Genomic DNA, 119,588 nt, shown 5'->3' on the forward strand with positions numbered 1-119,588 from the left:
ACTTGCATAAATAGTCATTGCTTTATGACTGATCTGCTATATTTTCAAATTTCAAAAAAGTAACCATAATAACCATCATTAAAAAAAATAACAGCACTGGGAAATGCTTAAACACTGTGCACAGTTTCTGAGGGGCATAAGAGGGTCCTTATCCTTTGGAACTTCACAGTCCTGTGGGAAGGAGGTGGTGCCGGTACGACCTTTGGGTAGCCCTAGGTGGCACTTGGATTCCCAAAGCAAAATCCAACGCCTCTCTCTCACTTAAAGAGCAAGGGAGGAAGCTCACCACAGTTCAGCAAGATGGTTCCTCTTTGGCCTTATCCACTGAAGCATCTACCTGCAAATCCCTCACCTCTCAGCCCCTTCCAGGCCAGTGGTTCTCAAATTTGGGGACATCAAAATCATCTGGAAGTATGTAAAAAATGCAAATTCCAGGGTTCTTCTGGAAAAGATTCCCATTCTGTAAGTCTGGGGTGGGATCCCAGAATTTTCATTTTAACAAGAACCAGATGATTCTTGCACAGATGGGCCCCATACCACAACTGGAAGAGCACTGTAACCTCGGGCCTTCCCTAGAAGCGTGGGATGGAGATGGGGAGAGTCCTCTCTAGGCCAAACCTCCAAGGACCTGGATGCAGGGAAGTAGGTCAAGATGGGATCTGTGGATTCCAAGCCAGGAAGGATCCAACAAACCTATCTGGAGCAAATGGTTTTCACACTGTTTCTTAGAGTCCTAGGAGTTCCTCAGAGGTACTATCACCTCCACCCCAACGGTTTCTCTTTTATCTGTTATCTTATAGTAAGGTTCAGAGAAAGATTTCATTATAAGAAGCAGTTTTATTGGGACACCTGGGTGGCTCAGTCGGTTACGCGTCTGCCTTCGGCTCAGGTCATGATCCCAGGGTCCTGGGGTCGAGCCCCGCATCGGGCTCCCTGCTCATCGGGGAGCCTGCTTCTCCCTCTGCCCCTCCCCATGCTTTTGCATTCTCACTCTCTCTGACAAACAAATAAATAAAATCTTTAAAAAAAAGCAGTTTTATTACTAAATGCCCTTCCTGCTTAAAAGAGTCCCCATGTTGGTAAGGTTGGGGAGAAAACAGAACTTTCAAACATTGATGGCGGGAATGGAAAATGGTTCAGCCACTGTGGAAAAGAGTTTGGGATTCCTCAATAACTTAAACATACAATACCATAGGGGTGCCTGGGTGGCTCAGTCGGTTAAGCATCCAACTCTTGGTTTCAGCTCAGGTCATGGTCTCAGGATCATGGGAACGAGCCCCATGTTGGGCTCCATGGTCAGCAGGAAGTCTGCTTGAGATTCTCTCCCTCTCCCTCTGCCCCTCTCCGGGCTTATGTGATTGCTCTCTCTCTCTAAAATAAAATAAATAAATAAAATCTTTAAACACACACACACACACACACACACACACGCACACACACACACAATACCATATGTCTTAGTCTGCTGCTTGGGCTTCTACAACAAAATACCATAGACTGGGTGGCTTAAAGAACAGACATTTATTTTTCACTGTTCTGGAGGATGGGAGTCTGAGATCAGGGTTAGGTTCTTGGTAAGGACCCTCTTTCTGGCTCACAGATGGCTGCCTCTCACAGTATCCTCACATGGGGGTCGGGAAGGAGTTCAGTGACTCAGTGAGGTTTTCCCCGGCTGGGCAAGGACAACTGTTATGTACAGACCCAATCTAGTGCAATGAACTCATCACTGATTTCTTCCTCTTTTTATGTTACTAATCCCATCAGGGGGGCCCCACTCTCATGACCCCAACTAAACCCAATTACCTCCCACAGGCCTCACCTCCAAATACCATCACTGTGGGGCTCAGGACTTCTTTTGTGAAGGCACAAACATTTGGTCCATAACACCATGTGACCCAGCAATTCTACTCCTGGGTACATACCCCAAAGATTTCAAAACAGATATACTCAGATTCCTGTACACAAATATTGGAATGTTTGACTATTCACAGTAGCCAAGAGGTGGAAACCATACAAATGTTCATCAACTGATGGGTAGATAAAAGTAGTATAGCTCTACAATGGAATATTATTTAGCCATAAAAAGAAACGAAGTGCTGCTAAATGCTCAAACATGGACGAAACTTGCAAACATTGTGCTAAGCGACAGAAGTCAGTCACAAAAGGCCATAGAATTGTATGATTCCGTTTATATGAAATATCCAGAACAGGCAAGTCCACAGGGGCGGAAAGAAGATTCATGGTTGCCAGGGCCCACAGAGAGGGGGTACTGGGGAGTGACTGCTTCATGGGTACAGGCTTTTTGGGGGTGATGAAGATGCCCTGCAACTAGAGAGTGATGATGGTTGCACAACACTGGGAATGTACCAAATGTCAGTAACAACACATTTTATGTTACATGAATTTTATTACAAGAAAAAAAAAAATCCCAACCCACAGATTCGGAACAACCATCTCATTTCTTGCTGACAAGGAAGCTGAGGTCAGAAAAGGGGAATGAGCTGGTCAGATCACCCAGCCTGTTGGGGTCCAGCCACGCTGCTGACCTTTTACCCCGCCACGGCAGGCTCTTCTCTTCCTCAACACACTTGCCGCTGCCCCAAACTGCGGATTCAGGGGCATGCAAGGGCCTGAGATGCGTGCCACCCCACAGTTTCTGCAGCCCGGCCCCCTGCCTCCCACGCAGAGGTCCACCTTGCCCCACCCGCAGAGTTCAGCTAGCATTTCTTCTTGGTCCTTCCAGTGCCTCCTCCCCTCAAGTGTATTGGTGCAAGACCCACGTCTAGCTTCGTACTTGAGCAAATCTCCCCAAAGGTTTCACTGGCAACTGCTGCCTTCTGACTGGCTTGATAAGGGTTGGATGGATTGGATTCCTTACATAGCAGACATTGCTCAGTTTCCCAAACTCCCGCTGAGCAGACAGTCTGGAGGAGCTGGTGGTGGTGGTCCTGGGGCCGGCTAGGATTAATCCCAGCCGTATGCATTTGCGTGCTGTTGGCTCTCCTCTCTGGCTGTTGGACCACATGCATCTGTCACATGGTACGTGCTTAATGAAGACTCACTGGTGCCATTGTTCCTGTCTTGGGGTCATCCTGGGACCGTCTTTTTCATTTCAGTTAAAAGAGTTCAGGAAAAAGGCCTCAGTTTCCTCAGTGCCCCTGAGAATAGAAGACTCAAGGTAAGCTTATATGTGAAGTGAGAGTCATTTTATCTGGTCACCATCTGAGATGGAATTATCCACCATTCCGGAAGGTGCAACAGAAGGGGGTAATTTATTTGCATTTGCATTACATGTGAATGTTGGAGGGCAGGTCTTCTGGAACCCTGTCTCCAACCCCTTGCCTCGTGTCTCAGGAAATTACCAAGTCTTTTGGTTTCTCCCAGATCCTGACCATTCCTTAGATCTCTTAGTTATGGCCCCCAAACTTATTATGGATTTTTTAAAAAGTGCATCAACATACAAAGGGGCAATTGCAGAACCCTAGAACGCGAGTGCTCTGGACATTTACTGAACTCAGCGGTTGAAAAACCTGGCTGAGAAGGGAAACCTAGCTCTGCCCACTTTTGTCCAGGACCTGCTACAGGATGGGGAAGGGGAGGGTGGACTTCCTCAGTCTTGACAAGGTGACCCTCATCTCTCAGCCTTGGAAGATTATCTAACACCCCGAATTTGCACTTGGAGATTGGCGTCCTGCAGCAGGGATGATTGGGGACACTAAGGAGGATTGCAGAGCCGCAGTGGCTGCAGTTTCTAAATTGCCATTTGGGATAAAGTGGCAAAGGAGAACATTTTGCAATGCTGTGGTTGGGGTGAGTATTTAGAATTCAAGGCTGCGGTTCACTTTGTACACAGTTCCTGCACTGTGTAGACAGAGGCCTCATTTCCCGATGCAGCCTTTGCCCAGCCGGGAAAGGTCTCCCGGGACAGGGAAGCTGAGCTAACGTTGCCATCTCCGTTCCTCATTAACGATTTCAAAGTGCACTATCTTGCTCAATGCTCTGAGAAGTCCTGCAGGAGAGAAACCTGCTTTGGTGTTTTTGACTCTGTGTTTCCTAAAGTTATCGAACTTCAGAATTCTTTTTCCCTCTTCATAATCCTCATTTATACCCTGTGAAAGCCAACTTTCCAAGAACACACTTGGGAAATGCTATCCGATGTCCAGCGGGTGCTTCTGGCCCATTGTGCCCCACAGTGAGCGGTGGTGAGGACCTTCCGGCAGGACGCATGATATAGAATCCTGCTGTGATAATCCATGAAGTAAAATCATTTATTGTGCCTATCAGGCCCCTTCCCACACTGAGATTTCATGATTCTCTCGGCAACAACCATGAAGCCACTGACATGTACAGAGTAGTGGGTGCTAGGAGCTTTTCCTATGTCATCCATGCAATCCTCATCAACTTGATCACCCCCATTTTACCAGTAGGGACATTGAAAGCCAGAGAGGTTATGTGAGAGGAGGTGACTGGGTCACGTCGGTGGCAGAGCTAAGTCTGAGGCTGAGGCTGGTGGGACTCCACACTGGCATTCGCTCCTCAAACACTGAGGGCGGGGATGGAAAATTGTGCAGCCTCTGTGAGCTCGGGCTGCTCTAACAGACACCTAGCCTGGGGGGCTTAAACAGCAGACATTTATTTCCTACAGTTCTGGAGGCTGGGGAGCCCAAGATCAGGGTTAGTATTGGGGTGAGGGCCCTCTTCCTGGCTCGCAGAGGACTGCCTCTCACCGAGTCCCTCCTCTGTCCCCTGCCACAAGTTGCATTTTGGACGCACTGTTTCTGGAGTGTCTGATTCCCACCAGGAACTGTTTTGGACGTTGGAAAATTCAATCATCTTAGGGATTTTTTTTTCCTCCTTCAGGGATTGTATTTCCCTTGGATTTGAAATGCAGCTCTGATATTTCCTGGTTATGTGAGCTTGGGCCTCAGCTTTCTCATCTGTAAAACAGGATAATATCTCATGTTCCTCCTTCTGACCTTTTCTTCTTTTACTTCTTCCTTCCCTCCTTTCCTCTTTCCTTCTCCCTTAATTTTTTTCTCCCTTATTTTATTTTTCCATTTTTCCCTAAACCCTAACCTCCGGCATTAATTTCCCCCCGGGAAGAGCTTTGAAACCCCACCATGGACCCTCCTCAAAGTGGTTTGACAGGTACTGATGGTTTTTCAGTAATGGACCAGAAGAGAAGCGGCTGCTGATTAATTCCATGCCAGCCCGCGCGTTCTGTGCTCTGCATCTAGAATAGGGCAGTTTCCAAGGTGACCGAGACTAGTGTGTGAGGACAAGGTGAGGGCCTGGAGTGATGAGCTGCCAAACCCGGAGAGCACGCAGGCTTCCTCTGAGCCATTCGTGGCCCGCGGCTTGCCAACCAATTTAGCAACCGACTTGCGGCAAAGTATTCCCACAATATCCAGTGATCAGAGCATCTATAAATAGGATCGTAAGAACAATTTGGATAGATGTTAATATAGGGGTTCAGTCTCCGAGTGACTAAACCTTGAGTTGTTTTGACCTCAGAGAGCCATCAAAAATCTGCTGCAAGGAACAATTCTGTAGTTGTCTGTGGCAGATGTTTTGTTCCTGTTCAACACGTCCTTGTGTGTTTAATTTACTAACATGATAATAACGTGCTGCTTGGCACTTTGCAATTTACCAAGTGCTGTCACACACTTTTCATTTGATCCTTGCAAGACGGGCATTATTACTGAGGTTCAGGGAAGACAAGTAACTTGCCCCAGGACATACCGATTGCGGGGTGAATGGGGCTGGGGGGGGCGGGGGATGGTGATGCCCGTAGTGGTGGTAGAGTCCAAATTTCAGAGAAGGACTGTGTGGCTTCCAAACCGTTCTCTTCTTATTCTGCTAAATCCTATTTCCTGGCTTGAAGGACTTGGAGCAATCATTTCCTCTCCTGTCCTCAAAGGGGTCAGCACATCAGGGTCAAGCACCCCAATCTCTCCTTTGATTACTTAAAAAAAAAAAAAAAGTCTTATTTATTTATTTATTTTTAAGTAATCTCTACACCCAACACAGGGCTCAAATTCACAACCCCAAGATCAAGAGTCACATGCTCTACTGACTGAGCCAGTCGGGCACCCCTTTTCCTTTGATTACTTTGCATGAAAAGTAGGCTTGCGAGATTTAGCAAATAAAAATACAGGATGCCTCCTTAAATTTAAATTTCAGACAAAAAATGATTTTTTAGTATTAAGTATGTCCCATGGTGTATTTTATTTGGCAACCCTAATTAAAAGTACTTGTTATTAAAGCTTTTTCCTTTAAAATAATGTGAATTACTTATAGAAAATTTTGAAAAATCATATAAGCAAAAGGAAGAAAATAGAAATTACTCCTAATTTTACCATCAGGTAATATTAGTAATTCACTATTAATATTTTGGTACATCTACCGTGACCTTTTTTCCCATGCATATATTTATATGAGTAAATTCCTTTCTTAAAAATAGGGATTGAGATTTACTGAAATAATACTTCAGGCTTGTTTTTTTTCCACTCAATATGTCATGAACATCATTCCATACCCTTACGAATTCTGTAATATTGGAATGACTGCAAGGTCATGGATTGGATAGCATTCTGCCTTTAGCTAACCCCCTCTAGGCAAACCCTTACATTGTTTCCAATGTTTCCTATTACAGGCTTGCCCTGAACAATCTTTGCTAAGTCTCCCTGCACATCCCTTGGATAAATTTCTGGTGGTAGAATTTCTAGGTCAAAGGATATGCAAACTTTTTTTTTTTTTTTTAAGATTTTACTTATTTATTTGACAGAGAGAGACACAGCGAGAGAGGGAACACAAGCAGGGGGAGTGGGAGAGGGAGAAGCAGGCTTCCGGTGGAGCAGGGAGCCTGACGCAGGACCCTGGGATCATGACCTGAGCCGAAGGGAGACACCTAACGACTGAGCCACCCAGGCGCCCCAAGCACTTTGATTCTGAGCCCACCCTGACTCCATAATCACATTCAACACATTCTAAGCCATTCTTTTTTTAATTTTTTTTTAAGATTTAATTTATTTGACAGAAAGAGAGAGAGCATAAGCAGGGGGAGTGGCAGGCAGAGGGAGAGGGAGAAGCAGACCCCGCCGAGCAGGGAGCCCAATGCGGGGCTCAATCCCAGTACCCTGGGATCATGACCCAAGCCGAAGGCAGATGCCCAACCAACTGAGTCACCCAGGTGCCCCCATTCTATGCCACTCTTAATGGTCTTATTTCTTTCTACTGAGTCTTCAGTTCTAAAAGAGGGGAGTAAATTAGCTAGGGGGTAGGAATTAACTACCACTGTTCGGTCACATGTTCATGTCAGGCATCAGTCATCAATGCTCGCCTTTCTTTCTACCGAGTTTGGATGAGGCTTCAGAGTCTTGATCATCCTAGTTTTGCAGGTGCAGGTGGCCCGTACGAATCTAAAACAATTGCTTCTCAGGGAAAATTTCCCTTTACAGAAGAATTTAGTTAATACACAGAAAAAGAATGATAGAATTAGAATGACATTGATCATCAGTGGCTGTTTACATCAGGTGCCCCATGGAAGAACACAACGTCATATTGAAGTAGTCTTGGAACCTGAATTTGATCAAGCTTTTACATCCTACTACCGATTTACAGGAAGTAAGGAGCACAGAGAAAATGTTAAAGTGCACTATGAATGTGTATGCAGTGAAATCCAGACTGTGGGAAACTCTGTAGGTCAAATGACCTCTTTTCTTTAGGGAAAAAAAAAAATAAATGAATAAATAAAATAATGGAGGGGAAACCTACAGATTAAAAGCTATCTAAAAGATATATCAATCAATCCCAGTGTATGGACCTTATTTGGATTCTTATTAAAAAAAACTATTGGTGGGGCGCCTGGGTGGCTCCGTTGTTAAGCATCTGCCTTCGGCTCAGGTCATGATCCCAGGGTCCTGGGATGGAGCCCTGCATCCCGGGCTCCCTGCTCCGCGGGGAGCCTGCTTCTCCCTCTCCCACTCCCCCTGCTTGTGTTCCCTCTCTTGTTGTGTCTCTCTCTGTCAAATAAATAAATAAAATCTTAAAAAAAAAAAACTATTGGAAAGAATCCACTTGTAATATTTATGAGACAATTAGAAATTTGAACACTGGATGTTTAATTACATTAAGAAATAATTAATAATTTATATGTGATAGTATCATAGCTATGTATTTTTTAAAGATTTTATTTATTTGTCAGAGAGAGAGAGCACAGGCAGGGGGAGGTGCAGAGGCAGAGGGAGAAGCAGACTCTCTGCTGAGCAGGGAGCCTGATGTGGGACTCGATCCCAGGACTCCAGGATCATGACCTGAGCCTAAGGCAGACGCTCAACCAACTGAGCCACCCAGGCACCCCCATAGCTATATTTTTAAACAGAGTCCTCATCTTCTAGAGTAGTGGTCCTCAGTTTTGAGATTTTTGCCCTCTAGGACATTTGGCAATATCTGGAGACATTTTTGGTTGTCAAAACCAAGGGGAAAGAGTATTACCAGCCTCCAGTGGGTACAGACCACAGATGCCACTAAACATCCTACAATGCACAGGACAGCTCCTCACAACAAAGAATTATTTGGCATTCAATGTTAACAGTGCTGAGGTTGAGAAGTCCTATTTTAGAGATACATACTGAAATATTTATGGGCAAAGTGATACTAGGGGTGGGATTTGCTTCAAAATAATGTGTGATAGAGGAAATGGATGAAGGTCTGGATGCATAGACTGATTGAAGGTTGATGGTTGGGATTGGGTATGGGTATGGGGCTTCATTATATTCTATCTCCTTTAGATAAGTTTGAAATTCTCTGTCATAAAAAGTTAAAAAAAAACCTTCCCATGAGGTGTGAATTGCCATCTCTGAAGTCCATCTCTAAGGACCCTCTTTAACATTCTCTGGTGACTTTGAACATTTTAACGTCATTCACACAGAAATTGTGAAACAGTTTTTGGTGTCCTCCTATCTTTGCCTTCCTTAACACCAGAGGAAAGGTGTGTAGGTTGAGCTTTTTCCAACTATTTCTTTATCTGCAAAAGGGACACAAATGAACCTTGCTTACTTCCTGGGGCTGCTAGGAGCTCAGGATTCCATGTTGGCTAGCATTACCAAAGTCGTGATATTTTTCTTCCCTTAATATTAAGTGCAATTTTTAATTTTGATCTAAAGTCTTTGTATTTCAGTGTAATTTTAGCCTCATAGAATTAGTTGCTAAGTAATCCCTCCTCTTCAATTTTCCAAAAGAATTTGTATAAAATTGATATTTTTTCTTCCTTTCATGTTTGGTAGAATTCACCTGTAAAGCCATCTGGACCTGGAGCTTTCTTCATGGAAAGGTTTTAGACTATAAATTAATTTCTTTAATAGATACACAGGTTATCTGTTTGTTCTTCAGTGAGCTTTGGTAGTTTGTGTCTTTCAAGAAATGCATCCATTTCATCAAATTATCAAGTTTATTGACATAAAGTTGCTCACAAATGTACCTTATCATCCTTTTAATCTTTGTAGAATCTATAGTGATATCTCCTCTCTCACTTCTTAAATTGGTAATTTGTGTCTGAATTAAAGACTTAGAAGACAAAAATTCAACAGGAAGATAGAATTGCTTTGTTCGCATGAGAAAATCTACTTAAGTTTGAAGTCTTTGCTTTTATACATTTTTATAGAAATTTTCTTATGCTGAATAAATGCAGCAGGGGGCTTATGGGAAGCAGAAGGGAGATAGATGAAAATCTGATCTGTAACCAGGCTCTGTCTTTATGAAAGGAGGAAACAGAGGGGATAGGTTGCCTTGAAGTATTTTTGCATTCTGAGTTAGCTTCAAAGAATCAGGTAGTTTTGGTCAGGTTCATTGACTCTTACATTCTGGATCCCTTCCAAGCCATTCACTTAACCACCTTATTACTTTAGTAGCATGTGATCCTAAATGATGTCCCCATGCCTGTTTACTCCCAAACCCTGGAGGTTCAGACAACATTGACTAGCTCAGATAATATTCTAGGTCTACTTTTCCAGGAAGCTTTTGGGGGAAGTTTGAAATAGTGAGTAAACCATGGGTTTTGGAGTGAGATAGACCAAAATTCAAAGTTTGGCTTTGCCATTCACTAGCTGCAGGGCAAGTTCTGAAAATTGTCTGAACTCTTACTTTCTTCATGTACAAAATGGGAATAATGAGACCTAATTCATAGTGCTCTTGGGATGTTTAAATGAGATAATACATATGTCTAGCACATATTAGCAACTCTGAGTGGATATCAAAGTGTAGTCCCTACAGCCACATGCAGAAGAATGAAACTCAACCATTCTCCAACACCATTCACAAAGATAAACTCAAAGTGGATGAAAGACCTCAATGTGAGACAGGAATCCATCCAAATCCTAGAGAACATAGGCAGTAACCTCTTTGACATCGCCCACAGCAACTTCTTTCAAGATACATCTCCAAATGCTAGTGAAACAAAAGCAAAAATGAACTTTTGGGACTTCATCAAGATAAAAAGCTTCTGCACAGCAAAGGAAACAGTCAACAAAACAAAGAGGCAACCCACAGAATGGGAGAAGATATTTGCAAATGACACTACAGATAAAGGGCTGGTATCCAAGATCTATAAAGAACTTCTCAAACTCAACACCCAAAAAACAAATAATCAAGTCAAAAAGTGGGCAGAAGATATGAAAAGTCACTTCTCTGAAGAAGACATACAAATGGCTAACAGACACATGAAAAAATGTTCATCATCATTAGCCATCAGGGAAATCCAAATCAAAACCACACTGAGATACCACCTTACACCAGTTAGAATGGCAAAAATGGACAGGGAGAGAAACCACAAATGTCGGAGAGGTTGTAGAGAAAGGGGAACCTTCTTACACTGTTGGTGGGAATGCAAGTTGGTACAGCCACTTTGGAAAACAGTGTGGAGGTGCCTCAAAAATTTAAAAATAGAGCTACCCTATGACCCAGCAATTGCACTACTGGTATTTACCCCAAAGACACAGATGTAGTGAAAAGAAGGGCCATATGCACCCCAATGTTCATAGCAGCAATGTCCGCAATAGCCAAACTGTGGAAAGAGGCGAGATGCCCTTCAACAGATGAATGGATAAAGAAGATGTGGTCCATATATGCAATGGAATATTACTCAGCCATCAGAAAGGATGAATACCCAACTTTTACATCAACATGGATGGAACTGGAGGAGATTATGCTAAGTGAAATAAGTCAAGCAGAGAAAGTCAATTATCATATGGTTTCACTTATTTGTGGAACATAAAGAATAGCATGGAGGACATTAGGAGAAGGAAGGGAAAAATGAGGGGGGTGGAACTGGAGGGAGAGATGAACCATGAGAGACTACGGACTCTGAGAAACAAACAGGGTTTTAGAGGGAAGGGGGGGAGGGGAGATGGGTTAGCCCAGTGATGGGTATTAAGGAGGGCACGTACGGCATGGAGCACTGGGTGTTATACGAAAACAATGGATCGTGGATCACCACATCAAAAACCAATGATGTATTGTATGGTGACTAACATAACATAATAAAATTAAAAACAAAAACAAAAACAAAGTGTAGTCCCTAGACTGATAGGATCAACATCATCTGGAAACTTGTCAGAAGTGTAAATTCTTGAACTCTGCTCCAGATCTACTGAATCAGAAACTGTAGGGGGCAGGGCAGCAATTTCTTTCTTTCTTTCTTTTCTTTTCTTTCTTTCTTTCTTTCTTTCTTTCTTTCTTTCTTTCTTTCTTTCTTTCTTCTTTCTTCTTTCTTTCTTCTTCCTTCCTTCCTTCCTTCCTTCCTTCCTTCCTTCCTTTCTTTCTTTCTTTCTTTTTCTTAACAGTCTATGTTTTAACAAGCCTTCCAGGGGCTTCTGATAACTGGCCAACTTTGAGAACCACTGGACTAGCACATTCTAGCAGATGGTAGAATCTCAAGAAATGCTAGTTTTCTCCCCCTTTTTTTTTTTTTTAAGATTTATTTATTTATTGTAGAGGGAGAAAGAGTGTGTGAGTGTGGAGGGGAGGGACAGAGGGAGAGGGAGAGAGAGAATCTCAAGCAGACTCTCCACTGAGCACAGAGCCCAGTGTGGGGCTCCATCTCACCACTCTGAGATCATGACCTGAGCCAAAATCAAGAGTTGGTCGCTTACTCTTGAGTCACCCAGGCGCCCCTCTCCCCTTCTTTATGCTTTCTTGATAACTATTTTTCCAGCTTATTCTTGGCTTTCATACTAATTAAACTCTTCAAGAGTCAAGACAGTTTTTCTCTATCTGTCTCATCGTTGTTTTTTTTTTTTTTTTCTTTCTCTTTCCAAAGTTCCTGGTGAGTGTTAGCATTCAGTAGGAACCCAGAGAAAGTTAACTATATTTCCATGTGCCAAATAAGGACAGAAGTGCCCTTGGCTTTACTTATTTATTTGACTTATATAGCACCTTGGCTCAATTGTGGGTCTGGAAGGTGAAGTGTTCAGTGTGTGCTGGGAGTGAATACCAATCTAGCTCGGATAGCAGGGATGTTGGGAATGTAATGTCTTCCTCTCAGTGCCAGCCAGACATCACTTCAACCCCAAAAAACATAAAAGCCAGAGCAGTGTCATAGACCATTTGGTCTTGATTAAAGAAGAGATGTCATAAAGCCTCATCAGTTCACAGAAAGTGGAATAAAAGAGAGGAGGGAAGGCCAATAAGTAAATCAAAAACCTCAGTTGTATAGAAAATGCTTTTGTTTTAAAAAATGCAATTTTATTTGCCTAGCACTTTAGGTTGAAGAAAGTACCTAAAGCTGAGACCAGTTAATAGCATGACTGCTGTGAGAAACGAACAATATAATCCCAGGTACATTCTAAGCACATTGACCTTAACATTCACGGAGCACTCACTAAATAATATTATTAAATTATTACTGGTAGTAATAGTAGGTGGTGAGTGAATATTTATTGGGTAAGTGGCTAATTGAATGAGTGGTTAAATGAATGAATAAACTGTCAACTTGTTTGATCATCAACTTTTTCCTTAGTTTTCAGGGAAAATTATTCAGTCAGTAGCTAGTGAGTCCCATAATAGCCATCAAATAAGTACAGTTGAAACTCAAAGGAAAAAAATGCCTTTTAATTATAGCCCTAAACTAGAAACTACCCAAATGTCCATCAAAAAGTGAATGAATAGGGGTGTCTGCCTGGCTCAGTTGGAGCAAGCAACTCTTGATCTTGGGGTTGTGAGTTCAAGCCCCAAGTTGGGGGTAAAGCTTACATTAAAAAAAAGAAAAAAAGGTGAATGAACACAGAAATTGTGGTTCATCCATATGATGGAATACTATTAAGCAATAAAAAGGAACAAATTATTGATACACACAACCACTTGGATGAACCTCAAAAACATTATAAGCAAAAGAAGCCAGACACAGAAGGGTACATACCATATGATTTCATTTATATCACATTCTAGATAAGGCAAATCTAATATTTTGTCAGAAAGCACATCAGTGGTTGCCTGAGGCTGGGAATGAGGGTTGGGACTGATTGCAAGGGGACCTGCAGGAACCTTTCAGGGTGATGGAAAATGTCTCTATCTTGATGGTGGTGGTGGTTACGAGTGTGTACACATTTGCCAAAACTAATTGAACTGTACATTTAAAATGGATGGGTTTATTGTCTCTAAATTATAACTGGACAAAGTTGATGAAAAAAAAGAAAGCAAATGGCAACAGTGTCTCCTACCCAGGCCTGGGAGCCCCTTGTGATGCCAGTGTAGATTCTGACTCCAGAGCAAGATGGGGCAAAGGCTGTGGGACCTGCCCGTTTTATTCTGCTCTGGCTGGAGAGGCCATGCCCCATCCGCTCAAGTTCCATCTACCAGAGCTGGTCACCTGGGGAGGCCAATGCAATGGTGTGGGACAATGTGGCCTAAAGCGAAGTAATTGTTGCATGCAAATCAGATATTTCAAGCTTGTTCCTCAGGCCCTCCTCTTGTTTTGCTCTTAAACTAAATGTTAACCTCCAATTTCAGCACTGACCTGGCATGTGTCCAAAATGCATTAAACACAATGTTCCAAGCCCTGCGGGAACCATTCAGAGAGCCCCAGAGAATCTTAACAAGCTGTCTCACCTTGAAAGGCTATCTTACAAATCATTTTCCAAACTCCTACAATCACAGACATTCTGTGTGGCCTCCAACCCCACAGTAGTGTGCGTTTGGTCACCACAAAAGAATCTGCACTGAAATCTGGGATGAGAAAATAGGCACCATGGAGGGATTGCTTGTCTACCCAGCTACCGGTAATTCATCTTTTTATTCATCTATATATCTTCTCAAATAACATTTCACAATCCAAGCGCAATTATTTGAAGCATAGAGAGAAACACATACAAAATAAAAATCACCACCAATCAGTGATTACCATGGATTAACATTTTGGTCTATTTTTTTAGGAATACACACACACTCTCACACAAACACATGCACGTATTTATTTAAAATAGAATTAGGATCTTACGGTACACATTGTTTTCTTATCTGCCTTTGCCACCACTTAATTGAGTGGGAACATTTCCTCATGCCATTAAATAGTCTCAGTCAACTTTCTGTTCGTCAGCTCTTGCTGTATAACAAGCAACCTCAAAGTCTTAGTACACACGTGTGGTAAATTAGTTCTCACTCAGGGGTTTGTGGGTCAGTGGACTCTGGTCCATATGCCTCCATCTTGCCCCTAGGATCAGCAGGCGAGTTCCAGCATGTTCTCATGATGATAAGAGAAACACAAGGGGACACACCCAACAGGCACACTTCAAATCTCTACTGATTTCACATTGGACAGAGCAACTCACGTGGGCAAGCCCGAAGTAAAGGGACAAAGAAATCAACTCCACTGTTTGTGGAGGAATTGCAGTTACATGGCAAAGGGCACGGATACAAGGAGGGAGGTAAAATTGGGGCCCGTATTGCAATCTCCCACACACTTCATTTTAAATGACTCACATGGATGCTCACAAATTCATTTATTTACCACTCATCTAGTGTTATGTGCCAGCAACTATTCTAAGTGTCTTATAAATATTTAATTCTCAAAACAGACCTATGAGGTAAGTGCTGTTATTAACCTCATTACACCGATGAGGAAACTGAGGTACAGAGAGGTTAAACAGTTTGCCCACAGTCCTCCAGCTAGTAAGCGGGGGTGGGGCGGGGTGAGGTCCGGGGGCGGGGGGCAGAGCAAGGAAGTCTGCATTCCGAATCTGTGTGGGTAAGCGCCATGCTAGGTGGCCTCCCTCATGATTTGTCCATTAGCCCCCTGCCCCCACGAGACTGTGGACAGGAACTGAGCACCCAGCGTAGTACCCAGCCCTGGGGGCATTCAGGATATATTTCTTGAATGAGTTTAATCATTATCTTATCATTAGATATTTCAGTGGGTTCTAGTATGTTTGGCTAATATATACTGTATGGGCTGAGCTATGTTCTCTCAAAATTCAGATGTAGAAGCTCTAGCTGCCAGCACCTCAGAATGTGACTGTATTTGGAGAGGGCCTTTAGAGAGGTGATTAAGTTCAATGGAGGCTGTTAGGGTGGGTCCCTATGCAATCCGACTGGTGTCCTTATAAGAAGGGGACACTGGCACCCACGGAGAGACAGCAGGGATGTGTGTGCACAGAGGGAAGACCACGTGAGGACACAGTGGGAAGGCAGCCACCTGTGGGCCAAGGAGAGAGGCCTCAGAAGAAACCAAATCTGCTGATGATTTGATCTCTTGACATCTAGCTTCCAGACCTGTGAGAACATGCATTTGTGTTGTTTAAGCCTCCCGGTGTGTGGAATTTCGTTACGGCAGCCCTTGCAAACTAATACATATGCCATGTTGCTACAAGCATCAGAGCAGTGAAGTCTTTCCTGAGCTGACAGAAGAAGGGCAGCCAGCAGAACTTTGGGGGCCCATCTGCCCTGCTCAGGAATGCAGCAATGCGGGTGGGGGTGAGGCTAACCAGGGCTCTATAATTCCTTCTGAATGAGCACTTCATTTCCTTCTGTAGGTTTTCTTTAAAAAAGGAATGCAAATAATAGGGTAAGAATTATGGATAGAATTTAGAAACTTGCGATCCATGGGCGAGGACTTACAGTAGAAAGTTAAGACTGAGATTTTTTGCGGCTCAAACACACCCCCTAATTTTCCTTCCTCACATACATCCTAACAGATTCATTCCATCAACAAACATTGGGTGGCTGGGTCCTGTGCCTCGTGCTGGGGCCACACTGGTCACAGGACAAGACGTACCTGCTCCCATGGTGTTCGCCTTCTAATTCTCACAAGCAGCTAAAATATTTCAACTTGAAATGTTGAAGGAGGGTCATTGAATAATAGATTTCCACACTCATGAATTCACTTTCTCACTGACTTATTCATTCAAAAATCTATTTAGTGCTTACTAGGTACCAGGTGCTGTTGCATAAGAGAAGGGGCTTAAATAGGTTATTGTCACTGTTATCTAAGGGCTCAAGTCTAATAGATGAGTGAGGGATAAGCTCACGGGCCAATGGCAGTAATGGGAATGGAGTAGGGGAGTAGTACTGTTGTAGTGCAGGGGACTGTGGTCATGCAGGGGACTGTGGTCATGCAGGGGACTGTGGTCATGCAGGGGCCTGTGGAAGCACAGGGGACTGTGGTCGTGCAGGGGACTGTGGTCATGCAGGGGCCTGTGGAAGCACAGGGGACTGTGGTCGTGCAGGGGACTGTGGTCATGCAGGGGACTGTGGTCGTGCAGGGGACTGTGGTCATGCAGGGGACTGTGGTCGTGCAGGGGACTGTGGTCATGCAGGGGACTGTGGTCGTGCAGGGGACTGTGGTCGTGCAGGGGCCTGTGGAAGCACAGGGGACTGTGGTCATGCAGGGGACTGTGGTCATGCAGGGGACTGTGGAAGCACAGGGGACTGTGGTCATGCAGGGGACTGTGGTCATGCAGGGGACTGTGGAAGCACAGGGGACTGTGGTCGTGCAGGGGACTGTGGTCATGCAGGGGACTGTGGTCGTGCAGGGGACTGTGGTCATGCAGGGGACTGTGGTCATGCAGGGGCCTGTGGAAGCACAGGGGACTGTGGTCATGCAGGGGACTGTGGTCGTGCAGGGGACTGTGGTCATGCAGGGGACTGTGGAAGCACAGGGGACTGTGGTCGTGCAGGGGACTGTGGTCATGCAGGGGCCTGTGGAAGCACAGGGGACTGTGGTCATGCAGGGGACTGTGGTCATGCAGGGGACTGTGGTCATGCAGGGGACTGTGGCAGTACAGAAATCCTGGGCAAGACATGGTCACTCTGCTGAAAGCACAGGGAAGGCTCTCCGGGCAGGGGATATTTGTGCTCAGTCTTGAAGGATACCTGATGGATAGGAGGGATCATGTGGGTCTTGGTCAAAATGGAGCTAGATTAGGCAAAAAGGGGTAGTTTTCTGGAGCCCACAGGGACTTTCCTGGAACCCACAGGAAACAGGGTCTCCCAAGGCCTGGGACCAGGAGCTGGACAGACTTTGGAAACCAAAGTAGAGATTTCATCTGACCTGCCAAAGCTGCGAGGTCTCTATCTCTCCTCCTCTCTGCATATCTGCTTCCTGCTCCCTCTCAGTAGACCAGCCTTCTTGATTTTTCTGCCCACCCATAGCTCCTGAGCGGACCCATCTTTGAGTCAAGCAACCAGCAAAATCTGACTCATGTATTTGAGGCCCAACAGCACATTCTTGGGAGAAAAACTTCGGATTGACCTGCTTGAGTCAGGTGTCCACCCTTGGTCCAATCAGCTATGGTCTGGGATGGGCAGGGCCACTGATAACAAAAATGGCTGCCAGGTCCCATTCTAAAAGGTGGGTGAGGGGGTCTCAGGAAGGGGTCAAGTGAGCCTCAGTGACATCACAGAAAGCATCTTCCACAAGGTGCAAAGGTGGGGAGTTGATTATGGCTTTTAATTTAAAAATCCTTCAAGAAAACTGGCAGCATATGAGACGAAGAGTAGCAAATACCACCAGTTCAAGTCAAATTCCTAAACCAACAAGAATAATTAAACACAAAGAAGTATATAGTAAAGCTTAGATAACAAATACCAGAGGATTAAGTAATAGAATCTTATGAGATTTTCATAGTTTAACCAAGAAGGAGAGGGAACAGTCAAATTCAGGGGGTCAGTCTGGGCTCCAGGAAGGAGTTAGAAAGATGGAAATAGGAAAAGAGCAGAAAAAAGAAAAAATGAAATCTCTTCAGGTGGGGGGGACTATAGCATAGAGGAATGGGAAGGGTCTGGAATTCCCATCTGTAGGGCTCCCTTGATCTTGTGACCTTGCTGCACGTGGCCATTTTAATCGGATAGACATAATCAGGCAGCTTTCCCAGAGAAGGGACATTCCTTTCTCTTTCAGGTCAAGAATTTCCCAGAAGCCTTTGGGACTGCTGGAATTTCTGTTATGAAATTCAGAAATCCTGATGATTTGGGGACAGCACCATTATTAAGAATACCAGGACATGTAAAAATGACAGACAGGCAGGCAGGCAGACAGAAAGAGAAAAAAAAAAAGAGAAAACTTCATAAAATAGGACTAAAATATACCAAAATGTCATTTTAAAGACCAGGTCATCAGAGAAGGGGAAAGATAATGGTTATAATCTAGCTTCTATTTTCAGTCTTCTGAAGGTATCAAAGGAAGCCAAATGTGTTAGCCCTGAATGCATGTTTTTTAGGGCCTGCCAATGGCCAAGCTGAGACAACAAATGAGGAAGAGGAAAAAAAATGTGTCAGTTTAAGGCTGTGCATCCTTTCCTGGGTGACTCTTGGAGAATGGTGTGAGGAATCTGGGGGGGTGAAGTGCTTTCCCAACTATTTAAGGGAATCCATGAGGTTGAAAACCTTTTTTTTTTTAATTTAATTTTTAAAAAAGATTTTATTTATTTGAGAGAGAGAGAGAGAGAGAGCACGAGCGGGGTGGGGGAGGGGCAGAGGGTGAAGCAGACTCCATGCTGAGTGGGGAGCCCAATGTGGGGCTCGATCCCAGGACCCTGAGATCATGACCTGAGCTGAAGGCAGACGCTTAACCGACTGAGCCACCCAGGCACCCCAAAACTCTTTTTTTTTCTTTTAAATTTTATTTATTTATTTGAGAGAGAGAATGAGATAGAGAGAGCATGGGGGGGGGAGGGTCAGAGGGAGAAGCAGACTCCCCGCTGAGCAGGGAGCCCGATGCGGGACTCGATCCTGGGACTCCTGGATCATGACCTGAGCCAAAGGCAGTCACTTAACCAACTGAGCCACCCAGGCGCCCCTGAAACTCTTTTAATAATAATATTACGACTTCCTTTGCCCTTTCCTCTGTGTTTATATTTGCATTAATGGCTCAAAAGCTATGGTGGTGCCTCAGGATGAATCCAGACAATGGCACTAACTGTCCCGTGGTTCTGGTGGGCATTAGATTCTTTTCCTCGTGCACTTGCGTGAAAAGAAACGCCAGCTTCCCTTAAGCATGTCCTTGATGAGCAGTAAAAGTTCTTAATGTTATTCACCTGTGACCCCTGACTACCCATCCTTTCAACATTCTGTGTGGCTGAACGAAAGTGTTCATAAAGCACTGCTCTTGCACACCGAAGTGCGCTCCTGTCGTCTCAGTGGAAAGCCCTGACCTAACCAAGTTGTGAGCTGAATGAACTAGAGGCTTTTTCCATGGAACTTCAGTTTTACTAGAAGGATTGACTGAAAAGCTCATAATTTAGCCTCGGGGACTGGACAAACATGTTCTTGAAGGAAGCAAGCCTGTTACTTTAAGGAAAACAAATGCTAGTGTTTGTTGCCAGTGATAACACTCAGGCTTTTAAGTGAAAATTAGAATTTTGGAAAATTAATACCTGCCATTTTGTACTTTACACCTTCCCAATACTTAAAAGACTTTAAAAAAAAAATATTGGTGGTGATACTAACACATGTGATTTTTAAAATGTTGTGAATTAAAATGTGTCAACATCTGGAAGATCTGCATGGCTCGGTGGATCACTGTTTTCCAAATGACCAATGGATGATGTTATAAAATCACGCGTGGGTAAAAGATCCATTCAAAGTACAAAATAAACCAGTACATTTTAATTTTACAGAATATGAAAAGTTCATTGATACAGTTTTAGATGTCATACTGCAACCAACCTTTAAGAAACCATCACTTATAGGGCGCCTGGGTGGCTCAGTTGGTTAAGCGACCGCCTTTGGCTCAGGTCATGATCCCGGAGTCCTGGGATCGAGTCCCACATTGGGCTCCCGGCTCAGCGGGGAACCTGCTTCTCCCTCTGACCCTATCCCCTCTCATGCTGTTTCTCTCTCTCTCTCAAATAAATAAATAAAATCTTAAAAAAAAAAAAAAAAAGAAACCATCACTTGTAGAGTTTAGATGCGGTATAAAGAGAATATTCACAATTATCTGAAAAAAAAACCATTAAAATATTCCTCCTTTTTTAATTACATATCTGTGTGAGGTTAGATATTTTTCATGGACTTAAACCACAACAATTTATGTCACAGATCAAATGCAGAAGCAGATATGACAATCTAGCCTGTCTTCTATTTTAAGCCAGAAATTAAAGAGATTTGTAAAAATGTAATTTTTTTTGTTTTAGAAGACATTATTTTTTATAAAAAATGCTATTTATGTTAACATGTAATGGATCTATTCTTCTTAAACCAATTAGTAAGTATTCTATTTTTCAGTTTTAGTTTTTCATACAGTAAATATCACTGGATGTTGCCTACATAAGTAAAAAATTTTGAGTCCTCAATAGTTTCAAGAATGCAAAGGGGAGGGGGATGCCTGGGTGGCTCAGTCGTTAAGCATCTGCCTTCAGCTCAGGTCGTGATCCCAGGGTCCTGGGATCGAGTCCCCGTCAGGATCCCTGCTGCTTCTCCCTGTCTGATGCTACCCCTGCTTGTGCACTCTTTCCCAAATAAATAAATAAATCTTAAAAAAAAGAATGTAAAGGGGGAAACATAAAGAGTGTATGATTTGAACAAATAGAAATTTATTTCTTGCTCCTGTAATAGCCCAAGGTGGAAAGGTCAGTAGGGAGCTCTCCCCTGCCCTGTAATTAGTCACTTAGGCTTCTCTCACTGTAATTAGTCACTTTAGGCTTCTCCCATACCTATGCCCCCTACTCATGTGGTACCGACTTTTAGACTCTGGCCATCATCTGTGTTCAGTTAATACAGGGAAAGAGCAGGGAAGAAAGCATTTGGGAGGTTTTTATAGACCAGCTTGCAAGATTCCCATTCGTTCCTCTCATTCTATTGGCTAAATGCAGTCACGTGACTATTGTTAACTCCAAAGGAGCCTGGGAAATCTGTCTGGCTGAGTGCCCAGGGAGAAGAAGAAAGCTTTGGGGTGGAGGGCTAGCAGCTCCCCACATGCCATCCCAGGCTATTTCTCATCTAAATTATTTATTTCTTATCTTGATTATTTCTGTCTTAATCTTTTTATTATTTGTTTATCTAATTTTAAAACTTGTCATTTGAAATAGCATAGACTCACAGGAAGTTGCAGAGATAGTACAAAATCTTGTGAATGTTTCCCCCAAAGGAGACACCTTCTATAGCTGTAACACAACAACAATGCTGGAAATTGACTTTGGTACATTCCTGTTAAGTAGACTATAGACCTTACTCAGTTTCTATCATTTTTTTAAACCTGCATCCATTTGTGTGTGTATTTCTATATTCTTTAATTTTTAAAAACTGTCCTATAGTATGTGTTTTAATATTTTGAGCTGCCTTTGATCCCTTTTGAGAAGTAAATGTGCTATTGGGGCGCCTGGGTGGCTCAGTCTTTAAGCAGCCAACTCTTGATTTCGGCTCAGGTTATGATCTCAGGGTTGTGAGATGGAGCCTCACATCAGGCTCTGTGCTCAGTGCGGAATCTGCTTGAGATTCTCTCTCTCCTTCTCCCCCATCGCTCTCTTTCTCTCTCAAATAAATAAATCCTAAAGAAGTGTGCTACAAGGCACCTGGGTGGCTCAGGCAGTTGAGCATCTGCCTTTGGCTCAGATCATAATCCCAGGGGCCTGAGATCAAGTCCTTTGATGGGCTCCCTACTCATTGGGGAGCCTGCTTCTCCCCCTGCTTGTGTGCTCTCTCTCTGTCAAATAAATAAATAAAATCTTTTTTTTTTAAAGTAAGTATTCTATAAATTATAAAGAAATAAAAAGTGTCCAGTGGGATATCTCTTAATCCTCCTGATATGCCAAAATGGGTGGGGTGGGAGGGGGCTTATTTCTTGCAGATTAGGAGACTTGTACAGCGTGGTGCCCTAGAAAGAACATGAATGCTGGAGGCAGATACAGCTGGGTTTAAATCCAACCTCTACTACATCCCACCTGAATGATTTAGGGTGGGCCACTTAATCTCCTTGAGCCTTCTCTATCCATCTGCAGCATAATAAAGTATAGTCCTTACTTCACAGGATGCTGTGAGGACAAAGTGAGATCATGCACATTAAAAAAAATTATCACAATGCCTGATACAGTTGTCCTTATAATTAGGAACATAAGAATGCAGTGCCCACTGGGGCTTCTCCTTAGGATATCTGGCAAATTAGTGCAGGAACTGGGATTACTAACCCTAACCCCAGGAAAGCAGTGCTATCCAGTGAAGATGTAGGTCCCCACATCTTTGGGCATGAGGACCCCTCTCTAATGTTAAAATTCCAAGAGGAAATTCCCTCCTCTCTGCCTTCCACCTATAACTGTTGCGTGCATAGCCTGACCGAGTCAGGACCTTCAGTTGTTCAGATCTGGGAATTGTGAAATTTGGGAGCCGAAAGGAACTTTTAATGTCACTGAGCAGAGAGGACTCAGTTTATAGTTGAGGAATCCGAGGCTCAGAAAAGGGAAGGCTGTGGCCAAAATCATACAGCAAACTAGACACCAAGACGGCCAGAACCTATGCCCCCTACCTGCCAGTCTGAGCCCTCCCCTCTATGCCATGCTCTGTCTCTGTGTCTTCAATGTTCTTTCCTCTTCCTCTTCTTGTGTCCCCTCCTTTTCTAAGCCACCCTTTGAGAACTTGGGTTTTATGGCTTCTTGGTCTGAATTTCCTTAATTTGAGATCATGCCAACATTCCTTCCTTCCTTCATGCAGGGTTTTATTCATCCATTATTGACCAATTGCTCTTTGGTGCCAGTGTTAAGTCTAGACCTTGAGCATACAGCTGGTTATCAGAGGGTCCCAGTCCCCAAACGTAGAAAGATGGGGGGGCCAGCTCCTCAGCGTCGCTTTAGAATATCTAGCATCTTTGTTTGGGGTTCAGAGGTCCTACAGGCGTCAGAGGGATTTTAAATCAACCCAATGGTATATTTACATTGCCTGATCTGCCTTTTAGATCTAGTTTAGTAACAATTATTTATCTACCTAGCCAGCTTGAAATTCACATTTCCCTCTAGTACACAGGGAAGGAAACCCCGTGAAAGGCTCATATTTGGTTAATCAAGGAGGAAACAGGCATACACAGACCTAAGAGATTGAGCGGTCTCACGTTAGCCCCTGGGTTCAGGAATTTTCTGAAGCAGGGTTTCCTGCCCTTTCAGCCTTACAAACTGCCGAAGAAGGATGGAATGTGAAGACTTATTCGAGTCAAAACAATATAAAATCAAAGCTCTTAGCACATTCCATTCTTTCTAGAAAGCAGATACTTTAGTATATTTAATCACCCACTGACATCATCTTTCTAAACTGACACATATTTCCTTTTCATGTTAGTTCGGTTGTTAAAGAGACAGATAAAACTGATAGTTTTTTTTTCCTTAAGAATTTATTCCCTTTCCTGCAAGTTGGTGCAGCCACTCTGGAAAACAGTATGGAGGTTCCTCAAAAAGTTGAAAATAGAGCTACCATACGATCCAGCAATTGCACTACTGGGTATATACCCCAAAGATACAAATGTAGGGATCTGAAGGGGTACGTGCACCCCAATGTTTATAGCAGCAATGTCCACAACAGCCAAACTGTGGACAGAGCCAAGATGTCCATCGACAGATGAATGGATAAAGAAGATGTGGTATATATACACAATGGAATATTATGCAGCCATCAAAAGGAATGAGATCTTGCCATTTGCAACGACGTGGATGGAACTGGAGGGTATTATGCTAAGTGAAATAAGTCAATCAGAGAAAGACATGTATCATATGACCTCACTGATATGAGGAATTCTTAATCTCAGGAAACAAACTGAGGGTTGCTGGAGTGGTAGGGGGTGGGAGGGATGGGGTGGCTGGGTGATGGACTTTGGGGAGGGTATGTACTATGGTGAGCGCTGTGAATTGTGTAAGACTGTTGAATCACAGACCTGTACCTCTGAAACAAATAGTACATTATATGGAAAAAAAAAAAAAAAAGAAGAAGAAGATAGCAGGAAGGGAAGAATGAAGGGGGGGAATCGGAGGGGGAGACAAACCATGAGAGATGATGGACTCTGAGAAACAAACTGAGGGTTCTAGAGGGGAGGGGGTGGGGGGATGGGTTAGCCTGGTGATGGGTATTAAAGAGGGCACGTTCTGCATGGAGCACTGGGTGTTATGCACAAACAATGAATCATGGAACACTACATCAGAAACTAATGATGTAATGTATGGTGATAAACATAACATAATAAAAAAAAATTTATTCCTTTTCCGGTGTAGGCACTGTGGGATGGTACAGAGTACAGATATTTGGAAGGAGGCTTTGCATTTTTTTTTTTAAAGTAAATTGTACTCTGAAGTTGGGACTTGAACTCATGACCCCAAGATCAAGAGTTGCATGCTGTACTGAGCCAGTCAGGCGCCCCACAAACTGATAGTTTTTGGGTTCAAAATATTTGTATTAAGTGATGTCCCTATCCTGTCCCTATGCCAACATTCATTAAAAAAAAATTATTAAATGGTATTAGAGTGGGGTGCAAGGTTTCTCAGGTTGTAGGTCCCAACATATTGACAGGGTTCATGAATTCTGTTGGGCTGCAACTGGCATTTTAAAAAATGAAATAAAACCAAAAAAAGTAGAAAAGAAAATATCAATGTGAATGATGTATAGTAAGTGTAAATTTGTTACACGAAACTTTTGATTCAGCTATATTTGTACGTGTCTGTGTGTGTGTGTGTGTGTGTGTGTATGTGTATGGCATTGTGTTACAAAATTTATTTCTTATTGTGGGTCCCCATCAAAAATGTTTGAAAACACTGCCACAGCAGTTACGAGTACAGGTTCTGGGGGTGCCCGGGTGGCTCAGTTGGTTAAGCATCTGCCTTCAGCTCAGCTCATGATCCCAGGGTCTTGGGATCGAGTCCCTCATCGGGCTCCCTGCTCCGCGGGGAACCTGCTTCTCCCTCTGCCACTGCTGCTCCTCCCCCCCCCATGAATAAATAAATAAAATCTTTAAAAAAAAAGAAGACAGGCTCTGGAGTGAGACAGCATGAATTCAAGTCCTGGTTCCATTATTTTCTAGATGTTTGATTATTTGGCAATTACTTAAAATCTCAGTGAAATGGGGATCATGACAGATTATAGCCTCGAGCCAGTGCGTCCAGCAGGACCAGGAGGCATGTGGGCACAGTAACGAGGACACATCATATTTTTAGAACCCCCACTAAGATGCTTTGATTTCTTTTAAAATCAGAAGAAGAAAAAAATGAACCTTCAGGGTTGAAGAAAAGTTTTTAATTTTTTTCTCATACCATTAAGAAAAATGAATCTTGAGGGCCCCACAGAAATCTACGACAGTGGGAGGGGCCCTTCAAAGAAAAAGTGCCCAGGGCAATGAAAGTCATAATGCAATTGTGAACTGACCTGGGGGCGGGGGTGACCAACTTGCCCCAGTTTGAAACTGACAGTCCTGCCTTTCAGGAGCCCCCTCAGCCCAGGGGAAGCAGGCCAGTCGGCCACCCTGCTGATAAGCTTGTCGTGAGGGTGAAGCTAGATGACTGTTGACAAAGCATGGCAGACGCCTGGCACTTCTAACAAATGCTTCAACACGTGTCGGGCGCTGTGCTGGCCTTTGAGAATTTTCAGGTGAATCAGGTAGCCAGGGCAGCTGTTGAGAAGCAGTAGAACATAGTGGCTAAGTGTGAGCTCAGCAGTCAGGCAAGCTCGGTTCAAATCCCACCTCTGCCATTTTTCACCTTTGTGATTTGGGGTGAGTTTCTTAGTCTTTCTGGGTCTTAGATTCCTTATCTGTATGATGGATATGATCGTACTTGTACCTACTTCCCTGGAAAGTTGGGAATATTAAATGAATTGGTGCTTTAAAAATACTTAGAACAGGGCACCTGAGTGGCTCAGTCATTAAGTGTCCAACTCTTGATTTTGGCTCAGGTCATGATCTCAGAGTCATGGGACTGAGCCCCGCACTGGGCTGTGTGCTCAGCGCAGAGTCTGCTTGAGATTCTCTCTCTCCCTCTCCCTCTGCCCCTCCCCCTACATGCGCACACGCTCTCTCTAAATAATAAAAATCTTAAAAAAAATAAAAATACTTAGAATAATGTCTCACATATGATAAGCATTCAGTAAGTCTTAGCTATTTGAGTATATATCAATTATTAGTTTGAGTTGCTATAACAAATTAGTACAGATGAGGTGGCTTAAACAACTGAAATTTATTTTCTCACAGTTTTGGAGACTGGAAGTCCAAGATCAAGGTTTGCAGGGCTCAGCGTCTGGTTAGAGCTCTCCCTGGCTGGCAGATGGCTGCCTTCTCCCTGTGTCCTCACATGGTGTAGAGAGAGAGGAATAGCAAGCTCTCTGGTGTCTTTTCTATACATCCTACTGACCAGAACTGAGTCATGTGCTCAACGTCAGATCACTCACTGGCAAAGGACAATGGGGTCTCCATGACTGGTTTAGTCTAATAGTGATTCCTCCAGATACAGCTGGTCTTAGGTCGGCAAGTCGGAAGAGGAGAAAGGCTGGGGTAGGCTTCTGACGGTGTGCCATGCGGAGCTCACAGGCTACCTGGGAAGCCAGACAAAACACCAACACATAATACGAAGTGGAAAGGTGGTGCTAATGGTTCAAACCAACAAAGATGAAGTGGTGGGGGTACTTCAGGGATGTGACAGGCATGTAAGTTGGGCAGAGAAGTAGAGCAGAGAAAAGGAACATCAGGTGGAACTATGAGGAAACAGCGAGCGCACAGGGGAGTCAGGGACCCACAAGAGTGTGCTGGAAAGGAGACTTCCGCAGGCAGGAGTGGATGATGAATGACAGGAAACAAGGCAGGAGAAGTGGAGTGAGCCCAGACCAGGGAGGCCTTGAATGCTGGGTGAGGGAGCTCGGACTTGGTCCTGAGGGCAGTTGGGAGCCTTTGCTCATTTGTAGCAGGGGAGTGGCTGATGAGCTGAGCATCCAGAGAAAGCTCTGTTCCTCAGTCTGGACTATGCACTTTCCAGGGTCTACATGGTGGTGTGGTTGGGGGTTTTGAGGCCACAGGGGAAATGGGTGCATCTTCATCTATGCAACTGAGTGGTTAAGGGAAAAAATGTTAAGAAATGTAACCAGCAAGCGACTTAAATGGGAACAATGTTTCCAAATCTTTTTTTTTTTTTTAAGATTTCATTTATTCGACAGAGAGAGAGAGCACAAGCAGGGGGAGGGGCAGGCAGAGGGAGAGGGAGAAGCGGGCCAGGGAGCCCGATGCGGGGCTCGATCCCAAGACCCTGGGACCATGACCCGAGCTGAAGGCAGACACTTAGCCGACTGAGCCACCCAGGCGCCCCTCCAAATCTTTTTTTCTGTATGGTTTCAGGTTAGAGTTAGCCAAAAGAGGAACCTGCATAAAATTCGGGAGCCTGAAGAGAAGACGTAGCCATGACTTTAGACTGTCATCATGGTTAAATGAAGTGACAGACGGAGAGGTGCCAGCAGGTTCCAGCTTGTCCCGGCCCTCCCATACTCCGAGACCAGCTCATCTATCCCAGTGCTGACCTTGAGGACCAACAGCAGCCCCAGGCTCATCAGCAGTGCTTGCTGCGGGCCTCCCCCCCCGCCAACACAGGCAACAGCTCCTTACAGATTTCTCTACCAGCTTCCCCTTTGCATCCCACTTTGGCAGCAGACCTACTTCTCAGGTGACCGTCTGATCTCACTCCTCCTTTCCAACCTGCACTTCCCAGCTCCTCCCATCACTGTGTAAGGTCTAATTCCAAATCCCTTATCCCTGAGCTCATTGTTGCTTCTCAGACTGAACCTGGATGATATACATCATTTCCTTTTGATGCTGCCCTCAGCCCTGAGGAAAGGGAGGTTTCCATAGGAAATAAAAAGAGGAAGTCATCTTAAAGCTGTGGCAATATTTGAGGAGGTGAGCCTGCGTGGGACATAATGGGCAGTTGTAAGCCGCGAGGGCAGTGAGCACCCACAGGGGGCAGGGGGTGGGGGATCTAATGGCCATGGAGAGGAGCCTGTCAAAGGCAAAATGGTTTCTGCTTCCTGCTTTCACCAGGACCTGCCTCTGATGACAGCTTACTCATTCTGTTCTGGCTGTCAACATGGCTTGTTGAACAATGGCTCATAACAGATGATGCTTTCATCCCCAAGAGAGAAACAGAATCAGAGAAAATGTACAAAGGCAGGAGCAGTGGAAAATAGAACACTAAGGAAGTCGCACAATGGATTCATGAATCCAGACAGAAATTTTAGGAGTTCCTTTTGTGGCACTGACTTTAAAAAACATCTTGCTTTGTTGTCTTCATATCTGGGATCATAGAAGAAATAGTTATAAGTAGATCTGTCCTTGTTTTTTTATTAAAACTATTACTGAGAATATTGTCTATTCCATTGTTCGTGGTCCTATATGTACAGATCCATGTAAAAACTGTCCTTTCAGGGTTCAAAAATGGGAAGAAATTTTGAGTCTTCCAATGGTCTGGAAAACATTTATAAGGCAAGGAAAATATGACACCTATTTTATTTTCCTTTTTTTCCCTGGCTACCAGGAAACTCAGAGATACGTATTCTGCTTGAATACAGAAGTGTTCTTTAATCCGAGTTGGTACTATCATTCTGTACCTGGTTCCTTTGAGAATCTGCAATGCCCTTTGAGAAGTTTCTTTGTGGATGATTGGGGCAATTTTGTTTTTATTGAATTTGTTAAAGGTCCTCCCTCTTGCCTTCTCCTGGGGTTTGGGAGACAACCTAGAGAGGAAATACTTTAGTTCTGATACTTGACATCATTCCTTTTCATTCCACCCAAGAAACTAACATGATCCTTGACTGAGAGGAAGACAAGGGAGAAGATGGAGGCCATATTTCCAGTTTGGACATAAATGAAATCATCCTTGTACATGGATTATAACCATGCATATGGTTATTTTTATCCTGAAATACAACTAAGATATATAACACCTTTAGGATTGCTCATTTGTGTGGAACTATCAGAAAAACCTTGGTGGTTTGCTTCTAAACAGTAAAGAGTTTCCAGAGTCATATGATGAATGTTTTTGTAGGTGACTATTGAGACCATGGCTTGTACTATTGGTTCCTCAGCTTTTTCATTTTTAGGTAATGATCCAGTTACTCAAAAAACATACAAACACAAAAATAGTTTTCCAATAGAATCATATATAGGTGATCACATTCTTTGCTAACTTTTTGAAAATGTAGTTATATAATTTGTAATTAAAAATTACCTTTATAGGGGTGCCTGGGTGGCTCAGTTGGTTAAGCGTCTGCCTTCGGCTCAGGTCATGATCCCAGGGTCCTGGAATCAAGCTCTGCATTGGGCTCCCTGCTCAGTGGGGAGCCTGCTTCTCCCTCTCCCTCTGCTACTCCCCCTTCAAGAACACAAGAACACACTTTCTCTTTCGGTCAAATAAATAAACATAACCTTTAAAAAAATTACCTTTATAAAGAAAAGTTTGTTATGACAACAAACTGAATTCCCATTTGTAAGGTTGAAGTCCATACATTTAATCAGGCAATTCTATCTTCAGGCTACAGAAAAGTGGATTAAAATCAACATGGGTAATTTAATCTGAAGCTCTGAAGGGAATTCAAACTGGTTCCAAATAATGGGAAAATAATAAATGTCAAGGAAAATTCAATCTCACTTCATTAGAGAGATGAAGGACGTGGGCAGCGCAGTTCGGTTTCACCATCAGGGAAATGACGAGATGTAATGTAAACACACCTTCTCAAACTCAAACACACAGCCACATAGCTTGGGCGCGCAAAAGCGCAGCGCACACACAACGTGAGCACCGTGAGAGCAAGTTCTTCTGCTTTGCGGTATCGCCAAAGAACACCCTCTTGCAGTGGTAGGTATTCAAATATATGTCGAACAAATAATTTGAAAATAAATGATCTAGAAAGATACCAGTAGAGAAGAAAATACCACTCTCAAGGGGCTTATTCTCCGTAAGTGTTTTGCACTCTAAGAACATATAGAATATTAATTAAATATAATAAGAACTATGAGATGATAAGCCAAGACAGCAAAATGGGTTGAAGAGGAGCCTGCAGAACTAAAGAAAAGTTAATGTTATTAGATATGTAATAAACTCTATATGGTTATGAACAGACATGACCGGCAGCCAAACTTTGGTGGAGAGGCTGGGGATAATGTAGAGAAAAGAGAGAAAGAGACTTTAAAACTAGAGAGACAATGACAGACATACAGGAGAGCAAAGACAATCCTATGATGGCTTTGAAGCAGAGACTCTTAACACACGCACAGAAAGAACAGAGACAGAATCCAAAAACGTTGCCTGGAGGTGAAAGAAGAATAGAATTTTCAGGCAAAAAGCGCATATCACATACTTGGAAAAACTGATTAAACGTGATGGCAGTCAAAGCATATCTATGTTCCGATTTATTTAACAACTTGAAAAATGAAGAGAGACTATTCAGGTGTCCAGGAAGAAGCAGGAGAGGTGAAGAGTTAGGCCGGCCCCCAACTTATTCTCAGCGACAGTCAAAGCCAAGAGACTATGAAGCCATGTCCGCTAAGTGCTGAGGGAGACCAAGTGTGACCCAGGAACATTGTCCTTAGTCAAGTTCTTAGTAAAATATAACAGAGACCGTCAGACATGGTCAAACATGAAAGAAGTCAGGAAGTGAAGCATGCCTTAGCCATCCGCCCTTCTTGGAAAACTCCTTAAAGGTAAATCCATTTAACCAAGAGATTAAACAAAATAAAGAACTCAGGAACAACAACGCTGTGGTAAAAGTACTCAGAGTTCATTTAAATATGGGGAGACTAAGACTGAATAGTAAAAGGAATTACAGTTGCAGAAAGGAAGGGGAATACTAGAAACCTCAATAAAGTGAAAATGATGTGAGCAAAAAAAAAGTATTAAGAGGGAAAGAAGAGAAAGAAAAAAAGTGTAGCTGTGCTAATAATTACATGTGTTCTAGTACAGGGACAATGGATATTAGATAAAACAAACATGTATTTAAAAGTGACGCATAATATTCCAACTTCTCAACAGTTTTCACTGTATGTATGTATGTATGTATGTATGTGTTTATTTATTTATTTAACCCTGGACCCCAAAGAATCCTATAGCAACTAATATTTCTTAAGGTGAAAAAGGATATATCAAAAATTCAGTATTTCTTTCAACATTTTTTTCTTATGTTAAATTCAGGTGGAATTAAACTAAAACTCTCGGTTTTGTTTTTGTTTTTGTTTTTTTTCCTTTTCAAAAAAGCAGCTTGTGTAGCTTGAGCCTAATCACATATAATTTGTTCCGGGTGCTAGTCTTGAATAGATCTCTCTCTCTCTCTCTCTCTCTCTCTCTTTTTTAAGTAGGCTTTGGAGCCAACTCGGGGCTTGAACTCACGACCCTGAGATGGAGAGTTAGCCCCTTAACCGACTGAGCTACCCAGGTGTGCCCCCCCAATTTTTTTTTTAGTGGATCTCTTTTGATCAATACTTTGTACTCACTGTGGGCATAGACAGAGGGCTGGAAAAATGACCACTAGACTCGAGCACAGGGTAATTCTGCAGGGTGAGATTTTAAATAATTTATTGTTTCTTATTTGACTTCCTGGTGTGGCTTAAGATTTCTATAATGTGCAGGATTTTAGATTTTTATTTTTAAATAATTGTGAACTTACAGAAAAGTAGCAAGACTACTACAAAGAATTTCCATATTCTCTTTATCTAGATTTCACAAATACTAGTATCTACCACATCTGCTTTATCATTCTGAGTGTGTGTGCATGCGTGTGTGTGTGTATTTCTTTTTTCTCCTGAGCCATTTGGAAGTAGGTTATAGACAGGATGCTCTCTTTACTTTTACTCAGGTGTAAAAGCAAGCATATTCTTCCATAACTATAGTGCAATGATCAAAATTAGAGAGTAAACACTGATGCAGTACTGTTATCTAGCCCACAGACCTCGTTCAAATTTTGTAAATTGTCCCAAATATGTCCTTTATAGAAAAAGAAAAATTTTGGCTCAGGATACAATCCAGGTGCCTGAGCCCAAGGCAGACGCTTAACCATCGGAGCCACCCAGGCGCCCTGCAGCAGCCACTTCGAATGTTATTGGGTATGTTCGTCGTAAGGCCCAAGGGCAGGGCAGCTTGTATTACCGCCTGAACCTGGGCAGATCCCGCTCTTGCTGTAGCCCCTCCAGGAGTCCATCCTGATATAAACCCACAAACAAATAGGGGAGAAAGGAAAACTCTTTCTTATAGGAGAAAGCCAACTGAAAATGTAGAAGAAGTGATGGAATTGAAAAATCACCATTTGGCAAGAATCATCAATTGATACCAAAACTAAAACCAGTGGGAGAAAGTTTGAGGAGTAACAGATGATTTACATAGTCTCAAAGTTATCTTCCCATGAGATACTTCTCAATGACAAAGGGGAAAACGGTAAGTGCAGTAGAAAGGCTGGACACGCACCACCTTGACTGAGTGATGAAAGTTAATATCACCAGGGCACCTGGGTGGTTCAGTCGGTTAAGCGTCCGCCTTCGGCTCAGGTCATGATCCCAGGGTCCTGGGATGGAGTTCCGCATCGGGGTCCCTGCTCAGTGGGGAGTCTGCTTCTCCCTCTCCCTTTGCTGCTCCCCCTGCTTGTGCTCTCTCTCTCAAATAAATAAATAAAATCTTAAAAAAAAAAAAGAAAGGAAGTTAACATCACCAATCATGGGACATATTAATATGATGTTCCTCTTCATCAGTTTTATGGTATTCTGACCTAAAGTATTCAACCTGAATTTAATCTTGAGGAAGTATCAGGCAAACCCAAACAGAGGGATATTCTGTTTGTGTGTGAATTGTGTCCGCCCCAAAGATACGTTGAAATCCTAATCCCTCAGAATGTGACCTTATTTGGAAATGGGGTCATTGCAGATGTAAGTAGTTAAGATGAGGAGAAAAAACACAATAAGAAGAGGAAAAACAGGGGCATAGACATGAGAGGGGAGAATGTCCGTGACTAAGGAGGCAGAGAGCGAAGGGCTGCATCTGCAAGCCAAGGAGCACAAAGCACTGGTGGCCACCACCAGAAGCTGGGCGTGAGCAAGGAAGGATCCTTCCCCATGAGCTTAGAGGGTGCAAAGCCCTGGTGACACCTTGATTTTGAACTTCTAGACTCCAGAACTGTGGGATAATACATATGGTTGTTTAAGCCACCCAGTTTGTGGTAATTTATTACAACAGTCTTAGGAAATGAATACATCCGTGCTTGTCAAAAGGTCAATGTCACGAAACACAGATGAAAAGACTGAGGACTTTTCCAGATTCAAGGAAATTAAAGAGATGCGACTACTCAGCATAACCCATGATATGGGATTTTCTGTTGTCCTAAAGGACATTATTGAAACCACTGATCAAATCTGAATAAGGTCTTTAGAGTGGATGATAGTATTGTTAATTTCTTGATTTTGATAGTGGTACTGTAGTTATTTAAGAGAAGTTCCTTTTTTTAAAGACATATTCATTAATTAATGATGATAGGGATAAAGAAACATCATGCCTGCAACTGACTTTCAAATGGTTTAGAAATTCCATCAAATTATTTTGGGGGTATTGATAAACTGATTCTAAAATTTAAGGCAAAAGACCCAGAATAGGCAACACAATACTGAAGAAGCAGCACAAAGTGAGAGGATTGACACTACACAACTTTAAGATTTACTATAAAGCTACAGAAATTAAGACAGTGTGGTTTGTGAAAGAATAGACTGACAGGTCAGGGGAGCACAATAGAGAGCCCAGAAACAGGCCCATGCAAATAGAGTCGACTGATCTTTGGCAAAGGAGTGAAGGCAATACAACAGAGGAATGAATGGTGTTGGAATAAGTGGACTTCCACATGGGAACGAAATGAATCTAGACACAGACCTCACACTCTTCACAAAAAGTAACTCAAAATGCATCATAGACCTAAAGGTAACATGCAAAATTATAAAATGCCTAGAAGAAAACATAGGAAAAAATTTTGGGTTTGGTGATGAGTTTTTTAGGTACAATATTAAAAGCATGATCAATGAAAGAAAAATTTAAGTTGGACTTTATTAAAATAAAAAACCTCTGCCCTGCAAAACACACTGTTAAGAGAATGAAAGGATAAGTCATACATTCGGAGAAAATATATGTAAGTCACATGTATAGTAAAGGACTTTTATCCACAATATAGAAATAACTTTTTTTTTTCCCCAGAGAGAGTGCGAGCTGGGGGAAAGGCAGAGGGAGAGAAAGAGAGAGAGAGAGAGAGAAAGAGAGAGAGAGAGAGAAGAGAGAGAATCTTAAGCAGACTCCACGCTCAGTGCAGAGCCCAACGCAGGGCTCGCTCTCATGACCCTGAGATCATGACCTGAGCTGAAACCAAGAGTTGAATGTTTAACCGACTGAGCCACCCAGGCACCCCTAGAAAGAACTCTTAAAACTCATCAATAAGAAAACCACCCAATTAAAAAAGGGGCAAAGTATCTGGGCAGACACCTCACTGATGAATGTGCTCAACATCATATATTACTAGGGTATCACAAATTCAAGCAACAATGATGTACTGCTACATTAGAAGGGTTAAAATCCCCAAAACTGATAATAGCAAACACTGACAAGGATGTGGAGCGGTAGGAACTCTCATTCATTGTTGTCTGGGAATGTGAATGGCACTTTGCGTTGCTACTTCCACCTCAGAAGACAGTTTGGCAATTTCCTACAAAGTTAAACACAGTGTTACCATATGATCCAGCAATCACACTTGTCAGTATTTACTTAAATAAGTCGAAAACTTATGTCCACACAAAACCTGCACACAGATGTCTATAGCAGCTTTATTCATAATTGCCCCAAACGGAAAGCAACCCAAGATGCCCTTCAACAGGTGAATGAACAAACAAATTGGTGTATCATTTTCATCTGTACAATGGGGTGTTATTTTAACAATATAAAGAAATGAGCTGTCAAACCACAAAAAGACATACAGGAACTTTGAAAGAAGGCAATCTGAGAAGGCTACATACCACATGTTTTCAATTATATGGCATTCTGGAAAAAGCAAACTGTAAAGACAGTAAAAAGATCAATGGTTGCCAGGGGCTCAGATAAGGGGGAAAGGATGAATAGAGGATTTTTAGGGCAGTGCAACTATTCCAGTGACACTCTAATGGTGGATACATGACATTATGCATTTATCAAGACCCATAGAATGTACAACACAAAGAGTGAACCCTAATGTGAATTATGGACTTTGGTTAATAATGTGTCAATATTGGTTCTCTAATTGTAACAAATGTACCGCAGTAACGTAAGAAGTTAATAATAGGGAAAAATGTGTGGGAGAGAGAGAATATGGGAACTCTTTGTACAATCCGCTCAATTTTTCTGTAAACCTAAAACCATTTAAAAAAATAAAGTCTACAAGGCACCTGTGTGGCTCAGCCAGTTAATCATCTGCCTTCAGCTCAGGTCATAATCTCAGGGTCCTGGGATCAAGCCCTGCATTGGGCTCCCTGCTCAGCGGGAAGCCTGCTTCTACCTCTCCCTCTGCTATTCTCCCTGCTTGTGCTCTTTTGCTCTCTCTCTTAAATAAATAAATAAAATATAAAAAAAAAATGAAGTCTATCAATTAGAAATTATTACTCAATTTAATGAATTTTAAATAGTAAATTTTTAATTTTAAGTTTTTGTCTCAATGTTTGCCAGTCAAAATTTCTAAAGCTAAGTATACAAGACATTTGTTTTATTTTTTATTTATAAAAGTAAATAATTTTTTTATTTCAAGATTTTATTTAAATTCTAGTTAGTTGGGGCGCCTGGGTGGCTCAGTCGTTAAGCGTCTGCCTCCGGATCAGTCATGGTCCCAGGGTCCTGGGATCGAGCCCCGCATCGGGCTCCCTGCTCAGTAGGAAGTCTGCTTCTCCCTCTCCCACTCCCCCTGCTTGTGTTCCCTCTCTCGCTGTGTCTCTCTCTGTCAAATAAATAAATAAAATCTTTAAAAAAAAAATAAATAAATTCTAGTTAGTTAATATATACGGTAAAATTGCCTCCAGCAACGTGTCTAGTAAGAAGTTGCTGTGGCCAAGGTCAAAGAGGATGCTGCCTGTGTTCTCCTCTAGGATTTTGATGGTTTCCTGTCTCACATTTAGGTCTTTCATCCATTTTGAATTTGTTTTTGTGTATGGTGTAAGAAAGTGGTCCAGTTTCATTCTTCTGCATGTGGCTGTCCAGTTTTCTCAACACCATTTGTTGAAGAGACTGTCTTTTTCCCATTGGATATTCTTTCCTGCTTTGTTGAAGATTAGTTGACCATAGAGTTGTGGGTCCATTTCCAGGTTTTCTATTCTGTTCCACTGATCTATGTGTCTGTTTCTGTGCCAGTACCATACTGTCCTGATGACTATAGCTTTGTAATCTAGCTTAAAACCTGGAATCATGATGCCTCCAGCTTTTTTTTTTTTCTTTTTCAAGGTTGCTTTGGCTATTTGGCATCTTTTGTGGCTCCATGCAAATTTTAGGATTGTTTGTTCTAGCTCTGTAAAAACTGCTGGTGGTATTTTGATAGGAATTGCATTAAATGCCTAGATTGCTTTGGGTAGTATGGACATTTTAACATTTTGTTCTTCCAGTCCATGAGCATGGAACGTTTTTCCATTTCTTTGTGTCTTCCTCAATTTCTTTCATGAGTATTCTATAGCTTTCTGAGTACAGATCCTTTGCCTCTTTGGTTAGGTTTATTCCGAGGTATCTTACGGTTTTTGGTGCAATTGTAAATGGGATGGATTCATTGATTTCTTTTTTGGCTGCTTCATTATTGGTGTATAGAAATGCAACAGATTTCTGTATATTGATTTTGTATCCTGCAACTTTGCTGAATTTGTGTATCAGTTCTAGTAATTTTTTGGTGGAGTCTTTTGGGTTTTCTACATAGAGTATAATGTCATCTGCGAATAGTGAAAATTTGACTTCTTCCTTGCTGATTTGGATGCCTTTTATTTCTTTTTGTTGTCTGACTGCTGAGGCTAGGACTCCCAGTACTATGTTAAATAGTAACGGTGAGAGTGGATATTCCTGTCTTGTTCCTGACCATAGAGGAGAACCTCTCAGCCTTTCCCCATTGAAGATGAAATTAGCTATGGGTCTTTCACGGATGGCCTTTATGATGCTGAGGTGTGTTTCATCTATGCCTACTTTGTTGGGGGTTTTTATCAAGAATGGATGCTGTATTTTGTCAAATGCTTTTTCTGCATCTATTGAGAGGATCATATGGTTCTTGTCCTTTCCTTTATTAGTGTGGTGTATCACGTTCATTGATTTGCAAATATTGAACCATCCCTGCAGCCCAGGAATGAATCCCACTTGAATGTGGTGAATAATTCTTTTAATATACTGTTGGACTCAATTTGCTAGTATCTTGTTGAGAATTTTTGCATACATGTTCAACAGGGATGTTGACCTGTAATGTTCCTTTTTAGTGGGGTCTTTGTCTGGTTTTGAAATAAAGGTAGGGGCACCTGGGTGGCTCAGTCGGTTAAGCATCTGCCTTTGGCTCAGGTCATGATCCCAGAGTCCTGGGATCGAGCTCCACATCAGGCTCCCTGCTCAGCAGAGAGTCTGCTTTCCCTCTCCCCCTGCTCATGTGCTCGTGCTCTTTCTCTCTCTCTCAAATAAATAAAATCTTTTTAAAAAGATGAAATAAAGGTAATGCTGGCTTCATAGAATGAATTTGTAAGTTTTCCTTTCATTTCGCTTTTTTGGAACAGTTTGAGAAGAAAGTATATTGCAATACAGGCCTACCTCAAGAAACAAGAAAAGTCTCGGATATACAACCTTACTTTACACCTAAGGGAGCTAGAAAACAAACATCAAATAAAGCCTAAAGCCAGCAGAAGAAGGGAAATAATAAAGAATAAAGGTCAGAAATGAATGATATAGAAACAAACAAGAATGGTTCTCCATTCCCTCACTTTCAATCTGCAGTTGTCTTTAGGTCTAAAATGAGTCTCCTGTAAGTAGCATATAGATTGGCCTTGTTTGTTTTTCTTATCCATTTTGATACCCTGTCTTTTGATGGGAGCATTTAGTCCATTTACATTCAGAGTATTACTGATAGTTATGAATTTTGTTCCATTGTGTTGTTACCTGTAAAGTTGTTTTTTCTAGTGATATTCTAGTGTAGTTCCTTTCCAGTCTTTGTTGCTTTGGTCTTTTTTTCCCCACTTAAGGTGTCCCCTTTAATATTTCTTGCAGGTCGGGTTTAGTAGTCATGAACTCCTTTAGTTTTTGTTTGTCTGGGAAACTCTTTATCTCTCCTTCTATTTTGAATGACAGCCTTGCTAGATAAAGTATTCTTGGCTGCATATTTCCCCCTTTCAACATGTTGAATATATCATGCCACTCTCTTCTGGCCTGTCAAGTTTCTGTGGACAGATCTGCTGCAAACCTGATCTGTCTTCACCACTTGTAGGTTAAGGACATTTTTTTCCCTTGCTGTTTTCAGGATTCCTTCCTTGCCTGCATATTTTGTGAATTTGACTATGATACGTCTTGGTGATGGTGAGCTTTTGTTGAATTTAATGGGACTTCTCTGTGCCTCTTGGATCTTGATGTCTGTTTTCTTCCCTAGATTAGGGAAGTTTTCAGCTATAATTTGCTCAAATAAATCTTCTGTCCCTTTTTCTCTCTCTTCTATTCTGGGACTCCTATGATATGAATGTGATTACACTTTATGTAGTCACTGAGTTGCCCAAGTCTACATTTGTGATCTGATACCTTTCTTTCCCTCTTCTTTTCAGCTTCACTATTTTTGATAATTTTATCTTCTAGATCACTGATTTGTTCCTCTGCTTTATTAATTCTCATTGTCATGGCATCCATTCAGGTTTGTATTTCAATTATAGCATTTTTAATTCTGGCCTTACTAGTTTTTAGTTCTTTTATCTCTGTAGTAAGGGATTCTCTAGTGTCTTCTATCCTTTTTTCAAGCCCAGCTAATATCCTTATAGTTTTTGTTTTAAATTCTGGTTCAGGCATCTTACTTATATCTGTATTGATTAAATACCTGTTAACTCCTTCCTGTTCTTTCTTTAGGGGTGAATTCCTCCATCTTAGCATTTTGTCTAGGTCACTGTTTTTTTGTGTGATTGTTGGAAAGCCTGTTATATTCCTGCTCCTGAAAGTAATGGCTATATTAAGAAGAGGTCCAAAAAAAAAAAAAAAAAAAGAAAAAGAAAGAAAAGAAAAAAGAATCTAGATCCTATTTCCTCTAGTGCTGAAGCTTTGCAGCACTCTGACTTGGTGTGAGCGAGGGGTTTGTGCTGGTCTTCTGGGGGAGGGGCCTGCTGCGCTGATTCTCGGGGGGACTTGCCCTATTGGAAATGTGCCTGTAGGGTGCCAAGGGGTGGGGCTCGGTTTAAGCAGCTCTGGTCTCCACTGGGGAATGCTGTGTGGCTCACTGAAGTCTGTCAGTGTTAACGGGCTGGGGGTCGGGGGGAGTGGTGTTGCTCCGCTCTCTCACCCCAGAGGGCAAAGTTCCTGCCACCACTCTTCAGGAAGCCTTCACAGAAGAGTAAACAGTCACCCTTCTTGTGTCCCCAGCTTCTATCAGATACCTGCCTTCATCCTGTCTGAGCCATCTATTTGCCAGGTGGCACAGTACTCCTGTGTTTTATCTCAGGCACACAGCTGGCTTTCAAAACCCCAAATTTTAGGAACCTGGCCTGGTGTGGACCCATTCTGATCCTCTGGGGGAGGATCTTGCCTCGCTTTTGCTGTTTGCCACTCTGTCCCAGAAAAGCAGTCACACTACTGGGCAGCATTTCAGAGTTTATAACAAAGCACAGCATAAAGCTGGTACTAAGGTTTGCTACCCTGCACTGGTGTCCCTGTTCCTGTGCTTGGGAACAGGGTAGCATGTTGGAGCCACCAGTTCTTTAGTCCCCTGAGAGGCCGTGCCACTCCAAGAAGGGGCACTGTCTCTCCTCATATAACCCAGGGGGTGCTCAGAGCATGCTGTCTGCTCCTGGGCCTCCACCCTCCTTCCCCACAGGAACACTGCTATGCCCACCAGGCATGACCCTGGTGTTGGCGTGGACTTTAAAACTTCAGACTTTGGGCTCTGCTGCTTGTAAAAACCTTGCGATAATCAGCTGCTCTAGTTTTCCCAGTCAGTGGTTTTGGGGAAATGTTTCTCTTGTGTAATCCCCTGCACACCACTTTCTCTCTGTTTCTCTCTCTCTCTCTATCTCTCCTCTCTCTGAGATCAAGGCTCCCTCCCCTCCACAGCACCTGTGATTCTTTTCTCCTTGGAATCACATTTCTGCACCTTCTACCTTCCGTGATGTGGCTTCTTTTCTCTCTCTAGTTCTGCAATTTGTTCTCTCAACATACAGATCAATTTCTTGGGTGTTTGGAATGACTTGATATTTATCTAGCTGTGCTTGGGGGATGAGGCAAGCCTAGGGTCCCCCTACTGCTCTGCCATCTTAACTCCTCCCCCAAGTATACAAGACATTTAAATGCTTTAACTTTAAAATAATTTTTTGTAAGTTTGTAGCATTTATACTTCTTTTTTTAAAAGATTTTAAGATTTTATTTATTTATTTGAGAGAGAGAATGAGAGAGAGAGAGCACAAGAGGGGGGAGAGGGAGAAGCAGACTCCCCACTGAGCAGGGAGCCCGATGTGGGACTCGATCCCGGGACTCCAGGATCATGACCTGAGCCGAAGGCAGTCACTCAACCAACTGAGCCACCCAGGCACCCAGCATTTATACTTCTGAAGTTAATGAAGTTTAAATCTGCATTAAGAATCTTTCCATCTAGAATGTTAATATTTGTGAAAGCTGAGTGATTTGGAATTATATGGTAATTCCTTAACTATTCTTTCAACTCTTCTATATCTGAAATTATGTCAAAAGAAAAAAGAAAAAGAAAAACAAAACAAAACCCAAACCCAAAACCTTGTAGTCTTCTGAGTTACTGAGTTAATAGTTCACAGCCCAAATTGATTTGTGTTCCTTCTGAAAATCAAGCTTTGTTCCTCTTTCCTCATGGTGGCTGGTGTAAGATACAACATGCACTACTCACTTTAGAAGATCTATCCCAACAAACCCTAGAGGCTTTACCTGTGTGGCAGTCTTCTGAATGTTGTCAGGGCTTATTTCCCATCCTCTGGCATGCAGGTGCCTTACTAAGGCACCTACTTGCTAGCCAGCTCCCTCAGGCCCACCAGGTCCAATTAGTATGATGAAAATATGAAATGGATCAGCTTGGCCTTCTGGGGGTCCAGATGCAGGAGAGCTGACACAGGCCGAGGCAGTCCGGTAAAGGTGTACTGTCATCCCTGCCAGGAGGGGCAGAAGAGGACAGGGAAAGCACTGGCTAGGTCAGTGGTGGTATAGCAGGGCCAGAGCTGTGTTGATTTGCTCCAGTAAAAATACCACCTCTGCAACCTCGCTGTGATTCACCTCACCGCTTGATTACTTTGTGATAATCTGCACGTATTCTCCGTGACCCAGCTGACTCATGCACTCACTAAATAGGTAAGCTAATTGTGGATATGGTAGCAATCGCCACCCTGCATCTTCAGGTCTTTGGTGGTGGCACTAAGCTCTCAGGAGAGCAGAGAAAAACATTTATAGGAGGCTGGCACACTGTAGGAGCTTGATAAATGGTAGCCGTCCCATCATCATCATCATCACCATCATCATCACGGTTGTTGTTGTCATTATTGTTTCAGCCAGACCAGGGGCAAAACTTACATTACCATTTCCCTTTGTAAAGTACCAAATTTCTTTGATCACCGATCCTAAAAGCACATTGTTTCATGCTTGAACATCTCTGAAATTAGGGTATGAAAACAGTTGATGGTATGTTTTGCTGTCCAGTGGGATTAAGATTGGGTCTGTTCACAGAGAATTTCTTTTTGTTTCTGCCAGTTTCTTGGAGGCAGAGATAGTTTACCTGAAGCCAGTGAAACTAAAGCTTCAGCGTCCCTCCTTTGTGCATCTCTTCTGAAGCCCTGCAAGGGGTCCTAGTCACAACTTCATATGATCATATGTTTTTGTAAAATTTGTAAGAATAAGTTATTCTTATTCTCTGTAAGTTATTATGCTCTGTATTCATTTTCTTAAAGATGGCCCCAAATTATATAAGCTTTGGGCTCTGCCCTGCCAGGGAACTCAATAATATGAGACCACTTTAGGTGAAATTCTCTGAGGTTTTTGAACTGCACGAGTAGTCCCACAGCCTGCATGAGAACCAACTTGTGGTTCAAATGGTTAGGGAAGAACTTTCCCTCTCTCCCCCCAGTGGCAAAGCTGAAACATGCAACTTCCCTTGCTACCCTACTCTGCATGTTCCTTTCCTGCTATCTCTGTTCTGTAAATTTCTCATTTACTCCTCTACTAAGGCCTTTAGTGTATCAGCTGAATCTGGCGTCTCCTAGTAGATTTCCATTTGAAGTGGTTTTATTTCCTAGTGTTACATCCAGTGATGGTACATCTTATAATCAGTGATGCCTTAAGTTTCATGCACATAGTATATAATGGGGCCCTCGGGCTGGGACCAGCTGAGACAAGTAGGCTAGCCCATGGAGTTGGACCACACTACCCTCTGGATGTCCCTCTTATACTCTGGGGAGACTAGCCCACAGTTACTACTGATAATTCAGGAGTTGCTTAAAACTTAGGAGATATTTAGGAACTTTGAAACAGATGCCTGGTCACATGCCCAGCTGGCATGCGGCTGAGGACAGAACACAAATTCAGTCCAAATATGGAGATCATATATGTCTGAGGGACTGAAATGGTTGGGGGTGAGTCCTAATGAAGCTGGATTGAGGGAGAGTCTATGGAACCTTGAGATAAAATCCCTACAAGGGAGAGAAGAGACTGGCAGAATGATTCAGTTGAGGAAGAGGGGGCTAGAGGTGAGATCTTGTGGCCAATTTTGACTCAGCTTACCCCTTCCAGGGCTTGTGTGGTAGGGGGTCAAGGAAAGGAGAGGGATGTGGCATGAAACAAAAGATTTAGTCACAGGAGGCTTAAGAGCTCTGCCAGAGGAACTCCTTCCAAAAGAGCTGGTTGTGAGAAGCAGTTCTGTGGAGTGGAAGGATTACTTGAGCCATGGGGGATGCCTGTGAAACTGTTGGAATGGTGGCCATTCTACTTACACCTGCCTAGGATACTCTGGGATACCCACCAGCCAAGCATTTCACATATATCTGAGGAGGTGGAAGCAGGACTGCCCACAAATAAGCTTGCAAACACCTCAGTAGTTCTCACCAACTATACATCCCGCCCACCTCTATGCAACCTTTATCTGCTCTGTCCAAACAGTAGCCACCAGCCATATGCAGCTATTGAACTCTTAAAATATGGCTAGTGTGACTGAAGTAATGAATTTTAAAGGTTATTTAATTTTAATTAAAAAATTAAAAATAAAAGCAGTATAAAATATTTGTCCTGTAAAACAAGAAAAATTTGAAAAGTGTTTTTTTTTGATGTTTATAGAGTTGATTTTCAAACATATGCAATTACTTTCTTAAACGTGATGCTAATAACATCGAGTGGACATAAGAGTTAGTGAATTTATTTAACTTGGACAAGTGTGGTTTTGAAACCAATATGCTTTTGCTTCAAAGCCAATAAACTCTTCCAAAAAAGATGAACCAGTTTTGTTAATATAAATCAAAGGAAAAAATATAAACATCAAAGGAGGACAATTTTTTGGTCCTCAATTCGGTTATTGAAAAAATTTTAAGTATGTTTGGTATAACTTGGGTTTGTGAATCTACTTTTTCAACTATAAATTTTAAAATCTAAATATGGATCAAGTACTTCTGAAGAAAATTTAGCATCCAAATTGAGATGGAGTATAAGGGTAAACTATAAGCCTAATTAGAAGACCTAATACCAAAAAAAGAATCTAAAATATCTTATCAATAATTTTAAAATGTCAATTATATGCTGAAATGATAGGATTTAGAATATATTGAGATAAGTAAAATGTATTATTAAAATTAGTTTCACTTGTTTTCCTCTGACACTTTTAAAAATGTAGCTATTAGAAAATTTAAAATTAGGTACATGGGTTGGATTCTATTTCTATTGGACAGTGATGATCTAGATTCTTTAAAGGCAGGTCTACATTTCGTACTTCTCCACATCCTTGGCACCTAGCATGGTGTTGATGTGGAACGGGGGCTGTATAACTGTTTTTTGAGGAAGAGGATTTAATCTTGGAGAGGAGAGAGTTTTCCACCACTGAGCACAAAGGTGAACTGCTAAGATTGAATTCCCCAGATAATACATAAAACCACAATTTCACTTCCCCAGACAGTTGTTACCCTACATGTTTCTCTTGCCTCTTTTCTCTTGGTCACTAGTAGCTAAATGATGAGGTGCTTAACCTACCACTGGTCTGTTGATTCCTGCCCTTTTGTTTCCCTCTCAAAGTACCCATAGCAATACTGACATAAAGGGAATTGGTGACATCTTGTCTTAATTATCTAGTCAGGTTTGCCAAGTAGGCTTTTTTTTTTTTAAGATTAATTTATTTATTTGAGAGAGAGAGAGAGAGAGAGTGAGCGGTGGGGAGGGGCAGAGGGAGAGGGAGAGGGAGAGAGAATCCCAAATAGCTCCGTGCTAAGCACAGAGCCAGAGGCGGGGCTTGATCTCACAACCCCAAGAATATGACCTCAGCTGAAATCAAGAGTCAGACTTAACCAATTGCACCACCCAGGCACCCCTGCCAACTAGGCTTTTTAATTAAAAATTGTGAACCTTATTTAGGTAGGTCATCAATAAGAACTTTAGCTATAGAAACAAAATGAAACAACAATAAAAAAGCCAAAGTACCTATGGCTTGTCCAGAGAAATTCAGGAGTTTGTGGCTTATCCACTTTGCAAAGTCCATTCTCCTAAGATGCAACATATCTTTTGTGTTCAATCCCAAAATTACACTGAAAGCTTGACTCCCTATGGTGTGAATGGTCTTTCACTCTCAGGAGGAGAAGGAGAAAATGGACGATTTTCTCTTGGGCATGACAGGGAAAGTTGGGTTTTCTGTTGACTTTGCAGCACAGCACATCTATGTTGGGATCTTCTCCAGTTCCTGCTCAACCTATTGTTCAAAATAACTGGTCTATATGATCCAATTAAGCCAGTCACTTCAGCTGAGAAAATAGTATGCTTTCTTCACTCAACTAGCAGATTAATTTCTTGAACGTGATTGGACCTGCTGTGCTGTTGTGTCAGGAGACTGAGTTTTCAATCAAGACTGAGCAAGAACATGGCCTGGGTTACCCCTTCCCTTTCTTGTGATATCCAAGCTAAAAATGCTGGACAAATCTTCATGAATCACTTGAGGTCAGAAAACTATATAGGATATGAGTATGGAGTGCTTCTGACTGATTATGATTAGGGCTGCCTGATAATTTTTTTTAAAGATTTTATTTATTTTTTAAAAAATTTTATTTATTTACTTGTTTGTTTATTTATTTTAGAGAGAGAGAACATGAGTGGGAGGGGAGGGGCAGAGGGAGAGGGAGAGAGAGAGAGAATCTCTCAAGCAGACTCCAGGTTGAGCATGGAGTCCAAAGCAGGGCTTGACCCCATGACCCTGAGATCATGACCTGAGCAGAACCAAGAGCCAGACGCTTAATTGACTGAGCCACCCAGGTGCCCCACCTGGTAATTTTTTAGTAGAAGTATGTCTGATGTAATATGTGGGACATATTTCTACTAAAAAATTATTCATTGTTTATCTGAAATTCAAATTTACCTGGTCATCCTGTATTTTATTTAAGTCCAGCAACCCTAGATAAGATGCCAGAATTGCCCCAAAAAGGCACCATCCTCTTTTGCCATTTATCAAAACAAAAAAGATGATGTAAGAGTTTATGAAAGAGTATCTGTGTTACAATATTATCAAAACAATAACATAGCTAGGAATAAATTTAACCAGGGAAGTAAAAGGTCTCTACACTGAAAACGTTGACAAAAGAATCAAAGACACAAATACATCAAAAGGTATCCCATGCTCATGGATTGGAAGAATTCATACTGTTAAAATGTCTATACTACACAAGGCCATCCATAGATTCAGTGTAATCCTTATCATGATTCCAATGATATTTTTTACAGAAGCAGAAAAAAAAAATCCTAAAATTTATATGGAACAACAAAAGGCTCTGCACAGCCAAAGCAATTCTGAGAAAGAACAAGCAGGAGGCATCACACTTCCTAATTTGAGGCCATATTATAAAACTATAGTAATGAAAACAGTATGGTATTGGCATAAAACACACACACAGACCAATGGAACAGAATTTAGAGACCAGAAGTGAACCCATGCATATACAATTGATTAATACTTGACAAGAGAGCCAAGAATACTCAATGGGGAAGACACAATCTCTTCAATAAATGGTGCTGGGAAAACTGGATATTCGTGTAAGAATGAAACTAGACCCATTTCTTAAATCCACTTACAAAAATTAACGTGAAATGGATTTAAGACTTAAATGTAAGACTGAAAACTATAAAACTCCTAGAAGAAAACGTAGGGAAGAAGCTCCTTGACATGGGTCTTGGCAATGACTTTTTGGATAGGACACTTAAAGCACAAGCAAAAAATTAAAAAATAAATAAGTGGGACTCCATCAAACTAAAAAGCTTCTGCACAGCAAAGGAAATCATCAACAAAAGGAAAGACAACTTACTGAATGGGAAAAAAAAAAATTTGTAAACCATGTATCTGGTAAGAGGTTAATATTCACATTATATAAAGAGCTCACACAACTCAATAGCAAAAAACAAATAGTTCAACTAAAATTGGGCAAAACTGGGGCTCCCAGTCTTTCAAGGCCATCACTTCCCAATGCCCTTTGACCCTGCCGAGGATCACGGACAGGACATAGAGTGCTGTACTCTGGCATGGGAATGGGGGAGGCTGTGGCAGCATCAGCCTTGGGGTTCCAGGCCCCTGTCCTACAGATACTCAGCACGCAGTGGCTCATTTCCAGTGACCCAGCACCATATCCCACCAGCACTTCAAGAAGATGCCTCAAGAAGAACAGGCATTTGGTTTAACAGTCAAGATGTCAACTGGCCAGACAAAGGCATATCCAAGGAGAGATCATATCTGCTTTCTAATCTACTTGAAGACTTCTTGTCCTGATGGCGGACCGTATCAGCCCTGGCACTCCCACCTCAGTGTTCCTGGGGACAGAGCGCCCTTTCTCTCTAAGGAAGGACCTCACTTTGGAGATAAGACCACTCAGTGAAAAGTCCCTGCTCACAAACTGCAAAACGTTAGATTTGTAAGGGTAATAGGTCAGCTGTAGTCATCATGCCCCACCAGCTGATGGTGATGTGTATGTGTTATTGCTTCATCACATAGAATATGAAACAGGTGACTTTGCTTTCCTGAGGAGTAATATCAAATCTCCATTATTGCTTGACTTACTCTTGCCTTTTTTTTTTTTAAGTTTTATTTATTTAAGTAATCTCTACACCCAATGTGGGGCTTGAACTTATGACCCCTGAGATCAAGAGTCACAAGCTCTTCCAACTGAGCCAGCCAGGTGCCCCATTCTTGCCTCTTGAGAAGAAAATCCTCTTATTATGGCTGCTGCTGGCACTCTTACGCTGGCATCACCCGTTCCTCAAAGGGCCCCTGCAAATTCATTTGTAATAATTGGTAAACTTGAATCTTATGCTAACAGATTGGGATCACATAGCTCTGTGCAGATAGAGTACTAACAATTAGTTTCCCTTCTAGAAATGTTAAAATCATTCATTTCTTTATCTTTAATAGCCAAAGTACTATGTTGATTTCTGCATTTTTTTAAAAAAAATGTGTTTTTTAGAGAGAGAGAGAGAGAGAGAACACACCTGTGTGTACACATTAGTGGGGGGAGGGGCAGAGGGAGAGGGAGGGAGAGAATCTTAAGCAGGCTCCACGCCCAGTGTGGAGCCCGACTTGGGGCTCCATCTCATGACCCTGAGATCATGACCTGAGCTGAAATCAAGAGTCAGACTCTTAACCAACTGAGCCACCCAGGCACCCCGATTTCTGCAGTTAAAAAAATATATATATTCAACCTTGGAAGCAGTGTAAATATCTGATAATAACTAAATTAGCAAATTACAATTTAAAAAAATAGGCAAAAGTCCTGAATAGACATTTTTCCAAAGAAAATAGATGAGGGGCCAACAGGTTCATGAAATGATACTCAACATCATTAATTGTTAAGGAAACCACAATAAGATATCACCTCACACCTGTTAGAATGGCTAGCAACAAAAAGACGAAATAAATGTTGGCGAGGATGCGGAGGAAAGGGAACCCTTGTGCACTGCTGGTGGGAATGCAAACTGGTGCAGCCACCATGGAAAACAGAATGGAAGTTCCTCAAAAAGTTAAAAATAGAACTACCATATGGTCCTGCAAAACCCCTTCTGGGACAATATTTGAAGGAAATGAAAACACTATGTCAAGGAGATCTCTGCACCCCCATATCCATAGCAGCATTAGTTACAATGTCAAGACACGGAAGCAGCCTAAGTGTCCTTGGACAGATGCATGGATAAAGAAGTTGGGATATATACAGGTACACACACATATACCCAGAGGAATATTATTTAGCCATAAAAAGCAGGAAAGTCTGTCATTTGCAACAACATGGGTGGACCTTAAGGGCATTATGCTAAGTGAAATAAGACACACAAAGAAAAACAATGTATGATCTCAGTTGTTTGTGGAATCCTAAAAAACAAACGCCTAGAAAAAGAGATCAGATCTATGGTTAGCAGAGGTGGGAGGGGGTGGATTGGAGGAAGGTGGTCAAAAGATACAAACTTCCAGTTGGAAGATAAGTAAGTACCAGGGATGTCTCACACAGCCTGATGACTGACTGCCTCTAACACTGCTGTCTGGTACCTATGAAAGTTGAGAGGGGGCACCTGGGTGGCTCAGTCGTTAAGCGTCTGCCTTCGGCTCAGGTCATGATCCTAGGGTCTTGGGATCGAGCCCCGCATCGGGCTCTCTGCTCGGCGGGAAGCCTGCTTCTCCCTCTCCCACTCCCCCTGCTTGTGTTCCCTCTCTCGCTGTGTCTCTCTCTGTCAAATAAATAAATAAAATCTTTAAAAAAAAAAAAAAGTTAAGAGAGTAAACCCCAAGAGTTCCCAGCACAAGGAAACAATGTATTTTTCTTTTTCTTTTTCTGTATCTAAAGGAGATGATGGATTGTAACTGATGGTGGTACTCATTATACACCTTAAACTTGCACAGTGCTGAACATCAATCACAGTTCAATACATCTGGGGGAAAAAAAAGAATATCTGTGGGGTATTTAGAGATCATCAGAAACCAGCATGGGACTTACTTGATGATTCTTGAAATCCCACAGAGATTAGATCTGGATGTCTATTTCCGTGCCTTCTATAATAAACTGAATTCTATGAAGGGGTCCCGCGAACTGCAATGTGATGCTCTGCCTGTTTTGCTTTGTTTTTCCTTTTATGTGCACACTCAGGCTCCCCAGGGAGACAGTAAGCCCACCGGGGCGGAAACTGTCTCCTGTTTACTGCTGTCCTCAAAGTCCAGCAAACTGTCTGGGCGCCAGGAGGTGCTCAGAAGTGCTGTGGATGACAGTGAAGGTGAGTTTGCTCCCGGTCTGAAAGCCTAAGGACGGGCGTTCTAGCAGCCTCCCTGGGTGTTTACACTGTGCTCCAGGGAGGAGGCCGGAGGCCGGTGGCGTTACCTGGTCTGGAAACAGCGCGCCTGTGCTTCTGGAGGAGCCCCGTGGAAGCCCTTCTCTGGTCCGCTCCAGAACAAATGCTCTGTCCTTGACACCAACAGGAGCAGTAAGCATCCCTGCCACCTGCCAGCGAGCTGCTGCCAGGGTGTGATTTTACCGGCTGTTGTAGGGGGAAGCCCGAGCTCAATAAGGCCCTGGCGGAATCAGGGGCCAGCAGCGCCTTTTCTTACCTGTTAATGAAGCCTCATTAGAAACAGCAAGACACCGTGCTGAGAACTGGAAGCCCCAGTCTGCCCTGGCTCTCCCTGCCAAAGGATGATTAACTTAATGATTTATGGCAGATGCTCTTTGAGATTAGGGGGCGGAGGAGACCGTGTGTGTGCGGCCCCGCGCAGCACGCTGTCCGGTGGAAACGCGGCAGGGTGTGCGGATCCGTTCTCCCCTCCGTGCAATAGCTGAAACAGCGTCCAGGTTCTGGAAAACGCATGGCCATTCAGACCCATAAGTACCTCCTTTTGACGGCTGACGTTTTGGGGCCCCCCAGCTGTGTTTAGGTTAGGGATTTAGGTCTTGGCTGGCGGGGGGGCAGAAAATTAACTGTAACAAGTAAGAAAGGAAAGAAACAGACCTCAGTTGGCCACTTATCTATTTTCTTTGGAAAAATGGCTATTCAGGCCTCAGTGCACCCAGCATAGCTCGCCCGTGCACGACGCCCTCTTCCAGGGAGGCCCTTGTACCCACTGCTTCCACGGAGGGCACCGGGGAGCGCGCAGCTGTGCAGGGATTGGTGCTTTGCAGAGATGTAGCATCAGGTGGTGCCTTGACTATTTCTGAGCCTCAGACCACAAACAGAATTATGTAAAGGTGTGGTGCAAGCTGTAAATAGCTGTCCTGCCCACATGACTTACTAATACAATCCCTTTGATCCTAGAAGCCAAAAAGGAAAGCCAGTTGGCGCGGTGTCAACCAGGAGACCCCACTTCTTGCCTTGCTTCTCTTTTAAGCGTTCTTAAGGGTAAAGAAGGTTTCTTTTGTTTATGTCGGCTTTGGCTCTTTGGAACCCCAGGGGTGGGGGGAGGGTGTCTTTGAATGTGCCCATATTGGACACATCCCCCTGTCTGGATTAGCCACTTAGGAGGACAGACTCGTGTGGATATTTTGGTCTGTAATTCTGTGTGGCAGGTGGACTAACAGAAGCTTGGGGGAAGAATTAAGAAATTAAGGCTGGGCTTTGTGTGTGTGGTTTTGGAGACACTGAGAGCCTGTGGTAGGACACAGGTGGTGGTTTCAGTTTTAATCAGAAGGCAGGGGAGTCTTGCCTGGGTCGGTGGCAGATTCACACACTATATTTGGCTGGGCTAGGCCCTGAGAAGGCTGGGGGAAGGATCCTGGAAAAAAGTTCTGAGGCTGCCAGTGGGGTAGGCAACCACAACCTAATTAATACCCCCTCCCCGATTTGAAGTACCGTTTAAACTGATTGAGAGATGCTCTGCCATCGCAGTGAGATGTGTGAGTCTGCACGAATATGCCTGTGCAGAGTGCATTAGAGAGATCTGAATGCTCTGTGATGCTTATGATCATGATATATTCAACAAAGCACCAGGCCAATCCACTGTCTAGCAAGAGTGTTGTTTTTGCCCCCAAACCGTGGCAATCTTACATGCCATGAACACAAGTCTTGCTTAAGCCGCATGTTTATGTCCATAAACCCAAGAGCAGCTGACCCTTGGATGACGAGGTAGATGGCGTCATGCTCAAGGACCCCTGCAGAAGCCATTAAGAATGGCTCTGGGAGCAAAAAGCCAGGCAGGTAAAGCGATATCCATCTTCACCTGACAGTGGGTTGAACAAGGTGGGCAGACTGGAAGCCACACACAAAGCATTTATTTGGAGAGGGACAAGGAAGGTTGATCAAGCTACAGACTATTTAAATTAAGGCAGAAGGACCCTCTCCACTTCCAGGATGCTTTTCAGACTAAGCTGAATCAACCAGGGAATCCAGCTCGGGAGGGTAGGGTGGTGGTGGGAGTCTAGGCTATGTGGGGGAAACTCCTCTAGGAACTTCACTGGTCACTTGGTGAGGGAGGCAGCATTTTCTTCGTGAAAACAGAAGTTCCTTCATTCGCTGAAACAAACAAAAAACGCAAGTGAGAGAAGTCGTAGATGATGAAAATTAGTAAAGAGGTCATAGTGGGAGTACAGGAAAGGCAAGAGTCTCATGGAAAGAATTTGGCCTTTGGAACAAGGCAGTTTGGGTTTCAAACCCCTGTTCCATGGTTTTTAGCTGTGTGACCTTGGGCAAATGACTTCAGCTCTCTGAGGCTTTGTCTCCTGTCTATAAAATGGGGAGAATGATGTCATCCTGGCAGAGTTTTGGGGAGAAATGAAGATAAAGAACTTAAGACTGAGCTGTACCTAGTGGGCACTCACTAGTCGAGTTCTTATATTCTTGAAGTAAATTCAGCCTAACTCATTACTTTTTGTATATGTTTAAAACAATTTTATGTATATATTCAGATGTTCAAGGGCACGTGAAAAAATGAGCTTTGTTAGGAACATCTAGCTTTTATAATCAGCAGAAATCAATCCAATAAAAAGACAGTCGGAAAGGAGCTGGATGACATATTCTCTATTGGAAAAGAGGGAGGATTCCGTTGCTTCTATACGGTTCTCTTGCCTTCGAGAGAAAAATGTTACACAGCACCTTGGAGAAGCCAGGAGACCTGGGCTCCAGTCCCAGCTCTGCCTCCACCTCCCCGTGTGATCACAAACACATCCTTTTCTGCTCTGGGCTTTTGTATTCTCTCTGAAATTGAGGGGTTGTCTTATGTAATCACTAAGTTGCCTCTCAGAGCTGATGTTCTATTCATTATTCAATGTATGTCTTGGAAGGGACTTTGGAGGGAAAAGTGAAGATACAGAATTATGGTAGACTAAAGCTTGGATTTCCTCAACAAGCTGGCAAGGAAGCAGAATCCCAAGACTTACACATATGCTCCTGGAATCCTTACCCATTAAAAAAAGACTGCGAATATACACATACCTGTGTGCACGTGCATACACGTACATATACAGATATATATATGCCATTCCTACCCCTTGCTTCTCTCCACTATGGAGGCTGGAAAAGCTAAGTAATTTCTTTCCCAGCATCCCTTGCAGGGAGGTATGCTCATGTGAGCAGGTTATATGGTCAATGAGATGTAAGGGAAAATCCACTGGAGGCCTTCTCAACATGTTTTTCCTTCACTGATAAAAGAAGAGAGCTGCCTCCCTCTTCCCTCCCCTTCTTACCATGAATGAAGATATGAGTCTGGAGCTGTGGTAGGCATTTGGCAACCATGGGTAATGAAATGAAGACAAAAAGCCCATATATCAGGGATGGTATATCAGGAAGATGAAAGAGCTTGGGACCTTAATGAAATCATTGAGGGGCCTAGACCACTTTATTTCTGGAACTCTTAAATAAGCACGGTTTGTGCCCTTGCCGCTCAAAGTGTGGTTTGTGGGCCAGCAGTTATAGGTATCACCTGGGAGCTTTGTTAGACTTGAAGAATTTCTGGCCTACCCCAGACCTAGTGAAGCAGAGTCTGCATTAAAAAAAAAGTCCCCAGGTTGTTCTCTGTATTTAAGAATCTGCTTTTTTGTTTGTCTCTTTTTTTCTTTGTTCATTTGTTCTTAAATTCTACCTATGAGTGAAAAAACAGACTCTTAAATACAGAGAGCAAACTGATGGTAACCAGAGGGGAGGTGGGGGGATGGGGGAAAGAGGTGAAGGGGATTAAGAGCACACTTATCTTGATGAGCACTGAGTCATGTCTAGAGATGTTGAATCATTATATCATACACCTGAAACTAATATGATACTGCATGTTCATTATAGTTCAATAAAAAATAAAATATGCTCAGGTTTTGGTGTTCTGAGTGCACATTAAAGTTTCAGGAGCATTGGTTTGTAGCCCCATTAATGAGGGTCTATTACCCGCAGCTGAAAGTACCCCTAACAGACAGCATGTATGTCCTTGGTATGTCCAAACACGTAGAAGTATGTCCATGTGTGTGTATGTGTATATCTGCAGATGTGAATATACGAATAGAAAAATCCTGCAAGGAAGACATGAACAGACATTTTTCCAAAGAAGACATCCAAATGGCCAACAGACACATGAAAAAGTGCTCAACATCACTTGGCATCAGGGAAATACAAATCAAAACCTCAATGAGATACCACCCCACACCAGTCAGAATGGCTAAAATTAACAAGTCAGGAAACGACAGATGTTGGCGGGGATGTGGAGAAAAGGGAACCCTCCTACACTGTTGGTGGGAATGCAAGCTGGTGCAGCCACTCTGGAAAACAGTATGGAGGTTCCTCAAGAAGGTGAAAATAGAGCTACCCTATGACCCAGCAATTGCGCTACTGGGCATTTACCCCAAAGATACAAATGTAGGGATCCGAAGGGGCATGTGCAGCTCAATGTTTATAGCAGCAATGTCCACAATAGCCAAACTGTGGAAAGAGCCCAGATGTCCATCGACGGATGAATGGATAAAGAAGATGTGGTATATATATATATACAATGAAATATTATGCAGCCATCAAAAAAATGAAATCTTGCCATTTGCAATGACATGGATGGAACTAGAGGGTATTTTGTTAAGCGAAATAAGTCAATCAGAGAAAGACAATTATCATAGGCTCTCACTGATACGTGGAATTTAAGAAACACAACAGAGGATCATAGGGGAAGAGAGGAAAAAATAAAACAAGATGAAACCAGAGAGAGAGACAAACCAAAAGAGACTCTTAATCATAGGAAACAAACTGAGGGTTGTTGGAGGGGAGGGACATGGAGGGAAGGGGTAACTGGGTGATGGGTATTAAGGAGGGCATGCGAGGTAATGAGCACTGGGTGTTATATAAGACTGATGAATCACAGACCTGTACCTCTGAAACCAATAATACATTATATGTTAATTAATTGAATTTAAATGGAGAAGTGTACATTTGAAAAAAAAATCCTGCAAGGACACAGGCTGTGGGAGTGTGCGCGCGCGCGCGCGTGTGTGTTGGGGAGTTTGAGGGTGATTTCTCTTTCTTACCTTAGCTGCTTCTATAGTGTTTGAAAAACTTCTAATTTCGAACCCATGAGTATGTAGAGCTGTCACAGGAATGCGGGGCGAGGAGAGGCTTACCAGCTCTCCTCCCTGTCCAGCAGGGCGTGGTAGGACGCCACGTCCCTCTGCAGCTGGGCCTTGCGCGCCCGCAGATGCTCGCGAGCCTCCTGCTGCTGCCCGGCCTCCCAGCGCATCTCCCTGAGCTCCGCCTCCAGCCTGCTGACCACGGCGCCCAGGCTCTGGAGCTCGATGTCGTGCCAGTGCTTGGCGTCGTGCAACGTGTTCTCCAGGCCTCGTTTCTGCCAAAGAGAGAACGCAGTCCACACCCGAGGCCGCAGGCAGGGCCCTCGAAGAGGGAGGTGGGCACAGCTGTGGGAAGTGCTGCGCTGGGCCTGGGCTGTCCGTTACTCCAAGGACAATGGCCTCGCTGGCTTACGGGGGGGAATGATGAATCCTCCTCCGGAGGCCAGACTCTTGTTTAGTCTAATTCACTGATGTTTCTGATGAGGGGGTGCGGGGAGGAAGACAGAGAAAAGGGGAAGAAGGCGAGGCAGAAAGATGAAGTATACTGATGAGAGAGAATGAGTGAGAAAGATAATGCGAGAAAAAAATGAGAGTGAGAAATTGACATACACACAAGGGGAGGCAGTTTGCAGGTGTTTTTTTTCAAACAAATCTTGCTCTCTGAACCGCCTCTGGGCCTTTTTGCTCATGATTTCTCACTCCCTGGGGGGTCCTTTCCTCCTCCACTGCTGAAACCCCTTCCATCATTCAGTTAAAATGCCTTCTCCTCCAGCAGGCTTGCCCAGATTGCCAGAGTTAGAATGAATGTCTCTGGCCTTTATACACTCAGCAGGTTCTTCTTTAGTGTGTTAGTAGCACACCTTGGCTAATGCCTCTTCCCCTTGCTGCCCCTTCCCTGTGGGCTCCCCACTGCCCCGTCCTGAGCCGGTTTCTCTCTGAGCCATGCTTCCTGCGCCTGCGTTGGTTGGTCTCTGCCACGCTCATGATTTTAGTTGTCTCTCTCCCGGTGACTCTTGCATTGATGTTTCCAGGACAGACCTCTCCCCCTGAGCATAAACCTGCTACTGAATTTCTTCCTGGAAATGTATACAGTCCAAGGGCACCTCAAATCAACGTGTCCACAATGGAGCCACTGGCTTCTTTCGGAACCTGTTTGCCTCTCCTATCTGTGCTTCCGCTGGTGAGTCTGCATGGACTAGAAACCTGGCAAAGGCATGTCCCTCATCTTCCTCCCCTCCCTGATTCAATCATCATAGAGTCCTGCCTCTTATATATTCTGGAAAGTTTTCACATTTATGCCCTCTCTCCCCCAGGCACCGGTGCCCAGGATGGATGCTTATCACTGCTACCCTGGGGTAACCTCAGTAGCTTGTAGCTCATCTCTTGGTCTCTAGTTCCTCCTGCCCCTGCATTCTCCACATAGCAGCCACTGTGCTCTGTCGAAAGTCCGAATCTGGATTTGTATCTCCCCTTCCTTCTCACCTGGATCATTCCTACTCATCCCCAAGTCCAAGCTTAGGGGTCACCTCCCCCAGGAAGACTTCCTTGATTGTCTCTTGCCCTTTCCCCCACCAGGCCGGGTTAGGGGCCCCTCCTTTGGGTTTCCATGGCTGCCCAAGTACATGCATGCCCTTAAACTTGTAATAGTGGGCTGAGCTTCTTAGGGGCATGTTTCCTCTACCAGACGGTGAACTCTTGAGAGCAGAAAGGAAGTTTCTGTAACTCCCATGATAAGACAGGGGCTGGCACAGAGTAGGTGCTCAAACGGGTGTGCTGCCCAGGATGACAGCACTTGTATTATGGTTACACTTATTGCCCTACCTGTCTCCCCATTAGACTGGAAACCTCATCTTCCCATATAGCAAGCCTTGCAGACTGTAGGGCTGACCAATAAACACCTTTAAAAAACTGTGTGCATCTATCTTTAACATTTTTTAATAGTTGTCATCATGGTGCACCTATAATTTAGCATCTGGCTTTTTTTATATGACACATAACAACAGATAAGTATCTTTTCAAATTGGAGTAAAATCTCAATAATACAACTTTCTGTACCCTGCCCCCTAAGAGGAGATTTTTCATACCCTTTTGATTACTGTGGTTGAAATGGAAGATTCTTGGTCAGGATGCCATCTTGAATCATGGCTCCTGTTAAGCAGGGGCCACCATATCATCTTATTTAAACCATCTTAATTCCATAGGATATAAGAATATTGAGTCAGATTCCCATCCTAGGTACACTTACAGGTGGCAAAAAATGTGACTAGTAGAAAAAAAATCTGGATCAGTATCTGGTCTAGGGTTATTATTTTGGTGAGATCTGAAAACCCCTCTATGGCAAAGAAGATGCAGAAATGGCCACCTGCACTTTGAGAATCACTTGTTCCAAACTCTCTGGGTTTTCCTTCTTTGTTCATCAGGAAATTGCTTGGTTTGTAGTGTTTAGTGTTGACATTGGACCTGTAACAGCTGTGATTTGGAAAAAACTTTCATGGAATCACGTTTGGATCATCTGTCTACAGTTTTTGCTCCATGTTCACAGGTGACTTCTCCATGTGGCCTGAGGTTTTCTTTGATGACTTAGGAACCATTGCCCAATGTAGGTTCGTGGAAATGCCTATCAGAGGTCCTCTGTCTCTTTTGTCCCATCCTCAGAGTCCTGGTCCAGCTTTCCCCGCTAAGTCCCTGACATCCTGGCCTGGTTCTCACAGAGACGCTTGGGCTCAAGTGATGGCAGCCAGGCCACTGCCACCCGTCTCCCAGTTCCAGCCCCCACAGCAGCACAACACAACACAACAATAAGCACACTTATTCCCCAGTTTCTGGAGATTGAATTGCTAAGCCCTCCAGAAAGTAAAAATAGTGACCTTATGTGATTTCTGGCCTTGAGCTCCATTCCTGATTTGAGCTGACGGAACACAGAGCTCAGTCGGCTTTAAGCACCATTACAGGTCCCTGGCTGCCAATACAAACAGTGCCTTGCTGGCAAAGGGGGCTGCAAGCGCCACCAGCTCGCCTGTCTGAGGTTTGTGCGAGCTGCGGGGGCCCTGTGTGTGGGCAGGCTGCTCTGACCGAGGATAATAGGGACGGCTGGATGGACTGAGCTGTCCATTTGAAAGCTGCAGAAAGGTGTGCTTCTTGTTCCAGCTGTCTGGGCTCCTAACCTCGGCTGTAAGGCCCAGGGACCAGAGCTCTGATCTACCAGCTAGCAGGGGACAGAGGCAGCCCGTCCTGGGTCCCAAGCACAGCCAGCATGTCACTACTCCTAAGTCTTCTGGTTGGGGGTGTGAGTTTTCTTTCGATTGGTTCCAGTAGGCAGGACCATGGGGTTTAAGTGAGGTGATCAGATGATGCCAACTTGGGATTGCTCTACCAGGGGTTATAATAATAATTTTACAATGATAACCAGTAATAGATACCATTTATTGACTGCTCACTCTGTGCCAGGCACTGTCCTAAGGGCTTGACCTGCATTGTTTCATCAGTCATCCCCATGACTTTATGAGGTAAATTCTGTTCAGTCTGGCAGCAGATCACATTTCCAAAGACAGCTGCAATCCCTGTCTCCATCCCACGTGTTCTTTCTCTAGGTGGCCTTGCCACTGCCTCATCAAGAGGTGGCGTTTCTTTCTCTTCTTGTGGGATCTGAGATGGCCCGTGCCTGCTAAGACCAACAGAGTTCTGTATAAGTGATATTCAGGGACTTGTAAGCCCAGGTGTTAAGAGGCCTGGTAGCTTCTGTGCGGGTGCTCTGAGGAAAGCCGGATGCCACATCAGAAGTCCGACTACATGACTGCCATGATTTGAGGAAGTCAGAGCTAGCCACCTGGACAGGCCCCATGGAGGGAGAAAAAGAGATGCACAGCTGAGGCCCCACACATGTGAGCGGAAGCCACCATTCTTGGATGGTCTGGCCCCAGCAGATGCCCAGCTGTCTCTGCTGGACTCCGCCTCAACTGAACACATTTTTTACTGTTGTCTTAAGCCACCAACACAGCAGATACATATGATAACCCAAACAGATCCTCACTTCGCAAGTGAGAAAACAGAATCTTAGAGACGTCACTGCGCTAATGAGTAGGGGAGTCAAGATTCCAGATTCCAGAGTGAGTGCCAATCCCCAATTCCAGAAGCCCGCTGTGGTCTAGTAGAGAAATAGAGCCAGAAGGGCTCAGCCCCTCCACTTGTTACTCCTGTTCATGGGCAAACCCCTGAACCACAGTTTGCTCTGCTGCAAAATGGGATGTCAGTCCCAGCCCCCCACACTTCTCAGTGTTTCTATGAGGGTCCAATGAGAGAATGCAGGTGAGCATGCTCTCATGACTATTAGCATCTCTTTGAAGAAATTACATTTTGGACACTCATCAAGTGCTTTGGGGACATGAAACAAACTAGACATGGTCTCTGCCCTGAAGAAGTTAATGTGATGTCAGTGGATGAGCTGATATAATCACATGAACCACAGGGCTCTGAAGGCAAATAGGTGGCAGGTGGAGAGATCAGCCCACCTATGGGAGTCAGGATCTAGGCTTTTCGTTGGGTGTAGCACTTGCGTATCTTCTACCTCACCTGTGCCAAGGGTGTGAGGACAGGTAGAGGTGGGCAGAGTTGGGGGGAGGGGTCTCCTTGCAGCCATGGGAAGAACATGTCCAGAGGCTCAAGTGTAGGAGAGCAAAGGGTAAGTTCTAGGCATTTCCCTTCCTGCAGAATCTGGGCTGGTCTGTGAATGAAGCCCAAGCACTGGGTGGTGCTGGAAGGTCTGGCGAAGGAAGGCTTTCTCTTTTACCCCCAGGCAATCTCAGGGGGGAGGGACACTGAAAATGCAGAAGAGAGGGGACAGTAGATAGAGGAATGTCCCAGATGGGGCAACAGTAGACAGGGCAAGTTTACTGAAGGGAGGAGAGAGTGGATAAAACTTCAGAGACATTTTGAGGCTGGAAACAGAAGACAGAAGATCTCCTGTTCGGGGACTTAAACCTTACCTGCAGAATGGTGCAGGTGACAGCGTCTGCGAAGGACAGAGGTGAGGGCAGGCTGGCGCTCGCTGAGAATGGAGGCTGCTGGGAGCAACTGCTCTGGGAGCACAGTACCCTCTGCCGTGTTCAGTCATTTGGTGGAACCCAATCTGGTCATGAGCTTTTAGAGGACGGGAACCATCCACTTCATGTTTACGTCCCTGGGACCTACCTCACAGAGGGCTTAGCACACAGTAGGCAGCCAGTATATGTGTGGCTAAGTAATGTGCCACCTCCATCCAGGTGCAATTCATCCAGGCTTTTCTGATGATGTGGGATTGAGTATATGCCCAATATTTTGCCTGGCACTTTTTTTTTTAAGATTTTATTTATTTATTTGACAAAGAGAGTGAGAGAGCACAAGCAGAGGGAGCAGGAGAGGGAGAGGGAAAAGCAGGCTCCCCACTGAGCAGGGAGCCCGATGCGGGGCTTGATCCCAGGACCCTGAGATCATGACCTGAGTCGAAGGCAGACGCTTAACTGACTAAGCCACCCAGGCATCCCTGCCTGGCACTTTTTATCACTGGAAGAAGGCAATTTTGGCAGCCACAAGGACATCTGGGGAATAAATGGCAGCCCCTTAACCAGGCTTAAAGGGACTTGGGCAAAAGGCAGCACTCCTAGTATTAGGATCAAGGGTTATGGCAGGGGAATAAAACTGATGAGCATAAAATTCACATAACTTAGTAAATAATGCAATGTCTTTCAGATAAATTTTAAGCTAAAGTAGCATTGTTTTAGGCTGTAGTTTCTCGATTTTTCTCACCTCAAATCCTTTTCTCACATCCCCTCGCACTGACCCTGATCCCATCACAGAATGTGGCAACGAGACGTGTATCATGTTGTGCTATGCTGTGGCAAGACGAACATCTCCCTGAGCTGACTGGGCAGCTTGTGACCTTGTTGGCCAGAGGACAATGGACCCAAGGGAACTGAAGACACGTGAGGAGGGGAACTGGGGGTGATGGAATGATCTTGGCCACGGGCACTGAAAACATTGTTTCTGAGGGAACCAACTAGAATAAATCCTTGAGCTAACTTGATGGTAGACTAAGACTGCATTGGGAGGTGGGGCTGCTGGTTTGGTGATGGAACAGATTTGGGTGGCAAAATTGAGATGAGGAGGGTGTATGGGGAGTGGTAGAAGAAAGGGGCACTAGTGATAGTATTGGAACTTTCCCAAGGCTTGAAGCTGATGGGAGACAGGGGCTCCTTGGGCCTCGGTGGAGTCCAGACCCACCTCAGCTGCACAAGGATTACATGAACCATCCCTTCATGCACTCCAGTGTGGACAACACACTTGTGGTTCAAATCAGTACACATGGCCCCCGGAGGGGGCATCGAACAGGAGCTGTGGGCTTGGTACCCTAATAACTTCAGTTGACCCCAGAGAGCAGAGGGTGAATTGCTAAATTATTAATAATTATTTTAATCACAACTAATAATAAATAATGCAAGAGACCTTCCCACAAACCCCAGTGAGTCTGAGGAGCTTCCTAGTCTTAGTTCGGGGTTCCCCAGAAGCAGAGCCTAAGGCAGGGATCCTGGTACATGTAAATAATTAAGGGGTTGCTCTCAAGAAAAGGGGAGCAAGGAAAGCAGGATAGGGCAGAGGAAGGCGCTAAGCCAGGAGGAGTCTCCATTGGAATCTGGTACAGCCTGATCCCACAGAGAGCCAGCGAGTGTGAATTACAGGGTGCAACCCATTCCACTCAGAAGCAAGTGGGCGGGGCTCTTAAACCCCACCTCAGCTAGTCATTGGCTGAGGGCTAGAGGAGGCGGGCCTAACCGCCCAGGCCAGGTGTCCACTGTTTGGCTGAGGCCCATTCTCTGGACAAGTGGGGCATCTAGGGGTGTAAGCAGTCCACACTCACAGCGGTGGCCTGGTGTCGGGTATTTCGGTGGGGCACTAACAGCGTTCACTATACTTGTGGTTCGGTATCAGCTGACTCTTTCCGGCCTCAAGACTCAACATGCTGGGAGGTGGGAATCTCTTGCGAACTCCGACCCAGATGACTACAGCTCAACAGTTGAGATTTAAAATTGACATAAGAAATGCCGGGGCTCTCCCAGCCCACTCACCAGGGCCCGCAAGGATTCCGTCTCGGCCTGGAGGCTCTGGACCCGGCACGAAGTGTTGTGCAGCTCCAGCCTGAGGGCAGCGGCCAGCTTGTCTTCCTGCGTCTGCGCCCGGCGGGCCACCTCTGCCTGTTGCTGTGGAGGGCCAGGTCTCCGCGTGAGCAGGGGAGCGTGGACAGCCTGAACCCCGCCTTGCCTCTCGCCCTCCCCAGGGACCGCTCCACGGCCTCTGACTCAGAGCAAACAACTGGCAGATGGAAAAATCCCTTTTTCCACAGGCGCCCCCACCGATTTGTATACAAGCGTTTATTTAGTTTGAACATAGAGTGCATGCAAGTAGAATACAATTCAAAAGCTTTTTCTGAAGGATTTATAGAAGAAAGTCTCCTTCTGTCCCTATGCTTTAATTACCCAGTTCTTCTGTTTCCAGTTTCTTATACCTCTTTCCAGAAATATTTCATATATTTATAAGTAAATATATATGATCATCCTCTCCTTGCCTTGGTACTTAATATATCTTAGAAAATATTCTCTACCAGTATATATAGATCAGTTACATTCTTTTCAATGGCTCCATAGTACTGCCTTGTTTGGAAGTACCGTAATTATTTAGAAGCCCTGCACTGATGAGCGCTTAGATTGTTTCCAGTCTACGCCTGTTACAAACAATGGTGTAAAGAATAACCCTACAACCCTCATTTTCCACACACGGGAGTATCTCTGAGGGGTAAATCCCTGCAGTGGGACTGCTGAGTCAAAGGGTATGCATTTGTCATTTTGATGGATGTTGCCAAATTGCCTTTCAGAGAACTCGGAACCGGTTCCAACACTGTCAGCCAGTGCTGATTGCCCCACACCTTCTTCAAATGAGGAACTATCCAAGTTGGTCTGATAGTCCCCGTTACCTTGTAAAAACCAGTCTGGCCACAATTGTGAACACCAGGGGAAGGTCTGTGTTTCGCAATTTCTCCCTCAGCAAGGACATAGTTTGATTCTTTCCCATACTTTCAGGGGATAGGTCATTGCTACTCTTTCTCTCTGCTGGAGAAAGGGGAAAAACTAGAGATCACCTTCATTCATCTTTGGTACAGTCTGACGCATGTCTCTAAGCCAGTGATACGGGAGAAAAAAAAACCTGTTTTCTCTCCTAGTTTACTGGCTGTCTGGATTGACCATTTTTACTACATATGAATACTTATTTATAGGGTTATGCAAAAATAGTCCAATTTAACTGACTGACTAAGAAAACCCAGGTCAAAGGGCTCATATCTCAGGTGTAGTTCTTCCTGTATGAGAGCTAGAAAGAGGTCAACAAAAATGTCCATTAAAAGTCTGGGATCAGCTAAAGGAGAATGGAAGCTGTGGGCCCAGCTCTGACTGGTCAGTCCATGGCTGTGTGTCCCTGGACCATCATTCAGCCTCTCTGAGCCCCAGTCCCTGTCCACAGAAAGCAAATGACAGTGAGTGGAGTACCTATGAGGCTTCCATTAGGTTATACATGCGGAAACTTTTAGAACCTTAAAAGTACGCAAATAGTGACTGCATCTATTTTTCTATATGTAAAAAGTAATATTAGCCAAAAATGAGTTTGTAAAAGCCACTGTAGGTTGGATACTACTACTGATAACTAATACGCGTTAAGCACTTATTTTGTGCCAAGCACTCCATTAACAGTGTTAAGTCCATTATTTCAGTTAATCTTCACGACTCTATGAAGCAAGTGTCATTGTTACTCTTATTTTACGTGAGGAAACCGAGGCAGAGAGACTGAATTATTTACTTAAGATCGTATGGCCTATAAGGGACAGAGCTGGACTCCCTGCTGCGGCTGACGTCAGAACTGTGCTCTCAACCAGGTTTGAAAGCCGATGCTTCTGCCAATCCATCAAGACCCCCAAAAGTGGAGCTGTCTTCCCCAAAGTGAAGGTGGACCCCTCTAAAACTTCCTCGTGGTCTGTCAAGTCCTGCTGTGATGGGTCGCCCCATTTCTGTCCCTGTCTTTGGGGTTGGGACTTGGCCCGGTGGGCTGTGTGGGTGGCTGGGCGGTGGGCGGGCCGGGTTCCGGCAGACAGACGGAGCTGGGAGGTGCAGGTGCACAGAGCGGCCAGGGGGTCAGCCGGCAGCTGGAGCCCGCGCCTGAGAGCTCTCGAGAGCAGAGGGTTAAATTTTCAGGAAGTTTGTAAGCTGGTCGGTAAACACAGCTATTATTAAAAATTAAATTATATCCACTTACAATTAAGTTATGTTAAAATGGTAACAAATACTCCCAACACATCACTTGCTAATTTATTTACATTTTATCATTATCTGTGCTATCAAAGTTATTTATATCGATGGTAGCTGTGTGATAGAAATGACATTTAATGCTGAGCTTCTGAGCATCTCTTCCAAACTCTGTGCTTATTTACCTCAACTTAGGAGTTTGAAATCAGCTGTGGTGAGAGTTATTTACTTCATGGAAATTGGCAAACACTACAAATCAGGGATTGAATTGTTGTTCTGCTGACTGTCTAGACTTAAAGGGATGCAGAAAATGTTAATAAAGCAGATTAAACTTAAAATGGGTCATGTCTGTAGCTGTCGCATTATGAATAGCAAAAAAATTAGAGGGAATATCTTTCCAGTATTTACAAACCATTATCTGATTTAAAAGAAGTTACTCATATCATTGATGAAAGGACTCATTAAGGTTAATGGAAATATCAACCAAAATTCATATCAGAGCTATCCGCATTTATCATTGATGTGACTTTTTGCTTAATCGGATATTAATAATCGAGCATATTTTGTAATCTGATTTTGTAACATTATTGTTGATGACAGAATTATAAAAACAGTTGGCAGATTTTGCAAGAAATAGCTAGTCACACTGAAAGTATAGGTGCAAACGGAAAAGCAAAGTACGTATTTTATCCTAAAATTTATGTTATCTCTAAAATTATATAAAGAAAACATCAACAGAAACTTCTATGTTCCTTTACGTGGTATTGTGAATCTGACCGGCACATAAATACACATGCTTACATTTGTCCTCGGAGAGCAGATATGAAACATTACCAGCACGCCCTGGGTAAGAAGCGGGCATGAGTGGAAGTCAAGTCCCACCGAAGGCAAATTTCAAAGCCTAGGTAGGTGGGTCGGGGTAAATCCGCTGGCCAAGGCTATCACCACAGTTCCCCAGATGATCTGCCCTCCTCTCAACCCAGACAATGAGTGGTCTGTATTCAGAGGTACGCACTGGTCTCTGGGGGGATGAATGCTCTATCGGAGTGTTTCCCAAACATTCGACAAGCAGCATGGTTTTTCACATATATGAATACTGACTCAAACAATTTTTATTTAAATTGATTCACTTTTTCTTTGTAAATAAATGTGTTTAAAATGGAAACTGTAGATAAGGTCTCAAATTTTATGTGCATCAGGATCATCCAGGGAGCTTGTGAAAATGCAGGTTCTGATTCAGGAGATCTGAGTGGGCCCAGGAATCTGCATTTAAAACTCCCATGTGATGCCTGGTCCATGGGAACAAAGTTCTAGATTGCCATGGAAACCAATAAAACTGTAAAACTGTATCACTGGTCATAGACAACAAATAGCTGAAAAATTAATAAAATTAAAATAAACCAATGTTATTATATTTGAGCAAATGCTGCCCACCATGTTGCTGAGTCCCAAAGCCTGCTTTCTCTTTGTTGAAACGTGAGACTGATGAGTGTAAGAGAAGTGTTAATGACCTACCGGCACCAAATGGAAACTTTCTTATACAGGTTAATTAAGATTGAAAGAGGAAAAAAATGAATTTGATCACTATGGGATTCAGTGTCATTTTATATCATGCCCAATACCTTCTCAAATCAGCTTACAAGTGGTACTTGCCTTTCATCTGGGGACAGTCAACTGCTTTAACTCACCTAAATGTATTACCTGCTCTTCTCCAATGGCTTTTTAGAGTTATGCTTTCTGATTAATAATTGCTTCTATTTCCATTTCAACCCAATGCCTTCAGGATTTCTCCTCACAGACCATATAGCAGGTGTGTCATTCTAGACCCTGAGGATAGGAAGGTAGGACTGTGTTTGTTGCTCAGTGCAGTTGCTAGGATGTGTAATGAGATTCAAATATGTTGGTCCCCAGGCTTTCAAGCCAGCCTGAAATCTTGGCTCTGCTGTGCAGGGGCTAGGCTGCCGTGTTTGCACTCCATCTATATTTCTGGGACAGGAGAGCATATTGACACTTTGAAATAGGGTAAAAAATTTTGAATAAAAAAATTTAAATTAAGTGCACATGGAAGATGGATGGGAGAGAAGCAAAGCAGCCTGCTTTGGAGTAAGTCGGAGGAAGTATTTGAGAGTCCCCACATGGAGGGGGAAAAGGGCCATCTCCAAACCCATCCCTCTGCTATGCAGGGGTGTTCTTAGCAGAACATGTGTCCAAGGTGAGTGCCGAGAGGCTGAAATGTGTACTCTGCCTTTCTCCAGCACTTGCTGTGTGGATTGCAGCCAGTCCGCTCAAGCTCTCTGTTTTGGCAGCTGGTGAACAAGAGCTTTACAAGAGCCTTGCTCTGCTGCCGAGTACAGCTGACCGCCTTGCTCTGCAGCCTCTTAGACCTCACAGGATCACACTAATCTCATGGTGTTACTATCATGGAAAAAGGGAAAGCAACGGATTCCTTGGGGATACAGGGGTTCCCCGTCTTGTATCACAGAGGAATCTTATCCCACGGGGAGGGCACAGAATCATGGTTTGGGAAGATCATGACAAAGGTCTGGCCTAACCTTCTGGACCCTCAAGACAAAGGCCTCTCAACCTCACATTCCATGAGACAATGAATCAAGACTCCCCCGCACTCCATGTGATCTGTCCAGGACAACCTAGCTGTTCAGAGTGATGATTCTGGAGTCAGAAAGTGTGGTCTGAATCTCAGTTCCACCACTTTGGAACCGTGTATTCTTGGGGAAGTGACTAACCTCTCTGTGCCTTAGTTCCCTCCTCTGTGAAATGGATAAGATCACAATACCTAACTCATGGTGGGAAGATGAAAGGAGAACAGGCCTGTCAGGGGCTTAGCACCTGGTCTGGGCACTTGGTACACGCTTACTAAATGCTCTGCTGGCGCTGTTCTCAAGCATGTTGTATTCTGCCTTGGAGAAGAATGGTCTTTCTCTCCGTTGCCTGCCACCTGCGCTCAGCCAACCTCGCACTAGATTGTAGGTACCTTGCGTGCGGGGGACAACTTCTTCCTGACGCCTCTGTCTGCCCTGGGGACCTAACATGGTGCTTTACACCTTGGGCATGCCCAACACATTTACTGAAGGTCCACAGTGTGTCCTAGGCACATGTTAGGGACTATGGAAATGGAGGGTCCACCAGCAATGGAATGAAATCTCACCTCCTTTTCATTAGGAGGATTAGCTATCAGTATTATAATGACCATGGGGTATCATATAAATGTTATTTAGCTAAGGATAGCTGTGGACAAGCAGCATCCACACCCCTGACCTACTCGAGCCAGACAGAGGATTTATTTGGGAGAAGGCTGGATGCCATCTGGTTTCACCTGAGACACGAGTTCTCCTTAGTGGGAACTAAAAAGAAGTACATGTCTCACTCGGTGGAACTTCAGTGTTGGCAGGAGGGCTGGCCTGGCGAGGCTAAGCCAAGTGTCTCCTTGAATTGATCGACACAAGAACTGCCTGGCCATTGAAGCTGCTTACAAAAGGCTATGGGAAGAAAAAAAGAAGAAGAAGAATGTAGCAGGAGGGGAAGAATGAAGGGGGGGAAATCGGAGGGGGAGAAGAACCATGAGAGACAATGGACTCTGAAAAACAAACTGAGGGTTCTAGAGGGGAGGGGGGTGGGAGGATGGGTTAGCCTGGTGATGGGTATTGAGGAGGGCACGTTCTGCATGGAGCACTGGGTGTTATGCACAAACAATGAATCATGGAACACTATATCTAAAACTAATGATGTAATGTATGGGGATTAACATAACAATAAAAAAATTAATAAAAAAAAAAAAAAAGGCTATGGGACCAATTCCCAGCCTCAGCGGAAGCTGCCCAAGGACACACCGAGGGACACCTGGCTTTGCAGACTTGCTGCCCCTCGGTCATAAGGAAGGGTACACTGCTGAAGAAGGTGGCGGAACAGGCTCAGCAGTGAGTGTGGTTCCAAAGAGAAAAATATGTTTTTCTTCTTAAGGTATTATTGAAGAAGTTTAAACGATAGTATTTTTCTTCTGGTTCATGGAGATCATTCCATTCTGAAGAAGGGACTCCTCTGCTCTGTCTCTTCTCAGAGACTGATAAGTGTTGAACGCAAACCATACTACTTTAATTTCTCAGGGATTTGGGTTATTTTATCTTTGCAAGTCTCTTATTTTGGAAGTAAGGTCCCTACCCTTTTCATGGGAAAGAATTACCATTGAGAAATACCAAAGATAGCTTTGAGATCTCAGAATCGGGTGGCCAGGAATGGCCAGGGACTTTGTGCCCACGGCCCCATGCACAAGGCCTGGCACCCGCTTTGTGCTTGACAAATGGAGTCTGAATGAGCGAGTGAGTGCAGATTTCTTGGTCGTATGTAGAATTTACTGTGTTGGGGGATCCTCTATATAGATAGTCACTCAAATATTGGTTGTCGACCAGTTGTGGGGTTGGAAACACAATGTGGAGGCTGAGGGCCTGGAATTGCCCTCTACAATATACATGTTGTACTGGGTAAGGGTACATAGGCAGGGCCTACCTCAATGCGACAGTCTCTTTAGTTTCCCTTTTAACAACTACTTTGATTCCCTTCACTCTGTCTCCCAGCTCTAACCAGCTTGGCTATGCTCCTGTAACATACAGTGACGGGAACCCAATCCTGGCCTCCCAGCTCCTATAGTAACCCTGCCTTATTGGTTAACAATATCTTTTGAGAGCCACCTGGAACCATCACAACTTAAGTAAAAAGACAATTGATAAGCTGGGGACATATTTACAACATATTGCAGGGAGAGGACTAATTTCTCCTGTGTACAAAGAGTCACTACAAACCAGTACTAAAAAGTCCAAGACCTAATAAAAATGGGCAAGGGATATGATCTGATAGTATACACAAGAACAAATATGGCTGGAATTCAGCATGTAAAAAGATGTTCCACCTTCCTTATAATATGAGAAATGCAAAATAAAACTGCACTGAAAAACCATGTTTTACCTCTAATATTGACAAGGATCACAAGGTATGAGAACTCACAGTATTGGTGAGGATGTGGGGAAATGGGCACTCTCAAACATTTCTGATGAGAATGTAAATTGTTACAACCTTTCCTGAGGGTAATTGACAATATTTATCAAAATTACCAGTGTGCATAATTTTTGACCCTGCAATTCCACATCTTATGAATTTATCCAGGAGTATATTTCTATATTGGGGAATGAGGGACATACGTATTCTAATGTATAAAAGCAAAAGATTGGAAGCCACCTAAATATTGATCAGCAGGGCATTAAATAAATCCTGGGATATCCATTGCTAGAACAGGCATTTTTTTCTGTTGAGGGCCAGATAGTAAATATTTTAGGCTTAGCAGACCATATGGCCTCCATTGCAACTATTCCACTCTGCTGGTGTATGCAAATGCAGCCATAGACAATATGTAAGTGAATGAGCAAAGCTGGGTTTCAATAAAACTTATTTGTAAAAAACAGGCAGTGGGTGAGATTTGGCTTGTGGGCCACAGTTTGCTGCCCACTGTGGTATAATATCATGCCATCTAAAAAGCAGCATGTTCTGAATACTACTATTTGTGTAAAGAGAGAGAGAGAATATATACATATTTCCTTGGATGTGCATAAGGTATCTCTGAAAGGACTCATAGTAAAAGGATAACATTGACTGACCCTGTAGAAAAGAACTGGGCGGCTGGGACATGGGTTGGATGTCATTTTTCACTGTATATCATTTTGTACATTTTGAACTTTGAAATAAGTGAAGGTATTATATATTAAAAATGCTTACATAAAATCCAAGTAAATGAAAAATGAAATAAAAGTGAGCTGGGGCCCTTTTGCAAAGCCCTCCCTGAGACATACTAGAAAGGCTAGAGGACTCCCCTTCAGTGCTTGCAGGAAGCACACCAGAATAGACCATGGCTTGTTTCACTGAAGAGACATCAGGGATTATAGCCAACTCATCAACACACAGGGACCCCTAGATTACAGATGCTTTTAGGGGTTCTGCTCTTTCTATTCTCCTTGAAAGGAACTCTCCCAGTTGGCTCTCGTGGTGATACCACATCAGGCCATCTTGTCATCTAGAGCCAGTGACCCCAGTTGACTAGTAGAAACCCATTCCAATCCAATTTCATATATTCTAGAAAATATTCACTCTTCTTTGTACAAGCAAGCAAAGAGAGGGTGTCGATATGGCAGCCTATATAAAATATTTGCCCTTTCAGGGGAAATTATTGTTTGTGAATGTGGATGATATGGAGACATGTTATCTAAGGTTCCTAATCTGTTCATGGTTAGATCTAGACCTATGTTGTCCAACATGGTAGCCACTAGCCACACGTAGCTATTTAGATAAAGATTAATAAATGTTAAATAAAATTAAAAGCTTAGTTTCTCAGCTGGATCAGGCACATTCCCAGTGCTCAACAGTGCATGCGGCCAGTGGCTCACATACTGGGTAGCTGTGCAGACTACACAACAGTCCTATCCTCACAGAAATTGCTATTAGAGGACACTGCTCTAGTCAGTGGCTAATGTCTCTTCCAGCTCTAAGCCTATCAATAACCAGAAACCTCATGACTCATCTCCATCTGTTCACCTCTCCATGCTCAACTGTCTCCACACCTGGCTGTTTAAGGCATGATGGTTACAGCTCCCTTAAAGTTCCTGACCACGAATCCCTTGAACTGATCTGAGGCAAGTGCAGACCACTATCAGAAGAGACAGCATGGGTGCATTTGCTGTGGGGTTCCTGGCCCCTAGGGGCTACTGAAAGGAAGCTGAGTTCTCTCTTGTCGGCACCTCCTACCCTACCACACCAGCTGGTGCTGGTAATTGAATAAGCCTTTGGTTATTGTACACATCCTCCCAATTTGGTGAACAAGGGACAGAGAGGAGGCTTCCAGGAGTGAGGGTGTGGAGCCCTTCCCTGGGAGGAAGATCCCAGGGAGGAGGTTAAGAACGCAAAACAGAGCTTGTCTTGCTGCTACAGAATGGAAACATCTCAGCATAGGAATGCTAGGAAAGAGGTGAATGATAGAGGCTCTCCCATATTCCCCAAGGTGGCCCGTTTAGGGTCTGTGGGTTGCAGACTGGGGAATGTATTCCGTGGGTAGCCAGGAGGTCTGGAGAGTGGGATGGCATGTTGTCTGTGGTTCCCCAAGCATCCCCAAATACCTAGGGCTGGGTAACCACAACAAGCAGACAAGGGAGGGCCGGCCTGGAAGATGCTCCAGAAATTCTCTGGACAAAACTGACCCCACCCCCCCAAACATGGAGTTATGTTGAGAACTTGAGAAGCTCCAAAAGCTAGACTACCAAAGTTCCCAACATCCATGGCTGAGGCTGGAGAGAACCTAGCCCGAACCTCTTTATAAGCTTAATGACTTAAGAGGAGTTAGCAGATAACTTGGGAACAGATGCTGATGGCATCTACCTCTATCCCTCAGGAACCTTTATCCCAGAACATGTGGTTCTCCCCACCCTTCCATTCCACTGCCAAATTCTACCCTTTGCCTGGGAGAGCTTTCTCTGAAGTCTTTGAAAGGTCACTCTGCTAGCAGACGGCAGATGTCTGATGGGGATGGTATTACTACTCCAGCTTCCTCGCCTTTCCCCTCTCTTATATTCTGTACTGTTCCCCAGAAACCCTGTGGGTGCAGAGTCCCATCTCCCACAGTGGGTGCTGGTTGGTTAGTGAGTTCTTTGTTGGTTCCCTTCTCTGCTTCTTCTCTACTGGTATTTTTGTCCCCCTCCTCCCCCAACTTCCAGATAAATAATTTCCTCTTTAATATTTGTCTCAGACAGGGTCAGTTTCTGGGGAAACCTAAACAAAGACATAAATTAATCATGTCAATTAATTTTCAGCCTCCCCAGGCCGAAAGGTAATTAAATACATGTCTGTACGCTCTCTGCAAAAGGTTTGAAAGGAGTGTGTGCTAAGCCATTTCACATTTATACTTTGCTGCCAAGAAACCGACAAGAGGTGCTCAGGATGGGCAAATGTCAGCCCCCAAGGGCATGACAGCAACTGACAAAACTATTTATTGGAGGACTTCTGGCTGTCAGTTCTGATCTCTGTTGACGATCAGAGGAATTCACTCATTCTGCAAATATTTTCTGATCTCCACCTCTCTGCAAGAGGCCCCGGTAGCATCAGCCAAATGAAAACAAGTACTGTCTGTTTTCTCTGAGATGTAGCTTTCAGATTACTCTATTAAAAAAAAAACACTAATGAATCTGCTCAGAATTAATGCTTGAATTACTGTTGGGCTGGTGATGATTCTCAAGAGGGTGAAGGGTGAGTAATAATGGCCAGGATTTTTTTCTTTTTCACACTATGCAGGATTTCTTTCTGTTCTTTACCACGCCCCATCCCCCTTCCCCAAATAAATAATCACTGCAGTGTGGGGTATGCCCCAGGAGTGTTGGGACAAAAGCAAGGTTGCAAACTCCTGGGCCACAGAGCTCTCGCTTTGGGAACCAGAGCGGAGGAGGACCGACTACCCAATGTGGAGAAAAGGTGCCTGGCCCTAGAGCCAGGAGGGCGGAACGACGGTGCTGCCAGCCAGCCATGTGACCTCAGGACATCAGCTGCCCTCTCTCAATCTGTTTCCTCACCTCTGAAGTGAAGAAAGGGGATGCTATGGTGGCTAAGGTCATGAATTATGAATATTCATGAGTCTCTTAAAAAAGAAGCAACGGACCAAAACGAAATCTATGGTTTGGTTTCACTTTCCCTTTGTGTTGTTCCCCCTCTCACCTGGTTGGGGGGGTGGGAGACTGCCTGTTGTGAGGTTACTAGGCACTGTTTGCCCTAAAAAGGGTTTGCAGTTGACCTGGCTCAAGGAATTAAGGTCAGAAAGAAAAGGGGCTGTTGAAAGGAGATGGGGGGTGGAGAAATGGCGGAGTAAAGATGTTTTTGATGGATCCAGAATTGGTGAAGACCCTGCTGGGAAGGTTCCTGTTGATACTGAGGGGGCATGGGAGAACAAAGAACAGAAAAGGTCTTCCTTGGGTTTTTTTGTTTTTTTGGTAGCTTTTATAAACTCTGGTGGCTCTCAAGCCTGGCTGAATATTCGAATCATCCAGAGAGTTGGAAAAAAAGTCACAAAGTCCCTCTCCTTCTTCTGATTTAATTGGTCTTAGATGGGGCCTGGGCATGAGCATTCTTGAAAATGCTCTGGGATAATTCTGCTGTGCAGCTGGGATTGAGACCTACTGAACAGTAACCCAGAGCACAGGAAGAGCCTGCTTGCTTTCTCTCAAAAAAATAAGCTACCTTACTTTTCATACGTTCTCTACACTTTCCTTCCTTTTCTGTTCTTCTCGCCCGGTGCCTCAGAATCCCCAAGTCATACATGGATGGGAGATGGAGAAAGGAAGAACAAACCCTGTGCATTCTATGTTCTGGTTAATTCCTTTATTATTTACCAGGTTTAATAAAAGATGTTTCCCTCCATGAATATAACTCATACTGCTTAAGAAAAACTTGAAAAAATATTATACTCAAAAACAAGAAAGAAAAAAACATCTCAACATGTCACATAGGTCCCTCCCCCAAAGACAACCACTGTTAACACCAATACATTTTAATGTTTTCTTTCTAATTTTTTCTTGATGCCTCATTTCTTTGTTTGAGTGCTTTCTACTATGTCTACCAGGGGTTGGCCAACTGCAGCCTGCAGGTAAACCCAGCCTACTTTTTGTTTCTATGAATAAAGTTTTATTGGAACAGAGCCATGCTTATGTGTTACCTTTTTTTTTTTTTTTTAAGATTTTTTTTATTTGACAGAGAGAGAGACACAGTGAGAGAGGGAACACAAGCAGGGGGAATGGGAGAGGGAGAAGCAGGCTTCCTGCGGAGCAAGGAGCCCGATGTGGGACTCGATCCCAGGACCCTGGAACCATGACCTGAGCCGAAGGCAGATGCTTAACAACTGAGCCACCCAGGCGCCCCTTATGTGTTACCTTCTGTCTTTCACACTACCAGGGCAGAGTTGAATAGTTGTAATAGATTATCAGGCCCAGGAAGCCTCATATTTATTGTTTGGTGCTTGACAGAAAAAGTTTGTTGGTTCCTGGTACATACCCTGTACTCTCTTATTTCCCCCACTTGACCTTATTAAGTGAGCATTTCCCATGTTGTTATATATGCTTCGTAAATATTTCTAATAGCTCCCTGGTATTTCATTGCATGGAAAGGTTGTGGCTTAGCCTTACTCTTATTATTAAACATTTATGTGCTTTCCGCCTAATTTTTTTCATTCTTATAATGAATGCTTCAGTGAATACATTTAGATATAAATTTTATCTACATTTTCAATTATTTCTTTAGGATAGTGTCTAGATTCTTCAACTGGTAGGTAGGGGCATTTCAAGATTCTCGATACAGATCATCAATTCCCTTGCTCAAAGATGTCACAGTAGCTTATACTCCTCAGTAATATAGGGGAGAACCTACTTCACCACGCACTTGTGGGCATTGAGTATTACCATTTTCAACATGTTACCTTTAGACAGGGAAGCAAAATGTTACTATTTTAAATTGTATTTCTCTTCTGTCTAATGAGATCGAAACTGTTGCATTTTTTCTCTCCTATGTTGACTGCTTTTCACCTTTGCTTGACCTCCTTCTGCACAGGGAGAAGGTCCTGCCTCACCTTGGCTTGGAGCAAGGCTCCTGCTTCCGCCCGGTTCTTTTCGACATCTTTCTCCCAGTGGATCCTGATGGTCTCAAGGATGTCGTCCAGACCAGTGCCGATGGGTACACCCATTTGTTCCAGCTCAGACCCTGCCAGCTGTTTGTACAGCACTTTCACATCCTGCGAATGACAATATACACTCCAGGTGAGCTCCAGGGGACAAGGAGGGCACACAGAATTTCAGCCAGCAGAAGCCCGGGTCTGTGGGCACCCCTGTGCTTCTCGTTCTGCTCCTGCCAAACATGGGGCTTCACAGAGACTGGCAAAGTCCCCGGCCCCCTCGCCAGCACGCGTGCCATAGTCTTTGGCAAGAAGGAGGCGTTTCTTAGGCTGGTGTTCGCAAGCCCGGGCCCCCTCAAAGCAAATATCAAAATACATAAACCGCAAAATAACACAGAGGAAGCAACAACAGCAAGATGAAATGTATGAATTCTGTAAAGTCAGAGTAGGCTGGGAGAGATTTGGAGGTCACTGAAGGGTGAGTGGTGGAGAGTGGTGGCAAGCGGCGGAGCTAAGAGCAGGAGGAAGTGGCCTTAGTGCTCGTGGTCAGCCTGAGGGCGGACGAAAGAAGGAACTTCCCAAGGGAAGCGGAGTTAAATGGGTTTTGATTTTTTGGCTGAAAGCACGTTCCATGTCCGCTCAGACAGTGACACGTGTGAGGTGGTTGAGTCGGGGCCGATCTGCCGGCAACTGGGCCGAGTCATGGGGGGAGGTCCCGTTGAGTCCTGTCACTCAGTGAGCTGACGGAATTTCGTTAACGAGTGTGTGCAAACCCCAGCCCGGGTCTAGCTTCAGGGTTATTTTGTTTGTTCAGTGCAGCGTTAAAAAAGAAAAAAAAGAAAGAAAAAAAGACCTGGAATACAAGGCCTTGAGGTAGGGGATGCTCTCTCTCCAGCTCGACACAGGCCCCCTCCCTCTCCAGTGTGGACCTGCCTTCCCCTCCCCTTGTGTCCCAGCCCGGGCCTGAAGCCGTCTGAACTTGAGACTCCCGGCGTCACCTCACCCACTGCAAGGATTCGGGCGTGTTTTGCCCGCAGCCCCGGGCAGGCGAGGGGGACAGGCCGACAGGAGCTAGCCTCACCGATGGCCGGCTCCGCCAGACAGGCGCGGGCCTCTGGGCTGCAACCAATCCAGCGTCGGCCCGGCCCCCACCTACCTCTTCGTAGCTCCTTGACAGAAAGCAGAGTTCTTCTTTCAGGCGTTCTATTTGACTCTCCAGATCCATTTTTGTCAAATTAGCTTCATCAATGACTTTATACAGAGAGTTAATTTCCTCTTCCGCTGCCTTTCGAAATGGCTGCTCATTTTCATATCTGCAGATAAAGGAGCTTAATCAGCATAGGTGGGCAACCCCAAAGGGGAAATAATCAGATTACAAATGTTACCAACAGGCCAATTATGTGATAGACAAATGGATGTTAGAAGTCACCGTTCCAACAGCTCTGAGGGCACTGTTAACGCAAGTGTTACATGTTGATTTATTAAAATGAAAGTGATGGCAGCCAATTTCTGATAACCTAGCTTCACAGGCTGCCACGCTCATGGGGCACTGGAAGCACAGAACTCTAGGGAAGGCTTCTCCAGGAGTTGAGATCCAGGTAGGGGGATGTGGCATGTCACCATTATTCTGATTTGTCATCCTTTTCCCCCGAGGATCCTTTAACAAACATTACTGAGAATCTGCTAAGCACAGGCTAATGATCCCCAAATGAAAAACACGGTTTCTGTCTCCAAAGAGCCCGTGTGAAATTTTAAAACTGTGGCTGCAAACCCAAATGCTTTCAGGGGCCAAGTGGGGAATATAGATGAGGGATGAGGGCCGGGTCTGGGAAGCAGGGAGAGGTAGGGATTGAAGCCCACAGGACAGCTCATCTTTCACGCAAGGGGACCTGCTGCTCAGCTCTTCCTGTTACTGCTGCGTGGGAAGGGGTGTGCCAGTTCTCTCCGAGAGAAATGGGAAACCTGGATTTATATGTGAAATATCCAGAGCTTTAAAAACTTGCAGCCTATACAATAACACATAGGCACACACATCGACACAAATCTGAAACTTCCCCCCTGAGTTCTTTCCATCTCTGGTTTGCACAGAGCCTTCTTTCTATAGACCACCCAACATCTTTGCCAGTTTCTCTCAGTGTTACTCCTTTCCTTCTACGGCCTTCCACCCAGCTGTACCCTCAGCCACATTTCACACCTCACCTTCATCCATCCATAGAACGGAGAAATCTCACATTACTCATTGAAGAAAGCATCTTAGGGTTTTAGAGTTTTAAGGGAATTTAGGATTCAACTATTCAAACTCTTACCCAGTGACAATCCCTTGATAGCATTCTTTTTTTTAAAAAAAAAAGGTTTATTTATTTATTCGAGAGAGAGGGTGCTTGAGAGAGTGCAAGTGAGAGCGCAGGAGCAGGGGGAGGGGCAGAGAGAGAAGGAGAGGAAGAGAGAATCTCCAGCAGACTCCCCGCAGAGCATGGGGGCCTGACATGGGGCTCCATCCCAGGACTCTGAAATCCTGACCTAAGCCGAAATCAAGAATCAGTTGCCTAACCAACTGAACCACCCTGGTGTCCCTCGACAGCATTCCTGATAGGTGATCATGTAGCCTCTACTTGACTACTTCCAGTGACAGGGAACTCATCACCTACCACCACCACCATTCCATTTTAGGACAGATCTAATTATGGAAATTTCTTCCTTCAAGAGCTTAAGTCTTCATTCCTGTAAGAGTCTGAGTTCCACTCACTGAAGCATCCAAAGTTAGTCTGATCCTTCCTTCTGGCAGTCCTATAAATATTGAGTCTAGTCTCTTATATCATTCTCTTTTCCCCTCATCACTTCCTCCGAGCCTTTTGTTCCTCAGGTTAAACATTCCCAGTTCCCCCATTATTCATATAAATTGGTTTCCATATCCCTCATCATCAGTGGCAGGGACTTTGTATTCTTAGCATCCACCTTCAGGCTTCAAATATATGCGTGGAATGATTAGAAATGCTCTAATTGGTCCACATCTTTCTCAAAATATGATTCAGAGACTGGAATGCAAAACTCCAGATGTTGCCTGATCAGTTCAGAGTCCCGGGGGACTGTCTGCTCCTTTGTTTAAACCCTTTAATTCTATTCATCATGGGCCCTAAGGTTTGCTTTGTGGGTTTTTGTTTGCATGTTTGTTCATTTGATTTTGACCAGCTGTATTTGCTGCTGACTAATATTGGGTGTCCTGTCAATTAGAGTCCCTGACCATTTTTCACAAGTCCAATTACCCTGTCCTTTCTGGGTGCACCTGGTATTTGAACCCCAAAGTAGGAGTTCATATATATCCTCTTTCAGTTTCATTGGCCCATTGTTCCAATGTGTTAGGATCATTCTTCTCCTTGCCAGCCCTCCTGGCTTTGTGTCTTCTGCCATTTTGCCCTTTCATGCCAAGGTAGCTTTCATGCACCTTACAGTTAAAAACAGTAAATGCAGGAACCGAGGACAGAGCCCTGTGGCATACCGCTAGAGACTTTCCTCAGAGTTGGACCTGCACCTTTGAATCTCCCTCCCCCTGAAGAACTGGTTTTTGAAGTCATTTTTATCTACTCTATATGTAGGATTAGATTCTCTACCCATATGTATTCTTCATGAAGGACTGTATTTTTATTAACATTTAGTCCTTTTGGAATCAAGTCCTGCCCTTCCAGCTGGAATGAAAACCCACCCATATCACTGAGATTGGTCCCTGCTGACCGGGGCTGGAAGAATCCCCCTGTGCCTCTGAAGTCCTGTTTTGCTTCTCTCTCCAGGGAGCCTGGCCCCTTCCAGGGTGTGCTCCAGTCAGCATTATGGGAGGTCTTAGGTGTCCTACAGACCGTTTTTTGGAAGTCCTCTAAGCATTTAACACATCCCTGTGGTATCTCCCAAAGCCGCTGTTAAGCTTTTAGCTTTCTCTTGCTATCATTTTTTCCTTTCCCCCCCATTTCAAAGTCTTCAAATAGAATCTCTTTGCTTGTGATACCCAGAACTTTCTGTCTTGACCTGCAAGCCACTCTGGCCCAGCATCTTCAGAAATACTACAATTTCTGCTTGGTTGCTCTACCATCTGCTCGACTCAGCTTGCTCAAAGCCAAATTCATTATCTATCCCTGACTTTTAGACCAGCTTTCCTTCCACAGTTTTCTATTTTAGTCAGTAGAACCGCAAATCTTCTAAATTACCCAAGTTCAAAGCCTGAAACTTATCTTTGCTTTCTATTTCCAGGCTGCATATGTCAAACCCTGCCAATGATTTCTTTGACCCATCTCTGAAGTCTGCTCATGGCCACCATCTCAGGCAGACCCTGAGCTATAAGAGCCTCTGATTGTCTTCCTCCAACTGACCTACAGTATTGCCCCCAGAGGGGCCATCCTTAAACACATTGGGTCACCATTTACTCAGAGCCATAAGTGTCCTCCTCTGGCCCCTTAGTAATCTGATCTTGCCTTCCTTTCTAACCTCGGCTCCCAGTACACACCCTGCCCTGCCATCCATCCAGCCCATTTGCTCCCATTGCTTCTTGCTCATTTGCCCCACCTCTCCTCTCTACCAATACAAATCTCCCTTTAAGCTGAAATCCGGTCATGATGAGCCACTGCTCAGATCCCTTCTATGGGTCTCCTCTCAGGTCATCTCTGAGCTCGTAGGTATGGCTCACATGGTCCTCCGGGATTTGGTCTCTCCCTGGTTTTCAAGCCTCATTGGCTGCCCCTCCTTCCTTCACTCCATATGCCCCAGTTATAATGAGCTACTTGGTGGCCACCAATGCACCACGCTTTCTCATGTCCTTCTGCCTTAGCACATACTGCCTCCTCTGCCTGGAAAGTCATGCCTCCTTCATTGGCCTGGTCAACTCCTACACCAGTTTAGGGCCCAATCAGGTGTCACCTCTTTTGTCAAGCCTCCCTGGCCAGACTAAATGTCCCCATTTCACTTGTGCTCACCTTAGTGATGGCACAACCACTCTGTGATGCCGCTGTCTGTTCACTCCTCCGTCTTTGACACTAAACTGTGAGCTGCTGGAGGTCCCCTTCACTTCATTCCCAGTAATGAAGTGCACTGGTAATGCAATGGGGAACAAAACAGACCAAGCCCCTGCTACTCGGTTGAGTGGCTGGATGAAGGCATGAACGCATAATGAATAAATGAATGAGCAAAAGAAATTTTGGTCACATCCTACCTGGACTTCACACTTAATTAAATTCTATCTTAAATTGAGTACAAATGGCTTCATGTCTATTGGCACTATCTTTAGCTGTGCAGTAAGCTGCGGTGGCTGGATGATGGCTTCAGTTTTGTGCTCCTGTGACCTTGGCGAGCACAGTGTTGTCCGAGACAGCAACGCCAGCTGACTGAGAGTCTCCTTGACTCCAGAGTGGCCGCTCGTGGGGATCCTTTTAGCAAATGGAGAAGCTTGGTCTTACAGAAAGGAAAGGACTCTGGGAATGAGGAGATGGTGGAGATTTTCCTTCTCATCACAACACTCTTATCCTAAGATAAGAATGGCAGTGGGATGGATCACTGACTTCCCCAAAGACTCCCAACGACATGCCTTTCCTCTTTGTCTTCACCAACTTAGGGAAATGTTCCTTAACTATCCCATCACCCATCCAATTGCCCAACATCCAGAACACCTTCCCCACAGAATATTCTCAAAATCGCTGTGTTTATCAATGAAAGGTCTTTTTCGTTTCGTTTCTCCATTAGACCAGTGTTTCCAAATGTCACTGACCATCGTGATTTTGCCCTAAATGCGTCTCTCTCCTGTCATTATTTACTTTACATTGTTCCTTAAATTCATCTACTTAAAAAGTAAATGTTAAATCAGTAAACTTGAAAAGCTCTTTATGTTCAATAAATTTTAAATTGCCAGTATAAATTGTAGTGCTATAGTGGAAAAAGTTTCATGAGTCATAAATAGAAGGTAACTCTAAAAATACATAACTATTAAAAAGAAAATGTTTATCCTTATACCACTTAAGATGATCTTCATCAGTGCTATCTACACCATATTTTAGGAAACACTATATTAGACTTCAAAGAGGTGTTTTTCAAGGCTGGGGAGTTAAAAATTCTGAGGCCAGACCCCACCCCCAGGGACTGTGGTTTAATTAGTCCCTGCAGCTTGGGCATTGACATTTTTAAGTGGCCAGGTAATTCTAACATGCAGCTGCAATTGAGAAGCATTGCTCAAAACCAGCAGTTATTCGAGTGTGCTCCCAGGACCAGCAGGATCAGCATCGTGGGGAACTTGTTAGAAATGTAAATTTTGGGCCCCACCCCAGACTACTGAACCAAAAACTCAGGGGGTGGGGCACAGCGATCTGTGTTTTCTATAAGAGCTCCTGGTGGTCCTGAAGCAGCCACAATTTGAGAACCCCTGCTCTGAACCAGGTGACACTGGGCAAAATCTCTGAGCCCTAGGACCTGGTTTGTGTCTATCAGGAGGTTCGAGCTGGACGATCTTTGCTCCAATTCTCCCGGGGACCTCTACCATCCCACTCCAGCCTTCTGTGCGGTTGGCAGTGAATCCTGCAGACCCCAGAACAGCATCACTCGACTTGCCCAGAGTCTGGGGGAGTGGAAGGACTGTCCCCTCTGTGGCAGATGTTACCTCTCTTTAAAGTCGTCCGCACCCGCCTGGATATTCTCTGTCTGAAGCATGAGCCGGGCATTTTCCAGGACTGCCTCGCCCACCTAGAAAGATCACACACATCAGAGGATACGAGGCCACTGGACCGTCTTCCCTCCCTTCCCACCGTGACTTGCACCGGGCAGAGGTTCTGGGGAACTTAGAGCACCTTTCTTATAGCAAATATTTTTAGAATTCAAGTGTCTCTCTCCAAAAAGGTGGGGAGGAGATAAACAATAAAGCATAAAATCTGGATGTCTTTTAAGGGCCTTTAGAGTTGGATTTTTAGAGCTAAAATATTATTCAAAGGCAGATTTGTTCATTGCCCCTGTCATAATGCAGAGCTTTCAACTACCAGTGAAGTTTCTGGCTCCTTAAATGAAGATTCCCTGGTTTGACTTAGTGGCTCTTCACATTTTCTGGTCATGGATGTCCTTGAAAAGCTGATGAAATCTCTAGTTCAGTGCTGCCCAATAGAACTTTCCGTGATGATGGAACTCTTCTATGTCCGCACCATCCATCACAGCGCCCTGACATGGCTACTGAACACTCACCATGTGGCAAGGATGACTGAGGAACTAAAAATTTAATATTATCTAAATTTAATTTATCATTATTTTTTATTTTTAAAGACTTTTTTTGACACACAGAGAGAGATAGTGAGAGCAGGAACACAAGCAGGGGGAGTGGGAGAGGGAGAAGTAGGCTTCCTGAGGAGCAGGGAGCTCGATGCGGGGCTCGATCCCAGGATCCTGGGATCATGACCTGAGCAGAAGGCAGACACTTAACTGACTGAGCCGCCCAGGCGGCCCAATTTATTGTTATTTTTAATAGATTTTGGGGGGGTGGAGAGAGAGAGCACACATGAACTGGGGGGAGGAGGGCAGAGAAACAGGGAGAGAATCTTAAGTAGGCTCCACGCTCAGCACAGAGCCCGACTCGGGGCTCGATCTCAGGACCCTGAGATCATGACCTCAGCCAAAGTCAAGAGTCTGATGCTTAAACGACTGAGCCACTCAGGTGCCCCTGTTTAAATTTAATTTAAATTTGAATAGCCACCTGTGGCCAGTGGCCATCATATTAGCATGGTTCTAGAATTTTATCCACTGTCAAAACATACATATGGGGGCGCCTGGGTGGTTCAGTTGGTTAAGCAACTGCCTTCTGCTCGGGTCATGATCCCGGAGTCCTGGGATCGAGTCCCACATCGGGCTCCCAGCTCAGCGGAGAGCCTGCTTCTCCCTCTGACCCTCTCCCCTCTCATGCTGTTTCTCTCTCTCTCTCTCTCTCTCAAATAAATAAATAAATAAATAAAAATCTTAAAAAAAACATACATATGAACATAAACACTGTGCATACAGTTGGGGGTTTCATGGAGCCACGGAGTGGTTTTTCAAAACCAGCTCCCCAAACCCTACAGAATGTACCCAAGATTTTGTTTTTATTTAGGTATGGTGAGGCGAACAGATCAGGAGATGACTGACATTGAAAAGATGTTACTCACAGTTCCCAAGGGGAGGGGCAGCCCCACCATGCAGGGCCAGAGGAGGAAGTACCAGGGTTGGTTGCAAAAGGTTGAGAGGAAAGCGTGGGCAAAAAGCCTTTATTGTAGTTTTCATGGGAAGGAACTGGTGAGGCAAGGTAAACAGTCGAGCAGGTTTAGGACTGGGTAGTTTGGAGAATTTCAGCCGTCTCTGGGCCCCTGGGGTGGTCTCCAGCCACCTGGGATGCTTGGGGCAGAGGAACACTGCCTCCTGGAGTGTAAGAGCCAGAAAGAGGAGGCGGGTGGGGGTATGTGCTCAGGATCCGCTGGTCTGCACAGCAAAAGCGTGGCAAGTGGTTTACTATCTCAAAGGTTCGCTAGCTCTGCGAGGGGTGGTCTCACCCTAACAGCGAGGCCCCAGATGCCAGAGCATGAAGAACACAGAAAAAGTGAAAATAGAGTTAATATTGTTGAATATAGTTATTCCAGCCGGCCATGGCTACCTGAGGCGTCCCTGAGGATTGACTTTGGCTGCTCTGGCCGAGCCCTCTCCTCAGCCTCCTTCACACAGCGGCAGTCCCCACATTCGGGAGCCCCCTTTCCCGTCTTTGGATGCCACTTTGCCAATGCCATTTTTCAGATGACAAACTCGACGCCAAAGGCAATCACCCTGCTCGAGTTCTCACAATGATGCCCATGGCAAATGCCTCGTTCTAGTGCAGGACACCGAATCATAGCGGGTGTCTAGACTGTGGGCTGGAACACGACTGCTTTGGAAAATAAAAGGCCTATCAGAATCAAGAGAGACACTCATTGGGGAGGATTGTTTTCTGTCTTTTTCCTGTAATGGGACAGCCAGGACTCCTGGTCCCTCTTTGGGCTGCATCACGGAGATAAAGAGCTACCTTGCCCACTGGCACGAGGAAGGTCACCAAACCAAACCAAACCATCTCCCATGCCCATGTCCTGAGCTTTCCCTGCCGAGCCCCGTAAGCTGAGTGGAGCTGAGCAGATTGTGGGCCCAACCCTGAAGGCCTGGAGAACGTCGGTGGCCGAGCACTCTGCGGTCAGGCCTGCAGAAGAAATGTCAACTGCACTTAAAACTGTGGGACCTGCACATTGGCCACCTGGTCCCCTCACATTTATGGTTGAAGCAGATGCAAATTAACTTCACCTCTCTGATCATCTTATCTGTCTGGGAGTGAAGGCAAGATGAATACCAAATATGAATATGTACTGTCACTAGGCTGATGCTGTGAATACGAGCACACTTGCTCATAACCCTGGAACCACTCCTGCCCTCTTTTCTCATAGGAAAGAGTACGAACCAACGTCAGAGTTGCACTGCAGGGTGAACTTTAAGCGCATGGCGTGCTGGGAAGGCCAGCAGGGGACCACCTCTCCTCCCCTTCTCTCTCCTCTGCCCAAACACAGCCGACTCCTACCATCAGCACATGATGACGGTTTCCTCTGTGGAACATGACTTAACACCATGTCTCCTGTCTGTCACAGCCGCATCGGTGCGAATTGGTGTGTGAGATCAGGTGGTCTGGAGGGACTAGGACTCAGGATTTGTAAGTTTTGCTGGAGAAACAAAAGATGCCTTCAAAGCATACAATTCAATGGAGGAGAAGAGCCGGGCTGAGTGCTGTGGGGAGGGGCTGCCAGAAGCCAAGGTCGACATGGCTTTGTCCCGAGAGGGATGCTACAGGCAGGGGCAAGGGTGGGTTCACTGCCGGCTGGTGTTAATTCGAACTGCTCTTGGCTTGGAGTGCAGCTGCCTTAAGTTCCCTCCCTGGAACTGTCTTGTTCTCGCCTCCATGTGGAGGAGTCCTCAGCACACTTGGAGACACCAGTTGTTCTCCAAGTGTGGCCCCTGGGGCAGCAGCATCAGCACCACCTGAAGCCTGTGAGGAAGGCAAACTCGCAGACCCTACCTCAGATGTCTGACTCTGAGGCTCTGGAGTGGGGCCCGACAATCCGTGTTTGAACAGCTTTCCAGGGGCTCGCAGCGCGCACGCGGCTTGGAGAACCCCAGCTTTGCACGGACCTGCCTCCAGTCCTGCCCGTGCTGCCTCCCGGGCTGCTCCCGGCATTTCTCCATGTCCTTGCCTGTGACAGTGCCTATTCCTAGAACACCTCGTTTTACCACCTCACGCCCCTAGGCCTTGCCGCTGACAAGCCCTACCCCACTTTAATGCTCATCTCAAACGTGCCTTCCTCTGCAAAGCTTTTTTATTTATCTGCTCACCCATTCTTGCATTCATTTCTTCAGCACGTTGTTTCCTCTGTGCCGGGCTCTGTGCTGGTTGTGGGGGAATCAGCAGCGACTGGAGGGGGTGCAGTGAGAAGGATAGGCAAAGGCCAGATCCAGGAGGCAGGGCCTCGGGAGCAAGGGAAGGAGGTGGGATTTGCTGGGAAGCCCGTGAAAGGTTTTGAGCCAGGCACAGGTGTGATCTGCACGGTCGGTGGGTCCCCTGAGTCCTGAGGGAAGGGGAGATTGTCGGACACAGGGGACCGTGCCGAGGGCCCAGCCAGGAAGCTCTGCAAAAGCCCCAGGGAGTTGGTGGCTGCTTTGACTAGGGCGCTTAGAGGGGCCACGAAGAGAAGCAGACAGGTTTAAGACTTATTTTGCCGAAGGAACAGATGGGTTTTGGTGACGGAGCAGTTGCAAAAAGAGGGAAAGAAAAGAATTAAGGATGACTTCTAAGTTTTTAGCCCCCACTCCTGGGTGCATGGCGCCTTGGCTGACTCTCTTCTTCCCCTCGTTGGATCAGTCCTGCATCGGAGTCACACCCTGAGCTGCGTACCACACTGAGTAGACAATGACCTCATTCACGAACCCAGTTCCTCCACTCAGCGGCTTGGGCCAGTTGCTTGGATAATTCTAAGATTCGGTCCCCTCATCCATAAAATGAGGATGATACTGCTCCCTACCTGCCAGGGAGGCTTCAAGGATTAGAGGGGCCACTGCAGGTAAAGCGCTCGGCCGGCTGCCAGGCACCGAGTAGGTGTTCCGCGCACGGCGGCTATTATTATCACTGCTATTTGCCTTAGAGCAGAGCACTTGTGATGGTCCAATGGACCTGATGCGTGTGTGCAGTCTGGCATCGTTCCTGCTCCTCCCCCAGGCAGCTGAATGAAGACTTCCATCTAGTGGCTTGGTTTTTTGTTTTTTTGTTTTGGTTTTTCCTGCCCATAGTCATTTGATAAAAGCCCTGGTCCCTGGTACTATGATGATGAGGATCGTATCCCTTCCTACTGCTATTTCCTTGCTATGGCTGTAGTTACTAAAATAAATGATGCTGGTGGGGGCAGGCGAGGAATTTGATCGTTACTGTGTTTTTAAAAAGGTGAGGACAAGCAGCATTTTTAGAAGGGTTATCATTTGGGCCCAAGGGTACAACTGATGCTTTATTTGGAGTTAAAGATCTTGGCATCCCAGCAGCTAGAGCTGCTTGTGTGGGGAGGAGGTGGGCAAGACTGGGCCCCTTGGGAAATTAGACTTGACGGGGGCCGTGGCAGGGTATAAGAGTCCCCGGAAACCCTTTACACATTTATTTGACTTTCAAGTTTAGGACGAATGCTCAGCATGACTTGTTCTAGTAATAAATGAGCAAGAAGTCATTATCTGTCCCTAGTACCCCACTGAAACTGTGTCTTTGCCATGATGGCGAAGACCGCCATGTTACCAAGCTGGACGGATGCTCCTCTGCACTCATCTTGACCTGCCGGCCACATTTGTCACGGAAGATGGACTTTTCTCTCTTGGCCTCCATGATGCAGCTCTCTCCTGCTCTTCCTTCTACTTCACTGGCAATTCTTTCTCAGTCTACCTCACTAGGTCTTTCTCCCTCATCTGACCTCCACGTGCTAGATTTTCTCAGGTTGGGTCATGGGACTTGTTCTTTTCTCCCTAAGTGACCTGGAGCAGTAGGGTATCAGTTGAATTAATGAGCCCAGCATTAGCACCGCCTCTCCATGGAGAACCAAAGCAGGGAAGACGTGGTTCCCACTCTCAGGAACACCCAGGTTCCTACCTGGCTCCGACATGAGATCACCTCCAGCACCTCCCTCTCCCTCACTTCCCAGGTCAGAGCACCACTGAGCCTCTGCCCCAGTGTGCCCTGGTTCATTCCTGCCACACTGCCCAGCCTTGGTTCGAGCCCCAGTCATCTCTCTGGTGGTTTTACCTGATTGTTGCTACCCAGGGATGGAGAGTACGAAGCCCAAGTCCACTGAGTTAAGATCGCGGCTACAGGTGGAGTTAGGGAGCATGTCATAAAGTCTAGATGGAGAGGTTGAACCATCTCGAGCATAGTTCATCCCTGAATGCAGTCACAGCCATTGAGGATCCAGGGAGGATCAGGGACACCTGAGGGCTGAGGTTGGGTCTTACTTCGGGAGGCCAGGACGGTGGACATTTCTGCATCTGTACTGCAGATAAATGACCTCATCATCGAACTGTGCTCTGTCTGAAGAATGTCTTTGTAGAAGGGGTCAGGTGAGCATGGAGTGAGGGGCCAGAACGGGTGGGTGGTGTTATGAACCATTTGGGGGCAATCAGGAACACCCTGCTCCCTACAGGTTGCCCTCTGTCTTGATGAGGACAAACCTTAGGCCTCCCCTTCCCCGGAAACCTCTGCACGCCTCCCAGGACTAGTTCTGAGCGTACCTCGCATCCTGCCCGCAGCTCCCTGGGAAATAGGAGGGCCTGATTTGGACGGCAGCCACCAGTGCTGGGCACTGAAGAGTAGCCTCCTACCTCATCCTGGGTGTATGTATCCCAAAGCTTTCTTTGTCATGAGCCAGCCCTTCAGGGCCTACTTTTCTACAGACATCCTAACAAAATCTGAGTTTTGCGTGCTAGGCACATCAAGATACGTGACGCCGGGAGGCTCTGCTGGGGCAGCCAGCTGATTGAGGTCTCTCTTTCTTTCTTTGCTAGATTGAGAGCAAATGCGTTCCAACCTCCCATTCCCTTTTTTACTGCAATGACTTACTAAGATGCAAATTTGAGCTCACATTTATTCAAGAGGGTGCTCTTGAACAAACCCGCACGATTTGGGCTTTAGCTCTTCTTCACTCTCCTGCTGCAAACTGAAGTATTTTTCTAAACAGACTCAGGTCTTTCCAGCTTTCAGAACTGTGACTCCTGCTGCTGCCTCTGTATGTCATGACCCAACATGCCACCCGGCCGCCGTGCTTTCCTTCTTTGCCAGGTGAACTCTTAACCATCCTTCAAAACCCAGCTCAGGCCGCACTGGGCATCCCCTGTATGCCCCAGATCCCCTGTGGGCATATCTCTATCACTGCAAGTTGTCCTGCTGTATGTTATTCTGACCTTTTCAGTTCTCCCCACCACTGACCTGTGTGTTCTTGGGACGGGGACAGCCTCGCATCTCTGCCTCCTCAGCCCCCAGCTCAGTGCCTGGCACGTGGACACTAGATGTTCAGGGACTCAGTAGGTGAAGTAGGCTAGCTGAGTGAACACAGACAGGTAAGGCACGACATACTTAGATGTGTGGAGCTAAGTAGAAGATGCCTGAGAAGAGCTCAAAATCTAGAGCCAAACTTCATAAAACCCAAAATAGAAGCAACCGAACAAATCAAACCCGAACATTTTTACCACACTTCCACACTTTATGCCATGATCAGCTCTTTGCAGTCAGGCTGTCATTTAACCCCTGCGCCCAACACCAGTGGCCATACAGAGTGGGTGCACACTCGGTCTGCAGATGAGGAGCCGAGACCCAGGAGTTCAAGTGACTTGCCCACAGCGCCAAGTGGCCCAGCTGAATTTCATCCATGTCCGCCGGACTCCACAACCCATGCTTTTTTTTTTTTTCCCCCCTACAAAAACCCCACTCTTTATTATGGGACATTTCAACGAGGTAAAACTATATATAAATGTAGAGAGAGATTGGAATGATGGCCCTCTGGCTCCCCACTTCCATAACTAAAATCTCATGGCTAAATTTAAATATCTCTATTCCTGCTCCCCGCCCTACTCCTGTCTGAGATTATTACATATATATCACTTCCTCTATAAATATTTCAGGAGTCATGCTCTATTTTGAACTTCTGCATTTTAATTTAAAAGGTATCAGAGTAACACATACCTTTGATCATAAAATGAAACAAGGCTGAAAAGAAAGGCTCGTGCAGAAAAACATTCCATGCCCCACATCTGCTCGTCCCACAGCCCCCGTCCCCGCAGCTTCTGCCTTTCATTTGTCCAGAGCTTCCCCCATATTTTTACATATTTTTGATTCCTTGAGTTATCAACCACAGACATCATTTATTGACTTCCCAGCTGACAAATGAAGATTTCACTCACTCACACTCCACCACCCTTTTCCTGTCTTTATTGGCCATCTTGGTGACTTTAACTAAGAAAGCTCTATTTCTTGCTGTGTCATCATGGAGCTTCCCTTTCACATACTCGCGCTCTCTTATAGTCACAGGTGTTTTATTGTCTAAGGTCAAAGAGAAGACATAAAACCAGCTTAATTACTAACCTCCATTACTGACGCCTGTGTGAAATATAGGTCCTTTCTGCTAGGAATTATGACACAGGTGCCCTGGACTGTCAGAAGCTATGGACAGAGAGCCAAATTGTTTTATGTCCCACGTGAGCATCCTCAGGCCTGCAGAATATTGTCAGCTGCCTGATTCTTTCTCGCAGTGCTACCCTCTCCAGGGCATGTCTACACAACCCCCCGTAGCCATCTAGCCTTACCACCACGCTTGAAGCGTGAGTCTGACACTAGGTGACTCCATTTCTTCTCTTGAGAAATGGGGCCGCTCTAGCTTGGTAGTACCCGGCACGCAGTAATCCCTTAATTGGTATTTGTTAAGTGAATAAGTGATGTATGTTTAAAGAGCCAAACATACGAAATAACGATGAAAACCCAATTCACAAGCAGCAGGCTGGCAAACCTTTGGGAAGAGAAGGTGTGGAGAAACGGAGGTCTCACACACTGTTCTGGGAGGGTAAATTCAGATGGCCACTTTGGGAAGCAACTTGGCAATGCCATACAAGAGCCGCTGACAGGCACAGCCCATTCTGCTCCTAGGTACTTGCTGAGAGCAGGGTCAGAAACTTTTTCTATGAAAGGTGACAGAGGAAATATTGTAGGCTTTGTGGGCCTGCAGTTTTTGTCGCAACTACACAACCCTTCCCTTGTAGGATGAAGACAGCCGCAGACTATTAGGACGTGAATGGATGTGACCGCATTCCAATCAAACTGTAGCTATAAAAGCGAGTACCTGGTTGGATTTGGCCTGCTTATAGTAGGATGCCCACCTCTAACCTAGGGAAACTCTCCCATATGTGTATGAGAAGGTTTATGCCCTCTCCTGTTTGTGACAGAGGAAAGTGGAAGCAACCCACATCCATCAACAAAAAAAATTCATAACCTATGGTGTATATACAATGAAATACTACCTGAGTCACCATGAGCAATTGCAAAAACAAAATGAGAATTAAAGAAAGCAAGTTGCAGAGGGAAACACTATGTGGTGGTGAATTTTATGTGTCAACTATTTTATGATGGTCAGATATGGTCAAACATTATTCTAGATGTTTCTGTGAGAGTGTTTTTGGATGAGATTAATATTTAAATCGGTAGACTTTGAGTAGAGTGGATTGCCCTCTGTAATGTGGGGTGGCTTCATCCAGTCAGTTGAAAACCTTAATAGAACAAAGACTGAGTGCCCCCCCCCCACCAACAACCCACCAGGGGGAAGGAAATCGGCCATCAGATAGTCTTTGGACTTGAACGGGGACATTGGTTCTTTCCTGGGTCTCCAATTGGCTGACCCCCTCTTTTTTTTAATCTTTTTTTTTTTTTTTTTAAGATTTTATATATTTATTTGACAGAGAGAGATAGAATACAAGCAGGGTGAAGGGCAGAGGGAGAAGCAGGCTCCCCGTTGAGCAAGGAGCCGGATGTGGGACTTGATCCCAGGACCCGGGGATCATGACCTGAGCCGAAGGCAGACGCTTCACCAACTGAGCCACCCAGGCATCCCCCGGCTGACCCCTTAACCTGGAGCATCTAGCCTCCATTATCCTGTGAGCCAATTCCTTAAAATAAATCTCTTTCTCTCTATATAAACATCCTACTGGCTCTGTTTCTCTGGAGAACCCTAATACACAGTATGATACAACTTAATATAAAGTTTAAGATCATGCAAAACAATCCTATAAAGGGTTTATATACATATATGGTAAAACTGGAACAACATTGGTGGGAATGATAAATGCCAAATTTAGAGCAGTCGTGGCCTCTGGGGAGGGGAATGGAATCAGGACAGAGCACAAATGAGGTTTCCATTGAAATCTTTGGTTTCATGTTTAAATATGAAAGGTCTGTAGCAAATAACATTAAGGTTGACAATTCTGGATGCTGAGCACCCATTTTTATATGTTTGGAATAGTTCATAATTAAGAAGGAAACAATGAGCTAACATAAAGAAAACAACTAGGAGAAGCAATGTAGCACAGTGAATGTTATGTGATAGGTCCCTAACGTGCAGAGAGGGAGACTGGCTGGAGAAGGCAGGTCAGAGATGGGTAGACGAGGTGGAGGACAGCGGAGAGCCTCTAGAGCTCCAGAGGGCCTCCTTGGGCCGCAGGGATGATGATGGATTGGGACTGGCTGTGCACTCGGGTCCAGGGCCGGGCAGGAGGTGTGGGCACGTGGGAACTAGAACAGCGCGGTGAATGGGCGGAGGCAGTGCGCAGTGGCTTCGCAGGTGTGGGTCCGCCGTGGGGTCATGGTCACAGTCGCTGGAGCTCTCCCAGCACTTTGTATTTACCCTAAGGGGGCCCTTCAGAAATGGTTATTCCCGATTTCCTTCTGACAAGATTTGATTCCTGGGTGCTGGCCAGAGTCAGAGGAATTCGTCTTCTCGCTGGAGACTTGTTGAGGCTTAAACCAAATTAGGAGCTCTTCTTTCCTATTTCAGGGGTGGCTGCTGGAGCAGACACTCAGTGCTCAGCCCTGCGGGGGTTTTAAAACACTTTTGTACGCCCCCAAGTTCTGCTGCTTTTCTCTTCCCACAACCTGCACTTGGGTTCTGCTTCTTGGGAATCTGTCAGGGGACAAGTATGCTTCTCCACCTCCTGCTTTGCACCCCAGAAGCCCTCAAGAATGCCTCAAGCCTTGGTCTGTCTAGGGCAGAGCTGGGCACACAGGTTCTGGAACCAAACTGCCCAGGTTGAAAGTCTTGTCTCTATCCCTGCGTAGCTGTGTGACCTTGGGAAAAATTATTTAACTGCTCTGTACCTCAGTTTCCTCATCTTCAAAAAAAAGGAGTCATAAAAGTATTGGCTTTGGGGGGCCTGGGTGGCTCAGTCGTTAAGCGTCTGCCTTAGGCTCAGGTCATGATCCCAGGGTCCTGGGATCGAGCCCCGCATCAGGCTCCCTGCTCCGCAGGAAGCCTGCTTCTCCCTCTCCCACTCCCCCTGCTTGTGTTCCCTCTCTCGCTCTCTGTCAAATAAACAAATAAAAATCTTAAAAATAAAAAAAAAGTATTGGCCTCATAGGGTTGTTGTGAGGTTGAGTGGAATTAAGATATGCAAGAACTTCAGAACACATAATAGGTGCACATAGTAGGTGCCCAATAAATGTCAGCTGTGTCCCTCTCCACTAGAGATTAGCATGGAGGGAGCAGAATGACAGCACTGTTTAAACGGCGTTTCTCTCTTCCCCACACTTGTTTAAGGTACACGCCCGTGGGAGACATAGAGTGTTAGAGCAAGAAGTAAAGAGCTAAACTGTGGGCTGCCTCCCACATGGGACGTGGGGTGAGGCCTCTGCAGAATTCTCTGCCATCACCTTCCAGGAAACCTCAACTCAGCAATTTCACAACACAGTCTTAGAATGCAAAGGGCTCTTGGAGATCATGAAAGATGAAGACCCGAGGCCCAGAGAGGTGTGGTGGCTTACCACAGGCCCCGGGGCAGGTCCTTTGCCCTTGAGAGTCCAGTAGCAAGGACTCATGGGGAGACCACAGGCTGTGATCAGAGAGACAGGGCCTCAGACCCTGTCTTTGTCACTTGGGGACTACAATGCTCTACAAGTCTCCCTATCTAGGAAATTTTCTGTCTAGGGTTGCAAGACGATTAGGAGAAATATATGTGTTACAACACGATGGTAACTGGGCTGGGAGGTCCTGCACTCCTCGACGAGGCCCCAAAGGGGCACCCATCCCGGGCACAGAGGTGGAGCCTGCAACAGGCATGGCGGCCTGGGCTCATTTGAGAGGGCTCCTGCCCAAGAGGGCAGCCTGCAAAGGTGAGGGGCGGCCTGGGGGGCAGCAGCTGAAGGAGGGGCTTCCCCTTGCAGGGGGCCCAGTAGGGGAGTCTTAGAAGAACCCAGAAAAGGGTCCCTAAGAAAAAGAATCTGGTTTAAACTTTAGCCAGACCCAGAGGCTGCGAAGCCACCTCACAACAGCATGTCTCAAGGAAGAACTCTCCAGTCGTCTTTCCCTCTCCTTTCCCCCTGCTTGCACTTTGGTCAGGTTGAAAGAGCAGTGGGAAGTGAGGGTAGGAGGACTGCAAGAAAGAGCTGGCTGCTGGGCCTGTCCTGGGAGAAGGGGGGACATGAGGGTTGACGTGTTGAATAATATACCGACTAGACCTTATATTTACTGGCTTGAGACTGTGTTTTGTGACTTAAAATGAACATGGAATTTTTAGTTACTGACAAGTGATCAGGAAAGTCATGAGACCATCTGTGTTTTCAACCAGGGGTAGGAGACAGTATTTACCTCCCAATGAACAGGTCAAAAGGGACCTTGGAAGAGGTTCTTCTCAAACCAAAGCTGTTTCTTTCCTTTTTTTTTTTTTTTTAAGATTGATTTATTTGAGAGAAGGAGAGTGAGAGCGGGAGGAGGGGCAGAGAGGGAGACAAGCAGACTCCCCACTGAGCAGGGAGCCCGACTTAAGGCTCGATCCCAGGACCCTGAGATCATGATCTGAGCTGAAACCAAGAGTCAGGTGCTTAACCGACTGAGCCACCCAAACCAAAGCTCCTTTTGTAACTATCTCTTGAGTCCTTCGTTTCAATGTATAGTTGACATCCATCAGATGCCCAGCACTGTGCTTGGCACGAGCAGGCACTCAACAATGTGTGGATTTAATGACTCATCATCCCTCTTAGACCTCAGGTCCTGGAGTCTGAGAATTTTGCTGTGTTCTATTTGAATTCCCATAGTTCCTGGTACACAGTAGACCCACTCTCAATGCCTGATGAATGAACATAATAAAACTGAATTCTGTGCCAGCCCCACAGCAGCTACCATGACAAATATTACCCTGTCAAGACTGCTGGTAAGGAGGGAGGCAGGGCCAACGCATGCCAACATCACTAACGATTCTGTACTTACATGTGACACTAATTACACCCACGGACTGAGAATCTGCAGCCTAATCTCTGACACTGACAAAGCCTTTTCCCACTCACGTTATTCTCCTTAAATTTCAAAAAGGTCAGGGCCATGGTGGCAGGTATAATTATCTCCCTCTTTTTGCAGATAAGGAAGTTGCAGGTGGGAGAGATTAGGGACCTGGGTGAAGCATTTGGTGAGTTGAGACTGGGAGGAGGTGGCAGACACAGGACTCCTGACTCCAAACGCAAGCTCTGACCTAAAGCCCAAAGTCACAGAAAATGCAACTAACAGAGAAAAGGAGGGGTGGTTTCTCCATCATAAATGGAAGCAGGAGAGAGTAAGAGCAGACTTGCTGGCTAATATATGCGAAGTCTCAGGGCATGGTGAAATTTTATGGTTGATTTATAATCCTCAGAAAATCGGGAGCCATCATGGAAATTCTGACCTAAACAGAGAGACAGCAGGGCAGCATGAACTGCGTGGCTGGCCTTTCAGTCAGGGTGGCATTGGCAGCAAAGGGATGGTGGTAGGTGTCCAAAACTTAACACAAATGACTTTTTCAAACGTGGGTGACTAGGTATGCAAGATAGTGCTCAGGGCAGCTAGAAGGTGGCGCCATTTGCCAAGAGAACTGGGTCAGAGACAGCAGTGTGGGACTCCCCCCATCTCCAGGAGCCAGTTGGAGAGCCCTGGGGGGCGGGGGGAGGCTAATAAAACTGTTGTTTGGGGGGGAAGATGGCAGAGGAGTAGGGGACCCTATTTCAACTGGTCCTCAGAATTGAGCTGGATATCTACCAGACCACTCTGAGCACCCACGAAACCAGCCTGAGATATAAGAAGATCTGGGTGTCTACAAACAGAATATCGCAGGCAGTTGGTTTTGAGGTATGAATCGGGGAGCCATGATTCCGCGGGCAGATATCGGAGGATAAACGGCAGCGGGAGGGTGCCTGGCCATGGGGATCCTACACCGCCGGTGAGTGACAGCCTTGCACGCTGGGGATGGGCACAGACTCGCAGAATGGTAGCGGCGGGGAAAGGACTTTAGGGCAGCCCCCGGGTCGGAAACCCGGAGTGGCGGGGTCACGCGGGCGAACTGGGAGCAGCTGGTGGTTTTAGAAGCACAAAGGGCAGAGACGTGCCCCGACCTGGAGGCAGGACTGGGAGCGCTGCGGAGGGGCGCACAACCCAGGCCGCTGCAGTTTATAGCAGCACAGACAGAAACGGAGACGGTGTGGCCTGGAGAGCTCACTGAAGAACAGACTGCGGTCTCTGCTCTGAGGCAGAGGGTTGGAAACGGTCTCTTCCGCTATGACTCACGGAAGAGACGCGGAAAGCCACCAGGGAAAGCCGCCAGAGAACAAAAGCCCCAAAGACTGATTCCCACTGAGCCCATCCCCCGCCACAGGGGGGGAGGGCAACCCCCCCCAAACAGGGTTGCCTGAGTAACAGCGCGGCAGGCCCCTCCCCAAGAAGACAGGCTGGGAAAACAAGAGGCCAGCAACCCTAAGGTCCCAAAAAAACAGGTGCATCTTGCTTGGGTTCTGGTCAATAATTTGGACTCTATACATTCCCTCAAACACCCATCATCAGAATGACTAGGAGGAGGAGCCCCCAAAATAGAAAAGACTCAGAGATTATGACTTACGCTGCAGATTTACAAATGGATGCAGATATAACCAAGATGTCAGAGATGGAATTCAGGCTAGCAATTGTGAAGACAATGGCTAGAATGGAGAAATCAATTAATGGCAACATAGAGTCTCTAAGGGCAGAAATGAAAGGTGAATTGGCAGAACTTAAAAATACTATCAATGAGATCCAATCCAATCTAGATAATCTAACAGCTAGGGTAACTGAGGCAGAAGAGAGAATAAGTGACCTGGAAGACAATATAATAGATAAAAAGGGAAAAGAGGAGGCCAGGGAAAAACAACTCAGAATCCATGAAAATAGAATCAAAGAAATAAGTGACACCATGAAGCGTTCCAATGTCAGAATAATTGGAATCCCGGAGGGAGTGGAGAGAGAGAGAGGACTAGAAGATGTATTTCAGCAAATCGTAGCTGAGAACTTCCCTAACCTGGGGAATGAAACAAACATTCTTGTCCTAGAGGCAGAGAGGACCCCTCCCAAGATCAAGGAAAACAGGCCAACACCCCGGCATGTAATAGTAAAACTTGCAAATCTTAGAACCGAGGAAACCATCTTAAGGGCAGTTAGGGGGAAGAGATTCCTTACTTACAGAGGGGGGAACATCAGAATAACGTCAGACCTATCCAGAGAGACCTGGCAAGCCAGAAAGGGCTGGCAAGACATATTCAGGGTACTAAATGAGAAGAACTTGCAGCCAAGAATACTTTATCCAGCAAGGCTGTCATTTAGAATGGATGGAGAGATGCAGAGCTTCCACGACTGGCAGAAACTGAAAGAATATGTGACCACTAAGCCAGCCCTGCAAGAAATATTAAGGGGGGTTCTATAAAAGGAGAAAGACCCCAAGAGTGATATACAACAGAAATTTACAGGGACAATCTATAAAAACAATGTCTTCACAGGCAACATGATGACAATTAATTCATATCTTTCAATAATCACTCTCAACGTGAATGGCCTAAACGCTCCCATAAAACAGCAAAGGGTTGCAGATTGGCTAAAAAGACAGGACCCATCCATACGCTGCCTACAAGAGACTCATTTTGAACCTAAAGATACATCCAGACTGAAAGCGAAGGGATGGAGATCCATCTTCCATGCCAGCAGACCTCAAAAGAAAGCTGGGGTAGCAATTCTTATATCAGACAAATTAGATTTTAAACTAAAGTCTGTAATTAGAGACACAGAAGGACACTATATCATTCTTAAAGGGTCTATCCAACAAGAAGATTTAACAATTGTAAATACCTATGCCCCCAACATGGGAGCAGCCATCTACATAAGCCAACTGTTAACCAAAATAAAGAGTCATATTGATAACAATACGTTGATTGTAGGAGACCTCAATACTCCACTCTCAGCAATGGACAGATGATCTAAGCAGAAAATCAACAAAGAAACAAGAGCTTTAAATGATACATTGGACCAGATGGACCTCATAGATATTTACAGAACATTCCACCCTAAAAGAACAGAATACTCATTCTTCTCAAGCGCACGTGGAACTTTCTCCAGAATAGACCACATACTGGGTCACAAATCAGGTCTCAACCGATACCAAAAGCTTGAGATTATTCCCTGCATATTCTCAGACCACAATGCTTTAAAACTGGAACTCAATCACAAGAAAAAATTTGGCAGAAATTCAAACACTTGGAAGCTAAAGACAGCTCTGCTCAAGAATGTTTGGGTCAACCAGGAAATCAAAGAAGAACTTAAACAATTCATGGAAATCAATGAGAACAAAAACACATTGGTCCAAAACCTATGGGATACTGCAAAGGCAGTCCTAAGGGGGAAATACATAGCCATCCAAGCCTCACTCAAAAAAATAGAAAAATCCTGAATTCACCAACTAACTCTACACCTTAAAGAACTAGAGAAAAAGCAACAAACGATGCCTAAGCCATGCATTAGAAGAGAAATAATAAAAATTAGAGCAGAGATCAATGAATTAGAAACCAGAAACACAGTAGATCAGATCAACGAAACTGGAAGTTGGTTCTTTGAAAGAATTAATAAGATCGAGAAACCACTGGCCAGACTTATCCAAAAGAAAAGAGAAAGGACCCAAATTATAAAATTATGAATGAAAGGGGAGAGATCACGACTAACACCAAGGAAATAGAAACAATTCTTCGAAATTATTATCAACAACTATATGCCAATAAACTGAGCAATCTGGATGAAATGGAGGCCTTCCTGGAAACCTATAAGCTGCCAAGACTGAAACAGGAAGAAATTGACAACCTGAATAGGCCAATAACCAGTAACGAGATTGAAGCAGTGATCAAAAACCTCCCAAAAAACAAGAGTCCAGGGCCTGATGGATTCCCTGGGGAATTCTACCAAACATTCAAAGAAGAAATAATACCTATTCTACTGAAGCTGTTTCAAAAAATAGAAACAGAAGGAAAACTTCCAAACTCATTCTATGAGGTCAGCATTACCTTAATCCCCAAACCAGGCAAAGAGCCCATCAAAAAGGAGAATTTCAGACCGATATTCCTGATGAATATGGATTCCAAAATCCTCAACAAAATCCTAGCTAATAGGATCCAACAATACATTAAAAGGATCGTCCACCACGACCAAGTGGGATTTATCCCCGGGACGCAAGGGTGGTTCAACATTCGCAAATCAATCAATGTGATAGAACACATTAATAAGAGGAGGGAGAAGAACCATATGGTCCTCTCAATTGATGCAGAAAAAGCATTTGACAAAATACAACATCCTTTCCTGATTAAAACTCTCCAGAGTATAGGGATAGAGGGAACATTCCTCAAGTTTATAAAATCCATCTATGAAAAACCCACAGCGAATATCATCCTCAATGGGGAAAAGCTGAGAGCCTTTCCCTTAAGATCAGGAACACATCAAGGATGCCCACTCTCGCCACTATTGTTCAACATAGTACTAGAAGTCCTAGCAACAGCAATCAGACAACAAAAAGAAATAAAAGGTATTCAAATTGGCAAAGAAGAAAGTCAAACTCTCTCTTTTCGTAGACAACGTGATACTTTATGTGGAAAACCCAAAAGGCTCCACCCCCATATTACTAGAACTCATCCAGCAATTCAGTAATGTGGCAGGATACAAAATCAATGCACAGAAATCAGTTGCTTTCTTATACACTAACAACGCAACTGTAGAAAGAGAAATTAGAGAAATGATTCCATTTACAATAGCACCAAAAACCATAAGATACCTCAGAATAAACCTAACCAAAGAGGTAAAGGATCTATACTCTAGGAGCTACAAAACACTCATGAAAGAAATTGAAGAAGACACAAAAAGATGGAAAAATATTCCATGCTCATGGATCAGAAGAATAAACATTGTTAAAATGTCTATGCTACCCAGAGCAATCTCTACCTTCAATGCCATCCCGATCAAAATTCCAATGACATTTTTCAAAGTGCTGGAACAAACAATCCTAAAATTTGTATGGAATCAGAAAAGACCCCGAATCGCCAAGGAGATGTTGAAAAAGAAAAACAAAGCTGGGGGCATCACGTTGCCCGATTTCAAGCTATATTACAAAGCTGTGATCACCAAGACAGCATGGTACTGGCACAAAAACAGACATATAGACCAATGGAACAGAATAGAGAACCCAGATATGGACCCTCAACTCTATGGTCAAATAATCTTTGACAAAGCAGGAAAAAACATGCAATGGAAAAAAGACAGTCTCTTCAATAAATGGTGCTGGGAAAATTGGACAGCTACATGCAGAAGAATGAAACTTGACCATTCTCTAACACCATTCACAAAGATAAACTCAAAGTGGATGAAAGACCTCAATGTGAGACAGAAATCCATCAAAATCCTAGAGGAGAACATAGGCAGTAACCTCTTTGACATCGCCCACAGCAACTTCTTTTAAGATACATCTCCAAAAGCTAGTGAAACAAAAGCAAAAATGAACTTTTGGGACTTCATCAAGATAAAAAGCTTCTGCACAGCAAAGGAAACAGTCAACAAAACAAAGAGGCAACCCACAGAATGGGAGAAGATATTTGCAAATGACACTACAGATAAAGGGCTGGTATCCAAGATCTATAAAGAACTTCTCAAACTCAACACCCAAAAAACAAATAATCAAGTCAAAAAGTGGGCAGAAGATATGAAAAGACACTTCTCTGAAGAAGACATACAAATGGCTAACAGACACATGAAAAAATGTTCATCGTCATTAGCCATCAGGGAAATCCAAATCAAAACCACATTGAGATACCGCCTTACACCAGTTAGAATGGCAAAAATGGACAGGGAAAGAAACCACAAATGTTGGAGAGGTTGTGGAGACAGAGGAACCCTCTTACACTGTTGGTGGGAATGCAAGTTGGTACAGCCACTTTGGAAAACAATGTGGAGGTGCCTCAAAAATTTAAAAATAGAGCTACCCTATGACCCAGCAATTGCACTCCTGGGTATTTACCCCAAAGACACAGATGTAGTGAAAAGAAGGGCCATATGCACCCCAATGTTCATAGCAGCAATGTCCGCAATAGCCAAACTGTGGAAAGAGGCGAGATGCCCTTCAACAGATGAATGGATAAAGAAGATGTGGTCCATATATACAATGGAATATTACTCAGCCATTAGAAAGGATGTATACCCAACTTTTACATCAACATGGATGGGACTGGAGGAGATTATGCTAAGTGAAATAAGTCAAGCAGAGAAAGTCAGTTATCATATGGTTTCACTTATTTGTGGAACATAAGGAATAGCATGGAGGACAGTAGGAGAAGGAAGGGAAAAATGGGGGGGGGAAAATTGGAGGGAGAGATGACCCATGAGAGACTATGGACTCTGAGAAACAAACAGGGTTTTAGAGGGGAGGAGGGAGGGGGGATGGGTTAGCCCGGTGATGGGTATTAAGGAGGGCACGTGCTGCATGGAGCACTGGGTGTATACGAAAACAATGGATCGTGGATCACCACATCAAAAACTAATGATGTATTGTATGGTGACTAACATAACATAATAAAATTAAAAAAAAAAAAAAAAAACCCAAAAAACCAAACTGTTGTTTCGCCAGTGGTGGGGCATAGGCCACCACCTGACCCTCAGAAGTGAAGTAGGTGGCCAATATGTACTGCCTGCTCTTGGCCCCAGCCAGACAGTCTGCTAAGCCACAATGGCTTAGGGAACTGGGCTCCGTGGAGGGCTGCTGCTTCTCTTTAGGCTTTGCACTGCTCAGAGATAATGATGAGCCCTGACAGATAGGTGTACGGCTGGAGGCTTGGGAGATCAGAGAATTCCACCCTCTCATTTTACAGATGAGGAGCCTCAGAGCAAAAGGGATTGCTACAGGGCACAGAGCAGCTAGCAGTCAGAAGTGAAAACAGACATCGGGGTTGGATGTACTTGGTGTCTTCGTGTCCTTGAAGCGGGGGTAACATGACCACCTCCTCACCAGAGTTAGGGAAGGGAATCTGGCCTGTTCCGTGTGTCTGCAAGGACACGTCAGTTTGACCCAATCTCTTCATTTAACAGTTGAGGAACCTGAGGTTCAGAGAGGTGGGGTAACTTATCCAAGATCACATAGCAGCTTAGTGATGTTTACTCTATTTCTACTGTATGGATAGTACTCTCTCAGTCTTTCTGTACCATGGCTTTCTTTTCTGAACCTCAAGCTCCATGTGGTTCAATAGGATTTGGGATCTGATGCCAAGTGCTAAAGGAAGTGACGGTAAAATGGAGTAGGTACAGAGATATTGGTCATTCTTGAACTTTTAAAATGATGTTTGAGGAAATAGGATAAAATGTTGGAAATCAGGACTATAAAGTGAAAAAAAAACCCCAAAACCCAGTAGTCACTCTTATGGGTTGAATTGGGTACCACTCCAAAGACAGGTTGAAGTCCTAATCCCCAGTGCCTGTGAATGTGACCTTATTTGGAAGTAAGATCTTTGCAGATGTCATCAAGTCAAGAGGAGGTCATTAGGGTGGGCCCCAGGTCAGTATGACTGGTGTCCATATAAGAAGGACATTTGGACACAGACACACGGGGAAAGTGAAGACAGAGATGGGAGTGATGCATCTACAAGCCAGGGAATGCCAAGGATGCCAGCCACCACTGGAAGGTAGGAGAGACGTTCGGAACAGAACCTCCCTCACAGCGCCAGCAGGAACCAACCCTGCTGATACCTACATTTCCAACTTCCAGCTTCCAGAACAGAAGAGAATACAGTTCTGCGGTTTAACCCACCCAGTTTGTGGTGCTTTGTTCTGGTAGCCCCAGCGAACTAATATAGCTACCTTTTAACTGATTACTTTGCTGGGTCCTTCCATCTGTTGATGTAGCCAGTATTTCCTGTGTGTCCGTTGTGTGCCAGGCACTATCCTGGGCACCAGAGAAAGCTCGGGGAGTGAGAGATGCTCATTCCTGCCTTCCTGAAGCTTGCGTTCTACTGATCTCTATTATCTCCCAGAGTCCTCACAATGTCCTGTGGGATAGGGATCATTCTCTGGCAACTCAGACATAAGGAAACTCACTCTGGGGGTTAGTAACTGGGCCCAGGCCTCACTTCTGGTAAGGGTAAAGCTGGGCCCAGGCTTGGCTCTGTCTGGGGCATGGCCCTGCACTCACCCGTCACTCTGTTCTACCTCATTTACTTCGTGTGCACGTGACGGCCCAGAGAGACTCCTGGGGCAAAGGAGGGTGAGACTGGCAGGCTTGTGGTTCCCAGAGGCACAGAGTGGGCCCTAAGTCATGTTCTAGTCAGGAAACTATGCCTCAGCCCCTGGCCTTGAGGGGCCCTACTTATAGCTGTGTGGGGAAGAGACCCCTCACTCCTGCTCTGTCTCCAGAGGCCTGGAGCCTCCAGCCACCTGAGGATGCGGGGGGAAGCCCAGTTTGGGGGAGGAGGTAAAACCATGGCCCTAGCAGCTAACAGCTAGGCCGTAGTACTCTCACCTGCTCTGAACAAGCACACAGTCTCAGCGATAACCAGACAGGGTCACTAAGTGATCCCGGTGGAATGAGACAGAGACGAGACCTGCTGTAATCATAGGGGAACAGAGAGGCCAGGATGCTCCGCAGCCACAAAACTCAACATCCCCCACCCCCTTACAGCCCGCACAGGTGATGAGGTTTCCTGCTGCTTACTAACGCCTGCTCTGCGCCTGCTTCCTCCCTCCCATCTCCTGGATAAAACCTGAAAGATACCCACTCATCATACCGCCCCCAATCTCTGGCAGCATCAGATGCAGAGCAAATCCTTGCTCTGAACCTTTTCCCCAGATCACCCAGCACAAGCCCAGACCTCAAAATAAGTCCTTCCAACTCCCTCTTCCTGAGATGTCCCAGGTTCTCCCTTGCTGCAGCAAGCTAATAAACTTGACTTTGTCCACCGAGAGATGTGTTCTCAGTGGTCTGTCTGGCTTTAGCAGGTGCATGCCTCACCCCCAGACCAGGAACTCTGGGGGTTGGCACTGGGGGCCCCTCCCACTGGGTGTGGCTCTTGCTGAACCCTCAGCTCTTCAAGTAGTACTTGGAACTGGAGGTTCCTGGAGGGGATCACCCTGCAGGGGACAGGGACCCAGCCCAAAATCCTGTGGAAAGCACTGATGCTGGCAGGAGTTTGGAGAGGAGGTGTCCTCCCACCCATGCTGGAGTGGTGCACCTCGGGGAGCTCCTGAACTCTGCTCAGATACAGACGTTCTGCCTCAAGGGCCGACTGCTCAGCACATTTTTCTGAGCATTGAAATCACTGAAAAAGAAAAGTAGAAATCCCTGGGGCAGGGGAGGGGGTGCTGCACCATTTCCTGGCAGCAAAGCTATTAAACTTTCAAGTCCTAGTCCTGAGCTGCCTGACAAGCTGGAAGCCGCCCAGCCTCACGCATCCTAGCTACAGCAGTTAGTTCCAGTTAAAGTGTGCTTGGCTAAGGATCAATCACGGTTTCTGACAGTTTTTTCCAAATTAAAAGAGAGAGAAGAGGAGAAAAAGGAAGCATATCTTGGTGTTTAAACTCCTCACAGAGAGCAGCTCTTGTTCACCATGACTGTCTTATCAAACAGTGGGCACTCAAAGTATATACCCTTTTAGGACCTGGGGTCTGAGGCAGGACTGACCTTGGTCTTATAAATGAGGACCACAGGAGACTTTTCATAATACTTTGGGGGTGGAAATAACATCGAGTGGGTCCTGGTGGGGACACTAATTCAAAGGGGGAACTTAATCTCTGTAGGCCTCAGTTTCTTTGTCTATAAAATGGGGGTTATGGGCTGAAATGTGTCCCCCTCAGATTCACATGTTGGAGTCCCAACTCCCAGGACTTCAGAACGCGGTTGCAGATAGAGCCTTTAAAGAGGTGATTACATTACAATGATGCTCTGAGGGTGGGGCCCCAATCCAGTTCCACCGGTTGTGAGAAGAGGAAATTTGGGCACAGATGTACAGAGAGAAGACCCTGTGAAGACACAGGGAGAAAATGGCCATCGACAAACCATGGAGAGAGGCCTCAGAAAAAACCCACAACCCTGCTGACACCTCCATCTCAGACTGCCAGCCTCCAGACCCTGAGGGAATAACATCCGTTGTCGGAACCAGCCCTCACACTAATTCAGTGGGCATAATCCCAGCATCCTGGGTGACACAGATGTTGTCGAGAAAATCAAGGACACGGTGAATGAAAGTTCTTGTTAGTCCTTGTGTCACGCAAAATGAGTTTGGTGCCCGAGGCCTGCCATTCATAGTGAGAGTGTGGACCGTGCCATGATCATGAGTCTTGTCACAGTACACGGTTTTGTTAGGAGACCTTGGGGGGAAATCTGTAGAACCCCCAGAGTACCTGTGCCTGCTCCAGGGGGTGGCTGGGATGTGGGCCAAAACCCCAGGAATTCGGGGTTAGTGCCTGGCAGGGCTGGCCTTAGGGTGCAGACTCTGCACCGGGGGTTCCTGGGCTCACTCCCCGTCACCTGCAGGTGGTCTGAAATATCACCAGAAGCAATTCACTTCCCAAGCAAAGCTCCTTAGGGACAGGGCCAGTGAACTCCCAAGATGCCCCAGGGCTTCACCTCCTTGTCTCATTTACTCCTCACAACCCCGCAGGAGAGTTTTCACCTTCATTATGCAGATACACCGAGGCTCTAAGTTAAGAGGCCCAGGTTTCCTTGGCAAGTAACTAATAATAAATCCAGGTGTGAGATCAGCTTCCTCCTCAGAGTTGGCTGGGAGTGGGCCTGAGGAAGGGACTCTTACCTGCCTAGTGGGAAGGAAGAGGAAGAAGGCGTGGCCCAATTGCAGGCTGGGGATGATGCCTGGAAGTGCTCCGGGCAGCAGGGCCAGGAGGAGGGGCTGTGAAGGGGTGCAAGGAGCGAGGGGGCGTGCAGGGAGGGGCAGGGTGCTGGTGAGGGCTGGCAGGTACGGGCACTCAGAATTCAGGCACAGTTCTTTGCCTCTTGTCCAACTTTGCCCTGAGTCTCCTGAAGGAGCCTTTCTAACTTCATTTCTCTCTCCATACTGTGGTGTTTCCTCTGACACATTTAGATGGTTATTCATTGGCCCTTGAAAAATATAAATAAAAATTACAAGTTGTTTTCTGATAGCAAGTTGGTTTTGTGATGGAGTTTTCCACTTCCTGTGCTCGGCTTTTCATTACCCACTGATAACAGCTGAAGTAACTTCTCATTTCTGCTGAATAATGCATTTGTGACCGTCAGCTCTATTAACTCGTTTACAACCCGATAAATGAGTCTTTATGTGCATTTCCCCAGCCAGACGATGATAAACTAGGTTTTATTTCCCTAAATTGAGTCCTCGACTTCAGGGGATCTGTATAAACCCTCTGGAGGAACACTGGGGACCCTGCGTAACATTCTGCTTGGTTCACCCATTCTTTTGATAATTCCCTGTAAAGAACCACCACGTTTGTCCTCGGCATTTGTGCCCGCTCCCTGGATTAAATTTTAATTTAGTTCTTCTGGAGAGTGTAGCCCACTATGAGGGCTTTTCTATTGCTCCTATATGTGCTAATTTAATTTGTTGGGTTTTCGCTTTGAGAGGAGAGTGTGCAGATGAGTCTTCTCCTCTCCCCCTGGGACATGTCAGTAGCTTCTGTGAGGCTGTGAGGGCTTCACCTGCCCTGGGCCTGGTTGGAACACCCCCACTCCTGCCCCAGGTCGCTGGCAGGAGTTTTATTTATTACTTCATTTTTTAAAACCTAGGGAAAACATCCCAACACTGCAGAAAGTACACATAGCGCAAAGTACACCTGCTCCTACTCTTGTCTCCCGTCCTCACCGGAAGCATACTTTGCTACCACCCCTTCTATATGTTTCCAGACAGTCTGCTCCCCCACATTACAGAGACCCAAATAGTAGCAGAGCATACATGGGGGTTTGCAGCCTGCCTTTTTACTCAAATATATATATATATATATTGTCAGGTTTTATATATATATATATATATATATATATATATATATATATATATATGCTAGTCACACTTCAGTATATAACAAGCTTCCTTATTCTTTTTTTTTTTTTTTACAGCTGCAGAGGATTCTGCTGTGTTATTTAGTTGTATTAGACATTGAGGTTGTTGCTTGTATTTCAATGTGGCGTGGGATTTTAAGCGAGCTCCCTGCCTGTAACTTCAGGGTTCCTATTGAAAATCTTAAGTCTGGTTCTGTATTCAGCCTTGGCTGCCCATTTGTTGGTTGCCTTTTGCGGGCCGTGGCATGCCCATTCCGTGCTGGGTCTCAGAATAAAGAGGTGAGGGGGACAGAGCAGAGACCGGGAGGCGCTTGGTGCTTAGTGGTGAGAATGAAAATTCTAGGCATAAATGACGTCATCTAGCCCCGCACACTAAGGCACCTGACCACACTCTGGCATGGCTTCTGTTGGCCCCAGACCAGGTCCCTAGCATGAACCTAGCCCCCTTAACATGCTTGCTTGAGAAAGGTCAATGCTGCCAAAAGAATCTACTGTTCCATTCCAGCTAAAACCTGACAAGAGGCCCTGACCTCCCTTTTCCTTGGTAGTTATTTTAGGAAACTTAGAACTGTTAATCCTTTCTCTGCCCCTAGGAGATGTAAATCTTCTACAACCCAGAATCTTTCCTCAAGGACCTGGGAACAATCTCTGTGAAATGCTTACTTCTGGCGAGATAGCTCCCTCCCAGCTCCCGTGCGAGGGTGGGATGCTGACTTTGGTGGGCGTCTTCCTCTAATTTGCTCCTGTCATAAAGCTATGAGAAGTGTGTTTCTCCTCTGGATAAGCACCAATTAGCAAACACAGATGGCCTAATCACATAGACCATCCCCTCCCTTAAACTCCTTCCGTACTTTTCCTTTAGCACACCCAGCATTTAAAAAGCCTTCTGTCTTTTGTTTCAGTGGAGTTGAGCTCATTCTATACTGAAATGTCTCTCCCCTACTGCAGTAGTCTGAATAAAATATGTCTTGCCGACTTTAACAAGTGTTCAGTGCAAAATTTCTCTTTGACACTTGAGAAATCTGCCCCATGCATAGACTGCTCTGCAGATGGTCAGACTGGATCCTGACTCCCAACCCTTGTCCATGCTGGCCCCCGGTCTGAAGGGCCATCTTCTGGCATGTTCTTTGGGTCCCACATTTAGACTCAACCTCCTGGGGTACTCTCACTGAGGACCAGTCAATATCCTGTCTCTTCTCTAAACTCCTGCAGCATGGGTGGGTTGAACAACTCATGAATACATGTATGTAAACACAGTTGTTTATGTTACTACTCAATGTCTGTAGCTTCTCATTTATTCAATTCCACAAACTTAATTGGGCATTGATTATGCATGTGGCAATTTACATACATTATTTCATCCATATACCCATCACCCAGTTCCAATGATTACAAATGCATGGCCTGTTTTGTTTCACTTATTTCTACTCTGCCTTGGATTATTTTGAACAAATCCCAGATATCATTATTTCTTCTTCCGATATTTCAGTATGTCTTGTTAAATTCTAAAGATGCTTTAAAAAAATAAATTTTGGGGCACCTGGGTGGCTCAGTTGGTTAGGTTAGACCACCTGCAGGTGACGGGGAGTTAGGTCAGACTCTTGATTTCAGCTCAGGTCATGGTCTCAGTGTCCTGGGATCAAGTCTGTGTCTGGCTCCCTGCTCAGTGGGGAGTCTGCTTCTCTGTCTGCCCCTCCCCCTGCTTGTGCGCACACGCTCTCTCTCTGTCTCACTCTCAAATAAATAAATAAATCTTTTGGTGAAAAATAAATAAATAAATCTTTAACAAAATAAAAAATAACTTTCAAAAATCTAAAAATAACATCTAAACATTAATAACAATTCCTCAAATACCTAGTTTATCTTTCCTCAGTTGTCTATTTTTTAAAGTTTGCTTGAATAGTGGTTCAAATAATGTCCATTTCAGTGGGTTGATATGTCAATTTAATCTCTTTTAATTTATAGGCTTCCCCCTCACCTCCCTATTTGTCCCTTGCAATGTTTGCTTGTTGAAACAATTGGGTGTTTAGTTTTACAGTTTCCTAACAGTCTGGGTCTTGCTGATTCCATCCCAGTGGCATCATTTCACATGTTCATCTGACCTCTGTATTTTCTGTAAATTAGTAGTTTTATTTTGAGGCTCAATTACATTCAGTTTTCTTTTTCTTTTTCTTTTTCTGTCAAGACTATGTCATAGGTGATGTTGTATACTCCACCAGGAAGTATACACGTCTGCTGGTCTCTCTTTTTTGATATTAGTAGCCATTTGATGATTGTTATTGCCTAGATCCATTATTTTATTATGGTTGCAAAGTGTTGATATTTGAATTCTATTTTAATGATTAATATTAGTTATAAATATAAATAAAATAGTTAATAGTTACATTATTTGTTTCTTAGTGTAATATTTCTATAAAAGGGTAATTCTTCTCTTCAGTTCTTTTTTTTAAAAAAATGATGATGGATCCTCAGTTCTTATAGGAAAGGCAGGAAAAATTCCTAATTCCTTCTCATTATTTACCAGTTTCAAAATAATGAGTTGGTTCCCCAGCAGACTCCAAGGCAACTAATAAGTGGGATTTTTTTTGTATTATACTGAACTCACTGATTTAACATATTTGATGTGTTTCAATCCATAGCAGTTAATATTCTTTTTTTTTTTTAGCAGTTAATATTCTTATTGATACGTAGCCATCTTTGATTAGTGGGAGCTTATTCAAATTGGCTCCTAAGTCTTTTGACATGACTCTAGAAGTTCTTTATAGCTCCCTTGGTTTTGGTATAATGAGATGTTTCAGATTCATCTCTTACACTTACTGCTCCCAAACCTGGATTCAGCCATTTCTCTAACTAAGGAGCCTCAGTTCTTCTAATGAAGATGGTAGTTAGTGACCAAAATCTGAGGCTAAAAATGCTCATTGCCACTGGGTTGGCAATTGTTTCTAGTTCTTTTCACTGGATGGAGCTAGAAAATGGGTATACATTTATTTTAGGATCACATACACCATGATTTTATACTGATAATTCCAATTCAAATTCAGGACTAGAGAATTGTCACTAAATTTAATCTGCCTTACAAGTGTATCTCCTTTTACCAATACTAAAAGTCTCAATTCTCAATGACACAAATATAATTACTCTTTGGCTTTATCCCACAGTATACACACATACACACACACACACACCAGTGTTAGAATAATATGAACAATGCCACCAACAATATGATTACTGAAAATGACTTAAGATTCTTTTTTCAGTACCCTTTTGCATCCCACTAGAGATGTACAAATGACTGTGGTTTAAAAGTCACTTTTATAATTCTGTAAAATACTTCCATGGTTCCAAAGTCATCTCCACATAATAAGATAAATTGAAAGAATTCTAGTGTCTATTCCTTTCCCTTCCACCCTATTCCCTCCCTTCTCCTGTAAGTGATCATTTAAAAACATTTGTGGTTGGTTTTTCCAGTTACAGGTGAGTATGTAAGCATATATTCATATACCTTCCTCTTTCTCAGATAAATGGTAGGATGAAATATACACTCTCTCCACGTTGCTTTTCAGCTCACACTATATCCTAGAGATCATCACTCCATAATACTTACAGACCCCTTCCTCTTTCCTTTTGTGGATGTAGCATTGCTTATTCAGCTAGCCCCTATTGCTAGGTATTTGGGTTTTTTCCAGTCTTTTGGCATTATGGATATGATTGAAATGAACAGCCTTGTGCATACTTCTTGTTTGCGTTTTGCCAGTGTGTCATCAGGAGAGATTCCTAGAGGTGGGATTGCTGGATTAAATTACATGTACATAAATGCATATACAGTTTGTCTAGATATTGCCAAGTTCTTCTCCGTAGACACTGTAACATGTTTTTCCCCATCAGCACTGTGGAATTGGCTGTTTCCCTAGCACTTCACCAACAAAACAGATTGATGCACTTTAGGAGTTTTGCCAATCTGATAAGTGAAAATGGTATCTCAGGTAGGTTTTTGTTTTGTTTTGTTCATATTTCTCTTCTTATGAGTGAAGTTGCATATCTTTTTATGGAGGTAAGAGCCACTTTCATTTATTTTTATTTTTTATTTTTTTAAAGATTTTATTTATGTCAATTCCTAGTTTATATCTCCAGCCTACCTAACAGTAAGCACGTTGTCGGCTTTTATTTTAAAACTGCAAATTCTAAATGTTGTTTATAGAGTAGGGACATTAACCCTTTGCATTCAGATTTGCAAATACTTCTGTCTAGTTTGTCATTTATCTGTTAGTTTTGCTTATGGTGTTATTTTGTGACACAAAATTGAAAAATTTTTGGTAATCAAATTTATCGATATTTCCTTTATTGCTTTTAGATTTTGAATTATATCAAGGAAAACTTCTTTCACACCCAGATTATAAAGGAATTCAGTCATGCATTCTACTTGTATGGTTTCCTTTTTCACATTTACATCTAGGATACATCTGGAATTGATTTAGGGTACAGTGAAGAAGGATGGATCCAGTTTTATTTTCCTTACAATCCAGTTACCTGAATACCATTTATTAAATACCATTTATTTTCCTTACAATCCAGTTACCTGAATACCATTTATTAAAAAGTCTGTCCTTTCCTCCATTGATTTCAAATGCTGCATTTATCAATACTAAGTTTCTGTATGGAGCAGGGCTTATTTTTGAATTTTATATTTTGTTCCCTTGGTCTTTCCATCTTTTATGCACCAACATGAAACTGCTTTCCGAGTGAGACTCTCTAGTATATTGCAATGTCTGGGTGTCCCTCCTTGACCTCCTCTTTCAGTTCTTCTTTTCAGCTATTCTTGCCTTTTTGTTTTTACAAATGAAAATTTATAATAAACCCTTCTAGTTCTAAAAAAAACCCCAATGATATTTTAAAAATTAGGATTGGGCCTTAAATTTATAAATTAGGGAGAACTGACATTTTTCTTGAGTCTATATTCAAGCACATGGTATTTCTTTACATTTGTCCTTTCAAGAGAATTTTATTATTGTTTCATATACATTTTGGACATTTCTTGTTAAGTTTATTTAGAGGTATTTTATTTTTTGCTATCATAAATGAGATGGTAGCCATTTATATATTAAATTAATATATGTATATATGTGTATATATATATATATATATATATTTAGCATAGGTCTTCAATGTTATTTTATAACCTGCTACTTTACTAAATTATCTTATTGTCTGTTGTAGTTTTCACATGGATCCTTTTGGGCTTTCCAGAAAGACCAACATTTTCCCTTTTTCTCTCCGATCTTTATACCTCCAATTGCTTTCTCTTGTCTGGCATTAATGACTGCCTCTGACCAATGGGTTTTTTTTATTTTTTTAAAGATTTTTAAAAAAAATTATTTATTTGACAGAGAGATGGTGAGAGAGCACAAGTAGGCAGAGCGGCAGGCAGAAGGAGAGGGAGAAACAGGCTTCCTCCTGAGCAGGGAGCCCAACGCGGGGCTCGATCCCAGGACCCTGGGCCGACACTTAACCGACTAAGCCACCCAGGCGCCCCCTGCCTCTGACCAATGTTACAGCACAGTAGAGATAGAGGGCATTCTTATTTTGTTCTTAATTTCTACGGGAAGTCCTCTAGTATTTCTTTCTTAGCTATTTCATCATGTCAAGAAAGTCTCCAAACATCCTTATTATCCAGGTAAGAAATCAAGATGTAGCAAGATCAGCAAAGACCTTGCTGGGCCCGAGTGTGACCTACAGACTCTCTGGCTTCAGAATCCTCAGTCTTTGTAGCACATTCCCTATTTTTCATTACCAGGACTCCCCTGTCCTCTACTCTTCAAAATGGCCCTCATATTTTAAGAGATCTTAAGAGACTGAAGAGTGTCCCCCAGTGAGAGCACTTACTGTCTCCCCTGTCTTCTGTGGCAGATATATTCTACTGTGTTTCTGCACGGATATACTCTACTTAGCAAAGCAAGACCCTCCCTACCTCCACCCAGGAAATCAAAAACTACCCTTCTTAGAAAGCAATTTGGTGACCACCTATATTACTCCACCAAGACCCTTGGGAGCAGCTTCATGCCTCCTTCTTTTCCCTGCTCCATCAAAAGATTTCTTCCAATCTCATATGTCACTCTCCCTGAGAGGAATTCTCCTGAATACATTTTTTTTTCTCTGTATAGTTACATTTGAAATGATACTTTAGTGTCCCTTATAACTTGGCTAACAAAGTAACTACCTTACTGACCTGCTCTGACCAAACAAAGTGCATGTACAATATTAAGAAATAGATGGGGATGGGGCACCTGGGTGGCTCAGTTAGTTAAATGTCTGCCTTCGGCTCAGGTCATGATCCCAGGGTCCTGGGATCGAGCCCTGCATCGGGCTCCCAGCTCAGCAGGGAGCCTGTTTCTCCTCTTCCTCTGCCCCCACTTGTGCTTTCTCTCTTCCTCACTCTCTCTCAAATAAATAAATAAAGTCTTAAAAAAAAAAAAAAAAGAAATAGATGGGGTGGTTTATCTTGGGTAAATGTATTCAGGCTGTTGCAGATAAATAGCTCATGGTTCTTTCTTTCTCCCCCTTTCAGGGACACCAGGTTGTGAATCAAGAACAATGGTCCTGTTGCCTTCTTCTTATTCAGGGTTGGTGGGGGGTTGGGGCTGGAGCGGGGAGGGGGGGGTGGGCGGTTAGTTCTTGTTTCTTTCTTTCTTTTTTTTTTTTTTTAGAAAGCTGCTAGGACTACAGGTTCTGTGGGGAGAGAGCTGGCCCTCACCTGGATTGCCTGAGTTTCCAGCAGTTTCCCCAAATAGGCTGATCCCCAGAGTCTGAGCTCTCTCTCTGCAAGGGACAGAAAGAGGAACTGTGAACAGCAGGAAAGATATTCAAATCAGGTCCATTTTAAATTCTAATTCTCTTGCCTTTCAATAATTTTGATTTCCCTTTCCTCCAGCTAACAACCTCTGCTGTCTGAGATGTAAGCTGCTATTTTCTCCCCTGGAGACCAATAATTGCAGTGGGACCGAAGCCTCCAGGTTCCCCTTTCTCTCCCAGCCAGCATCTGTCTGGCCTTGGCCTTGGCTTACTCCTTCTCCTTGTGCATTGAGACTCCACGTCCCTCCTCTGTCCCCACTCTCCCTTTATCTGCAGCTCCAAGGCAAGGAGGCTGCCTAATTCCAAGCTTGCAGTTTGGCATATTTGAAGATGAAAGGGCCTGATGTTGCCGCTGGAGCTTACTATTAGCACCATTCACTTGGCAAGAAAGGGCAGGAGCATTTGGCAAAGCAGGAGAGGAAAAGAACCACTTTCTATCCAAGCAAAGGGCAGGGACTGTGCCCTCCTTGGCTTCCATGGCCATCACCTGGGAGTTTTCCTGTCTGTTTTTACTGCTTAGCAGAAGTGTCTGAGAGTTTCTAACACAACAGAGGAGTGAGGAGAGAGAGGTTTGGAAGTGAAAAGGAACTTCATATACAGTACCCCTAGCCAGGATTGGCTACATGATTGTGGGTCCTGGTGCAAAATGAAAATGTGGAGTTCCTTGTTCAAAAGGCAGGGGGAAAGGTGCTTCAAAAGATGGTAAAATATAAATAAATAAATAAATAAATAAATAAATAAATAAATAAATGTGGTAAAATATGAAGCTTTATGTTTTTTTCTTGATTTGTCATGGTAATTTTTGCTATTTAATCTTGCACAACCTCAGACACAAGGATACTCAATGGGGCAAAAGGAAACTCTCCTAGGCACCCCCCCCCCCACCAGGGGCCCTGCCCCACCATTTGGGGCACTGTGTGGCTCACCAACTGCTGGGTGACCCTTCCTGCCAGCGACAGCACTGACGTGCCTTGTCCTGGTGAGTTGGGGGGAGGCGAGGAGTGAAGCCAGGCATCTCCCTTTCCCACGGACTGGCCACTCCAACCCATGGAGGATAGGTAATCCTAAGAGTACTGAACCCCAGTGCCACTCTGGAGGTACCTGGATCAAGGGTGGACAAAAGGCTTGCCCTTCTGTTCTAGTCGCTTGACAAGTGCACTGTGGTGCTTCCAGCCCTGGATCCATGCCCCGCCCTAAGAAGCAAACCTGACCCTCCCTGGGTCTGTGACCAGGCCCTTGCTGGAGGTGGGGGTGGGTGGGTGGAGGTGAAGAGGGGCTTGGGGTTCCTGGGGTCGTGGGCCTGGGCAGCTGAGAGCTTTGGCTTTCTGGAGCCCAGAAACTCTTAGCATGGCATGGCTGCCTCTGAAGCCCGTCTGAGGGGAAGGCAGCACTTTCTGAAATAAATGAATTGCTGGTAGTCTGTTCTCCAAGTCTAGGTTAGAGGCCCTGGCGGTGGTGCCCCTCCTGCACTTCTATGGGGACTGGGCTGGTTGGTGGGTCTAGGGCTCCATGACAAAGCACCCTGGAATGCAGTGGGGCCCCCATTCCCCAGTGGGAAAGGCTTTGTTTCTGAGTAGCCAGAAGTTGGGCCTGTCGTTTGGGGGCAGATGGGGCTTGGGAGGGAGCTGTCATCTTGTGGCTGTTGGGTGAAAAGGATTCTGTTAGGGGTGGAGAGAGGAAGAAAGGGTCCAGCCAAGGCCCTGAAGGGGGGCTGTGGCCTCCAGAGGCAAGTCCCTTGGCCAGAGATCTTGCCCCTAGAGGACTGGCACTCTGACTCAGGATGGCCTGCTGCATGTGCACAGTACTTCACAGTTCTTATGAGAGAGAGCAAGCATGTGTGAGCAGGGGTGGGGGTAAAGGGAGAGGGAGAGGGAGAATCTTAAACAGGTTCCACGCCCAGCATGGAGCCCAATGTGGGACTTGATCTTACAACCCTGAGTTCATGACCCGAGCCAAAATCAAGAGTCAGATGCTTAACCAACTGAACCACCCAGGCGCCCTTCTCTAATGCTCTTTTTTCACATCTTATTTCATTTCATGCTCACAATGACCCTGGGAGGTGCTCATCCATTTTATAGATGGGGAAAGGGAGACACAGAGCAGAGGACTGGCTGGTCCAAGTAAGTGGCAGAACCAGGATTTGAAGCGGGATCCTGCTCACTGAGGAGTATCAATCATGTACACGGTTTTAAGTATCTGCAATGCCATGAGTGAAGAAAGTCTTTCTAAGCCTTGTAGACTAAGCCCAGGGTTATGGGCTGTGTCCTGTCAGCAATGAGGAGCCCAGAAAGGTGTTGGGCAGGGACATCACGTAGTCAGATCCCACATGTCCAAAAGATCATGCTGCTGACTGGGTGGAGAATACCAGGAGGGAGAACAGGCATCACTTAAAGCTTTATGGTGAAGCTGGGAGGGGTGGATAGTGTGGGTCAGTTTTGTCACTACAGCAAAGGAAAATTAATGTGCATTTCTCAAATCTGTAGAATTTTCTTTGGTTCTTGTTGGTGGAACAGAGCTTAATATGGCTGGAAGGCGAGGCTGTGTGATACAGAAATACATTTTACAGGTCGGTCTAACCGTATCTTCAAGTCCCTGTTTTTAAGCAAAAGCAGAAGAAGAGAACTCTGTATTAGTGTGAAGGATCTCACTTAGGGTCAGTGAACAGGAAAAGACGCTCGTCTGGGATTCTGACCATCAGCGGCAGGCCTGAATGTCCCGCTGCCCAGTCTTGGCTCCGACAGCAGTGGGGCCGTGCTGTTGCCATGGTGCAGTTTTTGAATCTGTAGTCTGCCGGCAAGCAGGAACCATGCCACTTAGCTATCCACGGATTTGCTAGAGTAGCTGTGCCATTATACTCATTTTATGGATAAGGACACTGAGGCTTAGAGAAGTTGGCCAATCCCCCAGAGCTAGCTGGAGCCAGACCACATCAGTATCTGTTGAATATGGACTAAGTTTTCTGTCTATACTTTTTGACTTAGAAATTGGGATGCCTGACTTCTCGTGAAAAGTCTGCGTGGCATTTGAATGCAAGAAATTGTCCTGCAGATGCTGAAATATTGGAATACCTAGGGATGGTCTTCTGGTTTCTAGGACACAAATATTTGGAATCAGGACTGCTGGGGAGAGTCCAGGAGGGATGGCCGTCTTAGATTTGCAGCTTTAAGCCCCAGGCTGCTCTAAAATGGCTCTCCCTCCCAGCCGAGATGGATGTAAGCAGAACAACAGCTCCAGAGGAAAGCCAAGAAGACAGTGTTGTACATCACATGTCCTGAGCTGACGGCTGGGTACTGACTGACAGGGAAGGAGAAGCACTCTAGGATGAAATGGGAGGCAGTAGGGGAAGTGGGGGAAACTCTGAGTGTGCCTGCACTGCAACGCCCAGCCACACACAAATGGAAGTTGGTGACCTCTGCTTGGGGAGTGCATGCTGGGCCCTAGGGTGCAAGGGGTCCAAGCTGGCAGTTCCTAGCAGAGTTGGAGGCTGATGTGGCTCTGAGGGATCCCAAGGCCAGCATTTGTTGGGTGGAGGTGGGGGAGGGAAGGGAGAGGAGAAGCCAGCCACCCGCAGAGACCTGATGAGTTGTGCGATGCTGGCTAGAGTCATGGTGGGAGAAGCTGCAGGCCAGACATGACACATGAGCTCAGCGCTCTACAGAAATCACCCTGGAGAGCACATCCTGACCAAGCAAGGGAGAAAGATGAAACCTCTGTGTCCTGCCCTGTCCAATAAGACAACACTGGCCACATGTGGCTAACGAAATACAATACAATACAATACAATACAATAAAAATTCAATTCCTCAGTCTTACTAGCCACGTTTCATGTGCTCGATAGTCATATGTGGCTGGTGGCTACCAGATAGGACAGTGTGGATACAGGACATTTCAATCACTGCAGAAAGTTCTATTTCAGTGTAAACTATTTCACTAATATTTTAAATATTGATTATCTGTTGAAATAACATTTAAAATATACTGAGTTAAATAAGATATGCTAATATGAACTTCACCTGATTCTTTTTACTTTTTTACTGTGGGTAATAGAAACTTGTCAATTACTTGTCAATTGCGTACCCACTGGGCGCCATCCCTACATAGACTCTGGGTGCTCGGATGAGACCACCCATGGCTCATATTTCTATTGGACAGTACTGCAGCAGATGGATATAGGAACACACCTCCATTTATCCTTGGTTTTGGTGCCACATCCATTTGATGATGGCTGTAAAAACCCTTTCTTAACACAAAGGTTACAGAGCCAGCCCAGGGTAACGGGACAAATGCAAGCCTTGGAACTGGAAAAATTCAGGCTGAAAGCTCAGCTTCCCTGCAGGCTGCATGATCTTAGGCAAATTACATAATTCCTTTGTGCCTCCGTTTTCTCATCTGAAAAATGTAATGAGTGAATGAGCACCTGCATAGCATTGCTTTGAACATAGGAGATAGTGCGTGTACAGGGATTATTGTGGGCCTGGCCCGCAGTCTACGTCAGTAAATGGTAGCTGTCGTTATTGTTTTCATCGTTATTAGAATTTTTTAGCACGAAAGGATGAGAGGTTATAGTTAGTTTCTTTGGTCTCAGACCATTCACTCCCCTGCCCCTGCCTCAGCATTCTTGCTCTCTGATAATGACCCCTCGGGCGGATGTCAGCATCCTCTCCTGGCCCTATGCAAAGCCCGTGGGCATGGCCCAGACACTCACCTGCTGGCAGCTGCTGGCCCAGGAGGCCCTGAGGGCACCCCATCTTTCCGAGCGTGTGGCCTTGCTCTCTAGGTGCATCCGCAGTTGTGCCTCTAGCTCCTGGCTGACGTTCTCGAGGGCATGGATCTTGCCCATGTATTCCACCAGGCAAGCCCCCAGGTCTTCAACGGTACTGAGGTTCTTCTCCAGACCCGGAGCTGGTGCTGTGGCCAGACCTGAGCTCCACAGGCCCTGCAAGAAAACACTGCTGATGCCCAGGGCCCGGCGTGTCACTCGTGTGCCCAGGCCACTTGCGTACCCACTGGGCGCCATCCCTACATAGACTCTGGGTGCTCGGATGAGACCACCCATGGCATTGGTCCTGGAGGCTGTGGGGCTATCCAGGGAGGATGATGACCATGTTCCCCCGAAGGATGCCCTATGCCTCTGGAGGGGCATGCTGGGGCTGGCCCCAGTGGGCATGTCCACCACCACCCGCCTTGTGCTCATCTTCCCTTCTGCCTCTGCTCTGCCTAGTGGGTTTACAGAGCCTAGTGGCTTTTGGTTTCCAGCCCCAGTGTCTGTGTGGTCCGGTTGTGGGCCTCTCTGGAAGCTCCCCTATCCCCAGGGTTGCTTTGTCTGCTGTTTTCCATGAGCTTCCACCATTCACCGAGCTGAAAGAGAAATGGGCCCTGCCCAGGGCTGAGTGCAGAAAGGCACTCATGCATTCTCTGCAAGGTCATGTGTCTGACCTCCCAGATGTTTCCACTGGTGGTGGGGGAGGCTGGATCAGTGCAGGCTGTGGAGGTAGCTCATCTGGGTCTGTGTAGTTCACTACCTAAGAGAGGGCAATGCAGGCATTAAGAAGCCCCATTTCACAGATGAATGAACTGAGGCTCAGAGACCAGATCACAAGTGTAGTGAGTGGCTGAGCCAGAACTGAATCCAGGTGCTCCAGGGCCGATTTCAGAGCTTTCTACATCCTTGTGTGTGCTGTGTATGTGAATGTGTGAATGTGCATGCATGTCCACACAGATGACAGATGATGGAAATGGGTGTGAACCG

At 44.7% G+C, this 119,588-nt stretch overlaps 2 protein-coding genes across 8 annotated transcripts; one reads left to right on the forward strand and one right to left on the reverse strand.

Annotated features, from left to right (window-relative positions):
- Positions 1-2,765: 2,765 nt before the first annotated feature.
- On the forward strand, positions 2,766-81,242 carry LOC118519394 (uncharacterized). 7 transcript variants are annotated; one of them, XR_013447570.1, is made up of 4 exons: positions 2,766-3,039; positions 61,165-61,290; positions 75,289-75,494; positions 80,619-81,242. XR_013447570.1 is itself a non-coding variant. In XM_078071727.1 (4 exons), exons 1-4 carry the CDS (start codon positions 2,979-2,981, stop codon positions 61,224-61,226), a joined length of 309 nt encoding a protein of 102 aa, XP_077927853.1. In that variant the 5' UTR covers positions 2,766-2,978; the 3' UTR covers positions 61,227-61,391. The 7 variants fall into 7 exon arrangements, 1 of the variants encoding a protein (XP_077927853.1); XM_078071727.1 differs by lacking the exons at positions 75,289-75,494; positions 80,619-81,242 and adding exons at positions 3,117-3,178; positions 49,967-50,090 and having other exon boundaries at positions 61,165-61,391; XR_013447567.1 differs by lacking the exon at positions 80,619-81,242 and having other exon boundaries at positions 75,289-77,684.
- Positions 52,054-119,033, reverse strand: BFSP2 (beaded filament structural protein 2). Its single transcript, XM_036066815.2, has 7 exons — positions 118,545-119,033; positions 81,978-82,060; positions 76,506-76,662; positions 75,308-75,469; positions 62,431-62,562; positions 55,388-55,608; positions 52,054-52,316 (listed from the first exon to the last, which is right to left on the reverse strand). Exons 1-7 carry the CDS (start codon positions 119,031-119,033, stop codon positions 52,310-52,312), a joined length of 1,251 nt encoding a protein of 416 aa, XP_035922708.1. The 3' UTR covers positions 52,054-52,309.
- Between the last annotated feature and the right edge of the window lie 555 nt (positions 119,034-119,588).

This window comes from Halichoerus grypus, chromosome 1, assembly GCF_964656455.1.
Source record: "Halichoerus grypus chromosome 1, mHalGry1.hap1.1, whole genome shotgun sequence".
Taxonomy (NCBI): Eukaryota; Metazoa; Chordata; class Mammalia; order Carnivora; family Phocidae; genus Halichoerus; species Halichoerus grypus.

Bases quoted from the DNA above. Each gene is read 5' to 3' on its own strand.
- LOC118519394 (XM_078071727.1), top strand. From the start codon at position 2,979: ATGCATTTGCGTGCTGTTGGCTCTCCTCTCTGGCTGTTGGACCACATG. The intron at 3,040-3,116 runs GTACGTGCTTAA...TTTTCATTTCAG, and splicing joins CCACATGCATCTGTCACATG to TTAAAAGAGTTCAGGAAAAA. The intron at 3,179-49,966 runs GTAAGCTTATAT...GTGCACACTCAG, and splicing joins CTGAGAATAGAAGACTCAAG to GCTCCCCAGGGAGACAGTAA.
- BFSP2 (XM_036066815.2), bottom strand. From the start codon at position 119,033: ATGAGCACAAGGCGGGTGGTGGTGGACATGCCCACTGGGGCCAGCCCC. The intron at 82,061-118,544 runs GTGAGTGTCTGG...TGATCTTTCTAG, and splicing joins GGGCCAGCAGCTGCCAGCAG to GTGGGCGAGGCAGTCCTGGA. The intron at 75,470-76,505 runs GTAGGTGGGGGC...TGTCATTCGCAG, and splicing joins TGTCAAGGAGCTACGAAGAG to GATGTGAAAGTGCTGTACAA.